Genomic DNA, 144,179 nt, shown 5'->3' on the forward strand with positions numbered 1-144,179 from the left:
TTGCTGGAGTATTTAGAGATGGAAATATACTACTTGTGGAGCAAGGCCCTTCCTAAGCGAGGGTGTGTTGGTTTTATATATTTTAATCATTTTAACATTTAATGCTCCTCAATTAAAGTGATTTCCTGGAGTGGATGCCAAGCTTAGTTTGAATGCACATTAACCACTTTGTGTATCGGTAGTTAAAGGCACTAAGGGATTTAAACAGCAATCCACAAGGCTGCTGGGGAAAGGTTTGGCAGAATAAAGCAGATTATAAACAATAATATATGTCTCTCGCTCTCTTTTTTTCTTTTTTTGGAAGGGCTCCAAACTCACAAACAGACCTAAAGTGCTATAAACATATCCAGGCCTAAGCTCTGAGCTCCACAAATGTACAGCATGAAAGCTTTGGCACTGCTGCTGCCACTTTTCATCGATGGGCATGGGTATTTTAAGAGAGCTTTTTATTACACAAACTGTCCATCAAATAGAACTGCCCTGCGCAAGATTAAAATGCAAACAGGGATAACCTTCGATGTGAAAGGAAAAATAAATCCTGGGCAAGGACAAGGTGGCTGCTGCATGTTAAGGCAATACAGAAAGGTGACCTCCGTATTCTTTAACCTTTAAGCCCCACAGTGGCGCAAGACTATATAGCCCCTTCACACACAGATGGATCCAAAAGCAACCGGCAAACTTTCAGGATTGCACAAACACTCGCACATGCCCACCTGAGAGAGAAATATACACACTTCATATATATGGAGTTGAGAGCTATATAATAAATTGCAGTCATGTGACAAATTGTGGAACCAGGTGATAAACTTGTCATGATAAACTTGGTCACCACACTAACTTCTTATGACATCCATTTATAAGTAACTCATTACCATCTGATGTGGGCACAATTTGCATGGGTTGTGGTACTGACATTTCACATAGGAGAGAAACTTTTGCATATATCCCTGCAGACCACAATCATAAAGACAGAGAGATCTGTCAGTCAGTTAAGTGTTTTCAAGTTTCCATCGCTCAGTCAATGGATGGTCTAGGTCAAGGAAGATCTGGCAACTCTTTCTTGACTGCCCAATTTCGCACTAATGTATTCCCAAGGCGAAAGTTGGGGGAATGCCATTGGATTCTCCAAAGTTTTCATCAAAAATGACTTGGGGGCAGGTGGGAGAGAGAACGTTCCAGTCTCTGTTGAAATACCTACCTTAAGTGATCAGAATTAAACAGTCCTAGGCTGTTGAACTCTGTTAGTTGTTGCGCACAGGTACAAACTAATTTTTAACAGCAACTGTAAGAATTTACATCTGCTAATCCAGATAGTTTAAGGATATTTCTCTAGCTTCATCCTTCAAGCCTGATTGCTGCTGCTGGTCCTCTTCTGTTCTGTGGTTACCCTTTGACATTCCCCTGGAGTTAGTGGAACTTTGGTAAGCAACTGCTAACATTCAGCAGAAGTGCAGCGCATGTTTATCACCTGGACATAGAGTCACTCCAGTGCTCCACAGCCGTCATGTGGTTAAACCAGCAGGAGGTAAAACTTCTTAACCAACAGAAATAGACACACAAGAATCACAACCTTTTCTATACAAAAGGAAACAGCTATTTAAAAATAATTGTATGTGAGAGTCCAGAGCTACTGCTGTTCTGCTTCTTTGCGATGTGCACCATTCATGAATCTTCCTGGCTTCCATACACAACATAAAAAGCCTAAAGCAATGAGCTCTTGATTCTTATTCTGTACAGCAACCGCCAATTAATTTTTGGTGCCACATGGCTGCATCTAATCCGTACTAGATCATGACATTTCCGATTTCAGAGCATGTGTGCATGTTTCCATGTTACTACAGCCATGTTGTGCAGTTGTCTTTAAAGTACATCATACTTGTATTCCCAGCATGGCAGACCATACACTAGGTCACCTTTGCATTGCACATATGATTTTCTCCTGCTGTTTTATCCAAAGTGAACAAGTTCTCCAGTAAATATTTGTTTCTATCAAAATGTGCATCTGCTTCATTATTTGAAATGGGCTGGTTGTGTATTTAAGCAAACAAACATGTGTAAGGGAATCTTTATTGCCAGCCACACTTAAAAATGTAGCCAGAAACCTTATTTCACATTTAAAGTTTTCTTTGAGATGTGAACTTAGAGCAGATCCAAAGCCCATTAAAGTAAATGAAAAGGCTCCAACAGACATTGGGTGATGGCCTTAGTGCTGATCTGGCAGCCTTGGAACCTGAAGAACGAAATGAGGCTGTTGATTCAGAGAACAGGCCGAGCACTGGGAGCAAACAATGCACTTTTTTGCCGTATTGTCCCTTCTCTGGGCCTCTGTATAGACCAGCTTAAAGCATGAGGGGGAACAGCCTCTCTGTGCCCTCTATTCTACAGTGAGGGTAACTAGTTGAGGGAGTATTTTCCGTAATATGGGCACTTGCTGACCAACAACACGACTGAAGCCACCAAAGAGGCATCAAGACCAAGATTATGAGTGCCGTAAGCTAGGATGCAAAATTCACATTTACTACCTACCTAAGCGGCTGACTCTCAAAAAGGCTGAGCACCCAGCAGCTCCCATTCACTTCAGGTCTCCGAAGTTTTTAAGGTGCGGCTTGACAAAGCTCTGGCTGGGCTAATTTAGTTGGGGTTGATCCTGCTTTGAACAGGGGGTTGGACTAGATGACCATCTGAGGTCTCTTCCATTCCTAATCTTCGATGATTCTATGAAACACTTGGTGACAGCCACGGGGTAAATAAGGGGGAACATCCACCATCTTCATGTACCACCAACCTGCCCAGAACTGGGTTTTCCTTCCCTGAAGCTGTGCAGTGCAGTAGTACCATGCATATAAACCATCTCCTATGCAACTGCAGAGCTTGGGCTGGTAAACGGCTGCTATGGAAGGAGAGATTTTCTCCCGCACAACAAACTGCAGCAAATCTTGGTAGGATTAACGAGGGTCTGATGCCATATTGCAAATACAGTCAATGGACCAAAATTGCAAGCCTTAGTTTCCTAGTCACTCCTCACTAAGGGCAATTCCCATTTAACTCAATGGGTCTCAGGGTTTGGATGCATTGTGGGAAAGATATAGTGTCACAGGGATTCATGCTCTACCCATGTCAGTGCAGATTCTCCAAAGATCCACCCACACTGTATATCCTACTGGATTGAGGGGCTCCTAATAATGCTGTTAGGAACCTCCTGGTACAGTAGATCTCCGACAGTGAAAATATGGTTTGGTCTTGTAGGGTAGGTAAATCTGAACCATGTTTTAACTCTGTCCCTAAACTGTGCTATCACTATATAAGCATTTGTATGTGCAATGCGCCCAGTCACTTAATGACATCATCATCAGCCAGGTGGAGAGCTGGTAGCCTGCCATCAAAATATGGCCGTGGGCACTGGACAGTGATATGCAACATAGTCTTAAGTTGAAGTCCGCAGCTGCATTGTGGGTCATTAGAAAAACCCCATTTAAAGAGACTGGCTGCACGGTTGCCCTGTCTTGTTAGAAAACGGTTCAGAGATGACCACAGGTGCCTTGGCAGATCAAAATCTGATGGACAGATGGTTGGGTCAGTGATGAGAGAGTGATTGTTGACCACACGTTGCGCCACACAGATTCCACCGCCATGCCTGTGCTGGCATAAATGACCATACAGGGTGTCTAGGAGACAGGGGAGCTGGTGGGTGGTTGAAGAGGTCTGCGTATAATGGCAGATCGCTAGTCTCACGCATCTTGGCCAGCAGCATGACAGAGGCCTTCTCCCGGCAAATGTGGGGCAGTGCTATGTTACTAAGTATTGGTCAAGTCTGTAGATTTTGACCATAGCACCATGTGGGGACATGGTTAACACGTAGTGGGGACCCCTACACACTAGCAAATAAAGCTACGTACATATTCTCTGCATCTCCACAAGCCCCACCAAAACAGATGCCATTCCTAATGGAACCTCAGTCTTCTGTCCAAGACTAGTTAGCTTCTGCCAGATTCTTGGTGGTTCTCACAGATCACTAGTATGAAGAGTTAAAACATGGGTCAGACCTATCTACACTGCAAGACAAACCACGTTTTTACTGTCAGAGAACTACTTCCACATGACAAGAAGGTGGAGATAAAACTAACTCACTGGTGACAACATTTTTGCTCTGCCATATTTCCCCTTTAATAAGCAGTTACGTGAACGATAAAATTATTCCTTGTGACTTCATTCTAGATACAGGCATGGTACAGACATCTCTCCTCCTCTTACATCATTTATGATGCACTAATGTACTTTATATCTGGAACATAAAGTGACACACTAAAAAACTCATTACCTCCCATGGAGCTGGGCTGGAGATTGCACTGGCTCTGTCTTTGGTTTTGTCATTTTCTTTCCAAAGAACATTTTATGGACTGTCCCTCTGAGCTGAGTGTGCTGGTGACAGCTGAAAGGCCCAGTGCGAACAACTTCGTAGGAATCAGGTCATCCCCCACCACCAAAAAAACAAAAAGGAACAACATATGACCTTGTGCTCTCTCTTTTATTTATAATATTTGTTTGGGCCCAGAGAAATACAACTCAGCTTCCCAGAACGACACCATACTGGATTTCCACAGATCTCATTTGTTCACACCCGACTCTTCAGTGCTGATTTGTTCACCCCTCACTAGCCATGTGTATTTTTCAAAAGAGCAGCCATGTCTAATACAGTAAAATGTTGTCTGAGTCCTCCCCCATCCCAGAGCAGTAATAAATTCCAGAGCATGCAAAAATGGATCCTATTATGCACAGTGTAGGCTCCTTACCATAGCCTCTACTTCCAAAGACATATGTTGGTAGATTTGCCAGGCTCCCAGTGCACCCAAATGTCAAGCCTGACTCTCAAAAAACAATGCATATTAAAGAGGGTTGTGGGGGATAGGATGGGGGTTTATTGCCATTGCTGTCCATTCTTGAAGCCCTGTGCTGGTGCTGTCCTGGTTAGGTCTTGCCAGCTCTGTGCTGCTGGAGCATGGAAGTGATTGCTTTACAGTCTGTCACCTCTTCAGGTAGGCAGCCTTCTTGGTCCAAGAGGGTGGGGTCAGCTCCACACTTCAGCAGCAGCTCCACAATGTCAAAAAACTCACAGGCGGAGGCTGGAGACAAAGGGCATAATTAATGCAGTGTTACAATTCAGTAATGATGGGCATTCAAGAGCTGCAACAGTGAATGGCAACCGCCTCCGGGCTAGTGCTAGAGCTCATGTGGTACAGGGCATCCTATCCTTCACCAAATGTATGTTTTTGGTTCTAGGAAATGCCATTTTGGCTTTTGGGCAGTGCATGGGAAATACTGCTTTGGGGAGCATTTAGCACTAATTACTTGGATTCGGATTTACTACTGCAAAGGGAAGGGCCAATACGAACTAGATATTTCTGTTTGTTCTGACCCCTGGATATATATTATGGAACAAGAACTCTAGGGTTCCTATGGAGTCCTGCCTCCCTGAGAGCATGAGTTTGCACACTGGACAAGGCAGGGCTTTTAGAGACCCCTGCTTCATTTCACACACCCTTTACCCCATCATACGGCAGGATGCAGGGCTTCTTTGGAGCCATGTCTAGCTCACAGATTTTTATCAATTCCTTGCTTCCCTGCCTCAGTCCATGAACTCCCATTCAAAACACATTTTCAATTTAAAAATAAATTATATTCCAAAACTCCACATGAGCATAAACACACGTGCACATGCAGCTTGGCACCCATTCATTTCCAGCACAGAGATGCTCAGGAAGTGTTATTGTTATTTGAAAACTACCATGCATGCACCAACAACTCTTTTTTCAAATTCTCATCACTCGGCCAAAACAAAAGCAAATTTCACCCCTCCTTCTCCTCCCTAAGGACTCGCTCCCTGCCAAACTGCTGCTTCTTATCCCCACCCAATTGAACACGGACTGTTAAAAAAAAGGCCTTTTGTGCCCATTTGAAGATCTGGCCCATGGAATTTACCTTAAAATAACTTTGTAGCAAAGATTTCTGGTGAGACCTAAAATGTCTCAGTGATGATCTGCCTTAGAAGACTGTCAGGAGGGCAGTTTCTTGTCTGTTAATTGTTGGTTTTAATTATATTTCAGGCACTTTAACAAATTTAGCAGTTTACTCTTCTATGCCATTAGATATAGCAATTAGAGCATCTTTTACATTACACTGCAGTTGCCGACAGATCCAAGGGGACAACCAGCAAAGTTTAATCAAAGTAAACTAGACATCCGATTGGAGCTTATGTTAAAACAAGAAGTGATGGAACTGATGACAAAGCAGCAGGTTGGATGCAGCAAGAAAGAGAAGCGCCAAATGGAGCAGCACAGGGACAGCAACATCCAACAAGACCTCCAGGAACCTTTAGGGAAAGGGAAATTTCCAGAGAGCTGAGCGTGCCACACAAGGGAACCCAATATCACGGTTTCCCATGGAGGCAAGTCTGTGTGATCCTGAGCCGCTGGTACTAAGATGGAGACACCTCAGAACCTGCAGTTCCAGAGAAGTGCTTACAGAAGTGACAGATCTTTATGAAACTTAGGGCATGTCTACACGTACAGTGCTGCAGCTGCACCGCTGCAGCACATCTGGTGAAGAGCTCTCTCTCATCAGCATAATAAAACCACCTCCACAAAACAGCAGAAGCTCTCCCTCAGACATAGTGCTGTCCACACCGGTACTTGTGTCGGCGTAACTTATGTCGCTCACCCCTGAGCAACATAAGTTCTGCCAACATAAGCTGCAGTGTAGACATAGCTTTAGGCTACCTCTAAACTTAACATGCTACAGTGGCGCTGCTGTAGCGCTTCAGTGTAGACATCCACTTATGCCAACAGAGGGACTTCTCCTGTTGGCATAGGTAATCTGCCTCCCTGAGAGGTGGTAGCTAGATCAGTGAAAGAATTCTTCTGTGGATCTAGCGCGGTCTACACCAGGGGTTAAGGTAGGTATAGCTACATCTCTCAGGGGGGTTGATTTTTACAAGAACCCTGGTGTAGATCAGCCCTCGTTTTCTGTCACAAATACACTGCAAAGAAAAATGGCTAGCTTTTGCACCAGCTCAGGGTCTGATCCTGCGAGGTGCTAAGTACCTCCATCCCTAAATGACTGCTCAGCAGGTATCGAGCACCTCTCAGGACCAGACCCAATACGAGGCAATGTATTGGTGCTGTTGCTGAACTGGGAAATCCAAGTGATCATCAGCCCATCTCAGAAAAGCATGAACATGTCCCTGGAGATTAGAACAGCTGCTGAATTTATGGCACCCTGGGAACCTCTATTTGTCAAGTGCCAGAGAGGCGGCCCTGACACTGGCACAGGTGAAGATGAATTTTCATTCAGCACAGTTCGCCTGCCGACTCCATTAATCCTCAGGGTTTTGATGATGAATTTCATTTTTTAAAATTTTCACTCCAACATCCCCTCCCACCGCACAGAATGAGCAGAACAGATGGTGCTTTACAAGGAAGACAGAACACCCATGGGGATACAGAGCCTGCCCACTCTGAAATCACGTGATTGCAAGTGCAAGGAGAAGCCTTGATTTCCTCTGGGAGATACAGAGGCAATGATTTTAGTATTCCCTGTGGGTGGAGGGAGGGGAGTATGGTGAGGAGGAGCAGAAGACTAACAGGCCATTTACAAGTGAGACCAGGCTCATACTGATCAACTCTGCAATAAGCACCGCATTTAACCACAAGCTCCAAATACTCAGAATGCAATGAATTGTAAAGGGGAGTGAAGGCAGGTGGGTGCGTTTGGATCTCGTAAAATGCAGCTTGTTTGGGAAGGACATACTGGAGTGTTGCCTCCACTTAACCTCCGATTAAACCCAGGGTCAGAGTCAATCGGAACGAGCCAGGATTTATAACCCATCTAGGACATAGTTTGACATCTGTTGTAATCAGGAGAGCTGTCACCGCAAGGACAGCTGTCAGACCAAAGTAACTCAAAGGGAGATGGACAAAACCCCCAAAATATCCCATCTTACTGTCCTCGCTCATGGGATTTAACCACTTCTGGTTTACTATACAGCTGCAACAAAAGGGAATGCCCCCAAAAAGGAGACATTTTTACTCAAGCTACTGTGTCTCTGCTGCAATTAATAATGCCATTATGCAGCATTAGCAGCACTCCTACTGGAGGATTTTCAGTAAATTCTGGTTCTAAGTAAAATCACTTGAGGCATAACAATTTTTTAAATTAACTAGATATTTTTGGACTTCAAGTGACATACTACTAGTGCTACAGAATGGGGCGAGGGAAAAGAGAGAAGAAATGTCTTACAGATTGGATTCAGACACATTTAGACAGGGAGAACAGGGAGGGGACGACATATGGAGAACAGAATGGACCTGAATGGTAAGGATCCAAGCAAGGTTCTTATGGATTAGTTATACTGAAGGGAAGTAAGAGTATACCCAAATGGAGGGGGAGGAATACACACTGTGTCAATAAAGTAACTGAAGATAAAATATTTTTTACTCTTAAAAGGATATTTTCTTTAAACCATACAGGTTTTAAAAAGACAACTTTCTTGGACTGCATATATAGTGGCTTTTACTCCAAGGGATATTATTGCTGCTGTCCAGAATTTTTACTTATATCATTATCACTGTAACTTAAATAAAGAGAAGAGAAAAAATATTTCCCCTTTTCCCCCCAGTTACTCTGTGCCTTTGACAGCACTTTGTGCACAGTCATTTTCACTGTTTCCCCTGTACACTCAGCGAGTTCCCCTTTTGTTTGTGTGGGTCAATCACAAAGCAAGAAGAGACCAAAGACACAAGGTAGGTGAGATAATATCTTTTCTATTACCTCACCCATCTTGTCTATCTAATATCCCGGGACCAACATGGTTACAACACTGCATAGAAGAGATCAAAATCACATTTTTTTAAAAAGCAGGAAAATGGGATTACAAGCCTCCTCGCCCCCGCTCCAACTCCACAGTGTGACCACTACTTTAACTCATTTTTTAAAAAGTGACTAGATTTTAAGATGACCTCTTTTAATTCTATCACCAGTTAATTTGATCAAAACCTCTGAAAACGAAGAATATGCGTAAATATAATACAACTTGCATCCTTTGCTTCTACCAATTTTGATTGCTTTAGCCAGGTATCATTGGATAATCTGATCATGTGGCTGAGAAAATTACAAAACCCATGACCAGTTCAATCACTGTAAATGGGTGCTAGGGGTCTGCATATGAGGAAAGGTGAGGAGTCCTCCCCATAGGCTGTAGAGTGGGAGGGGAGATGCTACATGGAAGCTACTCCACCCCAACGGCTAGAGTATCCTCTGTGACTCTTGGACCCCCTCTCCTGAAGGAAGGATTGGAAGATCCAGCTCTGCTCCTCTTGCACAATGAAACTGCATGCCTCCCACAGGTCTGAAACCCTCTGCCCCTATAGCCAGGTGGCAAGATCTGCCCCTTAATAAGGAAAGGCCAAAACTCCAAATGAGACGGACAAAGAGAAAGCACGATGTGATAATAAAAGGTGACTAAGATAGTGTTATTCAGAGAGTAGAGCCACCATTGTTTGGTGCAATAAGCAATGATCTATTTCAATCAAGGTGATAGGAATGGCTATGTTTGAAATAAGAGGAACAATGGACTGTACATGAAAGGGCATGCTAGGAGAAGTCACATGGTGTTGTACTTAATGATCCCTGTGCCCAGACAGCCCAGAATTTAGGTAGATTTAAATCCAGATCCAAACTATGCATCTTGGGCTGACCTTTAATATCATTTTGCCATCCTGTTAATGTCCTTGTGGTACAGGTATGAAGGAGGGCCAGGCACAAATAACTAACAGAGCAACAGGCGTCACTAATTATACAGTGACTAGTGCATTTAGAGTGAATATAACATGATAAATTATTTAATTTAGGAAAATATTCTGACAGATTCATCAATCTTTTTTCTTTATTCCCTGTACATCAGCACTATCTGTGTTTCATTTTAGTCTCTTTTGTAGATAACAATTTTCACTAAAAAGACTATACAAAAAGATTTACTTTAAAACCACAAGTCAGGTTTTTACAAGTCAAATCAATCTAATTAATATTCAACTGCAGGAGTGACACATGCCATAATTTCAAGAAGCAGGAGAGATGCTGTCTGTTTTGTTAAGTGTAGAATCTCTGAGGCTATTGTGCCAGCGTAAGCTAGGCTTGTAACTTGGACATTGTAAGTTCAAGCCATGGCAGTCTTCTCCAAAAGGAAAAATTCACTGTACTGAATCTGCAACATCCTCTCCAACCTGTCGCTCATGGCTGGTCAAGGACAGGAAAACCACTGCTCTTTGATACGATTCCCCAAACAGGCCCACCAACAGCAGTTCTGGGCCCTGGGGCAGAACAGTCCATGGCCCCTCTAGAAAGGGAGGGCTGAGGTTCCAGTGGGCTGCTGCCGGAAGTTTTTGCTGATTTATTATGTGCCATACAGGTTCCCAGGCAGCTGAGGAGGCAGTATCTGCTACTCGCTTTCCGCGTCCCTTGGACTTCCCAGGAAGATTACTGATGAACCTGGGAAGGTGAGTAGCAGATACTGCTTTCTCAGGTGCCCTGGAACCTGCAGGGTGTATAGTAAATAAGCTCAGCTCAGGGGAGGGGTGGAGAGCATGAGCTGCAGGGGTCTCGGGGGAAGTGGGTGTGTGGAGGAGTGGCGGATACATGTCTTTCCTCCCATCCGCCTGGGCCCTTTTAAATCGCTGGGCCCCTGGGCAATTGCTCCCCTTATCCCCCGTCAGCAAGCCTGCCTCCAACACATCACTGCTAACAAGTCCAACAACCACATTTCTGGCAACTGAGGCATTCCTGGGTACGCTATACACTAGCATCCTGCATCCAGAACAGTACTGCAAAAGGCTTTATACAGAAACTGACTCACTAACCAAAGGGAAAAGGAAGTTTCACAGTGAGATTTAAGGAAGGGAAATGAGTCAGTGAGCATGATGGGGGAAGAGTGCTCCAAACACTGGGAGATGGAGCAGCCCAAGTGAAGAAAGTCCTGTTAACTATGCAGAGTGGAGGAGACACAGAGGGAGCCAAGAATGGAGAGAGAAGGTGAAGGTGGGGATGAAGTGAAGATGGGGTCCAGACAGGTGTTAGACAGTAAATGTGAGAGAGGATGGGGCCTCCCTCTTCACAGTGTTGCTACCAGGCCAACACTAGCAGATTAGTATGATAAGATTCCAAAGGTCACTTGCTGAAACATCTGTACACCACTTTCCCAACTTTCCACTGGGATTTGCTGCTGGAGTTAGCCAGCCTGGTTAATCCAGCTCCAGCTCCTGGACAGCTCCCTGTTCCTGCTTCTTCTGAAATGTGCTTTACACATTGTATTGTTCATTCAATCAAAAAACTCATGCAGTTAATAGGCAAACAAATAAATTCCAAACCAGCTTACCATAATGCAGTGCTGTCTGGCCTTCACCATCCTGAAAAACAAAGAGAGCTGCTTTTAGAGGCACATGTGGGTTCTAGGTATATAAACAAACAACTAACCAGAGTCAGAGCAGTTTATTAAACTAAGTAGACTACTGGTACCATGCTAACCAGCAGTTAGAATTCTACTGAATCTTCTGCCTTTCATGGGTTCAGGACACAGTGACCACATGCCATTAACTGATAAGAACGCCTAGAGTACATCACAATGTCAGTGTAACAGTTCAAAGCACTGTCATTTCTAGCTCAGAAAAATCAATTATTCCAGCACCACAGCCAAATCCGGGGTCCCTGGCCAGTCCTGAGACTGCAATGCAACACTGGAAGGAGGCTGAATGCATTGCCAGCGGTACTCTCCAAGCAAGATCTCTGACAGCTGTTCTGGTGAAAGCAAAGCGCCCAGACAGCTTTTAAAAATTATTAGGGGGATAGCCTCAGTGTCAAAGCCAACATTTCTTCGCTCAATAAAACAGGTTCTAATATACAATACTGTGTACCTGCTACTGCTTTAGTGCAAAATGGATGCCTCAGAATTCCTGCTGGCAACTAAGGGTAATATTTTCAAAATATACTAGGTGGCTGACTGACCTCCTAGGTGACTTAGGACCCTTTCACTTTTGAAAAATTTCCCCTAAATCATTACTGTGTGAAGAGCTTTGAGAGACAAATAGTATTAACACAAAAACAAATTCTTTTGCACTATTTAAGAAGTCAGTGCCTCCCAGGCAGCTGATCAAACAAGTATTGAAAAACTTTACATCAGTCAAATTGTATGCATTCAGCTGAGTCCTGCACTGTTCTGGTGCACAATGGCGAAGGGGAAGAGCCACAGACAGCCTCTCCTCCTTGCGCAAAATTCCATCACAGCGTATGTATCTAAGCATGGTTAGAAGCGTATTTAGTTAATGGAGCCGCCTGTGCAGCATACCCCCCTGGGAACACAACTGGCAAGTTCAGAGGCGCATACAGGCTTAAAAACAACATGCACAAATGCTGTCACCAGAAGCCAGTACTTAACAGCAGACAGTGGGTGTGCACATTGCACCTGCTACAAAGAGCAGCAACATGCAACCCCAGTGCAGCACCCTGAGTGGCAGGGTGCTTCTGCCAGAAGATGAACCAGCTGCATCCTTGCTTCCAGTTGAGGTATTAGCTACGGCAGGATCTGGCTCTACGAAACTCCCTCCTTTACCCCTAGTTTATTTGGAGAATTTTAATAATAATTTGGTCACTTTTTAATGACCATCTTCTTTGGGATTACACAGCAAATTCTGCAGCCTGTCCTTTCCTTTGGAGCAGAAGAGAAAAGAACTGAAAAATAAGCTGAAAACACACTGTTTGGAGATTTGTGATTTCTGAGCATTTGTTAACAGACCAGAGATTGCTCCATATGTAACATTTTTCAGCCTAGCAGATTAGGAACAATTCTGTTTCAGGAGATTCTGTATTCAAATTGGAACAGAACCAGGTATTTCTATCCCAAGTCAGGTCCACACCTAAAACTTAGGTCTACCTAGCTACTTTGCTCAGGGGATATGAAAAATTCACACACACCCCGAGAGATATAGTTAAGACAATCTAAGTCCTGCTGTAGACATCGCTAAGCAGATGGAAGATCTCTTTCCTTGACCTAGCCATCGTCTGGTGAGGGAGTGGATTTAGTACGATGGAAAAACCCTGTCATTGTAGAAAGCGTCTACACCACAAGCACTACAGTGGCATGGTTGCAGTTAAGCTGCTGTAGTACTTGTAGTGTAGACATACCTCCAGTAATAATACTGCTACAGCTTCAGCATGAAAAGGGGCCTCTGAGTTGCTGTAGCGAGTACAAACTTTTGGCTAGGATATGTAAATTGATATCTATCTCAGACACCACAAACAAAACAACAAAGGTAATCAAGAACTACACAAACTGATTATTCAACACTAAGGCCTGATCTACACTAAGGCAGCTCATGTCGACCTAACTGTGGAAGCGTCTACACTAAAATGTCACTCCCTCCAATGTAAATCTACCCTTGCACCGACTTAACTCCACCTATGTGAGAGGGGTAGCACTTAAGGCAATGTAGTTAGGTCAATGCAGTGTCAGTGTAGACACCATGTTGCTTACATTGACTATTGTTGCCTTTCAGAAACCATCCCACAATGCCCCACTTTGGTGCAAGTGCTCCTGGTGAGGACACCTCCCACCCCAAACACAAGGCACACTGTGTAGATGTGTAAAACTGATTCAATTACTGTGGTGGCTGTATGTCGATGTAACGTAGGTCGACTTAATTTTGTAGTGTAGACTTGCCTTAACAAGGCAACAGATCAGATTCCAGAGCCACAGCTCTGGAAGCTACAAAGACTGTATTGACTTCAGCAAGATATTGGAAACGACTGGAGATGAAGAGGCAGGGGCAGTAAAAATGAATTATTGGAAAGGCAGAGTTTAATATATGCAGAGTATGTGTGTTTTGGGGGAAGGGATATGGATTACACTAAAAAAATGAAAAGAGGTGGATTGGAGATTTAGGCATCCTGAAAGAATTACCTCAGATAGGGTATAAATAAGCTCAACAACCTCAAAACTACTTACAGCACATGTTCCATTCTAACAGAAATTCTATGTATTTTTGTTCTTATTCCAAAGGTCTGCATAAAACGTTGTTTCATGAGACTCGTACCAAAGCTGGGTTCTAAAGACCCTTGTTTGGCATTTATTATGCCCAGAATTGAGTTTAAGTCCCATCATAAGAAAGGCTTTACTTTAATTAAAATATTATTTTTAAAAGAACTTTTAATTCATCGTTCTAGAAAAAGATTATTATTTACACTGTGATTTTTACCGAATCTGAATGCAAGCTAAATGCTATTCAAGATTAGAGTTTTTATATGTTGTGCTTATGATTTTTATTTTCCCCATGACAAGTTTTAATCCAGTGAAATTGAAAAAGCCCAAACTACGGTCACTCATTAAAGGCCTTGAAATTCCCTGATTGCTCCCAATCTCTCTTGGATTTGTCTTCTTGCAACACCATGGCTAATGAGACTTGTGTGTCCAGCTGCTATGTGCTGGAGAGACATAGTGCTTGACTTAAGATACAGCAATTCTGATCCTTCAACTTAAGGTGCTCCCACCTGAAAACTAATTACAGATAGTGCCACGGACATACGTATCTCCGTTCTAGTTGGGGAAATAACATGATATGATTATCATCTAATATTATTAGCCTTCTTGAAACACTCATTGTTTTACAATGAATCAAGAAGTACAGAGGCTTTCTTGAAATTAACCCTAACCAGTTTTTTTAATGCAGGGATCTACACGTTTTCCAGGAGCGTGGGCCACATCTCAACCTGCTGTAATATGTGTAAGCACAAAAAAGCCACTAGATAATCAGTGCAATACAAATGTAACTTTTACTGCATAATGGGCCAGACTGCCCATTGCCACAGTACCCAAGTGGGCAACGGAGGCTGGCAATGATGACCTGCCAAAGAGATGAGAGTAGGTGCACCAGATAGTGCAGCAGACTATCTACTATGCTTCCTGGGACTCTGGGAGAAACGTGCCCACTGAGCTACAATCTCTCTCCTGAGCTGGTGGGGTCCACTTTGTCTCCTATTTCTGGCAGAGGCTAAACACCACAAACTAGCCCAGAGAGCTTTAAATTCACCAGCAATTTGATAATCCTCTTTGTAAACTCCACTAATAAGTTAGAAACACATGTGCAGTTATAATTCATTTGGATATTATTTGTCATAGGTTTTCAGGTAAAAGGACTATAAAAGCCACTATACCCAAACTCTACAGGATCACAGCTGCTTCTGTGTGATCCTGACAGGAGGCCTCTGGCTCAGCACCATGAGAGATTTGCAATCTTAGTTTGAAATGAGCAACAAGGAATACATATAGCCAAATGGGAATGTAAGCTGAGCATGAGTAAGTGAAAGATTTTACTTCTCTGCTTTGCAGCTAGACTCGGTTCATTTTTCTCCACTTAAATTGATTATGATTTTTGTTTGTTTGTTTCATTTCAAGTGACCAAGCCAGAGGAGGGATGTTTGTCACTGTTATTTATATTCCTCTCCTCCTGCTTTAGCTTAAAGGGTTGTCTAAATGTAATTGATATGGCTGAAACTGGTAATTTGATAGAAATTGATGTTGAAATCACATGTTCCCAAACTGGTCCACAGAAATTTGGTTGGTCACATAGCACCAGTTCCCCATGCCCCATTTTCTGCTGCTAAATCACATTAAAAGAAGCTAAAATATATTAATTTCCTAATATTTGTTTTCCATGTTAGCAATTGTGACCACCTAGGATGTTCTTGGAGCCCAAATAAGAGGGGAGGCGGTCTGGGCAATCTCAACAGGCAGAGGAATTGGTACGTGTGTCTGCAACAGGAGAGGTGATGGATGGTCCATAAGACCACCTCTCTGCTGAGCTGTGCTCCACACTGTGACATAGTTTGAGAACTTCTTCCCGTACATCATTATGTAATGTTTTTAATGGAGTCACGTGAAAGTTAAAGGTTGAAAAAAAGAAAAGAAAAAAGAGAAATCAATGCAACCAAATAAGTGACATTATACAAAAGGGAGAAAAGTCAAACTCAAAGCACTATTATTTAGCATTCTAGAGAGCTTTTTGATGTATGTTTCAAAGCGCCATACTAACAAATACTCTCCCACAGCCTCTGGTGAATGATATCCCCACTTTACAGATAAAGGAAATGAGACACAGAGTGGTTTAGTGACTGGACCCAAGTGAATCAGTGGCAGAACCAGTACAGAAAGAAAGGAAAAAACCAAGAAAAATACAGAAAACAGAAACAAATTAAAGACAAATATGCACCAAAATGTATGAGAAAGCCAATGAATCCACTTCCTCACACACAAATTATGGAAAACATTATGTTCCATTCCAAGCTTTCACTTGTACTACTTAATGTCGTACCTCAGACTCTGAATTTGTGTAACACATTTTACAGCCTCTTGTTACATTTAGCCATGGCAGGTAGACAGCTATGGCTGCATGGGTTTGAAGGGAGACGAAAACATTTCCTTCTAGTAAAATTATGTATTATAACGATAAATCATGTTATCTAGATGATGCCTAGTGGCCAAAGCATTCTAAGTGCTTCACAAAACTACAATGCAGTTAAGACTAGATTTAAAACATTAAAATGTGCCAAACTCTTTAGCAAATAAGGTCTGGAAGAGTCGATTTCTATGGCCTTTCTCAAAGCGGAAGAAAGGACATTCCAGAGGCTGCTGCTGCGAAAACACAGGCAGCACCTGGTGTACCCACACATGCCCTGGGGCTAAATGCCCTCTTCCCTCCAACTCAGAAGAGCAAGGCCTTGATTTTGCAAGGTGTTAAACATCTCATATGAAGTCTATAAGAAATGAAGGCAGATGCTCAGTGTCTCACAGGAAGCACTTGGCTCCTTACAGGATTCAGGGCACAGAACCATACCCAGGGTATCAGTACGCTGGTAAATATGTGGGACCCACAGTGTTTAGAACATGTTTCCTGAATACAAACTTCTGTACAGAAAAACTTATGCTGTCTCCAACCACTAAGTCAAACACCACTGGTTCTTTCTATATGTGGTCCCAATATTAATAATACTATATTGACCTTTAAACAATCAGAGGATGGTTTAGTACATTTCCAGTATGAAGCTACAGAATAAGCCATTACCCTCATTTTAAAGAAAATTAAACCTAGGAGTCTTGACTCTAGTTGGGGAGGAAGGAGAGGAGCCTGAATCTAGTCACCTGTACAGAAATACTCTGGATTATCTAAGTGACATAAAAAAACCACCTGTCCTGCAACCTATCATACGTTGCAAATTCAACAGAACAATACAGAGGAATTAGATTTGAAAGATGTGTGCTCATTCTCTGGTATCACAAGGAATCTTTAAACTAAATGAGATTGACCAAGGGAAGGAAGTTACATCTGTGTACTGTGACTACTGGTTAAAACAACCATAACACAGATGCTTTTAACTGCTTACTTTCGGGGAACCACTGTGTTATACTGGAGTTGGCCTTTCCAGTGAGCCTCTGAAAAAAAAATCTCAAAAAAAATCCACAAAAATCATCAAAACACAAGTAATTTTGTAGTGTTCAGTGTCTGCAACAGATGTCATCTTAGGAAAATCCAACTACCAGTGGGCACCTTATTGGATAACATGATTAAGTTGTGCTCATGAGTAATTTAAGCAAAAGAAACAAGACAAGATGATTTTTAAGTGCAGAGGGCCAACTGTCTTATCAAGTAAGTGGCACCCACAACTACTGCATATCCATTTAACATAACAGGAAATAGAAGTGTCTGAGTGTTTGCACCCCATGGTTATCTTGGGGAATTTTTGTAACAACCCTTACTGTAAAGACACCTATCCAAGTTACTGAAGGTGAACGTGGGCTGATTCAGGGCACCACAGAAGCTTTCGGCTCAGCCCTTGAAAGCCTTTGAAGGTGCATAGGGACTTAGGGGAATTGCTACATGCTTTGTAAAACACAGAGGTTGACCTTGCTGATCTCACATAGTGAGAAGGATGTGGAACCTTCACATGAGCATTTGCTGACTTTTTGATGCCCAACCTTAACATTCTCACAGCGCAGGGTTTTGTATGGAGCTACGCGAACACTGATCTTTCTTCAGAGACCTACACTATTATTTTTTTTCAGTTATACTGTGGTAACCTCTAAAACACAGCGGGTGCTTTCCCTACGAGACATACTTGCCAGATCTTCCCATGTAAGAGGGACAAGCTCTTTTAAATTTTATGTTACAGTATCTCTTTTGCAACTCTGTCCATGCAGAAAGAGCTTCCCTTTTTCCATTCATTTTGATGGACTTAAAAGATTTATAGATTTATTTATTCCATTTATACATTTCAAATGTTGGCAGGGATTGCATGAGATAAGAGTGTTTCAAGAGCACTGGGGATTGGCTGGTGAAAAGATAAATATTTACACTACATCTTTAGAAGGTTAGTGTATAAAATAGCCTAAAATGAGAAGGGATCTAAATGAGCAATGGCACTTGTGAGCCACAAGTATAGATCTTTGTGACCACGTAGCACAGAACTACTCAAACCAGGAAAGTGAAAAATAGCAAGGAAAATATTTTTCCCTGCCTTTAAAAATGTGTTTTACTTTTTATTTATTTCTACGTTAGGCTTTAGCTTCTCAACAATTTAATTTCATTTTTATTTTCTCCCCGTGAAATTCTTATATCCTAAATGGCTGAGGCAACTAAACATATCAGAATTTACATTCAAACATACACCACAAAATAAAATTAAGAAACACAGACTAATGCAATCAATGTGAACTCCATAGGCTAAATATTCAGCTAGCCTCAACAGAGCCTTTATTTTTGTGCTCCTTTTGTACACAACAGACTATGCCTGCAAAAGTGGACATGCATCCTGTTAGTGCATGCAAAACCCACATTTGTCCAGTCAACTCTGGCAGCTGACTGAGTGACTATGGATGCAAATGTGGGCATGTAAAAAATGGAGCCTGAGGTTGAATGTTTGGTACCATCATTTTTATACTCTTAAATGGAATACATATGTATGTTAAACACTATACAAAGCAGAAGATATTTTCCCCTTATTTTTAAACATATGCTTACAAAAAAATTTCTTAAAGAATAGACACATGTCCATACTACAAAATCACCACGGTTGACTACCTTTACTCAGAGGAAAGGTTAAAAGCCTTGGAAATGAATGGAACAATCCTTTTGCACCTGGAGATGGTCCTCTTAGCATAATGTGAGGCATACTCATTATGGAAGAGTAGGAGAAGTATGCTTTGTTGCCTGGACTATCCCTGTTTTGTGGATGGCTGGGGAATTTCTCAGTCTCTAGAGCAGTTAATCCAGCACCTTTCACATCACACTGCTTCTGTGCAAGGCTCTTGATTTTATGCAGCACGGTGTTCTTTACTTAAGGGTGCCTGTAATACCAAATACTGCTTACTCTAGGACTATGAAGCAGATCTTCAACTGTGCTTCATCTATTTTTGATTTAACTGAAGCAAAATACAACTACAACTGCTCAGTTTTACCTGCTGTTTTAGACTGAGTGTTCTGTATTAAACTGATTAAGTCAATATTTGAGATGCATTGTATAAATGTTAATGATTATTACTAGATTGCACTGAAGTATGTTGTGGGGAGACTGCATGACTGGGGATCTGCATGATGATAGCTTGGGTATTTTATGAGGATATCACACTGAGCAGAAGTGTAACAGTAGAGGCACCACTGGGAGTAAGGAGGGTCTGGACACTGAGCTATCAGAGGCAGAGTACAAACTTTGAACTCCCCGTCAGTTTGTAACTCATCTTCCAACCAGTTTTTTTTGGTTTACGTTAAAGATAAACCAGATTAACAAGGGCAGAGATCATATATACCATAAGATTGGTTAGCAATTAAATCTTTCAGCTACCTGGTATCTGGGCAGACTAAGTAGAGATTACTCACTTCTAACTACATTGCCCTGTTGCTTCTTTTCTAATGCATTTCTCCTCTTCCCCTACTCTCATTATGAGCCTTTTCAAAGGGAGCAATCCCACCTTCACTGTACTGAAGCTGAATGTGCTAGGAATCCTGCAGGATGCACAATGCCAGACGAATATATATAATTTCTCTCTCACGTTTTTCTACTGAGCTGCACAGGTAAATTAGACCCATACAGACAAGCAACTATTTATATTTGTAGCGGTATGGACCCTTACAGCAGAGTTCACTACTGAGAAGAAAATTAGATTACCTTTTGTTTGTTTTAAAATTGTAATGTGAGAGAAAGGACCACTGAAACCCGTTAACCTCCAGTCTGAGAGCTGGAGTTCCTCCATTCCAGGGACCACTATTCTCATATTGCTGCTCATCTAGCTGGCTTTTTGATGCATCATTCCATTTTCTTGCATCTAGTATTCAGAGCAGCTTTGAAAGTCCTAAGGGAATGCAATGTCCAGTATCCTCCACTTGCCTCCTCTTCAAGCCCCAAGGTGTTGATGCATCCAAGCTCCACTGGCCTGAGAAGCTGAAGTCCCCTCCCCCACCCTGGATTTCCAGTCTAGCTGATAATGTTCCTACCATGACACCTGAATTCCCATGTGTTATCCCAGTTGGGCGTTATTCATCATCACTACTCGATACAAGTTCTTGTGTGGTGTTTCTTTGCATGACTGAACAGTGACCATGCTCCATCTCAGAGGTGGCTGCATTTATTTGGTGGATGAAATGATTTCTGAATCTAGACAGTAGCTTGTGAAGCATCTCTGAAGCCTTCTGGGAGTGGTTTAAAGGCACTATATTATCAGATCCTCCATTTATAATGCTTGTATTTTCAAACACATTTGCATTGATTATCCAGAATGCGTTTAGGAAAGGGGCAAAATACAATGACCCTGTAAAGCTGCTTTTTGTTTTAACTGGGAAATTGCTTTCATGAGCATTTTTCTGCTGCCTGTTACCTATGGAACCACGTATCACCACAGCTCATGTTACCTCAACAGGCAGCAAGCAAAGTATGTTGGTGTGATCTAAAAGCAACCTGAGCGGCCTTGTGGTTCCTTAACCATTCAGAAAAAAAGAATTCTAAACATATTTGGAAAGGCACCAGTGCTAAATAGCTCACCAAGCGTCTCAAAAGGCTCCAGAAGATACCAAGCCTGTGCAGAACTGCATAAGAACAATTACTGAGGAAGAATATCAAAATTACACTGAGCAAAGTATAAAAGCTCCTCTCTTTCCTTTGAAGTAATACATTAATGAACAGAAAGACTCATATCACTTCTCAGGGAAATTCCTTCCCCTCATCCAGTGTAAAGTTAGTGGCTCCCTACTGCATTCGCCTATTGCTTATCACTTTAGTATGGATGAGGCAGATACCTGGTTATTTAAGGAACAGGATATATGGGCTGAGACAGCTTTCCCCATCTCCAATTCACCAGGGAATGCTGGAGAATTCCACCTGACACTGGGACAGCGTTCTGCTCTTAAACAATCTACCGTCTGATCCGATTGTTCCCCAGTGGGGGAGGCAGGCTGCAGCTCACTCGAGAGTCATTGATTGGATTAACAGCCTAATTCCCAACAGATGAATAGAATACTGATGTCTTGTCAGCCCAAATCATAGAAGGAAAACACAATCTGCTTCTACAGCTTGGAAATTTAACCCTTTGTTTCCCCAGCACTGTAATTCAGAGCCTTGCAGTTTCAGTTCAGATCACAGCCATTTGAGGTCACAAAAGATATTAACATATGGGGATAGTTTGACTAATCATCCATTTGCTACTAGTTGGATCAATTCTATCTTCCTTAAAACTGGTTTGCCATTCAGCCTCATTTTTTTCAAAAAAATGGCAGCCTGGAAAGGCACTTGTATTGAGATGTTTATTTTTCTATTTTATTGCACCTTTGGAAAGGAAATACTAAATGCAGCTCCAGAAGTTGATGAAAACTCATTATCTTTATAGTGATTATTCTAAGGTATACAGATATCATTAAGTGTCTTTTTAGAACACACTTACAGCTGAATGATAGAATCTGGCCAGTAAGAAGCATCAGACTGTATTTTGGGACAGAAGCTGATGAAACTGTATTCTCCTTCTCTTACTCTGCTTGTTCCTGGCAAGGATCATCACAGAGGAGGAAGGCTGGTCCTGAAGAATACAACTAGGACCCATGAGACCGGGATTCAATTCCTAGCTCTGCAATAAACTTTCTGTGTGGCCTTGGACAAATCACTCACACTCTCAGAGCATTGGTGCCCCATCTCTAAAATGCAGTTTTTTTTGTTTTTTTTTAACCTCCCAGGGAAGCTGCAAACAGAAATTAGTATTAGTATTTGTGAAGTGTTCAAATACTACACTATCGCAATGGGGTCCAAGTACTCACACAGAATCTCCCAGAGCAGAATTTACTCATGGAATCCTAAATGAGTTTTTATTTATTTATTTGCTCAAGGGTCAGCCAGGAACAAGAACAAACAACAAATCTCAGGTTTTCAGAAATGCATCCAAAGCGACTTTCATTTTTCTAACATTCCTAGAATAGGAAGAACCACCATGTACTAACTGAAAAGCCCCTGTTTTCACAACTGTCTATTTTTGTCTTTAAAAATCAGGTAGTGAGATACTTAGGTACTATTAACTGACCATGCAAAAAAGGGGCTGCAAAACTGGGGACCAGACTGGAACCTATTTAAAAATGTGGTCTGTAGAGTTTGTTCAATCCATTACCCCACGTGAATGGCTTAAACATAGATTCTTCCTACCCCTCAAATGAACCGTATGGTTCTTCTCGCCTGAGCCTGGCTAGAGCACATTTAACTCTGTGAACTGTAAATTATTATTTTCACTGTGTTTGAGATGATATAGCTCATACACATAGTGGAATATGCTACTCCAGTTCACCAATAAAAAAACCCCAACCCCCTTACCCTCTTAAAAATAAGTGGTCCCAGGATTAGCTAGGAAACCACACTGGATAGGACAGGAAGCTAGATTCTCATCTAATATTCTTCTCTTTCCCTTTGAACAACACCTGCAGGCAAGAAGAGTTCCAGATTTCAGTGTTTTACAACATTTACATGTTTTATATGCACACTAGCTGCACAGAAGATCTACAATGAGATGGAAGCAAAAACCTCAGGCTTGCCTAAGCCAGGCCAATATGTCCAATATAAAGCGACAGTTCTTCAGACAGAAACAAGAAGCTCATGCCTAGAATAAAGGGGATGGGGACAAGCAACAGTCTGGATTAATGAAAGAGCCGCCTTGCCCAACACTAAACAGCAATTAATAAATGATACTACATCAACCAAATGATTCAATTAATGCAGTGTTAATATTATTAGTATTTCAAAGTTGGTCAGATTAGCCCCTTTTTATCATTTGTAGCCACGTTAGTTCATTTTTATCCCCAGATGAGAAAATTAGAGACTGGCAATACATAAACAAAATCAAACTAACCCAGATCCCATCTTGTAACGCAGATGTATTATACATTTATGAAACCAGGTTAAGGATGGGTACTCAGACAGTTATGCCCTGGAACTAGCAGACTGCAGGTTTTATAAATACATACAGAAATAATTAAAATCTAAGGGGTTTAGAACGGTTAATCTCCTTTAAATAATCTCTGCCACAAAGCCTGTAAAGTCACCACTGGCGCAATGCCCACATCGGACCGGCTGTCGGATATAAGGGCAGCATGTGGGGAATGGAGCGGAGAGATTAACTGAAACCATGGGCACACTGGCCTATCAAACACACACTATTCTCTTGAATATGGCCCTCTCTGCTTACTACCAAGAGGCTGAAAATGGAGTGATATCCGGACAATATCCAACACCAACTAGTAAGTCAACATTCCACTTTCTTTAGCTGATTAAAACAGACGGAAGGAGAGGTATATATTGAAGGGCTGCTACATGCAGCAGCTTTAAGCAGGCTGCAGGGGAGACTGAGCAGGGCATGAGGGAGTACTGCTGTTCTCATTCAATCCACCTGAGCCCTCCCCAATTTTGAAGCAAACTCTAGCTCATTTTAGACTTTAGAGGAGTCCACCGCTTTGTACAGTCTCTCTCTCTTTCAGCAGAATCAACCACCCAATCCTAAGGAAATCCAAAGAAAATGTTACCTTTTTAATAATTCCATTATACTATAATTTAGCATTTTTCACCCCCTTACATCTTCAAAGTACCTCTTCATTCCTTAAAGTTGCCTTTTTAAGACAAAATTTCAGCAGCCATAAAAAGATAAAATATTAGTTATTGTTGGGTAGGCAAAGAATGATTTTGAATTGGCTGAATGCTAATGAAATGGTGCTGTGTTTGAATCAAGTAGTTGGCTGTGGACTCATGATCAGGTTAAGTTTTGGTCCAGGATCTACTTTATCTGAAATGAAGTTTGTGGAATTCTGAATTTAAATTCTAATTTAGTCTCAATCTAAAATTAAAGATTCCTTTTTAGGAGGCCACAAAAAATTGAAGTACCATGTGTAATCTCGAAGTACAAGATGACAGGAGTTGTACTGCACAGGTTCCAAATGTACTTTCACTTCAGTATATATTTAGAAACAAGTGTGGAAATCCATCTTCACAGTTAATCTTGTGTTAGGAAAGGACATTTTGATACTTGCATTCTTTTGCAAGAGATGTATAGGCATAAGGACCCAGATCTCCAAGTGCTGAAGTGACAATGTGCATGTATCTTGGGACAGAGTTTGGATGCAATGTGCACGAATTAAGGACGAAATTTCAGTTTCCACTGTGATTGGAAGTGGTTTTTCACACCCCCAAGTGACATTGTTAAACCAACCTTCATTTTCTAGGGTAGCCCAGGCCAAATATTGGGAGTGGAGTCCACCTGTGAGGGCGAGTAGAAAGTTGAGTCATGTGTGCTTCAATCTTCTACTGAGACGGCCAATGAGGGAGCCTGCTGGGAAACGGACATCTGTCCACTAAGTACAGAACTAAGACCAACTCATTTCACATATGGTGAAGCACTGAAGAGAAGCAGATGGGAAGTACTTTCAGTCACTATTGACTAGGGCCAGAGTTGAACCAGTGACCTAGAGGTGAAAGGCTCTGTTCTCCCATTACCAATCTCCAGTGCCAGGCAGTCCTTCTAAAATAAGTGATGATACATTAATCTTTTTAACTGACAGAAACAAATATCAACAACAAATAAAGTATAGTGAGGGAGATATTTTAAAATGTTAAATTAAGAGCACCCTCAGGGTAAATTTGAACATAATAGATATGTCTATCTGATGCAACTTTCTTCTTCTGACACTATAGATACAAATGTTGGGAAGCACTGCTTTATTGTATTAATGCAAGTGTTCTGATGATAGGTACAGCAGAAATGAGTATAATGCTGCAGTCAATAATAAAAACTGTCTGCTGTGCTTCCTTCCTAGTCACCTCCCTGAAGCAAGTTTTTATTACCAGAGAGATGGTACAGCACAGATACTCTGCTAAGATAGTTCAATAATAAACTAAAATGTTTATTTGTGCCCAGTGGAAGTCTTCCTCTTAAGAAAATATGCTGCCATAACGAAGTATGCTGTGTTGGGTAAATACCTACACATCACGACACTTTTCAAAGCCATCAGGCAGAGGGGTCAGCCTTTTTTTTTTTTTAACTGCACAAGCTAATGCTTTAAGAGTGTCTTGATGGAATCAGGGAAATTGGATTGTCCCCCCATTTGCTGGTCTAAAACAAGCCTTTTTTATTTATCCCATTAGAGGAACACAAGAGAAACCTTTTAAATGTCACTAAAATTTTCCCTGCATTGCAAAACCGAGTCAAAAGGGTTTTAATTCTCCCCGATAACTCTTAAGTAATGCAGTATGTCAAGGTTTAATAAATTGTGTAGGGGATCATTTTTATTCTGTGCTGTACTGTTTATGTTACTTCACTAGAGGTGGTTTTGCACACTTATTCCTCTATGCATGAGTTAGATCTCTGCAGCAGCTAGCTGTGAACTCCACAGATTCAATTGTAATGCCTTTCTGCACCGCTCAAGAACACATGCAAAGGATGAGGCGGTTACCCCACACTCTAAATATTTCTGGCATGAGTTATTCTGCATCTCATTTTAAAAACTGTGTTGAAATTCAGCGATGAAGATCTCTCACCCCTAATTTTTTCTTTCTTTCTTTCACAAACAGGCTGTTCTGTAGTATGGGGTAGCTGAAAGAGAGCTCCGTCCCCACAAACCAGAGTGCTGATGCAGCAATGGAAAAGGTATTCTGACATCCTCTTGGCAGGATGCTATTCCATACAGTGGTACGAGGCTCCAAGTTTCACAGGTGTATTTGAAAGATGACAAAAGCTAGCTTAATATTTATATAGGGGAGTCTGGGGATTTAGAATGTTAGGGAATGTACGAACGTTGTGCACAAGCACATGAAGTGTTGATAGCAAGGTTCAAGACAGATGTAGTGAATGAGCACATATGAAGATTTTCCCCTTCCCAGAAAGCTCTGCCAATGCAAGACAAGCATGAATTGCAATGCTTCCTGTTTTTCTAGACCCAGGTCTCTCCAGAGCAGGCACGGACTGTACTGTTGAAACACCCAACAGTTTGTGTCCATGCACAAGTGGTCACTAGAGACTAAGAGGAGACCATCAACATCGTTTTCATTTGTGACAATAAAAATTTTGAACCCAGGCTGTTTCACAAAAGGTGAGTAGTTAGTGCATTTGTTAATTGCACCACCTAGCCCTCCTCTCTCTTATCGACCAACAGCTCCTACCACATTTCTTTCCGAGGAACATACATTAAAGATAGAAACAGGGTGATCAGTTCATTGCAGGCTGTTTCTTCTAGTTATTTCTTCTATCCATTTCAAACCTATGCTGCACTATTAGCCGAACTGTGAGAAGTACAACTGAAGATAACTATTCTTCTCAAAGCAATTCCAACTATTTATTTTTAACTACTATTAAATTAGGCATTATTCAGGTCCTATTAATATGACAGACAACTCTCTCTATAAACCAACATCTACAATAGACCTTCAAACACAAGCACTGAAGTCCAGAGTCTTCAATCAGTGTTAGCCCTGTTTTCGTTTATTTGTTGGTGGTGTGTGCTTTGTGGGTTTGGGGTTTTTTGAAAGAAGGAACATGTTAAGTTACCTCAGGAAGGGAAAAAAGGTAAAAGTAGGGAAGTTAAGAAAACGATACTATAGTAAGAAAAGACCAGCACTGGCAGATCCGCTGCTCCTGGCATGTCACATCAATATATTTAAGCACTTTCAAGTCTAGAAATCCTCTCTCTCACACATACAGCCCCAGGGCAGTTTGGAGGGGTAAATACAGCTCTTTACACAACTTACTATGAAGGTCACTTCTGTGGTAATGAGGAAACCATGGTACACAAAGCATCATTTCACTATGGACAGGAGTGAAACCACAAACGGTACCTGCCACTGTGAACTGTTCACTTCAGTAAGTTTCAACCCCCAGTCTCCAATTAGAGATCAGAACCTGACTTGTGCTCTAGTCCCCCACCTATCAATAGCTGGCAATGAGCGCTACTATGAAGGTGAGGAAAGGAGAGAGGAGTAGACTTTCAGCTAGTCAGAGAAAAACACACCCATGAGACAAAGATATTGCCTCCTAATCCTCCCTTTAGGGTTTCTTAATCTATTTTACAAAATGTCAAAATTCAGCATGAAAACAGGAAAAAAAAGGCAGGGAGGAGGATCAGAATGAATGGTTATTGGACCAAGGGCTGTGTTAAAAGGATCAGGAGGTGGTGGTATGGAGGGGAGGGGGTGGAGGGAGTGAAGGGGATAAAGTAGTGGATCTAATCAAATCAGTTTAAAAAGCTGCAGCCTCTCCGCGCCTCTCAGCGTTAACCTTGCCAATCAGGAGCATGTCTGTGCACATTAAAATGGGAGCGTGTCCTTGAACCCACAGCGCACTTCATCCTCACACAAGCAACCCGCGAAGGCTACGTAATGAGCACCCTCAGAAAAAGCCTTGAATTCCATTAGGAGAGCTCCTTAGGAACAAGCCATCCTCTAGTGGCAGCCAGCACGGCAAAGGCAGCTCATACCCTTTCCTGTTATTACAGGTGAGCTCATGGGATTAAGCTGGCAATAGCTTGGAAAATTAAAAAAAACAAAAAAGAACACCGACAAATGACAACTCCAGCAGTGACTGTATTACTCACCTGTGCTAATGGTTAACAACATAGCAGTCACTTTACAATAAATATTCACTAGGAATTACATGGGTAATCTAAAGGGATTATTTTGATGTTTTGGAGGTTCAACAATCTGAGCATAACATAAACGACACAAGCGTTGGCATTATTTTGACCAAAATCAGCCCCTTTCCAATGACCACGATCAGATTTAATTGTGGAAACATGTCTCCAGTTCTAATCAAGACTTCTAAATTTCTCCAGATTCTCAGCCATGGTGGGGGGAAAGCCCGTTAGTGGTCTTGGAAACGCTCATAATTCCACTTTCAGTGACAGGGCAAAAATGGTTTTAACTGAAAAGCATGTTTAGAAGAGCCAATCACTAGGCAACCAATACAAAATACAGCACAACACAAGTCTTGTGGTGAAAATGCTTGTGACAGTGTAACGCACTATTGGGGAAGGACAATCTTGTAGTTAAAGGAACAGCACTGGGACAAGATGATCTGGGTTCCATTCTTAGTTTTGCCACAAACAGTGCAAGTGCTTCAACAACTCAGTCCCTCTGTGACTCATTTTGCCCATCTGTAAAATAGGGATAACAACATCCACCTTCCTTACAAGAGTATTGCAAGTTTATCTTACTATGTTTCCAAAGTCAATGTCTGACATCCTTGGATGGAACATGCTGTCAAGCTGCAAAGTATTATCACCACGATGTAAAACACATAATAATCTAGCCTGCAGTATCACAGCAGTGCTCTGAACCGCTATGTTGGAGACTGAACCTTAGAAACAATGTACGAGACTATGGGCTCCTGAGCAGTACAGACTAGCTATATGGAGAAGGTGCCCTGCTCTGTTTACGAAGTGGCCTACACAGCTTTCTTCTGTGGCACTAGTTAGTGACCCATCTGTAAAACTACAATGGGGAGAGCAAGATTTAGATGAGACTATGTGTTCCAGCCCTCTGATTAAAGATCAGCTGCTATCAATATGGCAAGTCAGGAAAGTAGTAGAGAAAATTGAGCAGAAGGTTTAGAATGAAGACATTAGAACAGTTCACTTTCAAACACTAAGACTCCACAGCTACTGAAAAGCCCTTTCTTTGCTATATATAATGTATATCCTAACAACTTGAAAATCTCTTAGATGCCTCAAAAATATTGTTGTGAAAAGCTTGAAATTATATTTATTTCCAGCTATCATAACTTCAGACACAATGGGCAACTTTAGTAAAACATGCTGAATTTACTCCTTAAAACACAGCAGCACTAAGTGAGCAGAAGAACAGTAAATGTCTTGAAAATCCATCTGTTTATATTTCCTTGCAAACACTAATAATAAACCAGAACCCGATTATCCCAGGAGAACAAGTGACAAGGATTGGTGAGGCTGCAAGAAGAGAGGTATGATTAAGCTGCTTGTAAATGGAGGGATATACCACAGCAACAGTTCTAATCAAATCAAGTCTTTGGAGCCTTTTATGGTGATTCACGGTATGAAAAGTTTTGAGAAGCAAGCAGCAAGGAGACTAGGAAGTTGGGATGGGAGACATGATCCATGAAAGGATCGATATTTTAAAAGGTCACTCTGAACAAGGGAGGGAAGGGGATTGGGTTTGTGACTTTTCTGGCTTCTTCATGATGTTCAAATATGACCTGAAAGTTTTCTCCTTTTTAAGATTAGGAATATCAGAGATGTCAAGTCAGCTCAGCCCTATTTTGCTGAAATTTTCTGTTATAAGACTCAGATACACTGATGGGAGTGCACTGTCTGCAATCAGCTGAAGGGACTGGGATTAGGGGGCTGAATTTTTAACAGGAGAGGTTTTCTTCCAACAGTTTGTCTGGTCTTTGAGTTAAATAACTGTTGTTAAAACCAAAAAGTAAATCCAGAGTTTTATATAATCTAAATAAAAAATACTTCTCTAAATCAGCACTTTCATAAACTACTTCACATCTGCTAGAAGAAAGAGACTAGATAAGACCTGAATATCTACTTTAAAAGATCAAGCAAAACATCTGCTCTCCCTTTGTTTTTAAAAAAATTTTCACGCTCTCTTCAGGCATAAACAACACAAAAAAAGCACAAAAGAATATTCTCCTCATTGACTAAAGTGGAACCCCACAAGTAGAGAATTTGGCCAATAGTCTGCAGAATAAAACAGCTGGAGAAACACTGAAGAATATCACACTTAGAGCTGAATGGAGTGAAGACCAAAGAAAAAAGATAATGGTACCAAAAGTGACATGGTGGTGATTTTCACTTCCTGTTCTTTATTGTTGGGTAGTGCTGCTAAGACCTGTTGAAAAGCTGTCACAGAACTTCAATAGTGTATCATTTCTGTACATGCAGCCTGATCTAAGCAAATCCCTGCTCATGCATCTTTTTCTTCTAGCCTTTGTCCTATCTATATGGGGCTGGACAAACCCCTACTCATGCAATGGCTGCAATAGGACTACTCACATGACTGAGGGTTGCAGCATGAGCTGGGCTTACCATGCATGTAGTTTCTAAAGTGCTGTGCAGAGGAAAGGCATAGCAAAGCAAGATAATGTTGGGCTTGATAATCAAGGGACAAAAGTCCCATGACTGCTATGGGCACTATGCACCCTGCAGGACTGATCCCATTAAAAACAAAGATTTATTCACAGGAAACAGTTGTGGCATATGTTAACAGGTGGCATAATTTCCTTTGCCTTTCAAAGGAAAGCTCAGGTCAGAATGGAGAACTGGTCAAGATGTCTCCACCTTTCACTGCAGGCATATAGTTCCCATTCATCAGAGTGGTGTGAAGCCTCAGGGTCTGATTCTCCACTAAGCCTGGATATCCAGGTAACATCAGTTTCCAAAAATGCCTTTTTCCATCTCTAGCTGGCTAGGAAACTTTATCCCTATCTCTTGGACAAAGCAATGACCACAGTAATCAATGCATTTGTCACTTCCAGGCTGGATTACTGTAATGCACTGCATCTGAAGCTGAATGGGACGATGATGCACAGGCGCCAGCTGGCACAGAATGTGGCTGCCTGCCTTCTTCATGGCTCAGGCCACTCTGAGTACATCAGACCAGTGCTCAAGTTCCTCCATTGGGTCTCAGTTCTAATTTTCAAAGCAATTAATGAAAAAACCTTTCTATCATAAGGGACATAATTTGAACACCCCTTTTATTCTCCAACCTCCCCCCGCCCCCCCCCCAAAACACCCTACTTCAAGCAGAATTCTAACCCCCTAAAAGGAGAAGTGCCAGAGACACTATGGAGTCCACGAGGAACTTCAGTATTGCTACTTATTTTACAGGAAAGGCACCCAGATTCTATAGTGATGGACAGTAGGATAAAACTAGATAGGTAGCTTCATTTGGTGTTTTTCATACTTTGAGTGCTCAGGAGACAATATCCTTCTCTTATAAGAGGAACAGTGCCTACAGAGCTACGATACATATTAATTTCTAAAAGAAGGTTTTAATCATGCAACGTCCTCTGTGGTAGCAAAGAACTTAATCTCATTGCTGACTGTAGGCAATGGGGAGCATGTTAAGTGGAAAAGTTATATTAGAGACCTTTTTTTTACAGCAGTGTGGTACAGACAGTCCATTGATAAAACCCTCCAAAACAATCCTTCCTTTTCTGTCCATCTCTGGTCTACAAGTCTCAGAAAAGAACCTATCAACTTGTGTAGCAGATATGCAGATGTACCTTCCATGTCCTGTGCAAGGTTCAAGGACATTTATTAATACTATTTAGCACTTATATTTGGGAGTGCTTTACAAACATTGTTTTAGTAATCCAGGAAATACCCTTGGATATATATATGTATGTATTATTCCCATGTTAGAGATACAGAAATTGAGGCAGAAAGATTAAGGTTAAGTGATTTTCCTCAAGGTCATATAGAGAGTAAATCACACAGCTGGGATTAAAACTCAGGAAGCTGAACTCCCAAATCCCAGGTTCAGACCAAGAGAATGGTTCTTTCAAGTCTGTAGGGTTTTCAACCTTTCCCACACTGGAACTCCTGACCAGTCTAGCAAGGAGCCTCCCCTCGTTTAGCAATATGGGAAGGGGAAAGTGGTCAAGATTCCTAGGCTCAGTACCCATGCTCTAAAATTACTCTCCAGGGCATTAATCATATTTACAAGAACTGTGTTCAATGTGTTCTATCATATCTTTGGAATATTCTCCTTCTTCATTTGTCTTTTTTCTTTTTTATTTCTTGCCCACTGTTAGACATAACTGTAATATTACTGAGAATGACCTAGACATAGTTCCACAAGTTTTGTTTAATTGAACGTGCAGGCATTGAGAGCTCAGAAGAAATGCTTTATTGTAACTTGTGGTACGGTTCTTTGTTTAGAAGTTGCTACATAACACAAATAAAGTTAGCTCACTACTCTCTCTCAGTGGAGTCATTTCTAGGGGCAGAGCTGCTGCCCACAGGATACATCCACACAAGCAAAACTAAAAACATTACATGGTGCCAAAAACATAACTATAAAACATCACCTTCAACATAGGAAGGTAAGTAGCCCAAAACCAGACTACCCAGCCTAAATTATTCCAAACACTGTAAAGCACTAATGGATCAAGAGATCTCTCCCATGCATGAGTCCATTAATACACTGAGTTCATTAATACATTCCAGCTTCCTGCATTAACCAAACAAACGTTCAAAAAAAGTGGACTCCTGTAATAGCTTGATCCATTTTCAGAGTCCAGTAAAGTTGAATGGCCTGAAATTTATTTATTTTTTAAATATTGTGTTAAAATGTAAAACTACTAGTTGCAATATTGTAGGATTAGTTGGATGGGTCCTTGGGCAGACATAATCAGTTTAATGGCAACAAAGATCACAGCATAGAGAGTGCAGCTGTGACACCCAAAAACATTTTACTGAACAGTAAAGCACGCACAGAGCTGAATCTGCTCCTTTTCTTTTAGCCATTTCTAAAATAGTGCAGCAAGTCAATAGTCCCACACTTTACATTAGTATGAAAGAATGAAGACAGGAAAGTATTAGGATGGAGCAATTTACTTTGCTGGGTCACAATTCTTTGACAGTGTCATATAATTCAGTTAGATGTACCAATAAAGTGACACTGGCTGTTTCCTGAACTCAGTGTAATTTTAACTTAATTCCCACTCTACTGTGGGCTAAAGGGCTGCCTGTTGTTCACTGTTGATTAATACACATCTAAAGTAGTGTCAATTTAATATAAATATTACAGGGAGAAAGTTCAGTAAAAACCCTTCAGCATTCTTAGTAGTTTACTATTCTCATAAAAAAGAGTAATTAATTCAGTCAGAATAAGAGGCCTGGATTCCCCCATGTACAAATTTATTTGCACTGAGAAATTCGTTGCAACAGGGTTAATACTATGCCATATATCACTGTTGCATTACAAATAAACAGAGCTGAATATAATCGATTTAAATTTGTCCCTTAAAAAATTAGGGAGATCTCAATGCAAAGCTTATCAAATTAAAACCTTCATCTTTAAAAAAAAATTAACATATGTAGAAGTCAATACCCTCATCTTAATTATCCTTCTCAGCAAATACTGTTTCTTGGTTTTTTTGGTAGAGTTACCTCAAGGAAAAATCCCTTGAAATCAAGCCAAGTGTAATAAGGAATGAAAATGGCTGATGAGAAATACAGAAGTAATTCTTTACAGGCGTAAGAATAAATGTATTCTATTCGCTGAGGAAGCAGAAGAGTGATCTAGGCAACAGGCTGGAACATGCAGACTCCTTGGAACCACACATCCAATTCTGTCATGGATGGCTCAGACCTTCAGCCTTCCAACTGAAATCAAACCCAATGTAGCTGAGTCTTTTGAGTGAGACCTTGAAAGCAGGAGATCATATCTGATATGGCTGAATATTCAAGATTTGAATAGCAAAAGCAGCCTCTGTTTTAGTAAGTGCAACATGTTGAGGCCTTTTATAATAAATAAATAAACCCATATAGACGCCATGGCCCTTTTCATAAGGCTAACAGTTTGCCTCAGCTTCCTCTGCCAAAACCTTTCCTCATTGCCTAACTGTGCAGCATAGTATGTGTCAGTTATCCACCTCCTGCCAGCCTACACCCCAGAAATAGCTGCATTTTACTGGTAGTGTGTGTATACAGTTTGTAAATGGGAAGAAAAATGTAATATTAAATACAAAACATTACCAACAGAATACCTCGCACTGAGTTCTCAAACCTACCTGGGAACTTTACAGGGGCAGAATTGCACATGTCAAGGCCATCACCTCGGGATCCTTTCAAAGTTTTAGCTTTTGTGGAACTAAAAACATCTCTGAAGCTATTAAATCAACTAGCTAGAGAGTGAGTGGGGGGCGGGTGGAGAATGGGTAAGAGGGGCAAAACATTCCTATGAGGATATTCTGAGGCATCTGGCTCAGACATATTAAGGAAGGAAAGAAAAATTAATCATGCTGCTAGGGAAAAAAAAAAGGCATCAGCACAGCCACCTTGTCATAACGCAGATATTAATAACATGATCCCCAAGGGAACTCTAGATGTCTAAAGGAAGCCCCTTGCTGGCTATCACAAAGTAGACACATTTAATGGATGTCTCTTTAAATCATTTTGAACCTTAGTCTAATCCATTGTTGAGAAATGTTCTATAACACACAGAGCACCCCAAGGCCAAAGGTCAAACATTTCTAGCTTTACCCTTTTCTCTCTTTTCTAGCAGTTATCCATGGAGTCAATACGATGGAACGCAAGCTACCTTACTGTTTAAAAGTAGACATATTTGTGTACTATTAGCCACAAGGACTTGGGAAGCAGAAAATCAGGTGCTCATTAAGACAGTGGAGCAAAAGTTGAAAGTTGGACAGAGAAACTGCAAAAAATATACTATTAGAACAGCAAGAGTGGAAAACCAAGTGGGGAAGAGCTAACCATGGAAATCTAGGAAAAAAACGAAGTTACAATTGGTTGGCATATTTCAGGAAGACGAGAAGGAAGATTAATTTCAACAAAATGGAGAGTAATGGACAGTACAATAGGAAAGTCCAGCAACCACAAAAATGAAGATATACACAGATTCCTTATATAGGACTTGTGGAGTTATGTTTAGACCAGGACAGATATTGGTGACACAGTAATGAAGTTTTCATATTGCTAAGGACAGAAGGGGCTGTGATAATAAATATAACCCATTCTTCTGAAAGCATTTATATGGTCAACAAGGCATGACTACTCACTCACATTACCCTTTGTTCCACTTTTTGCACCTTCTCAGAAAACTACAGCAATCCTTCCTACCTAAGACATTGTAAAACAAACGTTTTCAGAGCTGCCAATCTGCCCATGTTTGAGACAATGTTGTTAAAACATAACAGCCACACACACAAAAATGATCCTATATGTACTCTCTTATCTGTTAGAACCATCAATGGACTAGTAGCAACTCCAAATTCACATACAGGAAATATAGAGTTTAAGATGCACTGCTAACCCAATGGAATGTAGCACCAGCCATAAATTAAAAATCAAAAACTATCTAAAATGATATTCAATGGAAGGCACAAGCAAAGCAGAAAGTCTAGAGTGATGTGTGTACATATTATTTTGATCATACAGGAGGTGCTACTTTGGAAACGAATGCGTGTTTGGGTCATACAAGATGGATGATCTTTGGCAAACCTAGACTGACAATTCCCCAATCTTAGAAACCGGGAGAATGTGACTGAACAGTCATCCATAGCATCCCTGAGACAAGGTCAGTTCAAAGACTTGAAATGTCTACATTCAAGCAAGAGATGACATCCTATAGCACAGCATCCAAGACCAGGCACTCGGGGGTCGGTGGGCGGGAGGGGGTTCTTCTAGTACTAAATTTCTCCTTCCAGAGAAATGCCCATTGTGCTCTTTCCTTCCCTTCTACATCTGGTCCAGCCACAGAAGCGGTAGCAGTGAACAAGACTGAAAACTACGTTCTTCCAGAAATGCTGCGCCACCTATTAGAATTTTTAAATTACAAATAATTTTGAAACCCAATGACTGTTATGAGGCCACCCCATCCCAGTAGAAAACACCTCCCTCCCAGGTATAACTCTGATATATTCCTATGCAAATGAACCAATTTTTTTCATCTCTTTTCCTCTATGAAAAATCTCCCATTTCTTCCCCACCACTGAATTCATCTCTCACGGAGATTGATTAGCATCAACACTTGCAGTTTTCTTTTTACTGATATACAAAGACAGACAAATTCAGCTCTCAGATACACATATACAGCTCCCACTGATGTAAATGGGTGATTCATGTGTATACACCAGCAACATTTGTAATGCCTATCTCCCCTTAAATCCCTCATTAAGCCTATCCTCTACATGATCCTAACAAAATACTATGGTCTGGTGAGAGGTTAAGCAAGTCTAAAATTCTATTTTTCTGCTAATCTGTTTTATTTCATCCTCTCACCCTCCCCACCTCTCTGTTTGGTCTACCTATTACAGTTTAGGGGTATGTCTACAGTCTAGTTACTTTCTCCAGACTTATGGAAAAGTTCTGTGATACTTGAAAACTTGTCCCTTCCACTGGCAGAAGTTGGTCCAATAAAACAGGGTTCTCCCTCCAGGGGCACGCATACCCCTGGGGGTACACAGAGGTCTTCCTGGGGGTTCATCAACTCATCTACATATTTGCCTAATTTTACAAGAGGCTACAAAAAAAGCACTGGCAAAGTCAATACAAACAAAAATTTCATATAGACAAATGACTTGTTTATACTGCTCTACATACTATACACTGAAATGTAAGTACAACATTTATATTCCAATCAATTTATTTTATAATTATATGTTAAAAATGAGAAAGTAAGCCATTTTTCAGTAATAGTGTGCTGTAATACTTTTGTATTCTTATGTCTGATTTTGTAAGCAAGTAGTTTTTAAGTGAGGTGAAACTTGGGGTATGCAAGACAAATCAGACTCTTGAAAGGGGTACACTAGTCTGGAAAGGTTGAGAGCCAGTGGGAGAAAAGACATTTCCTCATCTACCTTGCAATCAATAGGAACAACATTCAAGTACCTAAGGAAAGACAAGCCTCAAATACTTCTTGGTGTATATTTAATTTTTAGTAAATCTCTCAGAAGTCTGAAAATATTTCTGTCCCTACAGAATTTGTTCTTTTCCATCTTGTATATCATTTTTTTGCAGCAGCCAAACCAAAATATTGCATTGGTCAGCATTAACATGATTTTTCTGTGATAGTGTGATGGATATTTTGGGTCAAACTCAGAGAGGATGTGTAAGGTGATGTAACTTACATATGCATAAGTGGATGTGAAAGAATGTTAGTGGGTATAATTTACACGTCAAGGGGCTAGAATAGATGGATATAGGGGGAAAAAGGCAACTGTATTGCTTAAGGAAGTATAAGTTAAAGTATTCCCCCACACATTCTTCCAGTCCCTTTCCAGGTAAATTATTCTATTTTAGACTCTTACTAATATGTAACTTACACCATCTTACACATCCTTTCTGAATTTGGCCCTTAGAAACTAGATATCACAATATCAGCGTCTAAGAATTTTAAAAGTAAAAATGTACTGCTTGAAAATGGCCCCTGAAAATGGTCTAACAACATGATGTCAGTAATAGGTAAGTCACAAAGAAATAGAACTAAGTGATGGAAAAGCAACTGCGTCTAACTGAAAGTAAACCACAATGTTCTCAAGTTTGTTTTCTTTTAAGTAACAATTTACTTTTGCAAAAGACTAACACGAAACAATTCCACATTGCGGGAAATCATAATTAATTTCTCCATTCCTCTACAGGCTCTGGATTCCAGAGCATCTCCTGAACCTTGTAAACACAGCTTGATGTGAGATTGTAGCTTTTTATTACCTCATCACAGATCTTTAAATCATTCCCCTATCAGCTCATTCAATTCTTTCCAATTAATTTTTTTTTTTGTGCGTGTGCATGTGTGGAAAATGCAGCCATCAATGGCCAAGATTTATGCCATCTGTGCCATAAACAAACCTATCACTACACCTATCCAGCTGGGCCAAACTACTCCAGGTTTGCAAATAAATACGATTGGTTGTGACAAATGTCAAGAAACATTTGTTGTGATTAAATAATTTGTGACAGGTGAGGCCTTACCTATATCCCTTCATTAAAAACACAAGCAGTTTTTTATTCTTAACTAGAGACAGGGCCGACTCATTACCACTTGTAAGAGAACTCTTGTACGTGTTAGGGCTGTTAAGAGATACCAGTTACATCTAAGATGTGTGAACTTTATGGGTATGTCTACATTGCAATTAAGTACCCTAGGCTGGCCGATGTCAGCTGACTTGGGCTTGCAGGGCTCAGGTTAAGTGCTGTAAAACTGTGGCGCAGACATTTGGGGTCAGGCTGGAGCCCAAGCTCTGGGCCCCCATAAGGCTCAAACACCTACACTGCAATTCGACAGAGCCTCACAAGCCATCCCTGCAAGCCTGAGTCAGCTGGTTTAGCCCAACCATGCCTGTGTGTTTGATTACAGCGTGGACACACCCTATATGTACATGATGATGATGGGACAAGGGAAGGAACAGAGGGTACTTCACACACCTGAATCTTCCCTCTTCACTTTTTAATCTTATCAGATTCTCCCACAGATCTCTAAAGACTAATATTTAATTTCTGCAGGCATAAGCTTTCGTGGGCCCACGAAATCTTATGCCTGAAGGAATTAAATTTGTCAGTCTTTAAAATGCAACAGGATTCTCATTGTTTTTGCTGTATACAGACTAACACAGCTACCCCTCTGGAACTTCCCACTGATCTGACGATGAAATCAGACTCCCCCTTCAATACACCCCTCTGCCCCTGCCCCCCAGCATGGAGTTTAGCACACTATTGCAAAACAGAAAAGAGGAGACTTCTGATGGGTTAACTTTTTTAAGTAGCAAAAGGCGGCAAGAGAAATACATCAGAAAGCATAACTCTAGCAACAGACTGATACATGCTACAGTGAAAACTGAAAATGACCCATGCTACAGCTCTCACTCACAGCTCTGTTATAATGAACCAAGTCAGTTCAGTGATTTGTCAAGAGTAACAGGACACTTCTAAAGGGGCATTACGATCTCATGTGAGCAAAACCAATCTGAACCCAACGCTTTCTTTGGTTGCAGCCAAAGAACTTACCAGGGCACATCCCTGACTACCTGGCCTGTGGTAGCATACCAGAATTTGCCCCATAATGCATAATCTTAATTTAAGAGATGTGCTTCCAATTCCTCCTGTATTACACTTTAGTAATGTACTCCACAGTAAAGGAAATCTGATACATTTGCTACATCACCACCTAGGGTTGCCGCTTTTAAAACATTATTTGCAGGGCAAAAAGCATAACACTGTCATAGCAATATCACAGCACATCAGAGCAAGTCACAACGCATTTTAGATATATTCTCAGGCATGAAATTCAGGATTTTCTGTGTCCTGAAAACTGACTTTCAGACGTGTGACAGACCCACCAAAGTCAGATGGTTGAGACTAACAAAGCTAAGAGCTAAAGAAACCCTCTTAACTACTTTGTACTTTTATGTACTCATAGAATACAGGAAAGAAATATTTCTTTGCCTGCTCCTGCTCTAAAGAAGTCACCTGGAGCTGGATTGGACCCCTTAATTACCTTTCCTCTTTTGGTGCATTCTGAGTGATATAGAAATTTGCATGACTTGCAGTATGATACTGTAAGTCCTCTGTGTACGTAATACAGCTATTTAATTTCACTTACAGGTTTTCTGTGGTGCTTACCACTACAGCATCTCAGCACCTCACAAGAACTCTTGAGAGATAGGGAAGGATTTTGTATCTCTCCATTTCACAGATGAGGAATTGGGACAGAAAGAAAATAGGTGACTTTTCTGAAGTCATTAAATGAGTTTGCAGCAAAACTTGAAACTGAAACCAGATCTCTTGGTTCTCAAGTCAGTCACTAGAGTAGCATCCTCTCTTAAATTAATGGAAGTTCTATATGTAGAGAGTTTATATGATCAGGCCCTAGTTTTGTTATTTTTTACTTTTACTGTGCACACGTATAATAGATGTTGGCAGCACAGCTCCAGAAAAGGTAGGAAAGGTTCTACTCTTAGTTACATCAGTGGAAATTTGCAGTAGCCCCATTGATCCCAGTGAACAGTTTTAGTTCTGGGGCCACAGCAGGTGGTAATAGGATTTGAAATTTAGCAAGGACATATACCCTCAGTCAGAGATGTGCCTTTCCATGGTCTAGTGAATATCTTTTTAGATTTGGTCCAGGTACTTTTTTTTTTTAAATGTACTTCAGCCAAGCACTAGTTTTACAATATTTTTTCATTCCCTCCCCATCCCACACACAACTTTTTGACGATTCCGCACAAATGTCATTGTGTAATGAAATAATTTCTCATTTCTGAATATGATTTCTCAATGTTCTATTGGTTCAGGGCACATATGTATAAGATAAGGAGTTCTACTACTATGTAGTAAATAGTTCCACATGGTGGAAGTTTTGTTTTATCATCTCTCTTTAAATAGGAAATTATATTAAAAAACCTGTTACCATTGCAACATGAAGCACTCAAAAATCAGGAAAAGCCAAAGTTAAGGTTTAATTCTGCTCCCTTTGACATGCATTTTAACAAAGTCTTTAATTGCCACAGGCCCCTGTGTCAGTCAGTGAGTAGTTTGGAAAGTGAATGAGGCAGGGATGCACAATGAGGAAGGCAGTAAGTAGTCTGCAGGCTGGAATCACTGACCTCACAATGAGAAGGCTGTAAAATGAATGATGCAGGAAACCACACACTGCGCAGTGAGGATAAAAATGAATACTGAACAGCTGCCTTATTCACTTCATACTGTCCAACTTGTGTACTGGATGAAGCAAGGATCCTGTGGCATAAAATAGCATGTGGTCTCTGGAGTCAGGATCAAGGTAATGTGAGGGAATAGCAGTCATTTAAATATCTGGTATTACTACAAATCTGACTTGAAGGACCAGTACAAATCTGAATCGGAGTCAATGGACAAGGAGTCTGACCTACTCTCTAATCCCTACAAGGGCACCTTCTAAATAGTGTTGAGACACATTGTGCAGCCAAGGTCAAGGGAACTGCATGTTGCGGACAAAATGTAATACCTGTCCTGTACATAGAGCACATCTGTCCCCAAGGCTGTCAAACATGGCAGCATCTATTACCACTAAATTCACTTAAAAATGAAAAATAAATTAAAAGGGTGAATATTACTATTCTAAAGGATGAATGTATCTATTTTGGTATAACTTTCTAGGACAAATCCTTCAGGTTTCAATTTAGCATAGTTTTACATGCCTCTCTCCCTGATTTAGATATTAATGGAATCAACGTCATGACCTGCCCTTAAAGGTATTGTCCAAAACACAGATCTACAGTACAGCTGAGACAACTGGCCATTATTAGAGAATACTACAGTAATTTTTTTTAACATAAGAGTGTATCAACAGTGGGGAAGTTTCAGAGGTCACACTGGAATCTGTGACTATGATTCTGAAGGGTAGGGGAATCACCATCTCCCTTTCTCAGGACTGTATAATACTGTTTATAAATATACCTTAATGATTATTTACATTCTACTCCAACTTTCCTCTCTTCCTTATATAAATATACAATAAATACAGACTTGGCATAAAGGCCATCAATCTATGTGCTCAATTCCCCATGATCCTAAAGGCCTTCCGTGGACAAGCTAGTGATTTAGCTCCAAGTTCCTGTAAGCTGTAGCAAATTCTTCTGACCTCAGTCAGTGCTAATGTGACACAAGCCCTTGCCCTACTTAAAGGGAGACCCATATCTCAAGAAACTGAGTGGATTTCAGTGGGAGCTACTTGGAGTTTTTATAAACTGCATTCTACCATGGCTCTCAAGAGCCCTTTATGTATTTCATGGGTCTCCTTTCTGGGCTCTTTAGGGCTTGGAAGGAACATCAGCTAGAGTCATGGTATACTGTACATGCCTCAGGACTTTGCCCTTAACAAGACCAAGACCTCTGGCCAGTGTCAGATAATCTGTCACTATAAGCTACTTGTATCCAAGCCAGATATTTATTGCTATTGATCTGCTTGGTCCTAGCGAAAGACTTTTGTTCTCTCAGCCCAGGACTTTGACCTCAATTAAGTTATGAATTTCAATCCGATAGACTGCTCCACTTACCCTGCTGCTCTCCCTGACTGGATTAATTAGAATTAGCTAGGCCGGGAGTCACCCCGAGCGCCTCATGGATCATGTTATTTTAATAATAAATAAAGAGATGGCAGCAGCGTACAAGGAAGGATTTTGAAAGATTGCTCATCTAGAAGCATCATTCAGAACCTGTCAATACCAATTTCTCTGAGTTTGATTACCTCATTTACTTCTTTTTACTTCTCTTCATTAATTGAGTTTTATCCCCCATTACTTCAGCTCCCAAAATGTGCCCTTCCTATAAAGGAATGAGAATGTAACTTGCTTTCTAGCACCCCTTTGCTATTGCTGTTCCAAATTTTTATTAGTGTAGCTCATCAAAATGATAGTTAGCAATAATGATATAGTCATTAAGCATTTAATTTAATAAGAGTGCTGAGAAAACATATACTATAGAAAGAGAGGGAGATGGAAAGGGGATAGGGCAGCTGTGTCTGTAGCCATGAATTATTATTATAAAGCATCCAATATAGACTTTTCATACAGTTAGTTAATTGGCTTGTGGACAAAATTGAATGTCTCCAGGATGGTAACATCTAACCCTAGAGAGAAAGCATATATCAATCAGTATATTTTCTGACATCCGCAATAGTGCCTGTGGAACATTCATAAAATGGGTTGAAAACTAGAGGAATTTGATTGGCTAGTGGAAGTTTTGAACCACATGGGTCAAGACCTGTTAGCTACATTATCCTTATTACATCTCTTTCCATATAAAAGCAATCATATACTTCAAGAAGCAGGTTACAGAGGATTATACTGAAATGGAATTGTCTCAACCAGTCAGATCACAGACATGTTACAGAGTTACTGACCCATAAGTGCACAGTTATTTATCAATTATGCAGTTCCTTGTACTCTGATATGCTAGGAGAAGGAAAGCTAGCTGATTTGCATAATGGCAGTTCATTTATTTTTCAATAACAGCACAATTATGAACATTTCCACGCCCTGACTGAGCGTCAGATCTCCAAATCGATAGCCTGAAACCAAACATGGCTGCCTCAGCTTCTGACAGCTACCCCATCATCATCCCAACTAGTGCCAGGTATTCCATACAATTTAGTTTTTAAAAAGCCAGTCAGTACAGAAGTATTTACAACAACCAATCAAAGCTCTGTGGTGAGAGGACAATGGTCACATTTCAGAAGGAAACTCTATCCTGGGATAATAAGCTCCTTCAGCCATTTGCTTCAGGACTGATCTATCTCAGGATAGGTTATAAACTTCTACAGTGGGCATCCTGAAATGATCACTTCTTGGGTAGTTAAGGGCCTGGTGTTTCATAATGCAGGACCCCTCTTAAAGCCATACACCAATTCCATGTATTATTACTTCTGCCATACTCACTTGTAGCTTCACTTAGAAGCCAAACAGTCAAGTAGTAATTATGGCTAGCAATGACCTTATTTAAAGGAAAAATTCTAGAAGAAAACCAACAAGCATGGAAAAAGGATTTCTCCTCCATTTAAAGTGATAGAAAAAATTACTTGAATGAAAAGAGATCAAGGTCATATGTAAAATGAATCAAAAGGACCTGTATGGTATTTTCTCAGTGTGGTTTCTTGAATTATGACATTCTTCTTTGATTCAAATACTTGAAGAGAAGAGTCAGTCAGATATGAATAAGAGGCTACACATTTGGGTAGTAAAACCATCCTATCCACAGTGGAAACCTGTAAATAAACCTGTAAAAAAGGTGCCTTTAGGGAGACAGAGTGACAAATTTTAACTTAATTGAAATTCTTCTGTCAGGAAGAGCGTTATAGAGGGGCTGTCTGCAAAAATGATCAGTGTTTTAGGGACTGCCCCTTGTAAGCAGACACAGCTGGCAGGTACAGCAAAGGCAGTTCCTCTAGCCCTGCAAGGTGAAGCTTGGGATTAAGGAAACAATTTGCAGCTGCAGACTGTATCTATGACTATGCACTCACCTGGAAAAAAGACTCAGCTGCCAGCTGCAATCTGTGTTTTCACACCTGACTTTCCCTAAACTGTGAACACCTGAATGAGGGTTAAAGCATTTTGAACAATGACTTCACAAATTAGACAGGTGATTTAACACATCAGCCACATGGTTTTTCAGATGACCCTAAAACTGAGGGAGAGTGGAGAATGGGAGTAAAAGGATGCTGAAATCTTTCACCACACTGAGATAAAGCACATGAAAATATTTCAAAGCACTTGGTTTGATCTAAACAAATATAAACAAGGACTGACTGCTCAGAGATTCTGGCTTCATTTTTTAAAAATGCATTTAAGAAGAAGAATAATTAGACATTAGATATAGCTTTAAGGCCTTGATCCTGAAATTCCTTGCAGGGTGGAGGTTTGGGGGCAGGTAGTTGGACTCCAGCACAAGTGCATGCAGAGGCTATATATGCAGGCATGTAAGGTTAAGCTCTGGGCACTGTCCAGTGGACTGAAAATTAAGTCTCAAGCCCTGTCAGCCCACTGCCCTACTTGTAAGTGTGCAGAAAAAATGGCCAGGATGTGGGTAGAGAACAGGCATAACTGAGACGACATGAATTTAATTGTGATCGGCATGCTAATGAGCAGCTTAGCTACATGTCTCCTCTTCGGCCCTTCTGCTACTAGGCAGCAGTAACATGGCAGCCATGCCACAGCTCTCATTACTACAGGATCCGGTTCCATTTGCTCTGTCCTGATCAACACTTTATCTTGGATTTATATGTCCAAAATATATGACTAGCAATTAACTTATTTTTAAAAAAATCTAGAAGAAAACCAACAAGCATATAAAGGGAATGGTCCCCTCCATTTAAAGCGATAGAAAAAATTACCTGAATGGAAAAAAGAGATCACAGTCCTATGTAAAATGAATTGAAGGGATCTGTAAGGCATTTTCTCAGTGTGGTTTCTTGAATTATGACATACTTCTTTGATTCAAATACTTAAGAGAGAAGAGTCAATCAGATATGAATAAGAGGCTACATTTGGGTAGCAAAACCATCCTGTCCACAGTGGAAACCTGTAAAACAGGTGCCTTTAGAGAGATGGAGTGGCACATTTTAACTTCACTGAAATTCTTCTGACAGGGAGAGGTTAGAGAACAAAATCTGTGCAAAATCAACCCCTCAAGGTAACAGAATTTTCTGTCTCCACATGGGCGTATAAAGGGGAAGAAGACATAAAGAGCCTCTTCTCCTCTGTGCACCACACAACACTCGAGCTAGTTGCAATGGTGATACTTGCACCTTGTTCAAGGCTAAAACCAATCCTGGCTTAGGTGGATGGACAGAGGCAGGAAAGAGGCAAAATCAAAACCCTGCAACCATTTGACCACAGAACAGCAGTGCTTCCAGGCACAAGAATGTACACAGCCCGGAGAGAGCTTGAGCTTCCTGCTTCCTCAAGAGGCACCGTGCCTCCCTGAGACATTATGCCACATGGAGTTTCCACTGCAGGCTCTTCCTGCACCATGCCCAGCTAGGAGACGGGCCTCAAAAGGAATGACAGAATCTTGATCATGAAGCACTGCAGGCACAATCATTAATCAACCCTCACACCAATCAGGAGAAGTGGGTGGTGTTATACGAGGGGGAAACCAGAACAGGAAGGTGAAACAACTTGTCCAAGGTCACACTAGGGTTGCCAGTTCTGGTTGGATATATACCTGGAGGTTTCATCACATGACCTAATTTTTAATTAAAGATTGATCTTTAATTCCTGGAGACTCCAGGACAATCCTGGAGGGCTGGCAGCCCCAGGTCACCCAGCAAGTCATTGGCAGAATGGGCAACAGAATCCAGGAACTCATGGCTCCTTTCCCTGTCCTGCATTCATTCCTCTAGACAAAGCTTCTCCCTTTCACTAGCATTTCCAACAGCACCTCTAATTAACTGGCTGTCCTATCTTATTTATTTTGAAATCTTAATTTGAGTTTCTATAAACACTGCTCTAGCAATGGTGTGCACAGAGACAGCAAAAATGTAGTTTTTTCTTAGCTCTTAGATACCTAAGAACAATTGGGGTTGGTGCAGTGATGGGGATGAGAGAGAAGTGTGTGTGGCAGGATGGTTTAAGAGAAAAAAATTCAAACTCCAGAAATTAAATCTATTTTGATACCAGTCAAACTTTAGGCCTAGATTATCTGAAGGTAGAGCCTTCAAAGGTGGGCCTGCAATCCTGCCTCAAAATACCAGCGAAGGGTGATAGGTCATTTGACTTTTTCCTGCCTCGCTTCTACTCCAAATAGCAACTAAGGGCATGAAAAGTCTTTAAGAGAAATAGGGGCTACTTGGGGACCCTGGATCTTGGGTAAAATGGGGCTTCATAAATTTGGATAAACACCCAAACTTTTTGAAATTGATCTGAACTTCAAATCTGTTGAGTTCCTGATAATTAAGTTACTCGGCTCAAAAATAGCCTAAAATTCCTCAAAAGGCGCACACAACCTTCTGGCAGTAGGGGGATTAGTGACCCCAAGACTATTGGAGGTCTTCAAGAATTATTCCTGGATTTACTAGTAATTATAGCTATATAGGGAAATGGGGAGGGGGGGGGAGAGAGAGAGAGAGAGAAAAGACTGTGTGGGTATATAAACTCACACTAAAACAATTAAGAAAACACAGCTTCTTTCTTGCGAGAGACTGCTTCTGCTTTGCAGTGATGCTGCCCACCACACACACGCTGCCTGATCAACAGTGCCAACAGCTCTGCTGCACCCAGCAGCCACAGTCATTCCAGTGGCTAAGAAGGAGCAGGGAGAAAGACGAATTGTACATAGTGAGCTGTGAGATGCAAAAGAGTGACTCACCAAAATCCAGCACTTTGGGAAGGACAAACCCTCTACCCAAACCATCTGTAGATGCTGCTCAAGGCATATTCAGAAGCTGGAGAATGTACTAAAGTAAATCTCTGCATCACTCACCTGATATTTGAAGTTCTGGCAGAAACGTGTGAACATTTTATAAATATTTCCACTGCAAGGGATTTTTCTCCCAGTAGGTAAAAAACAGCATCTGCTGAGTGGTGACCACTTAGCATTCAACCTGCTGCCAACCTACATTGCACAGAGATTTGCAAGAGAAACATGGAGCTGTGCCACTTCTAATAACTGTGTGACTGGCACCAAGTCAATGCTTTAATGTAGAAAGCTATCCTCTGTCACTAAGGAGATCTTTCCTTTCTTTTGGCTAATGGATTTCACACCCACTGGCAACAATGTTAAGAGTGCAGGAATATAAACCTGCAGAGCTTTTTGAGAGCTGCTTATCAGAGCTTACTTGGGAGGTACAGAGAGAGAAGGAGAAGAGAAGGAAGCTGTCTTGGATAATAATTTTACAGGTAAAAGTTGCTCTCATTATTGGTACTGAAATGCCTACTCTGCTTTCCCTTTGTCCTACTCCCCCTTAGTTTCTTCAATCATTTGCAATTACACTATCCTGCCATAATATTGGTAAACTCTGCAGTATTAGCAACCTCTTTCTCCTGCTGAAGTCTGCAGGCATAGCGGCAGACCCTCAGTAGTAGCTGACAGTCACAGCAAAGGAACTTCTGTCATGTCTACACTATGCTTTTTGGGAAATCTACCCAAGACAGCAACTGAAAGAGCACGAGTATAAAAAAGGCTCAGGCATTTTTTACCACTGTGTCACTTAGAACTGCTCTAAGCAGGGCTGAATGCTGCTGTTCCATCTATAACAGCACTCTCCACTGACGGCACCACACTGGTGGTGGTCAATGGTTGGATATTCTCACAAAATCCTAGTGTAGACTCAGTCATACTGCCTCTGATCCTTAGCCTGAAGTTTCAACTTTCAAGGTGTACAAACCAATCTCCTCAAAACCACCCTTGATGTCCACAAGTGCATGGGAAGATAAGGCACACATTATAGTGAGTGCAGGAGTTAGGGAAAGATACATCCTCATCAATGCCCGCTACACTTTAAAATCTACATTGGTGCCTCCTGCACATATATGAGCCACTACAGGATTTGAACTTCAAGAAGCTTATACACCTCACTATTGTACAATCCAAAGATGGGGGAGTGAAAGAAGAGAGGCACAAAAGCATTTTTAGAGCAATGCAATACATCAAGAATACATAACAGAAAAAATACCAAGCGATTTTTGACATATCCATAATTTCTACTTCATTTCTGGCTAATAGTGGAAATTAGTCTTTAGATAGTTGATAAAATCAACCTGTCTCTGCTGGGTTAGTACCATGATTTGCAGCCAGGCAACTACTTCTACTAAAATTGATTTTCCTTTTTGGCAACCAATAGGCCAGTCAATAATAATGTTATTTGAGAAGGATTGAGTCATGAGGGAGATGAATCTTCCCTGCCATTTATTATGTTTGTATTGTCTCCATTTGAAAAGAGTTTTTCAGTAAGGACGTGCAATAAGGTATTACAAGGGGATAGCTACTCTATGTCCTGGTATCTAGAAGCCCTGTCTCAAAAGCACATTAGCATCCAAATCAACATAAAATAGGAAGCTCCTGTCTATTAAAGAAAGGTGGCAAGAGCTATGACAGGTCAGTCAGAAAGCTTTTCGTTTTGCTAATCAAGCAAGCCCAGTGGTCCATCAGAAGTGTATTGCCCCAACATGGAATTGGGAGGGAGAGGCAGGAAAGATGCTTGCCACACTGCTCTGGCTAGCTAATCTAAGAAGTCTTTCAAAGCAAAAAATTCCATGCATGAGTCCTACTGAAAGAAAGACAAAAGTCAAAGGGAATGGCTATTTTTTCACCTGTTGCAATGATAACATTAAGAGGTGTGATTTTAGGCAATCATGCCGCCTAGTGGTAGTGCTCTGAAATGCCATGCAGGAGACCCAGGTTTATCTCAGTACTGATTTCCTGATGCTAAAGTGGTAAGAACCTGAAAGACTTCTGAAGCAGCACACTCAGACCCTGATGGAATAGGGCGGAGACAAAATATTTGATGTCATCCATTAACCATGCCTCTATCCAATTAAAGAGGTGGCACTGATAAGACAAGTCTCACAGTTCTGGTAGGGATGTGGAGAAGCATGTGAAGGAAGAACGAAACGTGTGATCTCTTACAAGAGAGTTGTCTAAGTGAACCTTCAGTGATACCTCCATCAAGGCAGAAACCAAAAATTAGGGACACAAATGATGTTTATCAGAATTGAACATTTTACTTGCATCTTTATTTCCTACCTGTGAACAACCTCATTAGCAAGAAAAGCTACACATTGTCACCACAGGGAGAAAAGACCTACGGCACCTTTCATTGATATTCTGAGCAATATCTGAAACTATCCCATGTAGAAGAACACTTTTATATATAGGAACACAAGACTGAAGATTTATATATAAGAACACGACAGGAGATTTTCCAGATGTATTCAAGAAGTAGGGTACATTTACAATACAAGTTATTTCCAAAGTGTTAGGTTAATGCAACATTACAATTGCACAGTTAAGCACTCAAATAGCAGGAAATGAAAAAAGTTGAGAACAACTTTACCTCTGCTCCGTTAGGCATACACAGATACGATAGTCACTAATTATGTGATCACACCCTGTTTCTAAAGTAATATAATTTTATCTACAACCAGAGGTATAAGCATATATCTTAGGGCATATCTACATAGGGAAATTGACTGCAACAGCAGTTTCAGAATAGCTACCTATGTCGACACACTATTCTGGAATAAAAGTAACTTTATTCAGGAATAATTAGTGCACTCAAACTGTCCACTAGTGGAGCTATTCTGCTCAATTTCCCAATGTAGACAAGCCCTAAACTAAACTAGGATCAATATAATTAAGGAATGTGTCATAATGCAAAGAGCAGAGTTATGCCTATGCATTCAACCTTAATTTTTACATTTCCTGATTTCTATGTACTAAATTATGCTACCTTCATGTCTCACATGAATGTAGTTCTTGGATTTATTTTCCTGCTGTTTTAAAGAAAAAGTCACCAGTTCTATAACCATTAGGCACTTGTGAGCAAAGACCCACTAATCCCTATAACCATCAGTAGTCTGTATGTTTCTGAACTACAAAGTCAGGCAAAGATCAGCTAGTATCAGTTAGTAATGAAGGTTAAGTACATATTTCCATACTTATGATCTAATATATATCTGTAATGGAATCTGTTTATTAAATTTAAAATCAAAGTAACTGGTTTTCTTCAAACTTGTCTTAATTTTAGGACTCCATGAGATCCACCAAAAAGTCAGTTATGAAGAAAATCTGTTCAATAGTTTAAAGGTGCAAAACTTCAAGTCTGCAAAACAGTTTTGAAAAGTGCTTTGTGTGTTTATGGACAGTGCTGCTTTAAGTGTGTACCAATATCTTTTACTGAAAACACTGCAATTTTCAAATGGTCATAATTTTAAAAAAACCACAAAAAATAAGAAAAGCAAAGAGAAAGTTTGCAAACGCTGTAGAGTTTACCCGAATTATGGCAGAACAGAAGACAATTGCTGTAAAAAAAATTTAAATTCCAAACCAGTCAGCTTTGCTACACTCCTCCTTAAAAGTGTGGTTAGGTTGTATTTATTTATTAAACAGGAAAGATGTGACTTTATTTTACACTTGCCAGACTCAAAAACAACCAAAGGATTTTACTCAAAATTTTCTACATAAAACTAAAGTTAACCTTTGGGCACAGGACGAAGATGGAAGATTTCAGCAGATGAATGTACATTTTGGATAGTTATAAGCATATGTAACATGGGACAGAATTGAAAGACAATTCCTGTCTTAACTATCTGGGGTTTGAGAAAGAGCTATCCACTCCACTAGTGGGGAAAAGAGAGCCCAAGGGAGTGAATACCAAATGATAGGTCCAGAAGATTATTCTGAGTGCTTTAAAACTTTCCCTGAAGACTAACTCCCATCTACTACATTACAGATAGACATAGGTACTTTTCCCTTATGAGAACACTTCTCTAGAGTTCCAAGTGTGCTGCTGACTTTCAGCCTCTCACATCACCACATGATGGCAAAATAGGATATTGCTGTTTTATGTTGAATTGAATGGAAAAACTGACAAATGTGAGTTAATGTTTGATTTGTATGGTAATCTACTTGGATGTGTCTTGGTTTTTCATGGGGGATGGTGTTGTCCCCTTATTTCCTGCTAGAGGAAACTAAGAGAACATATTGGTTAATAGCTCCAACACACAAACATGTCTATGGGGAAAAGGATGGAAAAATGAAGTCAAAGAGAAGGATATAAAGCTGGCAGATAAAGGCGCATAAAGCCCCCCTAATCAGCAACTCAGACTAGGACCCAGTGCAGAACAGAACACTATAAGGAGCAGAGATTCTCAAAAGTCTGAATTCTGTATGGGATAATTTTACCTGACCTGATGTTACCTGAGCTCATGTAATAAGATTCAATCCATCCTCTAACGTAGTTTTAAATAAAACTACACAATTTTTGCTGTGTTAACAGATTCATACCTGATTTTCATCTTGCTTTCCCTCACTAACCTAAATGAGTCTACAACCTATGATTTCCATGTGACAGCACACACACACTATTTCTCAGAACTCAGTGTAGCCAATATTTGCCCAGTACAGAAATATATCAGCTGAACAGCAAAACCTCAATGCTCTTATTGCATTTATGTTACCATCATGAAAAAAGCAGTTTGTCACGCTTTCTATCATTTGGTCGATTATTAGATCAGAGTTCACCTAATCTTTCTTGAAACTGAGCAGGAGTAAAACCTATATGCTTTCAGCCTACATCACCCCATGTAAAAGAGAGCAGATAAGTTCTGACCTCCAGCATAGACGCCTCATATGTACAGAGTCTACATTTTCTAAACATCTCCACTTTTCTTATTTTTATAAGACAAGGAAAGATATCCTCTAAAACAGAGGTTCTCAATTTTTCCATTCTGGGGGACTTTGTTTTTCATACTGGGACCTCCCTGAGGCCTTCTCCCAGGCACAGCAGGATGGTTATGATCTCTCGAAACCTGTTTGCAACCCCCAGGTTGAGAGCCCTGTTCTAGAAAGCAGGCCTTCTACAGGCAATAATACCCTGCAAAGAGAAAGCCATGCCCAGAAACACCACACATTTATAGATTCATTCATTTATACATTTTAAGGCAAGGGGGACTATTATGATCATAGTCTGACATCCTGCATAACATAGGCCAACTGCCATGCTAAGAAAAGGCTCCCCTTTTTCCTTTACTTCACTATTCAATAAATACAGATTTTTCTAAACTAAATGTCTCAGTACTAGGAAGCTGCCTTTGGAAAAATCTCTCTGGTTCTGGATGTTTCCAGCACAGTTCCAAAACACCACACAGCCACCCACTTAGAAATGGCCTCTGGCTCTGAGGATTTAGGTAATTTGATTACATAAACGTCCCTTTTCAACATAAAGCAAGGGTCTGTTGTGTTTCTGCACCCCCTTCCATATGTCAATCACTTATCGCCTCTTTTCAAACATACTATTAAAGCTAATTATGGCCAATCTAAGAACTCAATGGATGCAGGCTTTCAGTGGACAGCAATGAACTGTCTTTTTAAACCCACAGCATCATTGTTTAAAAAGGACAGTCAATCTAGTACTGCACTCCAGGAGCATGAGAGCATTCTCAAAGTTTTGAGACTGGATTCTGGTCTGCTTTGTGCATACTACAGGATCAAATAGCACCATGGAGTTTCTGCCCTTCTACCTGCTTCAAATGCATCAGTGTATGTAATAAAATAAAACAATTCTTTACACTTATACAGCACCTAGAGATCTCAAAGTGTTTTACAAAGACAGCTGTTATTCACATTTTTAAAAACCCCACCACAAATAAATAAATAAATAAATAAATAAAGGAAAAATGGAGGCCTAGTGAGTTTGTGCAACTGGCTCCAAGTCACCCAGCTAATTAATGTTAGAATCAGTAAAACCAAGGTGTTCCAGTGATCAGCCCCCCCTTGCTCTAACCACTATACTATAACGCTTGTACTCTGTAAGAAACATTGGACTTGCAGTGCCTGCCTAATAAAAAAGGACAAAAGGAGCTGGGATGGGTGTTATTTTCTAATTCCTAGAAAGATATTAAAAACACTGCAGACAAAAAATAAAAGGGAAAAAAAATCTATCATGTAAGGTTCCCTCTCTACTGTCTGTTGCTGTCACTCTCATGTTCCCAGATCTAGATCTTATGCTGCCTATACTTAACACTGCTGCATGTATGAATGAGACAGGAAGATATCTCAAGGCATATAGGGTAGAAGTTTCTACAGAGCCTGTCTCTCAGGCTAGGCCCTAGCAGACTGAGAGCTATGTGTAGTATGGAACGTGAACTTCTACCCTACATGTCTTGAGATATCTTCCTATCTCCATTCATACATCATGTTAAAATAATAGCTCCACTAATGCAAGTCGCTAGAGATTCCCTTGTACTTAACCCCCAATTCTTTACAGCCCACACATTAACTGATAGTGCATTTGGTAATATATAGGAGCAGGTGTTTAAATGTTTATGGCCTATTTGGAAGCATCACTTTTTTCTTCCCTCTTTTCTCTTTGGTTGCTCTTCCAAAGAATTCCGCATAATCCTGGGTTTTAGACAGTACTTCCTTCAGGTGCAGATAAAAAGTAAACATTGGGTCATGAAATCCTGAATAGGTTATCACAATTAGAGAAGGCTGAGGAGAGAGAGAAAATAAAATAATTTAAAAAAAAAATCTAGAGAATTGTCTGCCTTCTCTGAGAATACATCTATGTTCAAACCGAGACCTTTAAAAAAAGTCTCCTTTATTAACTTGGTGGAAAGAAAATCAAAGATTGATTTTCTTTCTATAGCTATTATTAAACTTTTGTTACTGGCCAAAAATAATCTGGTTAGAAAAAATGTGCAATAGATTAAAAAAAGGGGAAAAAAGTAATAGAAAATGATGATACAGAGAAAATACAGCCCCGTCTTCCCAAAGTCATACTTTTACAGCTAAAGACACTCTTGGTGCACTAAAAGAAACAAGATACAAACATCAGAAAGATGAATTTTCAGGGACTGTTATTCCAGTACTCTAAGCAGCAGACATCCCCTGGGGTCACAGGGTAAGGTACACAGACAAAAATGTAATCCCAGTTCTCCCAGTCTCAAGATCATGCTATTTACAATTGTTCACAGAATGACAGATCACACACGATTAGACTGGTGGATGCGGTGTCTAGTCTGATCTTGGAGCATGCAAACGAAATCATAGACAACTCCAGCATCATTCAAAATAATTATTGATCCCTCCTCCATAAATCTACCTTTTTTTCCCAAAGGTCTATAAAGGATCTTCGAAAAAAATCCTCAAATAGTCTGTATAACAGAAACCTGGGAATCATATGCACAAAGAACCACAGGTCCCAGCCCAAACCTTCCCACCCACTTCAGTGGAACCAAGGAAGTTCTCTTAATGTGTATCCTTTTCATGGCTCTGTCCATACTATGGCTTGTAACAATATTTTAAACAGTTTTCAAACATGTTTAAAGTTTAACCTAGGTACTTCCACTATCAAAATGTTACTGCTGAGTCAAGAAACCTACAGGATAGCCTCTAGTACTGCTGCTACCTATGTTGTGAAGTACTTCTAAAGCACTTATCTGGATACTGAAAGATCAGCAATTTGGGCTAGGACAGTTCTCAAAATACACACACGCATGCTCACAAACTAGACAAGGGAACGACGCAAGCAACAATCATATTGGAAAACAACTGTCAATCATGGTTCTGGAAGAACCATGTTTGACAATTATTTTTTAACATGATCACAGCTAGCAAGGTGCAGCCCTTAATTACAACAGGATTATAAATCTAATCTACATTATAAAGTGAGATCCAACAGTAACTGTCAAATTTCAAACAATGTAATCTGAAGAACCAATTAGAGTGTTTTGCTTAAGAAATGTACCTTCTGATAGAAAATTAATTTATCATATTCCACTGTTTGGCAAACTGAGGTTTCTTCCTGCAATGGAATTTTCTTTAGTTCACTCCAGTCTTCAGATGCTCTGCTGAAACTATAGGATATTACAGAAATGGACACAGACTACCAATTCATTCTATATAGGCCACAAAACATCTAGTCATAGAAAGTATCTCTGGTTTCACCAAACCCAAGTCAGATTTGAACTGATCACCAAGAAGTGAAAGACATTATTGAAGGAAGAAACTTCATTTTGCAATTGAATAGGTACATTGTGGTTCTGTATTTGCTTGTATGGAAATCTATTTTTAATGGGCCTATTTTTCTCATGTGGCCTTCTCCATACTAAATACTCTTGAAAGAATTTGCTGTGGAATCCTGATGGGACAAAATATGAAGGGTTTGATAAAGATACAACACCAGGCACCATCGAAATGCAAGTTTTCTATCCCTTCCTTACCTGGCTGTTAACGTCGGCTGCATGTTGTAGCAGTACTGAGACCAGCTCCTTGTGTCCTCGATCACATGCCCAGTGGAGCAAAGCCCTGCCCTAGAAATATCCAAAAGAAAAGAATGAAGTCAAATTAAGCTATTGTAAAGAAGTCCTACCACAGGAACCCTGGATATCACAAACAACTAATTACTGAAAATTAAAAAAATACAAGAATGGCCTACAACATGCCATTCACCCTCCCTTGTACGTCTACACAGCGAGGTCAGGAACAGAAGAGGTCAGAAGAGCAACACAGGGCCTGATTCTGCATTTCTTTTGCACCCAGAACTCCAATGCAAGTCAATAAGAGTGTAAGGGTCACTGAAGAAAGCAGGAGACCCATATGCGGTCTGTCTTCTAGACAGCTTTAGGGTTTCACTCTGCACCACGGACTTTAAAGGGAACAGGGTCTCTATAAGACTAAGGTTTTTATAGCATTTGAATGCCCAGGTTCCATTAAAGTTAATGGGAACTAAGCATCCAAAGTCCCTGGCAGCTTTGCAACTCTCAGATTAAGTTACCATGATCTGTGTAATAAGGTGTGATTATATCAGAAACATTTGAACCTTTCATCTACTCCACAATCCTCCCTCTCTCTTCCCCACACATTTCTGCATCTGAAATCACAGATGTACCCCCAGAAAGGAACTGTAATGACTCTGATACCCACCTTAATGCAAGTGATCACTAATGGAAGTTCAGATCAACCTATTTGTCAAGGACATGGGAAACAAGTAGCTCAGCACTCTTCTGAGGGCTGATTGACAAGCAGCTTAACACCCTCCTATGGACAGGGCAAGGCTGTCACATTCAGAGAATGGAATGTTTTTTCCATATTAAACTCAAATCTCTGCTTTATGCCAGTTTTAACAGGGATTAAGCAAATATAAACTGGAGCAAAAGCCAAAAGAGCACCTCACAAAAGCCTTTTTCTCCCCTTCTATCTCATTAAAACTCTTTTTAATGTACATCTTAATTCACCTAATTAAAGGAGGGGCTAGTTGAACAACAATGTAATCTGAAAGAGAAAGCACACAGCAATTTAGAAGTCTTAAAAAGTTTTCCTTACATTGTCTTTCATGTGATAAATTGACTCGTCCCTCTACGTGTGAGAACCTGCTTCAAGTGATCAAGCACTAGATGTCAAAAGGGAGAAGGATGGAAAATGGGGCTGTATAGACATCCTGTGCGTTCTGGCCTAGAAAGGGCACTGCTGCATGCATTAGCTAGTAGCAATTTCATCACCCTTTGTTCATCCCAACCTACCCAACTGAAGATGAGCCTATGCCATGAAGTTTGATCTGGAGCTGAACCTCGCCAAAGTATGGGGGTGTCCACATACAGAGTTTTGGTTTGGCCCAGTAGAGGGATAGGGAATAGCTGCAAAATCTGGGGTATTCAGGGTCTCGGTTTAAGCTCATCTCTAAGAATTCTCTCAACAGAGGGCTAATCAAATGCCCAAGCTTTGAGTGCTTGTTATTTTAAAACGCTTACAGTTGGATACCAAAACACAGTTCTTCTGCTACAGTTTCATGTGTAATTAGCTGCAATTGCCACACTGCACACGGAGCTTGAGAAAAGGTATCCTGTTACCTACACACACACACAACCCAAATTCATCCAAAGCAATCACAGAGGCTTTTAATGAATAGCTCTAAAACGTTTTTTATGAACTACAGATGATTTTATAAATTGGCATCTTTTATATCTTCATTTAAATAAAAGAAAAAGTAGGTATTTTTAGATGGTAGTTGTTCTACCCTGGCTATCACTTGTACTTCTAGCTTAATGTGTACACTTTATAGCTGTTAATTTAAACTACCTGTTAAAATAATTTCTCCAGATTTAACATGGCATGTGACAAGCCTGCAGAAGAATCTTTTAAACTCATGCTGAGGTAAAGCAAGAAATCATAAAACGCAGCCAATTTCACAACAACTTGCTTTTTCCAATGTACCACCCAAAACATTTGTGGCCCTTCAAAACCAAACTAGGGTTAGTTCAGGCTATCACTTGACATATAACTTCCAACACTGCAGTGAGGAACAAAGTGAGCAATTCACTGATCTATTAATGGGAGCTGTACGCCGATTTCCCAGACACTGGGCCAAAAATTTACTAGTAGAAGGGGGATAAGAAGATACCAGTGATTAAATCTCTCTCACTTTTCATGTTGGATATTTTTCAGTAAGGTGACAGATGTAGAACATTATTTTGAGTCGGGAAATGTGATCTCAGACATTAGGCATTAAGCTTTTTAACCACACTTTTTGACCCAGCAAGTAATTAACTTTTGTAACATATTATTTTAATGGTACACTAATTAACCTTGAATTAGAATGAATTCTCTCACAATTACTTTCTATGGAAGCACAGATGACATTGACATCCACATTAATATAATTTAATGATTAATGTTCTTGCACTCAACATAATAATGAAAGCCTGAAAGGAGGAGAGTAGAACTGAATACATTGGTAAATACTGATAGACAAAGCATCTTAAATTAATCTCTGATCCACTAACACTTTAGATGTGGGATTTGTACTGACCGGTAATCCAAATTTCTGTGGTATAAACATTTATTCCAGAAGACAGAAGCATTTTATTTACAAGGTGCAAAGTTCCCATGAATACTTCTTACATATAACGTAACCGTGGTTATCTAATTGTAGCGGGATAGTATCATAATTACACAGTAATTACCATGCAATTATAGGACAAAAATATGATAATTTCTATCCTTTAAATCAATGTTTATGTTCTAGAGCTGCACCTATATCATGTAGGTCTGTGATTGTGTCTCATCTTCAAAACAAGAAAAGTGTGATTTTGCTAGTTTGGGATTTGGATGAAACTGTAAATGAAAACCCAGCATACTGCAACAGTGGTGCTGGCAATTTAGTAAATTCAGCAATACTGAATGACTACAGAACCTATGCCCAAGAAGCTGCTGCTGGAGTTGCTTTCTTTTGGATGAGACAAGAAACTGAAGTCAACTGAGCATCTATAATCATTAAAAATCTTGTGGGTGTGGGTGTTTTTTGTTGTTGTTGTTGTTTTTTTTTTGTGCAAGACTATGAATTAAAAGCCTTGGGTCAATTTCACTTTGGGTAATTGTGACAGACTGTACCCGTGTCCACACCTTACACACTGTTGTAATAATCTTTGCACCAACTATGCCTTGTGAGGTATCATCTGAAAATGCATAATTTGCTGGTCAATACTGTCCCGACAAAATATCTGTGGCAACATTGTATGTGGAGTTGTAAGATTTCCCTGTACATTATTAACACATATTCCAAACCACAGCAGAAGTTGGCCAACAGGTCTGTCTCAAACAAAGGAATGCGTGCTCTGCTTAATGTGCATTTAAACAGTAAACAGAATCATCAAGCAGGAAGGGTAGACAAAGAAACCTGAAGCAGATGAGGAAAAGCAGCAGGGAACATCCTTCTCCATAGACTCTGTCTCCAGAATCTCAGCTGGAAATATTTTCTAAAAGGGGGACTGACACTATTAAAAGGAGGGACAAACACCCGAAGAATCCCTCCTCTCTCTCTGTGCATCAATTCACCGCACCAGAAGGGGCAATGGAAGCAGTCATTGAACTGGGGAAGGGGTTCTGGCATAAGAAGTTTGGTCAGTAAGACTGCTGACAGCCTGTGATGAGAAAAACTTTGCTTGAATTTAACAGTTTGTTAAGTTAGGCACAGTTGCATTTTATCTTTATTTTTCTTGTAACCATTTCTAACTATTATGCCTCATTACCTGCACTCACTTATAAGAAACGTTTTTTATTGTTTTATCTAATCCAGCGTGTTTAAATTGAAGTGTCTGTGAAACTCCAATCCGTGTAACAAAGTGAGTGCATATTATTTCTATTAGCAAAATACAGACTTTATGTGAATTGTTATTGTCAAGGAGAGTGCTGGGCAATACAAGACACACATATCTGGGAGAGTGTTGGGGTCACCCTGAAATATAAACAAGGCTGGTAAGATCCAAGGTGTGGCTGGATGGTGACAGCTCACATACACATATAGCTGGAAGTGACTTGCATGCTGGAGTCTGTTTATGAGCAATGCAGACTGGAAGCTAAACATTGTAAGGGGCTTCCCAGTTTAGAGGGCGGGGGTGACACAGCTATTCATTAGTCTCGATTGTACCTTGGATATGTCACAGTAATTATACTCTGGTTATCTATATTTCCTCTGCAATTCCAAATGAATACAATATTTTTCAGTTAGTGACCTAGACTGCACTGCATTGTAATTGGGTGCTATTATAAAAGCTGTCATGTTCCACACAAGAAATGGCAGTATTCTAGTAGCAGGCAAACAATCCCTCAATATAGCCTGCAAAGCACTGTGGCATCATGCTGGATGAAAAGTACTATATAAATGTGAATTGTTACAATATAATTTACTTTTGGGCCTATAAAAGAATAATTACTGAGTAGTCTGCAGAAGCATATAATTGCTACAGAGGTAGGTAGTATCTACAAAGGAATCCCAATACAGTTACTACGTAATAAAAAGAGCACTTCCAAGATATCTGTATATTAAAGTGTTATCTACAAGGCAAATTCAAAATTAGGAGCATTCTGAGACATAAAAATCAAGTTAAAATGTTAACAGCTATAGCTAATGGACCTAACACTAAAAAAAATCAGGGAAAATCTATCATCTTTGCCTATCACCAAAAGGTGTAGCGATAGATGAAACAGTTGTAAACAGTTGTAATGGTGGCAAAACTCTGGATCTTGGATGTGGACTATGTGATCTGTAAAGTTGTTTACTCTGCACAGCAGTTAATTTATAAGAGTCATTACACATGTTCATCCTGCACGCTAAGAGGATTTTTCCAGGCCATACATTGAGATCTCTTGGAGAGTCCCCACCCCTCCATCACTACTTCATTGTGGTAACAATGTTTACTGAGCAATGCTTAACCACAGATGTGTGTGAATTAACATGAGCAATTTAGAATGTGAAAGTATACGCTGTAGCAATGTCCTTCTTTAATTAAATGCAAACAAAATCTAAGATGCCTGTTTCTGTTGTAGTAGCAGCACAAACAGAGCATACAGAGTTGATGCAGAAGTTACTTGAGAAGACAGAGTTTTCTCTGCTCCTCAAATCTTGAATAATAAGCATAAATTTAGTCCCAGTGTATTGACCCTGCCTCTTAAATCTTCCATGTCTTGCTTGGATTACCATTGCCAGCTTCTGTAGCAGTTTCTCAAGAGAACAACACATACATTTTGTTCCACCATGCGTCACAGGTTGTTTAAAAACAAAGTGGGGGAAAAGGGGTTACCTCTCAAATATTTTTTTTTTCAAGTCCCAGAAGAAGCATGTAGAAGAACAGTTTTCATAACATTTAACCCAGAGAGTGAAAGACGACTAAAGTTAAACTGAATGGATGCTTCAGCACAAAACAGCACTTGTAGGTGTCTGATTTGGAGGGAGTGAGTGTATGTGTTTGGAGGGTTGAGGAGGGGAGGGGGAGCAGGAGAGTAAAGTTTGTTTGGCAAGAAAATGTAATAGTTCTTAAACCCCATTCTTCTTCCATCATTTCTACAAATACCATGGAGCTATTTATTTTGGGAACTGGAATATGATTCAATTCAGGAGATGGGTTAAGGTGGCACAAGGCAGATGTTCTTTGTTAAAGTTTTTGCACCTGTTTAAACACAGTGCACAAGAAACATTTATTTGTTTCCTTGGATTTCTACAATAATATAGAAAAGGGTGTTTCTATCCAAAGTTCTAGGTGCCCCCGACACATGTTACAAAAACAAAAAAATAAAACTGAAGAGCTCAGGACACATTCTAGGGAGATTTCAACGCCTTTGAAAAACAAAATAAAATAAAATAAAATAAAGCTGGAAATGTTTTGTTGTTAAAAAGGCACCAAAATCTCTTTCGTATCAGGATACGCCATGAACTCTGAGGTGACAAAGTAGCCAAAATGTGACATTGTATCCTTAATTTTATTATTCCCACTTGCATACAACCCTGTATATAAGGAACCAGTTGCTTTCATCTGTGCCCATTTCTTTTAAAGCAACACAGTCTATGATGTTGAATTTCGGAAATTTAGAAATAGTAAATGAGAACTACATAGTAATCGTCATTAAACACTTTAATATAAGCCTCTCGGACTTCACTTAATTCAAAAAGAAGTTTATTATATCTGAACTATGCTAGTGTTCTTGTTAAGAGAACTAAGAAAGAGCAATACATTTATGTGAGAAGACTGTGTATGTAATTAGATTTAAAACTGACAAATTCTATATGGTTTACTCTAGTAGATGTGGTTAGTACAGATATTTTAAAATATATTCATTTCTAGTACCCTTTTTTGAAATGGTTTTGCTTCTAATAAATATGACTTCTCACATTTTATGTATGTACCACTAGTTTTTTTTTTTTAAATCTTTTATTTCCAAATTGGTAGGGATGATTTGCACAAAATGGAGAGGATATAATTATAAACATCATGAATACAGTATGTGGAAAAAAGCTGAACAGTTTAAAAACCTCAGTAAAGTCATTATCATATAAGAAAAGGATATGCACAGATTCATTACAAAATTATGCACTGTATAAGCAAATCCTATTCCATAACAAGTTAATTACTTAGGAGATGGCCTTATTTGCATATATCTGCACTGCCATTTTAAATTTATGAGAAAAACAAGATAGGAATATCTTTTATTGGACCAACTTCTGTTAACCAGGTTACCTTCCCCAGACCTGAAGAAGGACTCTGTGAAGCTCAAAAACTTGCCCCTTCCATCAACAGAAGTTGGTTCAATAAAAGATATTACCCCGCCTAACTTGTCTCTCTCATATCCTGCGACCAACATGACTACAACGGCACTGCAAACATTTAAAATGCATATCTATTCAAATCAAGTGTGTCAAGTTTGTTCAGCTACACAACAGATGCATCTTTTGGACTTGGCTGAACATGTGTGCACCATAACACTAAAATGGTTAATAAAATTATGTCTGCATATGCTTTGGCCTATCAAAGGTTCAACAGACTTCAGCTGAGTTGCAGGATAGAGAAAATAAATTAGACTGCTTGTGGAGAAGGAATGTGGTTAAAAAAAAGCAGTGGGGTTTTGGCTCATTAAAAATATAGTGACATTTTGGTATTCTTGAAAATGAGGGACTAATAGTACCAGTTAGAACCAAGCATAGCGTAGATGGATGCTAACTAATCTTCATAATGTTCTGCCAGAGCACTTGTATGCATTACCAACAAGATCGTCACAGTGCCCAGAGCTGCCAGTCTTGTCTATCCTGGGGTTTGGACCAGTGGGAATTTTTCTGTGAAATTCCCTAATGGAGACAAGGCTTCAGAGAAGAATTTCATGACATGGTGTTGAAAACTTGGTGATGAATAGAAGATAATGTTTACTAACTAACTGTCATACGCAAAGAGCTGAGCAATTGTTAAGCATTTCTTCTCTCATCTGAAACATGCATCTTCTTTGAGGAAAACTACTCTAGGTTACATCTTTAGCTGCAACTGAGATATACTCACTTCATCTGGAGATGGGGCAAAGGTGGCTTTAAGCCAAAGCTGGGACTCTCCAGCAGCTGGGGGCTGTCTTAGACCCTCTGCACAACTTAGAGCAATGTTGGGGCTGATGATCAGGCCAAGTTTGTACACTGTGCTAATTCAGAAATGGCCCAAGAAAATTATATGGAACTTTATTATTTGAAAAGATCATAATTTCTCTAAAACTTCTGGCTGAGAACAAGGAAGAGAAATTTTAACACAAAGGGGAACTTTCGGGAAGCTATAAAGCTTATGAAAGATGGGGAATATAAGAGAGTGCCTTTTCAGTCAGAATGAAGCAATACTTGAGTGAAGCTATAATACACTTACTACCCAAACTACATGATCTCAAAAGTGATTTTTTATTACTAAAATACATTGTAGTTAGTGAGAGCAGCTCTGCTATTTCTGAACTTGCAATTTACACCGGCTGTTTAACTTTGTGCCTTGTAGTCACTAGTAGGATTGATGGAGCTTAGTGGTGCTGTTGTTACAGCGCCTCTGCATGGCAAACAGTCTCAGTTCATTTAATCTATAATGTGAAATTCCAACCCTGATTTTACCTTCCCTCCCTCCCTTTCTCCCTAAAAATTAATTCACATGAATTGCTGATTACTAATAAAAGTCCCTGCCATCAGCATTCAGAGCCCCAGCCGGGGCTGTCATGGCTCACAGGACAGAAATCTGCTTAGAGCTACAGGAGAACCCAACTGAATTTGTGGTGTCTCAGTCTATGAATGTGTAAGCACTTCATCTGTTCACCAAAATACAATGTGCTGGGAAGCAGTGGGTAAAGGTAGCTGTATATATTATGAACCAAGAGCAAGACTAGGTGGCAGTGTACAAGGGTTGAAATCAATGTGATAAATCTGGGAGATCATTAGTTAGAGACTGATTGAACAACAGAAATGTGTGTGTCCATTCAAGTGTTTACTTTTATAATAAATATCTGTACTGAAAAATAAGACCAATTCGTAATGTAGATACTCATTTCTTTCTTGATGCCGTTGTCAAATTACTAGTCAAGATTATGTTAGTTCTTTCCCAGCTTTGGGATCTACTGACATTGCTCTATGATTCTTGTGTCCAGAGCTTGCAAACAGGAAAAGCACTGGATGGCGGTCACACTTGTACTCAAGCTGACAAACCTAGAGTTGCTCTTTTGCCATCTGTATGGCTAATCAAAGTGAGACAATGACAGGATCTGATCTGAAGTGCTGTCCAGCCTTTCTGGTTTAAGGCTGTGTAGCTTTGGATGGAATCACAAAAGTCCAGACTAATTTAACTTGAATGAACTGGCAGAGAGCACTCACTGGTCAGCTCCAAACAAAGAAGCCATTTCCCCCTGCGTTTGTTCAACCAGGCTCATTGTACTGAAGGGAAAAAGGCTACTGGGCACCAAGGTGGCTCTGTTAAACTCTTACTTTGAGTCCCAACTGCCATTTTCAAGGTACTTCAAGGAGAAAGCATCCTGGCACTGGTATGGCATTACTGTTTGTAAATCCATACTACTAAAATCCCAGTTGGAACTGGCAAGATGTTTCTGTTTGCTTTCAGATGGAATATATTGCTGTCTCAACTAACAGATGTTTGGCCAACTATTTAGTATCTGTATTATAACAATTCTAAACTGGGAATTTAGAAAAAGATCTGGGGTGGTGAATTAAAACACAAAACTATCAGAGCATCACAACAAGGCTACTTGATCACCATACCTCTTCATCTTTCATATTCACGTCCACATTTTTTGATTGTATGGCTTTGGTTACATGATCAATGTTGTTTTCTCTGCAGTAATCAAATATGTTCTTGTCTTCCTCCCTAATTAGGAAACAAAAGCAAAATAAGGTGTTGTCTTACTGGATAACATGTAAAGGCTGCACACACACTAGCTTTACTGCAGACACACTCATTTCAACAGCATCATTGGAGTGGAACAGAATTCTAATGTTCTGCATGCAGACTAACGTTTTGCCAATAAAAAACAGCCCAGCAGGCTTCTCTAGAAAACAAAAGTTAGTTTGAACAATAATCTTCAAGAAAAAGACATGTATACTTAATCCAATAAACTCCCACAAAGAAGCTGGAAAGTAAGCCTATGTGAGGTGAATTCAGCCTTGGCATAAGTCATTGCAAATCCTATTAATTACATAAAGGCTAAATATGGTCCTTTTCTTTTCTCAGCTACACAGGCAAACCCCCATATAAATGTCATGCCCTTTTCTAACTTTCTCCTCCTATCACTGCTGGTGGCAAAGACAGAAAACTTTCTTCTTTAGAATCAGCCTCCTTTCTGCCAGATTCCTTCACTGGGGTCAGTCACAGTCTGGTGTATGGAATGTTGTAATTCACTACATGGAAGTGACAAATCTGGTAAGAGGAGAGACTGGATAACTCTGAAAAGATTCATATGCACATCTCTTGGCCATCAAAACAGAAAAGGGGATTCAAGGAAAATGACATTTTAATGCTGTTTTAGGGGTCCTCCATCACCCCCCAATTCACCACAACCACCTCAACAGCCTTCACATTACTACAATGTACACCTTTAAGCTGAAGAGGACATGGATCCCTCTGACACTCAGTAACATCTCTGTGCGTCAAATAGAAGAGGGTGTTCAAGAAAGAAACCAAGACCCCTAATTCTTCCAAGCAACCAAGTGCACAGTCTCTGCAAGAGCTGCCATGTGGGATGACTTTGGAACCCAAACTGAGACAAATTTATCTTATGCCAAGAGAATGTGGTCTAGTAAAAGATATTACATCACCCACTTTGTCTCCCCCCAAAAAATTGAAATTACAAAGAGATTCTAATGCCACATAGTACAGCTCTGAACTCTGGGACAATAAATTGACAGGCTGAAATCAGTGTGGTCAATGCAGAACATGCAGAGCTCCAAGGAAGCAATTTTTACTTTACTCTTTCGTCTTTTTGTACTTCGTTGTCAATTATGCTTTGTTCCTCAGATCACAATTTCTTTTTCCTCCCTCTGTGCCAGTGAAGCAGTTAAAAAAAGAAAGTGCTGATACTGAACTCCTGCTGTAGAAAAAGTGCCAGGACTCACTTCCTCTGACCTCCAGCTCACTTTGAATACTGCTCTTTCGGTGTATCACTCCTCTCCTTTGCATGCAAAGAGTCCTTTCCTCTGTCTTGGATGCATTACACACAGTTGTTGACTAGAAAGGTTTACAGTCTGCGAGTTCATCTATAGGACTGGTATTTGGGAATGTTAAAAGATGGTCCTCTGATTTGAGCAGGTCTCAGATGAACAAAGTCTTCAGAGGTCTAGTCTGTGTGCTAAACACAAACTCCCCAGCAACAACCACTGCTTCCTTTAGATATAATTAAGAATTCAATTTCTAAAACATTTCTATTGATAGCTGAATAGCACTTCTTATATTTTCACCTGATTAAGAGAAAAGCACCATTAATGTTTAACATTTTGGCTCTAACAGTAGCTTTTCTCTTTGGTTCACAGAAAACAAATCAAAGTAAATTATTTTTCATAAAAGAGATCAGATGTACATTAGAAAAGTTATACTGCTATAGATGTGTTGGTTAGGGTTGTCAGTTTCTACCGGTATAAGCTCTAGTGTGGACACAGTTGTATCAGTACAGCTTATGGCATAACCTTAACCTATACAAGTACTCTTATACCAATATACCCCCCAGCCTGGATGCAACTTCGTCTGTTTAACTATATCAGTATAGTTAAACTGGCAAAGCTTTCTAGTGTAAAGCAACCCAGAGCAACATTCTAGTAAGATCTAAAACTCTCTCCCAAGGATGGTTGGGCTTTGTCTACACAAGGGCAATTGACTGGCATAGGTGTGACGCAGGGTGGAATACAAAGGAGCAGTCATAATATTATTGATATTGATATTGCAAAATTACAATAATTAATGAGAGATATGCCATGTCAGGTACGAATGGAAAAGTTGTAATTTGCTAAGATTGATAAGCACATTTATATGTATATATCAGTGCTGTATTGTGTTCTAAGTATGTAATATGTATGATATATCTGAGTCCAAACACCTGTGCTGTGTTTCCGGGTAACACCCAGGCAGGATGGCGGCAGCACTAAGCCTGCTTAATGACCCATCGAGGGAACTCAAAAGTACTATGAATTCAGTGAAAGAACTAGCTACATCTTATGAGTCACCAGGACATGTAAGAACATGCCCAGGGCAGGGACAGAGGACTCTGGGGCTTTGCCAAGCTATGTGCTGCGTGACTGTGTTTGAGGCAAGCCACAGGGCGAAGGGACATAAAAAGACAGCTGCACCATCCCCATCTTGTCTTTATTCCAGCTTCCTACTTCTGGATTAACTCATCTACAACTGAAGCTCTGCAACAAAGGACTGAGACCCATCCAAGTACTGGATGTACACTAGAGGGACTGTACAAGCCTGCAAACTCCACAATTCTATTGAGAATCTGATATATATGGACTTCACAGTCATTTGGATGTATCTGATTGCTTTGACCACTTAACATTTCTCTTCTCATTTGTTTCTATCCCTTATAATAAACTTATATTTTAGTTACTAAAGGTTTGGTTAGCAGCGTGGTATTTTGGGTAAGATCCAAAATCATATTGATCTGGTAATGTGGCTGACCCTTTGGGGATAAGGAGAACATTTTTGGTAACGGGAATAGAGTTTTAATAACTCATCTCTTTACTGGATCTATGCTGACTGGGAATCAGACAGTGGAATCCAGTATAGGGGGCTGTGTAATTTTTTTTTGTTTTAACTTCTTGATAACCAGTGTGGGGAATCAGAAGTACTGTTTGTAACTGGGTGGGGAATCTAACTATGGTGTTAGGCACCAGTTTGGAAGAATCTGATCCTCCTTTTTGCAGCCTACCCTTACCTTGGCATTTTCAGGTGGACTACCCTCGGCTCAGAAGAATCACAATAGGTATTCTAGAAAACAAGGTTACTTACCAGTAACTGATGTTCAAGATGTGTTGCTCATGTCCATTCCACTATAGGTGTGTGCACGCCTCCGTGCACGGTTCCCAGAACTTCTTTCCCCTTAGCAGACCCCGTAGGGCCGGCTCCGGCGCCCCCTGGAGCCCCACGCACATAATGCGGTATATAAGGTGCCGCTGGCCCTACGCCCCCTCAGTCCCTTCTTTCTGCCAACTTTCTGTGGGGTGGGGGGTGGGTTGTGAAATGGCCATGAGGAACACATCTTGAAGAACATCAGTTACTGGTAAGTAACTTTGTTTTCTTCTTCGAGTGCTTGCTCATGTCCATTCCACTTTAGGTGACTAACAAGCAAAACCTTGGAGGGGGGTAGGAGTTACCGGTGAGCTGCCCTTAGCAACGCTCTGCCGAATCCCGCGTCCTCTCTCGCCTGCTGGACGATGGCATAGTGGGACATGAAGGTATGCAGTGACGACCAGATCCTGCAAGGGCACTCTCTCTGGGAAGGCCATAGGTGAGGCTTGAGCTCTGGTTGAGTGTGCTGTGATGGTTCCTGGAAGCGGCACCCTTGCCTGCTCATAGCAGAACTTGATGCATGATGTAATCCATGAGGAGATATGCTGGGTGGAGACAGGTGAGCCTTTCATCTCGTCAGCCACTGCAACGAAGCGCTGCGTCAATTTCCGGAACGACTCTGTACGCTCGATGTAGAAGGCCAGGGCTGGTCTGGCCTGGAGCTTTAGCTGGAGCAGGTACTCCAGGATCGCCTGTACAGCTGAGAGGCTGGGCGGAATGCCCCAGGACTCCACCCAAGAGGTGAACTGTTTCCACTTAGCCCGATACACGACCTGTGTAGAAGACCTGCTGCCAAGCAGGACTTGCTGGACCTGCACCGAGGAAGCTCTCTCTCCCTCTGTCAGCCACAGAACCTCCAGGCCATCAGGTACAGGGAGTCCAGGGCTGGGTGCAACAGGCAACCATGGTCCTGGAATAGAAGGTCGTGCTGCCTCGGAAGCTCCAGTGATGGAAAGGTCTAGCAGCATGCTGAACCAGTGCTTTCTCAGCCAGGCCAGAGCGATAAGTATAATGTCCGTCCTGTCCCTCTTTATTTTCAGCAGGACCTTGGGCAGGAGCAGAATGGGTGGAAACACGTACATGAGGGTCCCCGTCCAGCCCATGACAAATGCATCGGAAATCGACCCAGTCTCACAACCCTGGAGCGAGCAGAACCTTGGACACTTTGTGTTCCAGGCCGACGCAAATAAGTCCAGTTGAGGAACAACCCACTTCTGAATCATAGCCACCACCTATAGGTGCAACGACCAGTCGTGGCGGGGTAGAAACAACCTGCTGAGGCGATCCGCCTCGTCGTTCCTCACTCCCGGGAGGTGAGAGGCAGTCAAGTGGAAATCATGCCTCACGGCAAAGTCCCACAGGCGGATAGCTTCCTCGCAGAGGGCTGAGGAGCGCACTCCCCCGCCTGTTTATGTAAAACATAGTTATGGTTTTGTCCATCAGCACCTGCACTCCTCTGCCTGTCAGGAATCAGAGGAACACCTTGCACACTAGGCGAATGGCCCTCAGCTCCTTCACATTGATGTGCAGGTGCCTCTCGTCCCCCAACCAGAGCCCCTGAGTGCCTAGGTTGGCACTGATGTGGGCTCCCCATCTTACATCCGAAGCGTCGGAAATTAGGGTGACTGATGGGAACAGTTCCTTGAAAGGAACGCCCTTCACCACTGCCCTGGGAATCCGCCACCAGTTTAGGGAGGCTAAGACGAGTGGGGGAACTGTGACTACCCAGTTCAATGGGTGTCTGCTCAGCACATATACCGAGGCCAACCATGCCTGAAACGGTCTGAGTTTCAGGCGAGCTAGTCTCACTAAGTACGTGCAGGCCACCATGTGGCCTAACAGCTGTAGGCAGTGCCTGGCTGTTGTTGTGGGGCATTGGTGCAGCTGGGAGACGACAGAGACCATCACCTCGAAACATGGCTGAGGCAGGAAGGCTCTGGCCTGGGAAGTGTCCAGGGTGGCCCCAATGAATTCTATGTGTTGCACTGGCGTTAGTGTGGACTTCTGCTTGTTTATGAGCAGTCCCAGCCTGCTGCACGTGGAGCAAGTGAGGGTCACGCTCTCCTGCACTTGGGACCTGGACTGGTCCCTGATGAGCCAATCGTCCAGGTAAGGAAAAATTTACACACCCTTTCGTCTCAGGTGGGCAGTCACTATTGCCACGCACTTGGTGAACACCCTCGGAGCCGAGGATAGGCCAAAGGGTAGGGCTGTAAACTGGTAGTGGGAGCTAGCCATCGTGAAACGGAGAAAATGCCTGGGGCTGGGGAGGATAGACACATGAAAGTATGTGTCCTTGAGGTCAAGGGCGGCATACCAACCTCCTGGATCCAGGGAAAGGATTATGGAAGCTAGGGAGACCATGTGAAACCTAAGTCATTTGACATATTTGTTTAGACGACGCAAGTCTAATATGGGTCTCAGACCCCCCTTCGCCTTGGGGATGAGGAAGTACCTCGAATAAAACCCCTTCCCCCTTCTGCTTTGGAGGACCATTTCCAACGTTCCTATGTTGAGGAGGGTGTCCACCTCCTGCAAGAGGAGTTGCTCGTGAGAGGGGTCCCTGAAGAGGGACGTAGGGGGAAGGTTGTTGGGAGGGAGTAGATGCAAACTGTAGGGCATAGCCCCCTGAGACTATCCCAAGGACCCAATGGTCCAAAGTGATCGTTGCCCATTTGGAATAGAAGGGCCTTAACCTGTTCAGGAAGGGGCAGGGCGGATCCAGGAGAGCAGTCGGGGTGCCACCCTCGGGCGCACTATCAAAATTGTCTCCTCTGGTTGCCCAACCTCCTGGGAGGCCCTTGCTAGGGAGCTGAGGAGCTGGTTTCTCCTTCTAAACCCCCTATTTATATCCCTATTCCTATAGAGATGGAAAGGCCTAGGCGGGGGCCTTGGCTGCTGCTGCACCTGGGGCCGTGACTGACGCCTGGAAAACTGGGGCGTGTACAGGCCCAGGGAGAGAATCATGGCCCTGGAGTCCTTCAGACCATGCAACTTCGCATCAGTCTGGTCAGAGAATAGGGCCGACCCATCAAAGGGGAGGTCCTGAATAGACTGCTGCACTTTCTGGGACAGGCCCGAGGAGTGCAGCCATGAGCACCTTCTCATGCAGATGGCAGAGGCTATGGCCCTGCCCGCCAAGTCAGCAGCGTCACAGGATGTCTGGAGTGCTGCCCTAGCCACCATGGCTCCTTCCTCCACAATGGTGGTAAAGTCTGCAGCCTGGACCTGGGGCAGGGCCTCAGCAACCGCCTGAGGGAGTCCCATAGGTTGAAACTATATCTACCCAGGAGGGCCTGAAGGTTGGCAATCCTGAAATGCAGGCTTACCATGGAATAAATCTTTCTCCCAAATGAGTCCAGCTTCTTATTGTCTTTGTTTTTGGGAGTGGACCCTGGCTGACCTTGCCTGTCTCGCTGGTTAGCCATGTCTATCATCAGGGTTCCCGGGGCAGAGTGAATGAACAAACACTCAAACCCTTGAGCTGGGACATAATAGTTTTTCTCGGCCACCCTTGATGTGGGGGTGACCGAGGAAGGGGTTTGCCACAGGTCCTTTACGATCTTAAGGACTCTTTCGTGAACTGGGAGGGCCACTCTCGCTGGAACAGCCGCCACCAGCACATTAAAGAGACTATCTTCAGCCTCTTCTAACTCCTTCACTTCCAGCCCCAAGTTGGAGGCCACCCTCTTGAGCAGCTCCTGGTGCACCCTGAAATCCTCCAGTGGCACCGAATGGTTCCAGGAGACTGCCTCGTCCAGTGAGGAAGAGAAGGATTGCTATCAGTGACCCTGGGGCCAAACCGTGGCTGACTGTGCCACAGGCTGTGGTGCTTTGTGGGGGCATCAGCTGTCCTGACGACTGTCCCCCCTTGGAGACCCCAAGCCACTGGACTGGCGGTGCCGTGTCCATCCTGGGTCCCGGGTGCCCTTCTGTGCCAGGAACTGCCCTCTCGAAGCCTCCGACCTGGAGGATGATGAAGACTGCCTCCATCGCTCTGTTGCTTACCTTGCAGCTCTGCAGACACCTTCAGTGACCGAGATTGGTGCTGCTCTGAACTCCTCGGTGCCGGGTCCTCCAACTGCGACCGGGTTCTGCGCTGCCTTGGTGTGGGCGAACTCCTCAGTGCCAGATCCTCCGACGGTGACCGGGTTCTGCGCCGCCTCGGTGCGGGTGAACTCCTCAGAGCTGGGGATCTGGAATGGGAACTGTCCGAGCGCCACCTGGCAGACCTCGACCGGTGCCGCCTCCTGGCATGTGCTGCCTCCGGTGCTGGGGATCAATGTCGAAGCCGAGAGGGATACTCCATGTCCCGTGTCGGTGCATGTGCCATGTCGGTGCAGGTCAGCTCGATGACGCTGACCTGGAGCGACTCTGCTCTACCCCTGGAGGCCGTCCAGCGGGAGATCTTCCTCCCCGTACCGGGGATCTCCACCACCCTTCAAGGGGACCCAACGCAGGTTTCCCCTGTGACACTGGCCCTTTCTCCCTTGGCGGGGGAAGAAGGGGGGTGGCATAGGCAAGGCCAACAAAGCTCTTGCTGCCTGAAAAGCCTCCAGTGTTGACGGCGTCGGCAGGGGCACTCTCCCACTCCCAGGAGTCGGGGAGGCTCCCTGACCGGAGATTCAGGCACCGGACAAGACTCAACGGGCCGGGACCGGTGCATCTCCGTACTCGACCCTACCCATACCAATGGCACAGGGGAGTGTCCGTGTTCTGTGTGCTTCTTCTTCCTCTTCGGTGCCGGCGATGTTGCACGATACTGAGTCAAGGCCGGTGCCAGCGGTGTGCTCTGCACCGAGGTCACGCTCGGTGCCGAGGTGGAGTGGGCCAGCTCGGACGCCGGCGGAGCACTGCCTCCATCAGCAGGTCTTTCAACTGGATTTCCTGGTCCTTCTGAGTCCTCGATTTAAAAGCCCTGCAGATCTTACACTTTTCTTTTCTGTGTGCTGTGCCCAATCACTTAAGGCAGAGGTCGTGGGGGTCGCTGAGCAGGAAGGCCTTCCCGCAGGAGGCACATGGCTTGAATCCCAGCGACCGCGGCATAGCCCAGCCACTCGAACTCCCCGCAGGGACTTGCCTTATCTCTAACAACTTTAAACAACACTTAACTAACTAAAATTAACTTAGAATAACAAACAAGTTCAGAGAAGGGGAATAGTACTTGCTGAGTGCAGGCTAGTTCCAGCAACCGTCACGGGCAGAAAGAAGGAATTGAGGGGGCATAGGGCCAGTGGTGCCTCATATACCGTGGCATGTGAACGGGGCACCAGGGGGCGCCAGAGCCGGTTCTATGGGATCTGCTAAGGGGAAAAAAGTTCCGGGATATGTGCACAGAGGTGTGCACTCACCTATGGTGGAATGGACATAAGCAAGCACTTGAAGAAGAATAACTGTTCCATGATAGCTAGTCCCAGATTTAGCTGTTCCAGAATAACTCCCTTGTGTGGATGACACTTATACCAGAATAAAGTCACTTTTATTTTGGAAGAGTGTCCACATGTGGGAACCATTCTGGAATTGCTACAGTGGAATAGTTCTTCTGGAATAGCTAGGCTGGTCAATTTCCCATGTAGTCACATGCCCTTGGGAAATTTTGCATTTCCATTTGACCTTTATTTGTCAAAAATAATTTCAGCTCTCCACCCCCCCAAAAATATTCTACAAATGAATGCTCAAATTGCTGAAAGCCCCAGACACAGATAGGTGGAAGGTGTGTATTAGTCCCAATGAAGATATCCTACGTCTTTATGTAATTATTTTGTTTCCTATGCATCTCAGACATGAAAAAAGTAAATCCAACCCCTCACATGGCTTACATGTTACAGAGTGACCTAAACAAACTGGAGGATTGGGCCAAAAGAAATCTCATGAGGTTCAACAAGGACAAGTGCAGAGTCCTCCACTTAGGAAGGAAGAATCCCATGCACAGCTATAGACTGGGGACCGACGAGCTAGGCAGCAGTTCTGCAGAAAAGGACCTGAGGATAACAGTGGATAAAAAGCTGGATATGAGTCAGCAGTGTGCCCTGGTTGTCAAGAAGGCTAATAGCATATTGGGCTGCATTAGGAGGGGCATTGCCAGCAGGACACGGGAAGTGATTATTCCCCTCTATTCGGCATTGGTGAGGCCGCATTTAGAATATTGTGTCCAGTTTTGGGCCCCCCACTACAAAAAGGATGTGGACAAGTTGGAGAGAGTCCAGCGGAGGGCAACAAAAATGATTAGGGGGCTGGAGCACAGGACTTATGAGGAGAGGCTGAGGGAACTGGGCTTGTTTAGTCTGCAAAAGAGAAGAATGAGGGGGGATTTGATAGCGGTCTTTAACTACCTGAAAGGGGGCTCCAGGGAGGATGGGGCTAGGCTGTTCTCGGTGGTGGCAGATGACAGAACAAGGAGCAACGGTCTCAAGTTGCAGGGCAGGAGGTCTAGGTTGGACATTAGGAAAAAGTTTTTCACTAGGAGGGTGGTGAAGCACTGGAATGGGTTACCTAGAGAGGTGGTGGAATCTCCATCTTTAGAGGTTTTTAAGCTGAGGCTTGACAAAGCCCTGGCTGGGCTGATATAGCTGAAGTTAGTCCTGCTCTGAGCAGGGGGTTGGACTACATGACCTCCTGAGGTCCCTTCCAACTCTAATATTCTATGATTCTATGATTCTAAATATCCAAGAAGACACCAAATAAAAAAAGAAGAGAACCCAAAAGAGGTCTTGGGCTTAGAACCAGAGGTTTTCACCTCTATAGTTTGAGCCAAACGCAAATGAAGACTGGTATTATTAATTTGTTAAATGCAGATATTGTGCTCTAGGTTGTACAAGACAAAGATAAGGAATACACAATGGGAGCTCCAGGTGGAGAAACTGGGAATGGTCAGGATTTGGCTTTTTCCTAATTATTTATTTTTACTGACAAATGGTAGTATTTGACAGAATATGTGAAATGAGTAGATATGTTCAGTCTAATCCCTAGTCAATATCTGTACAGTCCACAAATAACACTGACACCTAGGTGGCAGATTCAGCAGAGAGGCCAACAACTGAGTAGGCATGGAGCCTACAGGTCAGTTGAGACACAAAGGCTATTAGCAGAGTAAAGTGGGAAACATTGCACTGTTACTTCCTGAATGGTACTGAGGATAAATGGAAGATTTAAAACACTACCTCTGTCAATCTGACAGCTTTCACCCAAATTAAGTTACAAAAGTGACATATAACACTTAATTTAAAATATCTATAAACAGAAAAGACCACAAAACTCAAGTTCAGGGAAATGTACACGGTTTATTACTGAAAAGGTACAGAGGAGATAGGAAAGCTGTGAAACGACATCTGTAGTTTTGCTTCCCTCTGTAGATTTTATCTGTAATGTTAGCGTCATCTTCTAATGACCTAAAGGACAGCTGGAGTCAGTGTCTGTTTGAAGTTGAGTGCAAAGTTGTGCCCTTTTTTGTTTCCTTATGATGAACAAAGGAAGCTCAAAAGAGTTTATTTCCCTACAGACACACTATCAAAAAAAAGGTCATCTTCATGTCTGATCTTCCCCTATTTTGCTGGAGGATTCATTGGAGGCAGCAGACATGGATAGGGAACTTCCTCATCTTTAAAAGAAAGTAGGTGGCAGGTAAACTGAGGCTGTGTCTACACTAGCACTTATGCCGACACAACTTTTGTCATTCAGGAGTGTGAAAAACACACCCTCCTCAGCAACATAAATTTTGCCAGCATAAACACTTGTGTGGACAGCACTACGTCAGCGGTACATGCTCTCCCACTGATATAGCTACCACCACTCATTTGGGTGGTTTTATTATGTCAGCAGGAGAGCTCTCTCCTGGCGACCGAACGCGGCTACACAAGCACTCTTGAAGTGGCACTACGGTAAGCTTTAAGTGTAGACTAGCCCTGAATTTTAAACAGATCTTTTCTTCCAACTCTTTACAAGATATTTGAGCTAAATAGCTGTTAAACCAAAGATTTTTGACAGCTTGAATAAAATTAATTTGTTATTAACCAGGCTTTACTGCCTCATACTGGCTCTCTAGTCATCCATAGAGACTTCCAGAAAGAAAATAGAAATACTTACATTTCTTATGTTAAAAAAACGTATGGTATTTTTCTTCTTCCAGGGCTTTTAGACCTTTCTACATCAGAAAGAGCACGGATCACCCAGTTACACCCCCTTTGCAGGTCATCTTTAAAACAAAGCAGCAAACAGATGCCCATGCTCCATCACAATCAGTGTCCTTCCCCCTTTCTGTGAATTGATCAAAAATGGCTTTATGAAGAAAGATTTGGTTGAAGCACACCACCTTGCCCATGAAGAGCCTGTCTGCTGCAAACAGGTGGCTTTGCCCGTCTGCTTGGCATAGTGCCGCTGAGCATACTGAAACTCAATGAAGCACAGAGAGGTAAGCGAGCATGAGAACCAGGAGACACTTGCAACAGTTACTGTTTAAGTCAAGGCCCTCTCACCCCAAGGGACCCATTTTCACATAATCTATAATTATCTCTTCGCTTTAATCGCCTCATCACTTCTGAGGCTCTCCTGAGCACAGGAAGAGGAAAAGCTCATTAACTGAACCTTTTCTCCTCTCTCCAGCCACCCATAGCTTTTAATTGCTTGGTGTTGTTATTATCTATCAGTGCAACTGGGATCATTTTAATAAGAAAGGGTGGTGGGAGGAAGGGAGGCAGGCATGTGTCCCCAAGGTATGCACCACAGACAAACCTTTGCTTTCTCAATTATTTATGCCAGCTGAGGTTTTACAGGCTGAATAAATCCATAACTCAAGTTTATTCTGAAGAGTCAGGTTTCCCCTGGGGAGGTGTTGCCCACTTGCCTGCACACTCGTGTTCTGTCCTCAGAGAGCATCCCAGCCGTAATAAGACATGTGTCATCCAATTCCACCGCCTCTCACTAAGATGCACGTGCAATTTGCTAGATAGCAGCTTTGTAGGATGAGGGGCAGCAGTTTAAAACCCAAACAGTGGCTGCCATTTAATGATATCTTTTCTCCCTATGACAGGGGATTGTGGCCTAAGAATACCCCCTTTGCTGACTTATTATGTGAAAATCAACTCAAGTCACATGGGGGAGAGAGGGAGTGCAATAAAATTTAAAGCAAACCGACAAAAGTGTCAGTGCAATAGTCTTAAAACCATATTTTCGTTACAAATAAGATGTCAAATGAGAGGGGCTGTTTCTAAACACTAAGTTTTAAGGAAACCCAAAACCCTGCCTAGATTTGCAAGTGTTTTGTTTCTGAGCAATTGCTCTTATTTGCAATAGGGCTGTGCGTGCTGCAGCTTGCTTGCTTTTCTCCAATCAGAGGATCTCTTTCAGAGGGAATTTATAGCCCAACAATTGTGTGAGTGACAGACGACTGTGCTGCATCCATTCTGCATGCACACGCAACATACTAATCAGAATCCTTAATTCCCAACGAACCAAGAACAGTCAGTCTCATTTTTATACTTAATTCTACAGTTTTATGATCAGTTAAGATTAACGCAATCTCAAAGAAGAAAAAAACCAGTCTTAAATCACTGGGACATTTTCAAAATCCATTACTGTTAAGAAATAGCAACTTTACAAGTCTATGTGGAAGCAACTCTTTAAAATTCTGCAGGCTTTTGTGTCTGACCATATGCAGTGACCTCTGGTATTTTCTGCCAAAACAGTTCATTTGTCTTTCAGAACAACTAATCAATTCCAGAGCCCATCAATCATTCCAGTTTTGCCCTAGTATGGTCTAGCTCAGAGGGGGGCAGATGGCTTTCTCTGTTAGGGGGATTAATACAACTCTGATGGTTTACGTGGCATCAGATGGACTACAAAGCATGATGAAGACTATCAAATCTTTGCAAAGGAGAAGGCGGGGGTAAGGAGGTGTAGCCCATCATTTACTGACATTTTAGTTCTTGCTCTATGTCCAGTTCCTAACCTTATACCTTTGCCCTTAAATCAGGGCCTGCTAGGTAGTGCATGCTCAGAAGTCTCCTCTTTCCTTCAGAACATAGTAGATGGGGATTTTTATTAGAAAAGTGCATCCTTCTTAAATATCCCTTGCTACAATCCAAATTTAACTCTTCACAAATTTTTAGTGTTATCCAGCTTGTATTTCTAATTTAATTTATTCAGAAATGATGAATCAGAAAACTGAAGTATGAGAAACCCAGTGCTCAAGAAACATATCTTACACAATGTTAAGTCGACGGCCTACGCAACTACAAGGAACTATTTATTTTGAATGAAAAAAAGTAACCACAAAGCAGCATTCAATTATTTTCAGATTGCTGGCTAGTCTCTGCAATGAGAGTGCTTCCACTTACCTGTTGCTGAAAATACTAGATGTAAATTATTTTTTGCTGATATAAAAAAAATTAAATAAATTACAGTGATTATTTGCAGTTCTATAGTATTTTTGGTGTAGTCCCATCATTTTGTATCTTACATAAAAGATTTTTGCGAGTGACACAGTAGGCAACCTTACTTCAGTGTTTATTAACCAAACTTCTATCTAAAGCTTCACTGGCAACTGTTTGTTCACAAATGAGGTCAGCTACTTACTAATTTTGTACTAGTAATGAGAGTTTAGAAAACAGAAGATGGAAATAATGCTTGTGTTATATGAAGGCAGAAAACATCACAACCATTAATACTATTTCATGTGGTTTGGATTAAAAGAAAATTTAAAATCCTTCATTTAAGAGGAAACTTCAAGTTCTACTACCATTCAACAATGGTGTTATTTTTCTATAATGCCCAGAGTGCTGGGCAATTTACAAACAAAGAAAATTGTTTCTTTGTTTGTAAATTGTTTATTTCACAGTTCCCACCTCAGGGGCTTGTGATCTCAACAATGCTGTAGTGTGTGCTCTACATTAGTGAGTGGGGGCACTCCAACTCATTATTAGCACAATTATGCCTCTTCAGGGAGAGCAATACTACCCTAAAACAAATAAAACCTAGGGCTTAATTGAAGAAACCTTCTTTTGTTATTAAGGGTTTATCTACACATATAGAAAAACACTAACTGAATCAGTTTCTAAACTGATCTAGATAAATCAGTGCAATTTCCCTGTGTGGACATTCTTAAATCAGTTTAGAAACTGGCTGAGTTTAATCAGTGCTATTTGTCTATGTAGACCTGGCTTAATATTCTTCCGTTTTTCCATTTTGCCTCAAACCTCCCCTTTGAGGAAAATTATTGAGAAAGTCGTAACAAACCAACCCCAACATCACTTCAACTCCTGTAACTTCCTAAGTCCTGTCTGGCTTTAGTCCTGGACATGACAAGGCAATTGCACATCGGCCAACATTTTCAAACTTGAGTGCCTAAAACTGGACACCTATTCCATACTAGGCACTTAAATATGGATTTAGATGCACAACTTCAAGCATGTTTAGTATTTTCAAAATTGAGTATTTCTTTAGCTGATGACCTTCTGATGTACAGTAGTCCATGATGATTCTGTTAGATCTTTCAACAGCTTCTGATACAACTGATCACAAAGTGCTGTTGATTTGTCTGCAGCTACTTTTAGCAGCAGATGGGATTGATTTATTGTTGCTCAATTCATTTCTTCATAAAGAAGGCCTAAAATGAGCAACTGTTCATTTTCCTGCATGGCTATCACATGCATGCTTCCACAGGGTTCCATCTTATCACTTAGTTCCCGGTCAATATGTATATGGATGCTGCTTGGAGAGAGTATGAGGTTTTGGGCTTCACAGCCATTTGCTCATGATACTCAGCTCCATGTCTGTTTCCTCATTAAATCTGGATTACTTCCTTTCCAAGCATGCTAGTCACATTAGGGTCCTGGGTGATGGCTGGATGGCTTGTTTGGATTGATCTAAGATGGAGGAGCTACTAATGGCAGAGTAGGTTTATTTAAATCAAAGTGATTTAAATCATGATTAAACTTAGTGAATTAAATCAGGAAGCAGGAAACCTTGATTTAAATAACCTTATAATCTTATTTTGCATTTATACTTTTTAGCTATTTTCCTAAAAAAAAGGTTGATTCTCATTACTATTTGTAACCATTAAAACATGTTGATTTGCAAATAAATAGACTTTACGCTAAACTTGATACTTTTTGCTAATCATATAAGGTATGCTAGATCAGTGTACAATTTATATAGTTTAACATACATTTATTCAGGTTCTGGTTTTTTACGATGTTAGAAACTTGTGGTAATAAATTTCTTACTTCCTAGATGATTAATATGTTACTTATATTTGTGTCAAAATGCATTTGGATGGAAACTGGAATTCAGTTAAAATGCACAAAAATAGAATTTTAAAATTGTTTTTTATTGGTTAAATAAAACTATCTTAAAGGGCTGGGTATGTATGAAAAAAAGCAAGTATCAAAACATGCTTTGTATATAAATCCGCACAATGTATTAAACAAAGGAAGTATTATTTGTAGTTAATGAATTGAACTGATTATTTCTGGTCACTATGTCCTTCAAGATTTTAGAACTTATAGATCTCATCTTCTCAGTCCTCTTTTTTTATTCCTAAACTGGAAGAGGAAAACGAACTTTCCTGCTTTTCAACTCCCAGTTGGTTTCTCAACTTTGAATGAACAAGCCATTGAGCTGAGCTAGTTGAATATGCTGAAATTAAGAATTATTTTCTCTGCACCTACACAAGAGGCTATTGCAGTCAAAAGCTGGGTTAGCACTTCAGTGAACTTTGGTTCCAGGTGCTTAGCCAGTGACTTCCAGCAGCTCAGTGGTTTTAAATGTCTTTAAAACCTACCTGATTTTAAAAAAAATTAAATTTCAATTATTTTAATAGATTGCAGTAAATTTCGGCCTTAATATAGGTTGCCATAATTTTAAATTTAATTTTAAATAGGTTTATTTTAAAAAATAAAATTATTTAAATTTTAAAAAATCCAGTTTTTTTTTTTTTGATATCCTGAAGTGTCTTGTACTATCTGCATCTGATCCTGGAGATTACAACTTTTCATCTCTCATATGGTTTCCTGACACGTAACCAAGCCTTTATCACCCTCAGGCAGGACTCCTGTGATAGTCATAAATAGAATGTATCTTTGAAAACCATGCAGAAGCTTCTAACATGGCAGAATGCAGTACCTCCCTATTAAGTAAACACCTGCATTCTCCTATGGTACCCAGTCTGTTTCTGAGTGCAATTCTAAGTGCTGGTTATGTAAGAAGCACGGACTTTGGCTAGCTCAGAGATTGCCTTTTCCCTATGTCTTTTGCAGCAGTTGAATTCTAGGGAGCACATGCTAAGACATTCCGAAATTCTTTGCTTCCTGTGGCCAGCCACAAACGACGTTTGGTGAGAGTTCTGATATTTTGATGATGATGGATTCAATAAAATTAATATTCTAAATTAGGTCTAATTTTTCCACATTAGGACTCTGCAAATACTTTCATATGTGACTAGCCCTACCAAAGTCAATGGGACTAATTTATGTGCTTAAGTATTTGCTGGGTCAGGGCATTAAATTGTTGTTTTCCCCAACACAACTCCACCACCAGTTACAGCTCTTCCACAATAGGTTTCCATGTCTTGCACTGAGACACAACCAGATTATCTGCACATAGTTGCCTAGGAGACTGAACACTGCAAAGAAATTACTGCCTTTGGTGTGCAATAGAAAAATACAAATTTCACCATATAACGGCACTGACATTTTAAAAACTATTGAACATCTGAATTGATGGAAAGACATTAGAATCTATATCTAGGAACATCCATGAAGCAGAATCTAGAAAATCAACAGAATGTATTTTGATTCTTCCATACAAGATGCCTTTAAAAAAAAAAAAAAAAAAGCCAGGCCGCTTTATAAAGGGCAATAAAATAAAATACTCTAGAACGCTACCTTATCCTACGCTCTGTTACTGAAAAGTGGGCTGAAGACATTCAGCCACAGCCTCAAACCCAACCACCCAACTTGTCGGGCAAGGTAATGCTACCCAGCATCAACCCCACTTTACTGCATCATCATGATAAAAATCAATGGTCAAGCTTCCATGTCTTCACTTGCCTAGTATGCCACTGCCATCTTTCTTAGGCCTGATCTACACACGGTTTTTGTATTGGTATAAACTATGTCACTTAGCAGTATGATTTTTTACCAATATAATTATAATGGTACAATCCCTAGTGTGGATTGTGTTATACTGGTGTGCATGTAGTTGTACCAAGATAATTTATGCCCATATGTGAAGGGAAATAAGATGTATACGTATAAGCACACATATACCAGTATAACTATGTCCACACTTGGGGCTGTACCACTTTAACTATACCAGTATAATTAAAACGGTACAATTTGTGTGTGTAGACAAGGTCTTAGAGTGGAATAATAAATAAATAAATAAATAAAAATATTCTGTAGAAAGTCAAGGAAGGTCAAAGAAGGTCAAGCTCAGGAAGCACCACCATATTGCTTATTATTATTAGATGTACTGCAGAAAACATTCCTCAGGGTAAATTTTATACATTTGAAAATATTTAAATAATTATTGTTGCATTTATTTGTAAATACTATGTGAATGAAGTATTCCTGGAAAAAAAAAAAAACCCCACATTGCTTTGTGTACCAAAAAGAAATGTAGAATGCTTAAACCAACTAGAATTATATTTTCTAGTTCTACTATACTTGAACAACAAGAATAAGAGGGGAGAGAGGCACTAATCCATGCAGACTTCTACTCTGACAGGATTAAAAGTTAAACCTACTTGAAGTTCAACACTCAGCATTGATTACTTGGTTTAAGTCTAATGTGTCACTGTGGCTCAGTTAGTAGCACTTTTATCTCTAGGTCAGGTGGTCATGAGTTCAAGGACTTGGGTTCAGACCTAACGTTGCCAGTATAAGACAGAAGTAGAGGAGTTTGCTGGCACCTAGAAGAGCTGTTCTTCAGATGATATGCTAAATGAAGATCACATCTGTCCATCTTCGGTGAACGTCCAAATGAAAGTTAAAGATCTGTTGGACCTCTTGCAAAAAAATAGAGGGATAACCCTGGAGTCCTGGCCAGCTTTCCCATTTCTCAGTAAAATATGCAATGTCCAAGGAAGTGTCTGAACTACTGCTGAGTGCATAATTGTTGCTGTGTTTGCTTGTTCAAACACAGCACTATCAACAACTAGCTCAGTGCCTTGTACAGCACTTTGGAATCATCCATTATGATTTATTTTTCATTACAAGTCACACAAATGCCATGCCACAGTTCAACACTTTAGGATACTTCCCACTGAGTCTGGGTATTTGAGAAAGTCAAAGATTATTTATATTTTGATTTCCTGAGATCAAAATGATGCAAAATACATACCAAAACAGAAAGAGAAAACACACGTAACTACACATCTGCAACATAAGAGAGCAAACACGGCTGGAGGAACCTTTAATTTTGCATTTGCAGCCTTTTTTCATTTTACCTGGAATTTTAATGTTTCATTTTCATATATTATACAATGAATTTTCTTTTATGTTTTAGTTCAGATATATCTTAGTTATCAAACAGCAGCCATTCTTGCTTAATAATTGCATTTTTGCTATACAAGCTGCAGAGGGAAGAATGTGCCTCTAAATGGAGGCTTACAGCGTCTGGAGACAGGAATGAGGACGGGATACTGGACTAGATGGCCCATTGGTCTGACCCAGTATGGTCAATCTTACGTTCTTATGTCTGCTTACAAAACCTTTTGTGCAATACACAAATACAGTATTATTCAAATAAATAATTATATTTGAAAAAATACTTTTTTGGATAATTACTGTTAAACACATATTGCGCTTCTGAGTTGTGTAACAGCAAGACAGAAGACAATGTCCTCCTCTACATCTCACACTAGGGAAGGTTCGTACTTGCCAGCAATACAGACAGTTATTAATTTAAATGATTATGGACCTGAAAAGTTCTTTCCTGTTGTTTATTATCCTGCTGGAGTTGCCACCACACTTGTTTGATGTTAAAAAATGCTTAGGAAAATTAAAGTAAATTAAATGTAAACTGTACTGCTGATAAAAGACTAGAAGAGATAGTCACCTGATGGTTTCTTCCTGATACAACGAGCTGACAACTGGGCCTCCAAACCCAGTTTTTCCTTCCTTGCCTCTCTCCTCCGGTGTCTGAAATAAAAAAATGGTAGAGTGACATGGCTTTCAGACTCAATCTGCCTCATACTGTAACTTTATTCTTTAAAGGCATGGAGGGGAATGGTTGTCTGGGATACTTCCTCACACTTCCCTACCACAATGCTCAAATGCCTCACGTCTCTGTTACCTTTTAGGGCTCCAACAATCAATCAAACAATGCTATTCTGAGCACGGTCCCGAGGGAGTCTCCTGTGAGGCCCAACAAGGCACCTTCTCCCTCCCTCCTGACAAGAATGAGTGCACTGCCTTTACAGTGCTCTCAGGCTTGACCACTTAGGATGGAAATGCTAATCCTTTGGGAGGCAGAGTAATGTCATGTTACTAGTCTGAAAAGCTCACATTTATAAATCTACTTAATATAGATTTAAATTAAATTTTATAATGGGTAGCATTTCCAAATGATTTACTCCCAAGAACTCCAGGATTCTGAATGATTTCTACCATGATAGAAAATAACCATTAGAATACTGACAGTCCAATATATAGTCTAAGGCCTACATTTTCAAAAATGACTAATGATTTTGGGAGCCCGATTTTAGACACTTTGAAGTAGCCTGATTTTCAGAGGGTGCTGAGCATCTGTTCTCTGAAAATCAGGCCCTTTTAGAGGGTCCAATTGGGCATCCAAAACAAAAGTCACTTTTGAAAATACAAGGCCTAAAGCTTTATTTAACAAGTTAAAACCCAGTGAGAACCAGTTCTCAATTTACAGTGGTAACATACAAAATTGATTAACCAACTGCAACAAGTATTGTTACTGGACACCATTACATTATCTTTAATGACTAAACACCATTATACATGTATAGAATCTAACAAACGAACTGGAAACAGTCATACCACCATACCAGTTATGAAAAATAAATGCAAATACTGTATTCACCATTGATAGTCTCAAAAGATGTTGCTGCATTTGTGAGGCTATAGGAACTGAGACACTGTCACTTTTAAAAATCATTTCTCACAGACGCATAGTCTTTAAGGTTAGAAGGGACCATCATGGTTATTTAGTCTGACCTCCTGAACATTAGAGATCACAGAACTTCAACCACCTATTCTTGTAATAGACCCCTAACGTGGGGCTGAGTTACTGAAGCCTTCAAATCATGGTTTAAGGACTTCAAGTTACAAAGAATCCACCATTTACACTAGTTTAAACCTGCAAGTGACCCATGCCCCATACTGCAAAGGGAGGCGAAAATCTCCCAGGGTCTCTCCTAATCTGATACAGGGGAAAATTCCTTCCTGACCCCAAATATGATGATCAGACCCTGAGCATGTGGGCAAGACTCATCAGCCAGATACCTGGGAAAGAATTCTTTGTAGTAACTCAGAGCCCTCCCCATCTACTGTCCCATCAGTGACCGTTGGAGATATTTGCTATCAGCTGCCACAGACCAGCTACGTGCCATTGTAGGCAGTCTTATTATACCATCCCCTTCATAAACTTATCAAGCTGAGTCTTGAAGCCAGTTAGGTTTTTTGCCCCCACTGCTTCCCTTTGGAAGGCTGTTCCAGAACTTCACTCGTTTGATGGTTAAAAGCCTTTGCCAAATTACAAGCCTAAACTTGATGGCCAATTTATATCCATTAATTCTTGTGCCAATACTGATCCTTCACTTAAGTAACTCCTCTCCCTCCCTGGTGTTTACCCCTCTGATGTATTTATAGAAAGCAATCATATCTGCCCTCCACCTTTGTTTGGTTAGGCTAAATAAGGCAGGCTCCTTATGTCTCCTCTCATGAGGTAGGTTTTCCATTCCTCTGATCATCCTAGAAGCCCTTCTCTGCACGAGTTCCAGTTTGAATTCATCTTTCTTAAACATGGGAGACTAGAACTGCACATGATATTCTGGATGAGGTCTTACCACTGCCTTGTATAATGGTACTACTACTTCCCTCTCTGCTGGAAATACCTCGCCTGATGCATCCTTGAACTGCATTAGCCTTTTTCATGGCCGCTTTACATAGGCGGCTTATAGTCATCCTGTGATCAACCAATACACCCAGGTCTTTCTCCTCCTCTGTCACTTCCAACTGATACATCCCCAGTTTAGAGAGAAAATTCTTATTGTTAGTCCGTAAGTGCATGACATTGCATTTTGCACTATTAAATTTCATCCCATTTCTGGAACTCCAGTTTTCAAATCTTCTTGTATGATATTCCGATCCTCCTTCATACTGGCAATACCTCCCAACTTTGTGTCACCTAGAAATTTTATTAGAGCACTCCCTCTTTTTGTGCCAAGGTCATGAATGAAAGTGTTACATAAGATTGATCCCAAAACAAATCCCTGAGGAACTCTACTAGTAACCACCCTCCAGCCTGAAAGTTCACCCTTCAGTATGACCTGTTGTAAGTCTCCCTTTTAACAGCTCCTTATCCACTTTTCAATTTTCATATTAATCCCCATCTTCTCCAATTTAACTAATAATTTCCCCTGTAGAACTGTATCAAATGCCTTACTGAAATCTGGGTAGATTAGATCTACTGCATTTCCTTTGTCTAAAAAAATCAGATATCTTCTCAAAGGAGATCAAGTTGGTCTGGCACACTCTACCTTTTGTAAAATCATGTTAATTTTATCCCAATTACCATTAGCTTCTATGGCCTTAACTACTTTCTCTTTCAAAATTTGTTTCAAGACCTTGCATACAACTGAGGTCAAACGAACAGGCCTGTAGTTTCCCGGATGATGTTTTTCCCTTCCCTAAAAACAGGAACTATATTAGCAATTCTCCAGTCACAGGTTACAACCCCTGAGTTTACAGATTCATTAAAAATTCTGAAGCACGGGTTTCCTTACCTCTACTGCCATCACAGCACCTTAAATTATGTTAAATGAAATTTTTAAAAATCTAATTTACTTTTAATCATATTTACTTTCTACATTTCTCTCAGCATGGACTAGTTAGTACAGGAAAGCCCATGCCTCAAAGCAGTAGTTTGGAAAGGTTAAGAAAACTATCACAATACTGCACTGTTTGGGAAGGAAACATTTCCATTGGCTTTCAGTTTTTCTCAACACTTAGATTTTGGGTCAATTTCACTCAACATTAGGCTAAATGCCACTTATCCTGGTTATATGTATAGTCCCATTAAAATTAATGGCACTACTCATATGAGTAAGAGGAGGTCCTTTCACTGTTCCTTGAATTTTTAATATGGAGAAAACATTGGAGAGTGAACACACACAATTAACAGATGGAAGCTTCTCTGATTTTTACTAGAGATGACCAAAAGACTTTTTTTCCTAAGTTCTTTCCTGTCATTTGTTATTCCGCTTCAGCTGTCACCATGTTTGTACATGGTTAAAAACTGCTTAACCAATGTATTGCACAGACATAGCAAGTGATAGTCCGTGCCTCAGATAGCTCAACAATGTGTGGAAGCCCAACTCCTGGTATGAAGCCAGACCCTCTGACCTTCTAGACCAGACACGAGAACGCTACCACCAAGCACATTAATCTGTACGGTATTTACTGAATAAAAATTTGTCACTAAGTGTTTTTAATTTTTAAAGTGTTCCAGATTCAGAATAAGCCACAAAACCCAGCTTGCAGCACTCCAAGATTAACATAGTCTCTAGAGAATTATAAGCAGCTAGCTTCACAAACAGTATGTTTAAGATTACTTATATTTCTCTATTGCTTGCACTGGTTCCTGCTTAGTAAAAGTAGTGATCATTATCAAGTAATTTGCCTATCCTTTTTATGGTCTCAGTTCATCAGCATGTGCCCAACTTTTACACATATGGGTAGTCTCACTGATTTTAATGGAAACACTTGTGTTTAAGGTTACACACATGCTTAAGAACCTTGATGGACCATGGTCCTATTTTCTTAAGGCTGGCTTTGAAGTTCAGAATTCTGCTATCTTCTTTTAATATGTTTCACAAAGACATACTCCCACTGGACTGGTAAAGTTTTAAAGGATTGGGACATAAAGCCATTGTGTTAGTAATGATTACCCTTGTTTCAAGATAGTGAGAGGGCTGTTCTCCCTCCATGGATTGGTTCAACATGCCAACAGTTGAATGGCTAGTCTTTTTTTAAATACATTTTTCTTATCCCAATTGTGTGAATAACTAATAAAATCCAGTATGCATTTTAGAGCATGGTTTACAATGTTACATATGGGAGGTGATCTTATTTTGTAATAATTAATTATCTTCAGCCCCACAGCCCAAGCAGATACTCTCTTCTTCCAGGCTCCCCCTAACTGCAGCTTGAAGAGTATTTACTTTTGCTGTTACCATTTAACATTTCATCCCTTTTCTACCCTTATCACCATACCAGTATGAGGTTTCCCCCTTTCTGGTCCCGGAGTCCAGTTTTGCAAACCATTTTCCATCTTGTTCTAAAGCGTTGTGTGTTGCTTTGTACGAAGGAAGAAGCTGCACAAACATAAATTGACTTGTGTGTGGGGGAAAGGAAAATCTGTGAACAGACAATAACTAACTATAAGATAACATGAAATGTGTATTAACATTCATTCTCTCTCTTCTGTCCCAAATTGTATACCCTATTATTTATTCTGGAGACTCAAGCATCAATAACATTGTAAACACAAACACACATACAAAGATGGAAACTTACAATCACATTTAAAAAGCAATTCAGCCAGGAGATGGTGGTGATTTTGGGTTTTGGTTTTTTTTTGTTTTTTTTGTTTTTTTTAAAACAATTTGTAAAATGTTTAAATGAAATTGGAGAGACAAGGTGGTTGAGGTAATATCTTTTATTGGACCAACTTCTGAAAGGGACGAGACAAATAAAATTGGTCAAGAGAATCTTGACAATCTTAAATTAAAGTAAATACAGTGCTGTTTCTGCAAGGATCTTCATCATTAGTACAAGTTAAATCTGGTCTTTGACCCAAGAATATAGTTGGCTTTGGGGATTTACTGAAAGATAACTAAAAAAATTCTGGGGTATGAGTAGGGGCTATGAAAACTATTATATGTCAGGCAGCACTTCCTAAAATTAGAGTAGCAAAGTGACAAAACATCCTTTCCCCAAAGAGAAAGATTTTAGCCTCTTTACAGCGAAATGCCCTTCTTAAAAAGTCTTTCACACAAAACCTCACACCCATATGTCATCCATCAATTACTTCCACACTGATAAGGATGAAAATTAATTTCAGCTCATTTGCTAATAAGTGCAAGACCTATTTCTACAACATGATGATGCATACAGTCAGCCTCTCTTCTCTGATGTTGGTGAAGGACAGCAATCATTTGCCCACATTTCTCGGAAGGAATCAATAAAAAAAAATTACTCCTATAGTAGGTGTGTTTCTTCCCATATAGCTTTTCTGCTTACTGCAATCACACACAAAATGCTTTAGAAAATACATCATCTTTTTACAAATTGTGCCTCAGAAAATTCCTTGGGCCAAATGAATCACATTTGCAACCCAGAGACGCCAACAGAGTTATACCACAGATTAATTTGGCACAAAGGGCAGCAATTCATCAGGAAATTAAATTGTAAAGGCCTTCTTATACATGTGAGAGTTAGAGCCCCAATTTGTCTGAATTTATTCCTAGAACAGTTTGGGAAGTAGGTTAGAAGAGAGCTATTTGGACAAACTAACATGTAGCCCAAGAATATTGAGTGCATCAATCTGTATTTGTCCATTCATATTAAGGAAAAAGTATATGAACCGTACACACGTGAAAAACTAAGAAAGAGTCCTATTTAGCATACTGAAGGTGTGGTTCTATTCTGGACAGTGGTAAAAATGGTACTGCGGGGCTCCACATTTACTGTCTCTAGATTTCTAAAAAATATATGCTGAGTTTGCAAAAACAATGTTTTTTTCCTGACTGTCCTGTTAGGCCCGCCGGGGCTCTTGGAAATGGGTTTTTTCCATTCTGCATATTACAGCCTTATTGACAATCCTGTACCCCCATTATCTTTCAATTATCTCCACTGTAATACCCATGAAACCCCAGTGTCTTCAATGGACTTGCACAGGTTTAATTGAGTAAAACTTAGCAAACCATCTCGATAACATATAACAGTGGTTCCCAACCTTTTCTCTGCCATGGCACACCTTGATACCTTTAATTATTTTGAGGCACACCACCATATAGTCTCCAAATGTACTCAAATATTCATGAGCCAATCCAGAACTCTTCTAGTAGTTTTTCAAAAAATTCCATGGCACACCTGCTCATGCCTGATGGCACACACTGGTCTGGAAACACTGACATAGAAGATGAAACAGAAGCTATAGCTCACACTGTCACACTGTGTTGGATCTGCAGTACTAACAGTAGTACAAAGTTATGTTTAAGAGTTCCAGAGGGGTAGCCATGTTAGTCTGTATACAGCAAAAACAACGAGAGTTCTGTAGCACTTTAAAGACTAACAAATTTAATTTCAGTAGGCATAAGCTTTTCCTCACTGAAGCTGAAGCTCACGAAAGCTTATGCCTACTGAAATTAAATTTGTTAGTCTTTAAAGTGCTACAGAACTCTCGTTGTTTTTAAAGTTATGTTTGTCACTCACATGAGCAGACAGGATTCCCAATATACGCAGGCAGCGGGTCCAATAAATAAAAAGATGCCATTTTTACAGTCACTTTTCAGAATAAAACCGCTCTTTTAAAGCCATCTCCTACACAGACAGAGAATCCATGGCTATCAGCTAAAGTTTAAATGTGTAATGTGTAAAAAGTTTAAATGTGTAAACATTACATCTCCCACACATGCTGAAAACCACCAAAAAACTCAAAATGAAGGCTGTCATTTTCCCCTTATTTTTTCCATTTTCAAACCATTCATTGTTAATTAGCAATGTGGTTCCCACAGAAGCCAATCAAAGGTACACAATTCAAGCACTGTGCATTGTTAGCATTTTATTTATAAAGCACCACAGGTATATATGGAACTATACAATTATTTAAAAGAGAACATGCTTCCACACATGGAAAGCCTGCAATCTAAATTCCATCCAGACAAAAAAATCCCCACAACAGTTGGAACAGGTCAGGACCATAAAAGTGATATTCAGTGGAACAGCAATAGAGTAAAGGGATAGAAAGTTGGGGAGATGGTTACATTTGAGTTAGTAGTTAAAAAACTATGGGAAATATGAGAGTTTGAAACAGCAAAAGGGAAAGATTGGCAGACAGCACTTGTGTCACAAGCATGGGGGGCAGAAGAAAAGCACAGAGAGAGACAAAAGAATAATGAGAGGAGATGCTTTGGGGTGGGGGTAATCAAAATTTTATACTTTCATTCTTAACTCTTGTATATTGGCATCCCAAGTTTCTTAGCTGACTTAAGTATCTGCCTTGACTTTGATTTCCCATTCTCTGGTCAGTTTTGCCTTCATGTCTTGGAAAGTCAAAGGACAGCTCGGGCTGGATTTTTTCTGCAGTTTGCACCTCTCTGCATCTCTCTGAACCTTTGTGCTGTAACAGGGATTGACCCCAAGGTAGGGAAGGCAGCATACTCATTGCCATCTTCCCTTCAGGCTCCTTTACTGAGGAGTAGAAGGGGCAGCACTATGTTTCAACAGGGACTCCGCAGGAGTCCTGTTGGCAGAAGCCACAGCAGAGCTCTCCAAATCAGCACATCCATTAGACATCCTTCCAATCCAACACTCTCCTCCTGGACAGTGTTTAATTCATGCACATATTAAAAGATGCTGGGCATCCCTTCACCATGGTGCATGTACACACACGGCCATCCTCAACTCCACTAAGCAGATAAACTATCACTTTAGAACACATGCTAAGTATCAAGAGTTCCAGAAGCAAAGTAAATGTTTTCTTGGGACATAAAGACAGCAACGTGTCCTTGTTCTTCCCTCAGTACATTATATTGGTCAATAAAAGACCAGCTTGATTCAAGGTACAATCAGACCTTGATTGGCTGTCACTGACAATGCTGTTCCAGATGACTGCGGGCTTGACAGCCTCATTCTGAATGGAATGGAAATATAGGGACTAATATTTGCTAATATCATTAATTCATTTTTTCCCACTCCCCCTTATTCCTTTATATGTGATGTCAAGATGTATACTTTTAAATTGTTGTCAGTCATAAAAGAGGTGTCAGGTGTCCCAGTTCAGAGGTTAACATATAATGACAGACACATTAAAAAACCCTGTCCAATGCTTCACTGACAATTTCAGCTTCATCTTCTCTTCAAAGAGACAGCAGCTCAAACCCAGTTATGAGCTTTAACAACATTAAAGTCTAATGATGATTGAAAAATAAAAGAGCTAAAGAGTATGGTTTTATCACGCTAAGCATTCTATAAAAATAAAAACAAATTACGTATTACAAAGACATACATACACTCTCTCTGAGGGGCCCTGAACTTCAGCGCTCACTTTGCTCCTGAAAAGCTGTTCATTTGCTGAATTTCAGAGCACACAGTAAAGCTCACTTATCTTTCTGAGCTTTTGGAGAATGGGACAAGAGTTGGTATCTTCCAGCAGAATATGGAGTAGTGTTAAATTGTAATTCTTTGTTGATTAACCCCAGTTGCATGGGTGAGGATAAACTGGGATTTGTTATTTCTGTATGGATTTTTAAAAATATATTCATCAATAGAGCTGAAGGTTTGAGATAAGCACTTTTCATTTGGATGTACGTTTTTAAAAGAACAAAAAACACATGTAAGTTTATGTAACAAAATGGTAGTTTCTGGGCTCTGCACAAGAATTCAGGTGCCTTCTGCTGACTCAATGTAAACTCAAATGTAAACCCGTCATAAAGATGCAAAGTAACTGCTGCTCAATCACTCTGTTAGATTGAACCTCATTGGACACAACTAATCTAGGAGTAAAAGAGGGGTCAGAGCCTCTCTCTAAAACTGAAATAGGGACAGAGAAATCCTAGCAACAGCCTAGTTAAGGGAGAAAGCTTTATCTGAAGTGTATTTAACTTTTATTGTCATACGAGTTACCCGTAAAACCACATCCCAGGAAGAAGTTAATGCTATGGTCTAACCTTTGTTCAGGACACAGTGGAAACTCTGCCTACTTACAACATGTATGTATAATATGTATATACATAAACATGCCTCAGTGCGGAGGAATGGACTAAATGACCTCTCCTGGTCCCTTCCAGCCCTATCTGGTTGGTGGTGATAAATTGTATTTATAAAGTACCTTTGATTGCCTCACCTGCACTCTACCCAGTAATATGTCTTCACCAGGACTACATCTAATATCACAAATCCCTGAATGCATCGAATGTACACTTAATTAAAGGAAAAAACCCTGCATGATGTTTCTTGTTTCATCCCCAAAATATTAAAACCCTCTCCCCTCTCCTAAATTACCGTGTCTTATGGCTCTAAACAGTCAATATTCAGTCCTGAGCCAATAGTATGGTAAAAGTCCAAAATCATGTGGCTAAAAATGGGAGCTTTACATAACTGAAAAGGGGAGGTTCCCAGCTTTCAGGTGGGACACACAGCATTTGCTTTTACTCCTGACTATTTTAGGTGACATTTTAGAGAGATATTTAACATATTAGCTTTCATCATTCTCTTCTGAGCCTTATACTACCGGACTCTCAGTAATCAAAGGTACCTGAGCTTCACAAATAGAATTAGCCCCAATAAAAAAAATTAAAACTAAAACCTTTCTTTCTAAAATAGTTTCTGTAGCATACAGAATACATAATGCTGTGGCATTAAGGGTTTATCAGCACTTATTTTGGATGAGCTGAATAACTCACTTGAAGTCTCATCACTTATGAGTTGTGGCCATCCCACACACTTGCTGATAAAACCTTTATATCACAGATGTATTACTTTATATAGTCATAATGCATATGTAATATCTCCATTCACCAACCCAAGTTCATTTTAGGACTCAGTATTGCAGTTGCAAGACAACTATTCTTTAATTCACAGTACACCTCAACTAATATCGCACAAGGGAACCAAACACACTAAGTATACTACAAAAACTGCATAGAAATGAGAAAATCTCCTCACTGAAATTTAAACCTGTGCCTAGCTTGGCATTTAGTGATGTCCAAAGAAGAACAAAGTTTAAAGGCTATACAACTACTGCTTTGTATTAGACACAGTAAAGAGACTGCAAAGCCCCGGCTCTTGCTGGCACCAACAGAAAGGCCTGAAGAAGTGCAAAGCCTTTAGAAGTCATGGAGGCTGGTGTCACCAGGCTGTAGGCTGAAGCACAGATCAGGGAAGTGATGGGCAAGATACACTATTGCATTATGCCACAGACTTGAAATCTAATTATATTTTTCACACGGAAGAAATTATGTAATCCCTCTGGTCATCAGAGTGACAGGGAGAGAGAGCTGGGATACCTGCTAAAGGGAGGTTGAGAAAGAAGGCCATATTGAGAAAAATGAACTCACCATCAAGAATTTTATACAGTAATAATCAGTACTAAAAATTTATAACATCAAGGATAGTAAAACAACAAAGTTACAGGACAGCAGGTGGCCAATAAACCAGGTGACTGATCAAGATTTGCTCCCATGCCACTGAGTAAATTTCTGTACCCTGTAATATTTTTTCCTCTAAATGCCAAATGCTATCTGAATATACAAACATAGTTGCAATCTCTTTGATAGATTGCACCACCCTTCCATATATTTGGTGAAATCCTGGTTTCACTGAATTCAATGGGGCCGGGTTTCACTTAGTGAGTCTTACCGACAGTGTTTTAGCAGGGAGCCACAAGTTTTTCTATGAGCTGCATAATCTGTAAAATTTAGCAATATATATAGAGAGACCATGTCCAATGTCTTGAAGGCATCAAATGTGAATGTTTTTAATTTCCCCTAGATCTCCTTTCAGTTCCTGTTTGTGCCTCTGTTTCTTAAAATCTACCACCTTTCTCAGGTAGTCTTGTGCCATCAGTTTCCAGATACATGCCAATATGGGAGGCTTTCAGGAGTTTACGCTCCTATCCAATAGGTGTGGATTTACATGGATAACTCCCAATAGCAATAATGGTAGTCCATGATGTTGCCATGCAGCAATTTCTCTATGAACTGACTGAGGAATTTCACAATGTTAATATCTGGAACTTTGCCCTAAAGGATGATTCTTTGGTATGTACCATTTAGTAGTAGCAGTAGGGGAGAGATCATCAAAGTCACAAAGCCACAGTGGAGAAGGCTCTGCCTCCTTTTGTCCTCCTTAAATTATATGTGGGGATGATCAGTAGTTTCAGTCCCACCAGTCTCAATTACTATGATAGGAAATAAGATGACAGGCTAACCTCCTAGGTAGGGCATTATAATAGCAAAAGTAAAACCCTGAAGTGGGCTTACTGAATCATAGGAAGCCAGTATAGTTTCAGAGCACAGGAGGGTTTATGGAGAACATTCACAGATTTAAATCCAACCAGGGGACCTTTAAATCTACTTCACTTGCTTGTATCATCACACAATGCTCTGACGTCCCTGGACACAACTTGAGAAGGGGAGGACTGTTAGAGAAGCAGCATGAACATGTAAACCCTCCTAAAGTTTTAGATACTCTCTCCCTCCCTCTGTGTCATGGCCTGGCTGTCCCCCTGGGAAGGGAACTTGGGCAGACACTAATTGAATTTGACAGCAGCAATTACACGCAAGGCTGGAGATTAGAAGCCCGTTAATTGTGTGTGCTGTAATTGCTGCTGTCTTTTCCTTTACTAGTTAAGGCCAGTGCCAGAAGAGTCAATGGGAGGAGGGTAAGCTCCACCTGAATGCAGGTGGCCCAGTGACCAAAGCCCCCAGAAAGGGATGTTTCGCTCTCTAGAAATAAAAAGGCTATCAACACTGCAACAATGGAGGACGTTCCTTTGACAGGACTGCTAATGAAGCATGAAAAAGGAACAAATAATGTGCAACTCCAAAGATATTTTCCACCTGTATCTTCTAGTTTACAGTGCAGGGCACTGGTGAACTTCACACTACAATGCAACATGGATGAAGGTAAAATATTAACCCTTAGAGCTCAGCATGCTGAAAGCCCAAATAATTTTTTACTCAAAATCCAGGCATTGTATTAAATACTTAAACAGCATTCATAAAATCCTTCCACTCCATTAAGGAGTCTGAACAGCTCAGTGAGAGATAACCTGTGCTAGTCTGTAAAAAGTAACTACAACCAAACAAAATAAAAACACTCATTAAGAGGGCAGCCTCCCTATTAGACTCTTCTGTAAAGTCACCTTTCATGAAAGGCAACCGTACCCTCCCCACCAACACTATTCATGACTGTCATAAAAATTCAATTTTAATGTTCCTCTTTCAACAATGCTTCTAGACTCTAAAGAGCAGCCTCAGCAAGTGTGTGCATGCATGACTCAGCAGCTGGAACATTTTCAAAAGATCACTGAAGATCTGTTCAATCTGAGCAAACTGTTCTATAAACTCTCTCTATGTTCTCCAGTATAATAGAACTTTTTTTTTTTTTATATTACAGTGACAGTCCAGTTAAGTTCTATCAATGATTCCATTAAACTGCCACACAATTTTTCTGGTGCTTATAAAAGTCACCTGTAAAAACTCACCTTGTAAACAAGATCTAGGCCTGCAAGAATTATTTTTAAGCCTGCATTCACAGGACAATACAAGTGCAATATAAACAGAAGCGTAGCAATTTCATAAAGATTTGGAGACCTTATGATACAAAAATAGCTCTGATGTTAAAAATATGAGTTTAGTAACAACATTCATTAATAACTGTACTGTAATCACTTTTGGGGATTAGTAATTAGGTATTCTATGGAGAAAAGGTAAAATGGCTACAACAACAGAGTGATCTCTGCACTTAAGAGAATCTACACTCCGTGATTTCATAATACTTACTGCATACATTTTTGCATGGTCAAAAGCTTAGCATATACACACTTTGAAAAGCATCCAGAATGGTGACAGGTTAACTTTGCACCAGTCAGGAGATATTGCAAGGGGAGCATAAGGCATTACTACTGCCAACACTGGATCTAGTCAGTCATATTTTCCATATTCTCCATGCAAAGTCTCAAATATGCAGTGTTGTTGTAGCTGTGTCAATCCCAGAATATTAGAGAGACAAGGTGGGTGAGGTAATATCTTTTATTGGACCAACTCCTGTTGGTCAGAGACAAGCTTGTTAGATCTGCTGGTTCTGTAGGGAGAGTAGGCTGTGCAGTCCCAGCTCCACTCCAGTTATAGGGACTTAGATACGTACGGTCATATTTCTCGCGGCATGTTGGATAAGGCTGTGAATAGGACACTCATCTGTGCTCTGCAAAGATAACAGAGCTGAAGCAGCCATACCAGAAGGTGAGGAAGTCAAACCATTGCTCTGGTGCTGTGCCAAAGACCTGCCACTTCTATAAGGAACTGGACGCCATCCTTGGTGGTGACTCCACCATCAAGAGCACCATGGATACTTCAGGGAGAGAAGTGGGGCTGGAAGCAGTAGACAGCAGCATCAACCCCAAGGATGACGTGGAGGATGAAGAGGTCGAGTGGAGGACAAGATGGGACAAGCAACAGTGTCGTCCGATATCGTGGCAAGCCAGGAACTCTTCTCGACCCAGGAGGTTTCAAGCCAGTCCGAGCACTCCGTCTGTGGTGCACATGATGCAGGAGAGGGGAGTCCTGGTAAGTGAACTTTTTGAGTTGATGCTGCTCGGTTATATGAGGTAGAGCTGTCCTTTGTTTTGTTATATGCTGGAAGTGAGGAATAGAAATGTACAAGACTAGCAGTGTTTGTGTGTGCTTCAGATTCCCCTGTGCAGCTATGCAGTGAGGCGGAACAGTGTGTTAATGCACACTGAGATTTCATGGGAATCCTCCAGAGAGATCTCTAGAAAACTTTCCTGGAGGTACTCACCAATCCTCTGCTGAAGGTTCCTTGGCAGAGCTACTTTGTTTCTTCCCCCATTGTAGGAAGCTTTCCCACACCAATTGGCAATCACTTTTGCAGGGACCAAAGCGGCACAAAGACAAGCAGCATAGGGACCCAGTCTGAAGCCACACACATGCAAGAGATGCACACTTACATCCTTGCTTACCCTCAGGAGTAAGATACCTGCTTGAATGACCCCCGCCTGTAAAAAACGGTGGTAGAATTTATAATCTGTTCCCTAGTCACTTGCAGTGATCGCCTTAGAAAACCACTGAGACCCTTTTCCCCAACTTGAGCGCACCCACCCCTCTCCTCCCCACCAGCCAAACTCATCATGTTTAGGGTGCTTGCTAAGGGATACTGAGAAAGAGGTGTATTTTACTATAATGATTCAATGCTGAGAGAGCACTAACAATCATGCTTCTGTTATTGTCTCTTGTGTTTCTGCAGATGTAGCCTTCAGGCAGATAAGGAAGCAACCAAGGAGGAGAAAGGAGAACATCTTTCAAGAGATGCTCCAATCCTCAGATGCCGAAAAACAAGAACACAGGGTGTGGAGAGAGATTGTAAATGAAAATCATAAAATAGATAAGCAGGAGAGGAAGGAAAGCCAGGAGCAAATTTAGAAGGCAAACAGTGGATGATAAAAGCGATGGAGGAGCAAACAGAAATGCTGAAGTCCCTAATCGCGCTGCAGACAGAACACATGCATGCTCGTGCCATCCTCCCCTGCAGGCCATACAGAACTGCTTTCCATGCCCTCCCCAAACTCCGCCCACACATTCCATGCATCCTCCTGGCCCGTCACAGTACCCCGTTCACTACACCCCTTTGGACAGCTTCCAAAATGATGCCTGGAGTTACACACACCTATGAGAGCCTCCTTCAGGAGATTGCCCTTTACTGTTATCTCTCTTTCCACCAAGTGTTTTCTGTGTGTTGTTAATTGGTATTTAATAAAAACATTCTCTGAAAGATAACCAATCTTCATTTGTCTCCTACACGCAGTAGTTACTGCTGGAGTTAATACACAGTGGCAACTGGAACATTTGCAGACTACCAATCACAGTCAGGCATCAATCATCAAAATTTTTGTGAAAGACGGCAAGTTTACAAAGCATGGCAGAATGCTTTCTAGAAAGAGACATTACTGGTGCTCATTGTCAAAATAGTGCCTCAAAGCCTCTCTAATTCAAATAGCTCCCCATTGTACCTCTCTAATAACTCTGGTATCTGGCTGCTCAAAATCAGCTGCTAGGCGATCTGCCTTGGCACTCTACCCCATGGGAAACTTGTCACTCATAGCCTCACAAATATTATGCAGCACATAGCAGGCTGCTATGACCATGGGAATATTTTGCCTCATTTAAGTCTAACCTGCCATAAAGGCAGCACCAGTGAGCTTTTAATCTGCCAAATGCACATTCAACGGTCATTCTGCATCTGCTCAGCCTATTGTTAAGTGCTCCTTGCTGCTGCCAGGTTTCCCGTGTGAGGCTTCATAAGCCAAAGGAGTAAGAGATACGCTGGGTCTCCCAGGATCACTATGGGCATTTCAATATCCCCCATGGTAATCTTCTGGTCTGGAAAGAAAGTCCTTGCTTGCAGCTTTCTGTACAGACCAGTGTTCTCAACATGCGTACATCATGCACCTTCCCTGATCACCCCATGTTGATGTCAGTGAAATGACCATGGTGATCCACAAGTGCCTGCAAAACCACAGAGAAATCCCTTTCTATTAATGTACTCCATCACAAGATGGTCCAGAGCCAAAACTGATATATGCATGCCATCCATTGCCCCTCCACAGGTAAGGAATCCCTTTGCCACAAAGCCATCCACTATTTCACACACATTTAGAAGAATCACAGTCCTTCTTAGCAGGATGCAATTAATGACCCTGCATACTTGCATTAACACAGCCCCAACTGTGGACTTCCCGACTCCAAACTGATTTGTGACAGACTGGTGGCAGTCTGGAATTGCCAGTTTCCACACAGTGATTGCCAGGCGCTTCTCCACCAAGAGGGCAGCTGCCCTCTTGGTGTTCTTGCACCACAGTGCTGGGGGGAGCGCTGCACAAAGTTCCAGGAAGGTAGCTTTCCAAATCCAAAAGTTCTGCAGCCAGTGCTCATCATCCCAGACCTGCATGAGAATGCGATCCCACCATTCAGTGCTTGTTTTCCAAGCCCAATAGTGATGATCCACTGTGTGCAGCTGCTTTGTGAATGCCAAAAGTAATCTGGCATTGTTCTTTCCATGGCGCACAGCAGGTCAGGCACATCGGATTCCTGATCATATTGAGAGCTCACGATATACTGCATGAGCAGCTGTGATGTGTTCATAACAGTGACCACAACAGTAGAGAGGATCCATCCTTTCAGGAAGAGATGGCAGGCACACAGTAAACAGGGACCGTTGAAAAATGGTGCGAAACGCAGTTGGAAGCCCATGGGAATGATGGGATAGGAAAAAACTGCATCATGAGATGTTGAGTCCACACCCGTGATGCACTGCAATTCATTCCTCCTTCCCACAATTTCTAGCTGCAGAAGAAGGCGAGTAGCATAGTAGGATAGCTACCCACAGTGCACTGCTCTCACTGTTGATGCTAAAGCACCAACTGTGGATGCACTGCACTGACAGAAGGAGCATTGTGTGAACATGCACAAGCAAATGGAATTATAACAGTTTGTGATTGTTACCATAACTTAAAATCAACAAAACTCTGTAGTATAGACAAAGTCTACTAGTGCAATTCTCTGGAGTAATTTTTATTCTCAAATTCTTCCTCCATCTGTGTATTCCACATTACCCTCACTGAAAGCACCAGGGGAGGATCTGAACAAGCAGAAATTTCATACTCACCTGGAGCCCAGCTCACTGCTGACACATCCAAGAATGAGCATGGCCAGGCAGTCCTAATACCTTGACATGCTGTGTCAATGCACTCAGCATTAAGATGTCACAGAAATGTCATTTTTTTAAACTGTTCTTTCTTTGAATATATTTTATGCAGTACATGATACCTTTATCAATTAATGAGATCAAACAGCACAAGTGAATTCAGCTGAATTCATTTGAACATTCAACCAAATAAAAATGAACATTTCTACTCTTGGTTTATTAAAGTCATCACCACTATTTTTAACATGTATCCCCAGAAAGCTCTGTAATGGTGTACAACATACACTGAGACAAGTTGTTGGCTGCCATGTAATATGCTTCCAGGCAGGATCTGATAGGATTTAATCAGTTATTTTTTCTCTCTAAACTATTTCATGTTTAGTTACTATTATCATTTCTACCTCTCCAGAGAACCAACTAAGATCCTTAAATCCCAATGAAATGATGTTCCTATCATTGGTTTCAGAACATGGAAACAAAAAGTACCAAAATATAGGAAAAGAACTTTAACAAAGGAAGTTTCCAGCAGTCTTGATCTGGACAACTGTTTGTACTGCTGGTTGGCTTTTTCTAAATTCAAACCTTTATAAAATGCAGGCTACAGTCTTTTAGCATTGTATTTCAATCAACAGCCTGAAAGAGGACTGCAATGTCATAAATAAAAGGTACAGAGACCATAAATTTCTATGGAGACATAAAATCAAAGACAACACAAACCAACCCACAAATTCATAAAAGAAACACTAACTAATTCCAGTTTTCTTTACATTTACTGTAGAAGACACTAGCTCATCGTTTATCCCCTCTTGTCTATATGGAGTTTGGGGTCAGAACCAGACTTTAGAGAAGCAGGAACTCCTACTCCAATTCTGGTGTTTTGTTTCTATGCTTCATTGTAAATTGTGGTTCCAGTGACAAGAACTGACAATCATTTGTCAGTATGTCTGCCTGTGCAGAAAAGGAAAGCCACCTAGAACAGCAGTGCTGAGAGCTCCACAAATACAGCATTCAGGGCATATGACAATATTTAGTCGCTCACAATGCATATTCAGCCTAAGGTACTGCACCTTAGATTCCTCCATTTCAGACTACAGGTTCATGAAGGACAGTTGCCAGATTGTTTCTTGTTGACATTGTTTCAGAAACAAAGAAAAATAAAAGACAAACCATTCTATTACTTTTTTAAAAAACACTTTCTTTCTTTATTATTCACAGTAATGGATTAGTACTTTTGTTGTCCATTATTAAGTGGCCACTAATCTGTGTGTGTTTGTTTATTTTAAAACTAGCATGCATATGAGGGAAGACAATTTGTTTTAAATAGGGACGTTCCCAAGATTTATAAGGTAAAAAGCTACGGACTGTACCATTAAACTTTAAATTAAATTAAATTCAGGTGTGTAACATGATATTCCCACATAATGGAAGGAGTGGAGGTTTAAGCTAATCCTTCTAGCATAATGAAAGTTATAAACAAAATGCAGTTACATATATGAAGAGGTCCAATCAGACAACTGATGATATATGTGTGCGGCTTTGTTTATTAGTAGAACCTGCAAAAAATTAAGGGTTTTTTTAATTATTCAGTCCTGGAAGGATTGGTTAAAACTATGAAGTAATACCAGACATTCCCTATGAGAAGTTTCAACTGTTATCTTTCTGGCTAATTACTGAAATCAGACATTTAGCATTTTAGTCACCAGTAGGTTACACAGGCTTAGGCTCAGATTCTGTAGTAGGATCTAAAGAGATCTTCCAAGCAGTACCAGAACCTGTCTTTAGCAATACCAACCCATCACTAGTGTAACAGCCTAATCTTGGTGATGACATGGGCTCCTTCTGTGGTCTTGGCACTTGGCGTCTCCCTTAGTTTCCCCATCCCTAAGGTGACTATGATATCTTACCTTCCTTCCTTGCATAGGTGTTGTGAGTAGCTAGTACTTGTGAAGTGGTATTATGTTGCCTTATGAAACTGTAAAAATGGACTGTTCCCTTAATACTGATTTAGGAGGTTGATTTTTTTAAAATACATTGTTATTCAAATTGTTAAAGGTCCATAAATTCTTAACCTGTACATCTAATGAACTGCGGTATTCCAATTTGGGTAAAACAAAATGAGCCATATTAAACATCACAGTTCTCTTGGTCACTCACAAATCACTCCAGAAATGCTGCTCTTACACCAAGAAAAGTATTTTCAGGCGTATCTAGTAACACATACTACTATTCTTACAACCAAAAGGAACTCACTTCACAGCCAGGATTCTAAAACAATGGACATCTTCCTCACTGGGTAGGGCCAGCTCACATAATGTTACTGAATCTGTAGTGGCAGCGGGGCAGGGAGAGGTGTCATGAGGTGCTCCATCCCATCAGCTGAAATGTTAGTCTAATGTCTACTAATGTTCTAAAGCTGTGTGCTGACAAAGAGCTGCTGCACATTAACTGGGAGTTCTATGGTGTGCATCTCCCCCTTTATTTCAGCTCTATTGTGCACTTCGCAGATTCCTATAAGAGGAAGTCTCCCTTTACTCCTCTAATTCCCTCCCCCCCAACCACACACACACAGTTCCAGAGACATTCCTTCTTAACTACAATGGGTATGAACACTTCTCTTCCAGCTGGCATAAAAATAATGGGGGTGGAGAATCACATTGTATATTAAAATATTGGGCCTTTCAGCAGTTGATCCAACCAAATGGATTCATGGGGACAAACCAGAACAATACCAATCTGTAAATGTGCCTGAACACTGGAGAATGGGAGCAGAACCTCAACGTTAATCGGCTTGTCAAACAGCCAGCACTATGAAGTCTGGTGTGGGCTGAGACTGCAGTACCAGTTATCACATTTAAGAGTTAGCTGCTTTATTCCATTATAAACACTGCTTTTGAAGGATTTATAACTAAGCTATTTTAATTGACATTGGAATGAAATTTGCCACATATCAGTCTAGATGTAAATTTAAAACAGAAGATGGCTAAAAATGAGATCGCACAGGGTGGTGGTGGCTAATATAGTAAGTTTTTTCGTAGCTTCTGGTGCTTCTCCCCACACACAGAGTTACCATTAAAGCAAAGTCTTTAAAATTATAGCCAGCTTTTAGAGGGGTTTTAGCATTAATGAGTTAACTTTAAAATATAGCTATTATGTGTTTTCCTATTGACAGTGTGTGTGTTTTTGCAACACCTCAATAACAGATTTTTATATTTTACTAAGTATTGATTTAATTTTCAAGTAAAAATACAGAAGCAGGTACTACCATAAAAAGTCAATTAAACACAAGGAGTTAACACATTAAAAAAAACAAAATCCAAACAGTTCAGAACTGCACCTGAAATGCCACCGTTCATTTAGGATTTGCAGGGATCTGAGTGATAGGGGAATCCCACATATGCAATTATATGTGCCACAACAGCAAGGCATAAAGAGGTGAGTTAACAAAAGGGTGTCACAGACCTAATTCTGACATTTCAACAGGATCACTAATTTAAAAAAAATAAATAAATCGGACTTGCTATTTTCCAAAGGCTTTACATGCATGGAATGCTAAAGGTGGCTTAGTTTACAAGAGGGAACTAGTTTTTCCTGTTGGATGGTAAACTATAAACAAAGTTATCCACATCCCAGCAAAATAAATGAATAAGATGGATGTAATGAATGGTATTTTCACATTAGGTACAAACCCAGCACATCATTCCCCTATTTTCCCCACTCCCATTGTAATCCTTCCCAAACCTCTGTGCCTCTCACCCTGACTGCAAACGTTGGCTGTTTGGCCAGATTAACAGGCGACATCTGTTTGCGTGATAGACAAACTAGGAAGGCATGATGGGTGCTCTAGTGTTGTTTATGGGCCACAGTTTTTTCAATAAAATTTACTGAAGTTATTACTTAAATTCTTCCAATACAGAAGTTCTCTTGACCTGGGATACCAAGTAACAAATATGCGGATTCAGAAGGATAGTAACATTTACCCATTTGTTAATAAAATGTTACGCATGGGCCCAACATAAAACCTTAGATCTGAAATTCAATCAGAATTTGTTGCTCAAAACTCCCTCTAAAGGGCCAAAGTTGAGCACTAAACCAAAGCTCTGTAAAACCTCAGGTTTGGATTTCAAACCCCAAGTTTTGGAATGTTTGGATAGAGTTTTGGTTTCTGTCATAGAGGTTCTGAGTTTGGATCTGGAGTTTTGGTTCAGACCAAGATCTAATAAATATGAAACATTAACCAATTTAAAACAAGCTGCATCATTTGTTACTAGAATATTTCCTGAGCTTACATCAATAATATCCAGTTCCATCTGCAGACTCTAGATTCAGTGTACCCCATGGTTTTTGTGGTTAAAAAAAACCCAGATTCTCCAGACTTTCACAGTACCCTTGAATTGTGAATTCTCTTTTACACGCGTTTTAGGTACAAGCAAGTTAAGAATAATATTTTAAATGTGTTAGAGAAAGACTATTTGAACAGTGACAAACACAGAGGAACAGATTAAAATCCATGAACCTTCTAATGGTTGGCTGCCCATGTTATGAAATACTGCCCCCTGCAGCCCATTCTGAACAAACAGAGTTCAACCAAATAACTTACTCATTCCATGCAAGCTTACGGGTCTACTCTGTGCCTGTGTTACTCCTGCAACGTCACTTGCTTTCCAGCTTGCTCTGTTTTTATCAGAAGGGTTGTCTAGTCTCTTCAGTGATTCTCCGGTGGCTGCTTTCAATTCTGTGCTCACTAACAACACAGCACTAGTAGTGTTTTATTGATGTCAATTAGTCATCATAGACAGCATAGAAAGAGTTTAAAAAACAGCAAAGACCAGCAGTTTGAATATAAATGTATATTTATTCCCTGCAAATCACAGCATTGGAGTTTCAAGCACCATGAGAAAGGGCTCAAGAAGTCTCACCAAGATTTGGGAATCCTGCCCCCCCAACCCCATCATCAGAACCAAGAGCTGTCTTCTTGCTTTGCCTGATCCATGTGCAAACATTGGCCTGGACTCTGATTACTTTATTCTTTATTACACAGGAAGAATCCTAGGTTCTGCATTATTATTAAAACTTTATTCACAAGCTAGTAAACCACAAGTGATGTAAAAACTGGCAATCTGGGTCATCAAGTGGAAGATCCTCCATCTAGTCTCCATTATAAGGGCAAACATGTTTATGTTTCTCCGGACTCTAACATTTCCCTTTCAAATATTTCTTTTCCATATTGCAAAATCCCAACCCAGGTAAATGCTACTCTCAGTTCAGAAATGGATCCTGCAAACAGGGAGATGTGATCAATCATGTTTCCTGTTGCACATAAGAGGCACACAGCAGTGTTCTGGGCCTGCTTGAGGCCACACAGAAAGGAACTCTAATAGTCTAGATAAGAAGAAAGAAAGGCTTGCAGGAGGATTTGGCAAAGATGGATCTGAGGTGATACTGTATGTGGGAAGATACACAGTGATGGCAACAGGCAGATTTGCAATGAAAGAATGGGAAGAAGGAGAATTTAGAGTCATGAAGTGCCAAAGTTTCAGCCAATGAGGCAAATGAAAAGTCTGAACTGAAGAAAGAACTAAAATAAATGGAGTTATTATTATTTATTTTTATTGCATGTGTGTGCCAAGCACTTAGTATGCTGATACTCACTTTGCTATGAGAAGCAATAACCCAGAATGCACCCTAACTTTGTTTGTGTGCAGTGGCACGCAGACTGTGGTCTGTACCTCTACGAATTGCAGATTTGCAGGGAATAAATAATCCCTTACAAAACCTAGTCAATTACTGAGATGTACACAATACCATTGACTCCACTGGCACAAAAAGGACCCTCTTCAACTCCTCCATTGTGTACCTGGAGACTGTGCAATCTCTGAATTCTTCTATTTCATTTTATTTTTTTAATCTTAAAACAATCTTTGAGTTTACAATCTGAAAGGAATTTTTGTTATGGCACCATAAAACCCCTAAGAACAGAGGTTCAAATTTTTAAAGAACGTTTTTTCTGGCACCTGGCATTGGCCACAGTCGGAAGACAGGATACTGGGCTAGACAGACCATTGGTATGACCCAGTATGGACGTTCTCATGAAATTAAGGGGAAAATGTATATGAACATCAGGAAAATTTTCTGATAATGAAACATATTACGCTGTGGAATAGATTCTCTAGGAAGGTTTAAAATCTGATAGCTCTCTAGTCAAAAAAAAAAAACAAAAACGCTGGCAATTTTAATCCAGTTTGAACAGCTACATTTTTCATATTGCTAATAAGACACACTATATTTACTCTCAGCAAAGCCTATCAGATACATACAATTATTGTTTCTTATTCATAATTTAATTACCATGGGAAAAACCTTAAGAGTTCAGGCCCAGCAGCTGATCTCGTAAGGAGGAAAGACAGTGATTGAGCACCTAGTACTGTACCCACAAATCTTTTTTTAAAATTCAATTTTAAATTTGAAAATTATAATGATTATTATTTTACCACCTTCGCATGACAAATATACCTTAGTTATTATAATGAACAGAGCTCCCTCTTGTGGCTGCAGGAAGGTGGACAGATGCAACAAAATCAAAGCATACAGATGCCATGATCAACACCGCACATAGAGACGAGAGAAGGGGAGGACTGGTTCTTCTGTGTCCTGTTCCTAACTTGGTTAATCAATACATAATTAATGGAAAATATTATGGGGACAAGAGGTTGCCGTTTAAAGGACAAATTAATAATTCTCTCATTATCATTATACTTGGAGTGCTGAAAGCATATAGAAAAAACTCATTATATTTGAAGTTTTAAGAAAGAAATTCATATCTACATATGTGACAATCTACAAAACTTAGATGTGTTGAAATGTTAGAGTAAAACAATTACTGAAAAGGAACTCCTCAAACCATCCCCTTTACTGGCTTCAAAGCTGTAAGAATAATAAACTCTGCTGGACACAGGCACTCACTTCTGGATGGAACTGGCAAAATAAAACAATTTGGGCCCTATCTGCCTTGAGAGTGGCCCCCTTTCAGAATCTATCATTGCTTCCAAACTGCTCAAACAATATTTCTATGTCTGAAAACATAAAATAAAAAAGGCATGAAAAAAAGAATGCACAGATGAGTGTGAAACTCACAGTAAATAAGCTTGTGCACTAATGTGTTGAACCACTATACAGATTCAGCTGGGTTCTCTCCTGACAGGACTCTCAAAGTCACATAACATTTACAAACACAATTCAAAAATTTTCACACCCGTAAATTATTGAGTTTTGATCTCAGTTCACTTCCCAGTGAACAAGGGTCCACAATGAAAAAATCATCACCACTATTAGCAGCCCCAAAAGCACCAAGGTTAAATGAGCTTGGTGACTGAACTCCTCTTCCTGGTCAATGGGCAGGATGGGAGACAATGCCTGCTCTCTATGTGAACAGAGGAGTTCAGTCTCCAGGGATATCCATTCAACACCTTTCCCCAGCACTGAATTCATGTGCTTTTTTTCAAAATTAATTGTGACAGAAAAACAAAAGAAAACACTATGATTCACTCGTCCCTCAAGGTAAAAATTCTGAATTGGCACAATGATGACAGATCCATTTTTAAGCCTACTGTTTTGATGGTGCCCTTTTAATTCTTCACTTCACAGACACTGCAATCAATGAAAGTGCCTCCAACAGCTGTATTAGCATGACCAGCACATATGCTGGTTTCTGCTTATCCACCTTCCACTGAGGAGTCAAAGGGATAGGTATATGCAGGACACTGGTGTGAGATATCATGCTCAGATGCATTCATTCTTTGCCAGGAAAGACGCTAGATTTCCAGCTCCTTCTTTTTTAGAAATTTTGAAAAACGAAATAGGTTCTTGAATTCATGTCCCAGATTCTTGCTGCAGAAAAGTAGCACCCAAATCAGAACTGGCCACCAACAGAGGGTAAGCATTGCCACACTCCATGACATTTCAGTGGGGAGATTTCTATTTATCAACAGAAGCTGCATTACAGTGACTGCATCCATAAGGATTTAAAAAGGGTTTCCCCCTACTTTATGAATAATACTTGAGCTTCAGTTCATGCTGCAAGGTGTTTTGTTCATTCAGGCTTTTAACTGATCAATATTTATTGGATTTTTTCCTTATTTTGCATGGATGTTTTAGTTTAGACAAGATTTTATGTAAGGTAGAGCATGGCAAATCACTTTGACTTTTGTATGTTAATGGGATTGTACAGTCCATAGTTATTTTTCTAGGGATGCTCTATAATGCTTTTCATGCTCCAGACACTTTACAAATATTAACTAATTCTCACAGCATGCTTCTGAGACAGAGAAGCATTAGTATCCCCACTTTACAGATGGGGAAGCTGACATATAGCAGTTCCTTATGTACCCTAAAGCCACAGGAGATATGAAAACTGGAATTTAGAACTCAAGTTCTTGGTTCCAGGTCTAATGCTCAGACAAGAACTCTCTTTCCAAAGGTGGAGGAGCAACAAAACCACAAAGATTTTACTGTCATAAAATCAACATGCCTGAAGTAGCTATTTTAATAGGTGTACAAAAAGGGTGTAGACATTCCAGTGCCCCTGTAATTTTAAGTCAATCACCCTACAAAGACTATTTTGATGCTATAATGGTGCCCAATTAAAGGTGATACCTGTTAAAAAACAATCCTCTTAAAAGGAGACAATGCCCATGCACCAGAGATACTATGAAACCCTTAAATATCTGATAAAATAATAAATCTGGTAGCTGAAATACATTCTGGGCTATTTAAAACTATTCCGTCTAAGTAGTTAAGTTTCCTGTGCAGTGAATTAAATTTTCTATAAGAACCTGGAGCCCTCTTAGATGAAGACTTTATCAAAATACTCAGATGTGCAATAAAAATGTGTTTAATTGAGTTCTGCATGTTATTTATTTCCATTTATCCTACCTGAGGATTCCAACTGGGATCCAGTTTTTTCACTGTGGCAACGTACTCTTGCATAGCCTGGTGGGGACTAGAATCTCCCAGTGCTTTCCACGCTTCCCTGGGATACAGAGCAAAACATAAATGACCCACTCAGTAGAACTGACACATCCTACTCGTACTCTTTGTCACCAATGGAAACACAGCGATCAGGCCTGATGCAAGCCTATCTACATACTTCCAGGACAAGGAAAGGCGTCTTTTACCCAATTTGAAGCCATCATTCCTCTAGTCAGGCATAAAAAGACAAATTCCTTCATCTGTGCATATCTATTTGTTGCTGATTTAACCAACACACCAGTAAATTAGCAGAACGGCAACACCATTTTAAGAATTTCCTGAAGGATTACTTTAATCATTAACAGAGATAAGTGTAGAGTAATATTCTACTGCAAGCAGTCTAAAAGATGTGATCTTAAATAAAATAAAATAAAATTGGAACCTGGAAATTGTTAGGAATTGCAAGGATTTCCTCTTACCATTTCTGCTTTCCTTCAAAATCAAAGAAGCTGGGCTTGGGAGTGTTACAGTTTCCAAATTTGACCTAAAGAAGAAAAATTTCCTTTGTTACAATGAATGGTAGAGAGGGATAAAGTTTAATTTATCATTATAATTTGTTAGCCAATTCATAGAAGCAAATATCCAGATTTACTATGCCTCTTGATTTCAGAGCAAGTTTATTCTCCTGCCTGATTAATAGTTATTAGCTCACTCTCTCCCCAGCAAACCTCTCAACAGTTTCCCAAAACCTTTGGTGTCCTGGCCTCCTGTTATTTTCTGTACAGGATACAGAGATGCAAGTCTGATATGCAGATCATTTCTTCTACATATATTACCCAGCAGGGTAATGCTACAGAGTAATTTTCACTCAATATTATGTATATTACCCATTAGTCATCCTCAACAAGACCAAAGAAAAATCTGATTGATTAGGGAATGTAGGTACACAGCTAAACCACATATTATGATTATTCATTAAGGATGAAATTCACCTCCTTTCTACACAAAGCCTAAGTAAGTGGGCTATGTTTAATTACATTTGATGGTCATGCTGAATAAAAAGAGGACAAACTTGAGTGGAAGAAGTCCACATGATCTCTGGATTTCCTCCAGGAAATGGCAACTGGAGCAGATACACAAGAAATGGGAAGTGAGTCAAAATTGGAGGTGGTTGGGATGATCCAGTTGGTCAGAAAGAGAAAAAGAATTAAATTGTGGAGTAGAGGATAGAGTTGTTGGTAGAAACAAATGATTAATTATAGCAGAGTGAGGCAAGAGAAAAAAAGGAGGCTAGAGAATAGAAATGTATAAAGTGTTAATGGACTGTAGTTCATGGAAGGAATATGAGTTGGGGATGGTAAGTGAGAGTAAATAATCCCGAAGGAGATGAGATAGTGATGATCCCATATTCTAGAGGGGTGTAGTGAACTCCACATGTAGACACAGGAGGCCTGAGTCTCATTTACAGAAGACCCTTTTAAACTGATCTGGTAGCATAAAGGGGGCCTTAGAGTGGCCATCAACTACATGTAATGTCCCTTTAACCTCATGTAAATTAGAATCTGATATTTTCCCACATTAACACGTGTTATATCTATGAATATATAAGGAATGCCGAGGAAGGCTTTCTTTCCTTTATTTGACTAAAGTCCAATAGCTGCCTTTCTGTAACGGTCACCAACAAAGGGAATACTGTGCATTTCCCAAAGCTTAGTCTAGCCTGGGGCACCAGCTGCTCCATGTCCAAAGCTCACACTGAAGATAACAGGAGTTCCATGCACAGAGCAACTACAGGATCACAGTCTGGGTGAGGAAGAGAGATTGAGAGGCACAAATTTTTTGAAGACTAGTCCAGGAGGTGTTAAAAAGCTGAATTTTTCCTAAGGGGAACCAAGGAGCATAGAATAAGGAACGGCAGATAGTAAACAACAGACCTGTTGGTCTGTTCCTCTGTAATTAATTTAAATGCACCTGTATATTTGGATGTAGAGACTGTGGCAAACAACCAGCTTCACCCTTGTGGGTCTCACACTTCTACCCCCTGTAGTGGGCCAGGGAGTCACCGGTTACCCCGTCTCCCCAGGCTGAACAAGTCTTTTGTCCTTTCCCCTCAGCGTGCCCCCAGGGCCAGGGAGGTACCTTACTGTGACTCCCTCCTGCTGGCTGGGGCCAAGGGTTGTCTCATTCTCTGCCCCTCTGGCTGCGGAGAAGCACCATCTCCTAGCCTAGGGGAAGTTTCTCCTCCAGCTGCCACAAGCCTTCTGACAGCTTCTTTCTCCTATGCTTCCCCCCCCTCCCTTTAGGGAAGGCAGGGTTTAAGTACACCTGGACTAGCCCTTCATTGGGTCCAGGTGTCTCTAATTGCCCTGCAATCATCTCTCCTCTGCTTGCAGGAAAAAGGGCTTTTGGCATTCATGGGCTTACATACTGGCCCTGGTATGCCCTTTTGAGGCCCTCTGGCCTGACTTTATCACAAGACCCTATCATTGGAGGATAAAGACACCAAATAGAAGGTTGATGCCCATCTCGCTTATTACTGGTGTCTGCATACAAACCAGCAATTTTCATATAGGCTAAACATCATTTTGATGAACAATGGATTTACATAAAACGAAACATGGACTTTTTTTTTTAAAACAAAGAAAGTAATTAAATGTTCCTGCATTGGTAACCAAACATTTCAGGATGCCAATTAGTTAAAAAGCCACTTTTTAATCACTCATAAATGACAATATCACAAACTCTGACTCTCAGCTAATGCACACTCCTACACCAGATGCCAAGTCAGAGTAGCCCTGCTGATGCAAACAGGAATAATCCTCTTGAAAGCAATTGTTACAGTAAGTCTCTCTAATGCAGGGAAAATCCAGCATAAAAGAAATATGGGAAGGATTGGGATGTTCAAATTAACCTGATGGAATAAACACGGGCACTCAGTTTTCAAAGATCATGACGTGTTAGTCAGACATTGCTAGTCATGCAAAAATCAAGCTGCATCTATCAAACTATTATAAAACAGTCTTGCTGCTCAGCCAATTAAACTGCTTGATCAGCTAACGATTCCTCACTTTAAGAGGGTGTTTTATGCTGCATCTGAAATCATCAATCATGCTTTTTTATAAAAAATTAGATGTGAAGGTTGCAGTAATTTTATTTAGATTTTTACAGAAAGGGAATGGAGGGTCTTTTTTAAAAATGAAATAAGTTTTCTAAAATATTTGTTTTACTGTTTCATGTCAAATATGTTACCTGTTTGAATCACAGGATTTTTCAGCAGGCCTTCAAAGCAATGTACTTTGTTAAAACAGGTTTGTGCTTGATGGGGACTTGAATATAATTTCTTTTAACTGTTGTCAGTCCTATCTTATGCAGCCTGTGAATTAGATTGTGTTTTAAACACTTTCTGTTGCTCTCTGAGACACTGAGTAGAGTGCATTTTTACAAACTGAAAAATAAATGAAATGATCTACTGTCAAAATAGAACCCCTCAACCAGGAAATTCTCTAGCCCAATATCCCAATTGCACACAAAAAGCCAACAATTCTGAAAACAAGTCATGTACTTTTCCTACTATTTTAATAATTATTTTCTAAGATCCTCTTCAAAATCTGACAATAGTTTCCCCTCTTTAAATTCGGTATTTATTGATTTCCCTCCTGCTGTGCAATAGCATCAGTACTGATGCCAACACAGATCAAGGAACACTGCCTAAAAAAGATCTTCAAAAGAAAATAAAATGTGGTTTTGCCATTTTTGTTTTTTTATGATGTATTAAGGTGGCTTACAAAAGATATGTCCAAAAATAAAAATAGAAATGGAACGAAGGGAGGAATAGGGCACTGCCTGGTTTTTTACATTAAAAATATCAGGTCTTTACTTCTCACATTTTGCTGCACAACTCCCTGAAGAAATGGAGAACTAGTGTGATTCTGACATTACATGACACTGAAACCAAAGCAGCTGAGAAGAGAATGATTTTAGTTAGAATATTTAACTCAAATTCTTGACAAATAATTGGGGGAAAAACATTTGTGAAAGATTCAACACTCTTGCCCCTACAATTGAGGGCTGAGAAAGCTTCTTCTACAGAGCTAGCAGAAAGATGTGGGCTCCAAATATTATTACAAGTCAGAAGTTCCTATACTGTTGTCCATGGAGGGCTGACTGGTCACTTGTTGCTGGCTCTCCTTGTTTCGAGTTGATAAACTGCATTAAAAGACAGCCAGAATACATCAAATACCTCCCTCATATCTCTTTTCCATGCAAGCAATTTCTGTATTTGCCATAGCCATGTTATGACACCGCAAATCATGGGGAGTTGATCCAGGCAATTTTGAATAGGAGGCGAGGGGTCCATGAGTGTCTCTATTAAGTTATGGTCCATGCTATGAAAAAGCTTGAGAACCCCAGTTCATGTCAAACAATCATGGTCTGTGGTTTGTTTTCTTTACGTTACTCAGCAACTGAAGTAGATTTTAAAGCAATTGATATCCAGACTGCAGGTTATTTCCCACCATATAAAACATTCTTTTAGGCAAGTCAAACTTGAACTCTAGCTCCAGAATTTGATGGTCCCAGACTACATTTGAAGCTGTACTATCTCCAGCTGACCAAGTGAATACAATTTCTTAGGCAGAAATGGACTTCCTTCTTGTGGTTTGTCCTGCACTGAAAGGGCATCTGAAGAAAAACCTCTTTAATCTACACTGATTTGTGGGGTGGGCCTTAATTCAGATTAGTGAGGATTGCAAGTACTGGGATGGTGAAGAGAAGCATCTGCTTCACCTGCCAATTAGTAAGGGTTCTAAATTCTGAATGCTAGGGAGGAATCAGGAGGTGATATGATGCCCATTAGATCACAGAGAGAAAAATGTCACCACACTGACCCAGACTCAGCACAACACCAGAGCTACAGTAAACTGTAAGCCAAAAAAAAAAAAATCTATTTTCAGTACAAACCTGTGGTTTAATCATGTTCTACCATATCTGAAAAATCCTCACATAGCAAAGTCACATAGAAACACAGGATTATGTGCTCAATCCTGCACACATTAGTGTGAGCCCTGTTTTGCTAGCAGTGCAGGACTTTAACGCTTGAATTTTGTCTGACCACCGTTAGATAGATAGATATCAGGAGAGCCTTCTTCAAATACCACAGCTCTTTCACTGAGTTTGAAAACGCATGAGGCACTGGACTATCATCAACTAGCTATTCTGTTTCTACTTTGGATACTTATATGGTCTCCATTACTGTAGTGCCCGAGTGCCTCGCCTCACAATCTTTAATGTATTTATCTTTACAACACCAATTTTACAGATAAGAAACTGAGACACAAAGACTAAGTGACTTGCCCAAGGTCACACAGGAAGTCTGTGACAGAGCAGGTCTCCAGAGTCTTAGGCTAGCACCCTAACCACTGGACCATTCTTCCTCTCCTACTGGGGTTCAATCCCAGCAGCTGACAACATTGTCTCATGAGAGCCAACAACTGAGTAACTCCTTTATTCTTAAGCTCCTGACACAAACAAAATCAGATAAAATTAATAAAAAACTGAAACTGCCTCCAATAAAAGGTAGTAAAAATCCAGGAGAATGTTTAAGTATCTAAATAGTTTTAGAAAAATAATGTACAGTATTTTAACAGAGAACTCAGCTGTTACCATCATCTCTTTTATGGTGTTGTTGATTCTTAAATCAAAACCTTTGGTGACAAGAAATATTAACAGACAAGGATGTCAAATCAGGGACAGTGGACAGATCTAAGTCAGCACATTTTGCACACAAGTAATACTTCTGTACACTGGATAATACATTAGCAGCCTATTATGCATACTGATATGACTTCTATAACTAGAAATGGGTTGTGTTAAATACTACAGTTTTGTCTTAAATCACAAAGTGCCACACACACACAAAAATCAAAGTTAACAGGACCTGATCCTGCAGTAAGTAGCTCGTGCATGCAAGACTGCCTCTGACTTTAACTGGAGTGATGCCCACATCTGCAAAATGTAGGCTCTGTCCTTAACTGGCCCCACTGTGTCTAGGCAATGCGGAACACAGTCTTCTTTAAGGCTGAGCAATAGTACTCAACACAGGAGGATGAGATAAGAGCAGAGTGGAAGCCTGGCCTCCAAACATCCCAGACTCTGGAGGTAAGACCCTTATGAGTTGTTGGGTGTTTTTTTTTTTACTTAATATATTTGTTCTGTATTTTGTTGTGTGTACACCAACTCAAAATGATACTCTATTGCATAGAGTTAACAAGACACACCATATTAAGTTGATACTCTATAAGGGGCAGTCAAAAGCATCGCACACACCTCTCTGCCAGCAGTCTAAAACCTCAGCTACTGAAATATGGTAGGACTCAATGCAGTCAGCAGCTCTTTTTGCTTGGAACAAATCAAGGTTTTGTGAAAACTAATGAAGAATTTCTTCCTAGTAATTTCAAGCTAAATAACATTAAGCTCCTCATTTCTCATCTCACCACTGGCAATGAGAAATCCTCTGGAGCCCAATATCAGATGTCAACGCAATTATAAAGCTGATATACTGTATTGTAGTCCCTTTTCCACCCAGTGCAGCTATGAAACACTTAAGATGATATGAGAAACCCACATTGCGAGCAACTGAAACCTCCTGGACTTAGAGCAGGGTTTGTTAAATGTTTACAAAGGTAGGACTACATCCCTAAAAAGAGACTCTAGCAGATTGCCTCCCCTCTCATTTGATACCTCATGAACCATCTGCATCCCATCCACAGTTGGATAGCATCAACATGGCAACAATGGCAACTATTTACATGGAAATGTAATATTAAGTATTTTTAGCTATTTCTAATGCAGTAAGCATTTGTCCTCCTTTTAAAAAAAAATCATTGTCTACTCATATTCTTCATTTCATCACACATTCCCATCTGTTCTGTTCTATCTTCCTATGCTCCCTTCATGATTCTCTGCCATCTGACCATCAAATCCTTGACCCCTCCAAAAGATTCCCAGTGCTTGTCTCCTGCTGTCTTGGACAGGTTACCCAGCTACCCGCTCCTCTTTTGGGGCACACTGCCTGATCCTTTCACCACTGGACACTCATCTCTTGCTGTTGACTGGCAGTTTCAATCACACTGGAGGCTCCAAAGAGCAGTTCCTTTCATCCTCTAACATAGCAGTAGTCCCAAATCGAGGCAGCTAGGTTAGCAGTCCCTCCTCGTTTTCAGCTCCTTTTACAGTCCAAGGGTTGGACACCTGTAGAAGCAGCAGAAAACATGGAGGAGACTAGGCATCATGTGACCAGCTAGCTTGTCACAGGCCACTCTTAATGGTTCACAAACCACAATCTGGGGACCACTGGCCATGGAGATAGTAAGCCATTTCCAATTTTTCAAAGAACATTTGAGCGGTAACAGTGGAGACACAAGTCCATAGTAATTTCAATTTGGGAGAAAGTCAGTGGAAATATATACCTGGCTAACGTTTTCTCCACTAATCCAAACTCTCCAAGTGTGCCAACATTCACTTACAACTTTCAAGTCACACCAAACATCCTGTTTAAAAGGACACCAACAACCTAAGAGTTAAATCTGTCTCACCATTGTTACAATGAGACTTAAAGTCACTATAATTGAAAGAGACCAATTTCTGGGGTTTTTCAGTTTGCTGACTTTGTGCATTTGATAGCACTTGGTGTCTAGTCAGCTCCCTTGTTTTCCTTTTTGTTTGTGAGAGTTATTCACACACTAACATGGAAGGGGAACAATACCATGTAAAAACACGAGGAAGTACTATTGTAAAACTGGAAAAAATTGGCAGAGAGACTCCAAGGCAGGTATAACACCTGGAACTATTTTAAAACACTTTAGCAAATGGACTAGGTTTCAAGCTGAGGGTGCCCCTTTAAAACCTGGAAGAAATTGGAATATTTAGGTTAGCCAGTTATCACAGCAAGAGAAGATACTTCAGAGTCCTGACATAAACAGACAGAACATGGGGGCAAAATGCTTGATAACTTATATACAGAGCTGGAGGGCAAGGAGGAGCCATATTTCCAACCGTCCACCTTATGCCTAGTGAAATTACAGTGATATTCAATACCATTTGAAAGAGAAATGGAATAAGGCCACTTAAGGAAAACTTTCTGAAGACTCCATCAAGAAGTTTTAGCCTACAATGCAAGTTTTTTATTATGAAAATGTCTTATAAAAATTGATGTTAGAAGAAATATTTTCAAGATTTTTTTAAAATGTCAGATGAAGAGAGTTAGCATTACCCATCCACCTGCAGTCTTTGCATTCCAATGCTCTGTGCTAGTGCATGCAAACTGAAGGTGAAACCAATTAGAAACTATGAACAAAGAGTTAAACTGTCTAGTCTGCTTTTATAGCCCAATCTAAGGCCTCAAACATGCACTCAGATCTACATAGGTGGAGCCTTCTGCATTTGAAGAACCCCTCTGAACTCAAGGGAGCTCCATGTGGGAGCAAGGGTCCACCCCTGTGGATCCTATTGCAGGACTGGGGTCTATGAATGAAAGAGCAGTGACAGTGCTAGCTTTTCCACAGCAACATTTCCCAATTGGTTGTGGGAATGACCTGTAAGGATATGAGGGTACTTCCATGTTCAACCAGATCACATATTGAAACCAACAAGGTGAAAAGAGAGTGCCAGTTGAGGCTATGTCTTCCCTGACAGTGGCAAATTCGCTGCCATCAGATCGACTTCTCTGGATCGACTGAGCTGTCAGTGAAGACCCGCTCAGTTGATCCAGAAATCAACATATTAAGACCACCTTCTTGAGTGGCATGGCACTGCATCGACAGGAACACGGTTCCCGTAAGCGCAGTGCAGTGAAGACGGCGTGCAGAGCAGAAGCAGAAAAGTTGAAGGGAGTTACGCAAGTTTTTTGCGTAGCTTGCATAATTCCGGTCGACTGCCGCCGAATCTTGGAGGTAAGTAAAGACAAGCCCTAAGACAATAGTTTTATAACAAATGTCTCTCTATAAAGACCTAGATTAAGACCTCTTCTCATTGAAGACCACCCACCAGATAGTAGACTTTCCATCACCTGCATCAGATTTAAGGCACTGATTTAAGCTCCTATCCTGCAAACACTTAGGCACATGCTTAAAGCTAAGCATGTGAGTAGTCCATTGAAGTCAAGCTCATATACAAGTGTTAACAGAATCAGGGCCTTAGAAGTGAAAGGGCTTTGTATCTATTTCCCCACCACCTTGCCATCCATTTCTCCACTCCTGTAATTGTAAAAGGATACCATCAACTTAAAAATAACCCTATTGTTACAAGTAACATGTAAAGTCACATGCCAAGTGTACTTAACAATACTTTCTATACACTTTCCCCTGTTTATGAGTCTTTCACACAGCAACAAGAGGGTTTAAAACAGTTGTTAAAAGTAGGCAAATATAAAACCATAAAAACTGGCAAGGGGGGCACCATAGAAAGTAGAGTAAATGCACTTACTTTTAACTAATTGTTTTAATGTAGTTAATTACAAGTTGACTATATTCCTTTTTGAACATCTCCTGGTCCCCATTTAAGTACTTTATTCATTAGCCTAAAGTAAAGAAAACTAACTTGTGTTCTGCCATCAATTGACTATGGCTGATCTCCACTCACAATATATCCAGCCCAAAGCCACAGCTAACACATGGTCCCATGCACAGGTAGCAATGACAACCCGAAGCACTGAAAAGTCATAACTCAGATCTCCCTAATCCCCCGCCTAAATCACAAGATTTCCTTTACAAAGAATGAAAATGTAAAATAAACACAAGAATCCTTTTCCTTTGCTTTCCAGCTCCACAGCCTTTAGGCGCCCTGGGATCCCGTTTCCAAGCGTTTTTTCCGCAAGCACGAGGGCCGGAGACCCTGCTAAGGAAGGGGGAAGAGTCCCACAGAGCCACGGGGCCGCTGGGCTTTGGGCAGACTCGCGATAAAACGGCCGGATCAGGACCGCTCGCAAGGGAGCACTTTGAAGCATGGGGGACCTGTCTCAGGTCGGTGCCCGGCGCTGGACAGAGGCAACGAGCCATGAGGGAGGGACTGTCCCTGGCCAGGGGGAGAGCCGCCGGCCCGGCCCTTACCTGCTTGTACCTGGCGTACAGGTAGAGAAGCTGCTCCCTGCTGGCCACCTGCACCAACCCCGGCAGCCGCTCAGCCGCCCGCTCGAACTGCTCCGCCAGAGCCCCGGCCTCCCCCTCCGGCCCGGCCGACTCCTCCCCAGAGCTCGGCTCCCCGCCGCTCTGGCTGGCCGAGGCCAGGAACGGGGACGCCATGGCCCGCCCGCCCCCTCACTGCATCGCGCCAGCGCGCTCCGTCCCCCCACCAGCGCCGGCGCCTGCGGCCGTCCCTCCCCCAAAGGGAGCTCGGCCAGGGGCCGCTTCCTGCCGGTAACTGTCGCTGAGCGCGCGAAGGGATCCCGGGCCTGGGCGGGCGCCAGGCGAGCCTCTCCAGGGACGCACGCGGTGTAGCGCTGCTAGCGGCGCGGGCGAAAACGCTGAGAGGGCGAGGAAGGTTCCGCCGGGCAAGGATTCCCAGCCCCCGCCCCCCGCGTGCGGGTGGGCGGAGGCTAGTGGTGAAGCGCTAAGGATCGGGGAGGAGACGGGAGCTTCTGGGCCTAACGCCCAGCAGTAGGGTCTCCTGGTCCCAGTCTGGGCCTGGGTCAGAAATTCAGTTGTGAAACAAATTGGTGGCTTCCTGGCAGAAAATCATTTACATAACCACACAGCTACCCACCCAGTAGCACAGCTAGTACCCTGGAGACGTCAATAGCCTCTTAGCCCTTGAGGTGACACCTCCAGTACACCACTAGTCCCCCCAGCTGGTTTTTTCTAGAACATTCTGTGCTAATTTTTCCATCCCCCCCCATAGACTAAAAGGAAAGAATCTGCCAAAACATTTTAGTCAACTAGCTGGGTCCTGTGATATCACAATCTAGAAGTGCTAGGGGATGCAATCTAGGAGTGTTTTGTCATGTAGTCTAGAGTGCACTGAGAGCTCAATTATTACTTGTGAATTGACTGTAAGAAGCCATTTGATACAAACAGGTGACTTCTCACAAAAAAGTGAAATACTGAGCTGTCAATTTAAAAAAGATCTAGGGATTTACCACGGAAGACTGACATGAAGTGTTTTTCCTTAAAAACCTAGCTAAATAAACAACCTCCCAAAGGATATCACTAGCTTTAGGGCTCTACATGGGTTTAATCTGACACAGCTGATAATATTTGACAGACACATAGGCATGTTTGAGTGGGACAAGAGGCAATCCAATGTATAATCTCTGGCAAATATAGAGGAGAGAGGATGGGATTGTTAGTAATGCCAAATCTAAGATTACATAGCTGCCATTTAAGTATAAATCATAGATGCCTTTGAGTTCAGCTAACACACTCTGCAGCTTAATGTAATTATGAATACAGTATGGTCTCATAGTCTCACTGTTAGCACCCCAGGAAATGCCATTAGCCATGCATGTGGTGCCAACTTGTTTTGAAAGTGGAAAAGAAAAACCTTTGTGGTTGTATAAATAAAAAAAGGACACCCTCACTTGGCTTCTCCTCTGAATTCAGGTTTTGTTTTGAGAACAATGTTTTACACAACTTAATATAAGCAAAAACATTTGCACCACATTTTAAAAATTTCATTACAAACAGCTTTTTTAAAAAACTTTTTTTTTTTTTTTTTTTTTTTTTTTCATTTAAAAACTTTCCCCCAGGCACTCTAGTTAGTTAGAATTGGAATCCAACAGCATCCTTTTAGGGCAGGAGAAGGAGAAACAAACTATACAAGAATACAACCTCAAAATAATTAAATTTACCAAGCTAGTTTCACTGCCCCAACTAAATGAAATGCAAAAGATAAAACAGTACTAGCAACAACAGATTAGGGAATATTAATAATCTAAAGTATTATTATTAGTAACACAGGGAAGGATTTCAAAAGTGAAGTGATTTGGATGTCCAAGTTGAGTCATGTTAAAGGCCCTGATTTTCGGGAAGCGCTGAACACCCCTCTCTGAAAATGAAGACCTGCTAAAGTGCCTGCAGCCAAAACCTAGGGAGGCATCCAAAACAGCTCATCATTTTGGAAAGCCTTGGCCTATTTATTTTATAATATATACATTTAATCTTGACAGTTTCCCTTTAACAAAGTAGAAATCTTACAGAGGCAAGGTCCATTAATACAGGAAGGGAAGAAGAGGCAGTCAGGTTTTGGAAGCATGATAGTCCCCTGGACACCCTGGCTCAAGGACAGTTATTCTTTTTCATGATCATTCAGGGGCAGATCCCCGTAGCTATGGTAGTAGCAGTTCACTGTTAGTGGGTGTGGTGAGGATGCATGGCCTCCCGCTGAGACTGACAGGGACGGACTGCCATTCAACCCAACGCCCTGGAGGGTGGAGCCAGGGAAGCCATGCCCACCACACTGGAAGCAGAGGAGTGGAGGCAGAATAGAAAGTATAAAGGGCTGGCCCTACAGCTCACTCTGTCAGGCCTCAGCTGTTGAAGGAGAAGTGGTGTATGGTGCTGGTGGGAGAAGTTGGTAAGGATTCACCTAACCCACCTGAGCAGTTGGACAATCCTGCTGGTGAAGTACCCTGAGGAGGCAGATGATGACCCTTGGTCATAGGTCTGTGGGCACAGGGTTGGAGGAAGTAGCTGGAGGTAGTTGACCCGGGTTGTGGGTCTGGCTGGGCTTGAACTTGAGCCCCTGTCAGGGAGTGTTGACTGGAGCCCTGCTGATGCAGTGGTAGAATGCTCTGCTACTGTTAGGGCCCTGGACTGGGATGTGGTGGAGGGTTTGTGCCCCCTTCCCCCTCCCACTCCTGGTGTGATAGCCTTACTCTAGCCTGCAAAGCCTTCCTGGGCTATAGCCTGCTTTGCTTGCCTTGTCCTGCCTCAGGGCCTGGGCTAATAGCCTCCTTTGCTTGCCCTGCCCACCTGAGGGTTTGAGGCCATAGACTATGGAGAGCGAATCCCCTGCCTAAAGCTTGCCTATACAGGTGTGGCTGTGAGGGTGTGTGGCCTCCCTGTGAGATTGATGAAGGAACAGGTCATGTCCTCTACAATGGAATTTTAGTAGATATTTTTTCTTTTCTCATTGGCAGTCCTTAGTTTTAGTCCTATTTCAGGCTCTTTATACTGACACATCCCCCTTCAGGAGAGACCAGGGTTTTTCTTTATGGCCAACATCCAGATGGGGGGGAGTGAGGAACTGCTCGGGGAAGCACTCCTGCTTCTCCCACAGAATGGTAAGCTTGCTCTCCCCAATGAGAAGGATGTTCAGGTCTTGGCTCCTGCTCCAGGATACAGCCCTCCCAGGCCCCACTGTTGCTAAGATTGATAATTCCTTCTCCTACAAGCCAATTTGGTACCAGATAAGACACTCCAGGAGATCTTTCTCTGTCTGTTAAATGAGGAAACAGAAATGGGTCATGGTTCACTATTCAAATGGCATCTGAGCTGGATCTTGATATCATCTGCATCTTTTTACTCTGCTTATTTGAGGCAAAGCAACTAAAAGAAGTGTTCTAGTGATTAGAGTGGAGGATTGGGTCTTAAAGGATACCAGGTTCTAATCTGCTGCTGCCACAGACTTTGCTGTGAAACCTTGGGTAAGACACTTCCACCTATACTTTCAAACTTAAATCCATATTTAGGCCTCAAAAGGGAAAAAGAAATGGCCTGAAGTCAATGGGAGCCACAGATGCCTCTGAAAATCAGGCCACTTCTCTTTTGGGGTCAAATCTGAATTTAGGTGCTTTACATTATACACCTATGTTTGAACATTTGGGGCAAAGATAGTGAGAGATGCAGGTCCACCCAAATGAATGCAAATTAACCTTTCTGTTGCTCCACACCATTAAGGTTTTTGTATATGCCACATGTTTTTTAAAAAGAACGTTAGAAATATTTTTCAAGGTGTTATAAAAATGGTCATTGGGACTATATTTTGCCTTCTTCTTGAAAAGCCAGATGTGTTAGTTATCTTAGGCCCAATTGTCCAGAGCTCAGAGGGAGAGAAATTATAACCAACATATTTAAAACACCACTAAAAATGACCCATATAATAGAGCTGGTTAGAAAGCTGAAATTTTGAACCAAAAAAACCCAAACATTTTTGTTAGGAAATGTTTGGTCAAATGCTGGTGTCTCCAGGGGAAGATCTGAATGGCTTCACATTAACAATTTTAATTTCAAATCAATATTTTGACTTAAAATTTTATTTTTTAAACTGAAAAAAGGAAACTACATTTTAAGTCAAAATGAAAATGGCCATTTTGTTTCGAAATGGAAATTTGAAAGGAAATTGTATTTTGAAATTTCCTCCAGGAAAACTAAATTGTTTTTGTTAGAATTGATGTTTTCCTATGAAAATTTTCATTTTTGATAGCTTATTTTTTTTGGTGAGGAAAATGTCCTAAGTGAAGAATTTCAAGCAGTGCTAATAACGAACATGTAGCTCACAACTTTGCAGTGTGATATGTTGGGACCTGCTGGGGCTAGAAGGAAGAGCTGTGTTCCACTGGAACTCTGGGACTTCCCATTTCCAACACTCTACAGCTTCACTTCCAATCTGTACAGGGTGTGAGATATTAGACCTTTGACCTCTCGCTGGAGGAAGATTTACTATTGTCATTCAGTGCCCAAGAAAAGTCCACCTGTGGCGGACAAGGAAACACTTTAGTGTCAGGTTGATTTTTAAAAGGTAGCTATTTGAAGCAGAGCTGAAGAGTTTGAAATGTTAGAAGTAGTCCTAGCAGATAGAGATCATGCGAAGAGCATAACTATAATTGCTTATAGGTCTCTGCAGCGTCACTTGCCATCACCATCATATATGTAGTATAGCTATTGTTTCTCTTTATAGGAGAGGCTCTCAAACTGGAGGGTGGGCCTCCCTGGGGGAGCATGGAAAGTATTTTGGAGGGCCATAAGAAGCTTTAAGGGAAAAAATCCTGCACATTTTACCCACATCAATGAATATCTAGCAAAGCTGATTACTTTAGACATATCTGGTCCAGAGCATTTGACTGAGCATTTGACTCTAGATGGCGCTGTACATTTTGATGGATTTCTGTTAAGTTTGCATAGCATTATACAAAGGTTGTTGCCTTCTATACATTAATCTGTTTGCCAAGATGGAGTGTGCACACTTAATTGTAAGCATCGACCACAATCACAGTTTTGCTTTTGCTTTTACTACAATGGATTGGCTCTGTTTGAATCAATGCTTTACTGTTTTACTGTTTAGAGAGTGTTGCATATTTTTATCAGTATATGTACTTATGTTGCAGGAAGGGGCGCACAAACTATGACAGACACAAAGAATGTTACACTTATGAAATAAACAGCAGGATCTTATTCAGGGGACAAGGCAGTATGCTGCGTTTATGAATACAGAAAATATTTGAAAAAGCAATTGCCTAAAACACACTCCCCTCTACCCCCCCGCCCACAGTTCTGCAGGAGGGATATAATTACCAGCCTCTGTGCTGCTCGAGTTGAATCACTGGCCAGGTGACTCAGACACGAGGATGGAGCCAAGCTGTGTCGGTCGCAACACAATGCTCCTTGGGGTTTGCAGAACGAGCCTGAAGTCCAGGTTTCTTCTCCCCATTTTTATAGTTCTCCATCCCCATTACCTCAGCAATTACTTCCTCACCGTCTTATCTCAGCAGACTCAGACTGCATTACTCCTCATTCATACTTACTAAAAATCATTACATTCTTATCCCATTACATTGGTACATTATCTTATACTTACTTACTAACATAACATCCTTATACCTACACCAATTCTATTAATAACAATTTTACTAAAAGGAAATAAAATCATTGCCCCATGATTTACACATCAACCATGTTCCTGATACGTATTGGGCACTTTACTTCACTTGTAAATGATCACAATTAGATTTCAGGATGTTCCCAAACATTCATATGTAGATCTTCACAAACTGTGTCAAATGTTAAATCACAAAATGTTTAGGCAGGATATTCCCACTCATATGTTCAAGCAGTCAATTATCATAGTGGAGCTTAGGATGGCATAAACAATCAATGTGTCCGGAACATCTCTATCTATAGTGCCTAGTTCTATTCTTTTTCAGTGTGAGGATTAACCGTTAAGTTTCAAATACATATCCATAGTCCGGCCCTGCTCTGGTTCAGGCCCACATAACGGTGTTGGGGCCTACAAGAAGGGAGGGTGCAATCAAATAAGTCTGAGAATCACTGCTTTATACTATACTGTATGTAGAGCAGATAGCAAAATCTATAAGGTAACAACACTTTCCGGCGGGGTTAGAATAGCAGGAGATGTTGTGGGGCAGGACTAGATGACACTGGAAAGGTTTGTTTTAAAATGAGGCATAACTGGTGATTCTGCAGCTCTCATGGGTTGAAACCATTGACACCTTTACCAAGACTTTGCTCAAATTGTCCCCTGATGAACTTCCAGCTCTGAGTGATCCTTAACATCCAGAAATCCAACTAGGAGGAGGAAGAATCCGCAGGATTGAGGCATAAATGTTCTCTGAGAAGCTGGCAAGCCTAGGGCAAGCCAGTGCAGCTAGTCCCCTGGATGATTATCCCACTGTCCAGTTGCCTGGAAAACCCTCAGCCCCTTTGTGATTGGTTCTGGAGCTGGGGCCAGCTGAGCCACAGGGGGAGAGGAGAGCAGGCGGGACTGCAGACTACCTGGCTCTTCCCATGTTTTTAAAAATTAAGTGACATGTTTAAAAATTGTTCTTTGCAGACTGGGCACTGATCTCTATGGAGTGGTTAGAGTGACTGTGGCAGAGAAAGCGAGGCTGGACAGACACATGGACAGGACCCTAGGTAAGGGAGAGCTTTTTCAGCTCTCAGGCATATTGAAGGGGAAACGAATAGATGTTCCTGATCAAATATTAAGAGCATTGGGACTCTGGAGGGAGTAGAACTAGGGATTGTTTTCTGAAGAAATTCAGACAAATGGGGAAGAGCTGGGGTGCTGGAACAATTTTTATAGTGAGGGTGCTGATGATGGAAACCATATATTTAGTGTTGTTACTATTTCCATGCTGGGGGTGCAGTAGCACACCCAGAACTCCTAGTTCTAGTACCACTGGGGAAGAATGAATAGAAAGAAAAGGCTCCTGTAGAATAGGGTTTGCTCTCAGGGGCCTTGAAGGGGGAAGAAATTTACTAAAGTCTTCCTGTTAACCAAAAACAAAGCAAAATTAAGTTATTCTCCCTTATAATAAAAACACCCAGGATGGAGGTGGTGAACCACTACATTACACTCCATATCAAAGATACCTTTACCTGCTTTAGAGTTATTGACATCTCGGATAGAAAGAACCTGATATGCTTGTGGGCCCGTGTACCAACTGATAAATCACAATCTGCTATACACCACCAGATCAGAGGAGAGAACAGAATGAGTAGCTCCTTAAATATTTCTCTAACGTGTGGAAAGAAACATTGCATTATCTGGGTAGATTTCAATCGTTGAGTTGTATGCTAAAGATTTCATCCTGTCACTGGTGAAACATTCTTGGAGCTTCCAAAAGTTATAGATGAGAACTTTCTAACACGAGAAGTGTCACAACTAACGAAGGATAACTCTGTATTGGATATCATTCTGGTGGATAAAGATCATTTGATCACCAGACTATCAGTTGATTGGTGCTTAGGTATAAGTAATCACGATCTAAATCAATCTATGTGCAAACAAAATATATTCCTGACCTATAATACATATTGTTAATGTTTTAAAAAGGCCGATTTCCCAAAACTGAATGCAATCATGAGCAAAAATTTAACTGTTGATGGTAATTTGGGAAAATCTTACTGTGTAGTTTTTTTGTTTTTTGGTTTTTTTTTTTTTTAATGCTTAATGTCAGTCATGAAAGAAGGCTCCTTTGGTTAATCAACAATCTTGCTTAAGAGGGTGGGTAAAAGCAGTAATAAAAATGGTATATAATAAATGGAAAGATAGGGCAGCTGCTAGCAATGAATAAAAGTTGGCAGCTAAGAAATGCAGACAATAGATAAGGGAAGCTAAAAGTATCAATAGGGAAAAAAACCTATCTGTAGGATTAAGGACAAAAAGGAATTATTTAAATATAGCAGGAACACACAAGAGTAATTTAGCAACAGTAGGGGTGTGATAGTAGAAAAGGATGGTAAAATTATTAATCACAATGTAGCAAAGGCAGAAGTATTCAATAACTATTTTGGTTCTGTATTCAGAAAGCTGCAAAATATGATATAGTGATGATGAAATACTTCCTGTTTCCTCTGGAACTAGGGAGGATGTTAAATATCAACTGCATGCCACATAGGTACAGGCATGGTAGTTAAGGCCTAAGGAAAACAACTGGAGGTTGTCTGTGCAACTAGGCAGATCCTGGTTTTGCTGCTGCGAACAGACCCTGCTATGCACTCCTCATAACTTGCCTTGCCGCTGGTCCCCTGTCCCTCTCCTGACACCTCATCTTGCCTCGGCTCTACTAATGCTGCATTAGCTCCCATGCAATGCAGCTCATTGACAGCAATGACCTGTGCCTCTTGATTGTTCCCAGCGTATGCCCCTCCCACTGCTGAGTCATGCCCCTACTTTTCCCAGAAAGCAGCAGTCTCTCCCTACAGCTCCCATCTGTTTCTCCTGCTTCTCCCAGCAGAGTTAAAGCAACTGCCTTTCCCTGTCCAGTGCAGCTCGTAGGTCCCTGTCTCAGTTGCACTGCAAGGAGGGGGGCCTGGACACACCATGTGGAGTTACCTGCCCCAGGTTGCTCCCTCACATGTCCTCCCATGTGTTGCCTCTGCTCATTGACCACAGCTCTGACCTGATCTTGACATGACACGACAAGGGACTGCTGCTTCTGGCCGTAACCCTCTAGACTGAACTCGGCCCATGTTCTCGAGTCCCCTGTACCCTGGCCTTAGCTTCAACCTGCACCTCCACGGGCAGAGTCCTGCCCAAGAGTTTACAATCTACGTAGACAAGGCAGGCAACGAGAAGGAGAAAGGGAGTCTTGCCTCCATTTTAGAGGGGGAGAACTGAGGCCCAGAGCGAGTGAGTTACCTTAGGTCACACAGACAATCTGTTATAGTCTTAAGAACTGAACCTGCTCTCCTGAATCCCAAGCCAAGATTTTAATGACAAGCTTACCCTTCCTTTCTAGTATGTTGGGCATACCTGACTTCCTTTTATGAATGGAGGAAAGATAGGTGCTGGGAAGGAATGAATAGAAAAAGTCTGAACCGGTGTTCCTTGCACATGCAACTCCTACTGACCGCAAGTCAAACAATCATTGTTAGCTTGGCAAAGCTTTTAAAATTCAGGCAATATCCTTTATGTTGCATGATGCCAAACCTTAGATTTAAAGAGCAGATTATACTGCGTCACTCAAAGGAGCAGGCATATTAATTCAGCAGCACTTTCCAGTCTCTATGTCTGAGTTTGCTCCCACTGGGAGCTTTGCCACTGACGTTAGACCCGCTAACTCTTACTCCCCATTGCTTATTTGTATTAGCATAGCAAGCAGACATAGTAAAAACTCACATTTGACTTGAATTTGGGCCTCTCAGAAAATGGAGAGCTCATTGCTTTGACTCGAGTCAGGCCTGGTGGGGTTGGCACTTTGTAAACTTCCCACACTCAACTCTGTCCTGACCCACTCCTATCCTAATCCTAGGCCTCTACTGTGCAGGATCTATGGGGTGTGGCACATACAGGCTTAGGGCAGGATGGGACTGAGGTCTGGATAAACATCCACTAGAGTCCACTTTTCACTTCTTAATTAATGCTTTTTCCAGTAATGAAGGGGCAGAGAGCTTTTCTTGCCCAAATTTGATACTCGTGGTTCTGTATAACTGATTTAAATATTTTTTTCTTTCCTTATTAAGTTTTCTATACTAAGAGACTAAGTCTTGCCCTCTCATGCACACGCATATGCAGATCTGAGAGCTGGCTGCAGTGACAAAGTTGTCCATCATATCAAACGGACATCAGTTAGTGTGACTCCCGTGCTCTCATGAACATGCTCGCAGCACTGCATGCATCTGGAAGTAATAGGGTCACCTGGAGTGATGCCCTGACTCTGTTTTATAATTTCACTCCTTAGCAGCTGATCAATAATAATTTTAACTGGGCACTTTTATGAAGAGGCCAGAATCATCTTTCAGACACTGAAGATTAATTTTCAATGCAAAGTTCCCAAACTGTCCATGGCCTTGTCTAAAACAGGGCTTCTCCAACACTGCCTTATGTGGACTGCTTTTTAAAATAGAGAAGATCTTCTTACTGTTAATAAAACATGCTGGGTACTGTTCAAAGAGGCATCTCCTATCCCAATCCTGATTTCACATGTCCCTGCAACAAGCAATAATTACATGTTAACACAATTTTAAAGGAACCCTTAAGATGGAAATCAAATAATTTTAATATCATGTTGCAACTCCTTGGTTATACCCCACACAAGGCTTGAAGGGATAAACCCAGGGAGTGGTAGTAGATGGGATCTATAAAGAGAGGAAGGTGGTTGGCTGCAAGGGTGAAACCTGCAGTCGTACTTTTAGCTACAAAGGGGGAAGAGCAGGTAGCTGTAAGGTCAGGGTTAGAAGCAGTCCAGGGAAGGAGCAGTGAGGGCTAGGAGAATAAAAGCCCAGAGCTGCTGGGTTGAGGGTCCCTGGATTGGAGTAGAAGGTGGGCCTGGGTGCCCCTGCAAGTGCTGGAATGAACACACTAGGGATAGCTGGAAGCATTGGGGGAAGCAGACTTTGATGATACCCCAGAAGGGGAGAGAACGTTAGTGTCTTAGCCAAAGGGCTAAGCCATGAAGAGGAAAGTGCTGCAGCTCCCGGTGCATGAGAGGCCACGGAGTGAGTGAGTGGAATGATGTGCTGAGTAACTGCACAAAGGGACGTCAGAGCAGGTGGCAGAGCTAATTCCCCAGAGGCACCACTGAGCGGTGAGTAGAGCAAGCCCTGTCACAATCCCCCACTGTATATTTGCAACATAGCTGGTCGGGAAATCTCTTTTGTTCCTGTATAAAAAATTTTCAGTAAAACGTGGACATTTTTCTTTAAAAGTCTTTTGGTTTTCATTCAAAATAAAACCCTCAACTTTTTCAGTTTGCACACTAAAACATGTTGGGAGAGTTTGTGGCTTTCTACAAAGGACTGAAAAGTCATTTTTCACTCAAAAAACATTTTAAACGAACACCTCTAATCTGTATAGCTTGGTTCTTCTCCCTGGGCACGGGACTACACATGATTATTTCTCCTCCTCTTGTAGCCTGCAGCTCCCAGTGCTGTACTGTAACCTTGCAGATTAGTCCTGTCCTGTTTGCTTGCTGCCTGTCGTGTTTTGGTGTCCAGTTTGATCACCGTTGAATTCACATCGGAGAAGCAAAAGGAACACATGAAGTAGTTCAGGGAGGAGCTTGAGTTTTGAGTTTATTTGATCCAGAAAGCTTCTAGAACGCCAAAGAGTCTGGGAGTGGATGACAGCTTGCAAGTTGGGTGTTTCATTGTTGTCAGAAAAACTGCTGCTGAGACCCTCAGGTACAGCAGCTTAATGTACTCACCTGCAGCAGCAGACGGACGCCACTGTACCTCAACTTCCTGTGCTGCTGTGCATGGAAGACCAGTCAATGAGTGCTCTGCAGTCTGTCTGTATAGTGGAGTCACTGTCTGTATGTATAACATGCTTGCATGGCAGCACGTGTGCAACCCATCTGTAATGCGAGTCCCTGCCAGCGTCACAGCAATGCCATAATGGAAAGCATAGTGTGAGAGGGGGAATTGATCTCTAATCCATCCCTTCCACAAGGAGGAAACATGGAATAAACTCCTCTCCAGTGACCTACATGCTTACTTGGAATGGCGTTTGATGATTCTCTGATAATCCACTGAGAAAAGCTACCAGGCATGAAAGTGGCTCCAGCCTGTGGTTGCGTGGGTGATAGATATGCTTTACAGACATGTACCTCAAACTGTCTGAGGAAGTAAAACTCCCAGGGACCAGCCAGGCCTCTCCCACAGACTGCACAGCAGCGAATGTGCTCCCAGTGGACCTCTCCAAAGGGTCCTGCTGGCTGACTCCCAACAGACGGCCCCTAAGGGACTGCTGGGCTGCTCCCCATGAGCCATTATTCATGAGCTAAAGGACTTTCCCTCAGCATACTTCCAGCGCGCTAGACAGCTGGCAGCAGCCTCTGGACCAATGGGCTGTTCCGAACAGACTGAGGGAGAAGGCTTGTTTTTAAATTTAAAAGCATTAATAACAGCGCTAGGCTTGGGTCTCTGCTTGGGTCTGAGGCAGCTGGGCCTGGCCTTTCTGTGTGCCAGCAAAGAGCTGCAGGAGACAGCACTCTACACAGCCTTCTGGGGCTGGGGGAGGCAGAGTGAGAACAGAGCCCGATGAATCTGCAGCGAGATGTCTGGTGTGTTATAATGTGTTTATGAGGATTCCCAGGCAGTCTTTCTGCTCACATAATATGCCTTTGTTCCCTGTTTGTTGAGACAGAGGACAGCTCCTTCATCCCCTAGGCAGCTCATCAGAGTACTTCATGGTGATCAGAGGCTGCAGTGGGGGGAGCCCTTATGAATACATAGCAGAGGATAGCAAATGACAGTGTTTTTCTTCTGTCACTGCTTATGACTCCCCTCTGCTGTCTGGCTCTGTGCTCCTTGCCAGAGCTTTCGCTTTCATTTTCCTTCTCTGGTACTGATCCACTCCCCCTCCCGCCCCACTGCCAGCTTTGTCTCCATCCTTGCCTTTTGCTTTAAGCCAGCTCATCCAGCACGAGGGTCCATCCAGTCATACTCAGTGGCAGCCTGTAACAGAGTTCAGTCACCATTGAATGCCTCCTTGTGGTCGTGTCTGGGGATAAGCTCCTTTCAGCTCACACGCCCTCTTCCCAATTGTTGCTCACACAAGGTGCCCCCAGGAGTTGCAGTACTCCCTCTTTGTGACTCAGCCCTCCAGCCAGGTCACTGTACAATCCCCCCCCCCTTCTGGAGTTTGAGAGTCCCTCTGGATCAGCTGTCCTCATGCTGTTCCAGACAGCCTTCTGTTCCAAGGCCAAGTCCTGTGCCACTTTCCCAGCAGATAGTAGGGGAACGTAGGCTCGCTCACAACTAAGGGTTCCAGCCCAGCAACCCTATGTCTAGCAACTATAGTTTGCTTGCTCCCAGACCCTGTTGCTATTTTCCTGGACTCCTTCCTACTTCCCTTCTTCTTTCTCCCCACCCTCTCTGGGTTTACTGGCCCAAATTCCCTCTCCCCCAGGGAGTAACTGGCAATTGTCCGCTCTAATGTCTTGTCAGGCTCCATAGGCTGCCGCACCCAAAAAAACCTCCCTTCTCCCAGGGAATGCCTGCAGACTATTTCACCTGTAGCTCTCCCAGCCTACCAGTCTCAGCTTCATCCCTTTATACAAGCCCAATCTGCTCCTTCCCTGCTGAACTTTATCTTCCATTAGGCTTTCTTGATCCCTAGCTCTCCTCCCAGTGCAGCATATAAGGTTAATTGACCTTATTTAACCTGCTTGCCTTGTGTGGGTGGATATCCCATCACAAAGCCACAACTACTTATTTGACTATTTGCTATTCAAGAGTTCAATTTGACAAAAGGGGCATCTGCCAGACAAGCCATTTTTGTTGCAGAGGGCTGTGATCCTTGTGCTGGTTTAGCTGTAACCGCAGACTGGCTTCATTCCTAAAACTATTGTGTTGGTGGTTTGTAAAATGCTAACCTGGAGTGGTAAAATTACACTGAATCTAGCATTTTAACCAGTTGCCATTTCATTTGTCAATAGAAAATGCAGCTTCAAAAGGATTGTTCCACCAAAAGATAGCTGCAAACCCTAATGAAATGTGCTAGTTTTGCTGCTTATGATAAAAACTCCTATATGTCAAATACTACTAGCTCTGCAGTTATTCAAAAATATCTGAATGGGCAGGCTTGCAAAAGATAAACAACTCAAAAGAAACTTCAGACAGAGAAATAACTGAAGAAATTTTAGAGGCAGCATGTATAAAAAGTGATAAAACTCCAGGATCTCTGAGCTTTCCAGTGGAATTTTACAAAGTAATTAACAAGGTAATAGTGGTTCCCTTGAAAGGTACTGGGAATGCTATTCTATTAAGGGAGGAACTTCCACAACCTGTGAAAGAAGCCACTCTTGTTGTTCTCCCTGAAGTTGGAAAAGACCAGAACTTATGCATCTCTTATAGACCCATATCATTGCTGAAACATGACAAAGATTTTAGCAAAAATACTAGCTGACTGATTGCAATGTGTGCTCTGATTTTCTGTAAACTCAGATCAAACTAGATTAATTACGGATAGACATGTGTTGCAATATTCAGCAAGTACTTGGAATCACCCATGAGATCAGATTTAAAAAATCCAGTAATTTTGTTATCACTAGATGTAGAGAAAGCCATTGATAGAATAGGGTGGAACTTTCTTTTTCAAGTCCTGTTCCATATGGATATTGGCCCACTGTACCTTAAATGGATAACTGCTCTTTGCAGCAGTCCAAAAGCAGCTGTGCAAGTTAATGGGGTTAAATGGACTCTTCAATCTAATAGAGAAATATATAACATAAGCCAATGGCTGGAAGCTGACGTGAGAAATTCAGACTGGAAATAAGGTGTAAATTTTTAATTGTGAGTAATTAAGCATTGGAATAATTTACCAAGAGTCATGGTGGATTCTCCATCACTGACAAGTTTTAACTCAAGATTGGATGTTTTTCTACAAGATACGGGCTAGGGATTACTGAGGGGGAAGGACTATGGCCCTTGTTATTCAGGAGGTCAGACAATATGATCACAATGGTCCCTTCTGGCCTTGGACTCGATGAATCTCTCCTGTTTGAATTACACAGAAGGACGAGGCGGGGAAGTCCATTGTCTCTTTTTACTTTTTTGCACTGGCCATAGAGCCTTTTGCACACATGACAAGAGTTAGTTAAGATACTTAGTACTGTCCATTGAACAGGGTGGACTCGCTGTTCCAAATACTAAATGGTACTCTTATCAAGCCAGCCAGTTCAAAGCTGTAGTGGATTGGAAACACTCCAACCCAGCAAACACTGGGTCTTTATTGAACAAGAAAACTGTGGTGGTGTAAACATTGTCAGACTAATCAGGATTCATTTTTAAAAAATAAATAAATAAATCACACTCTCCAGAAATGTATACACATGCTTTAGCAAAGGCTACTGTAGGGTATGACCAAATGGACCCTGGTATTCACACCCTACACACTGTCAGAATACTCTTTGCACAAGGTACGCCTTGTTAGGTATCATTTGAAAACTCATAATTTTCTGGTCAATAATATAATAAAATCAATGTAGCAACATTATGTGTAAAAGGTATAAAATTCCCCCTCCCCCCCCCCCTGCGATGTTGAATGGACATGTTCAAACTCAGTGTAGCACCAGTTAGACAAGATAAGTCAAGCTTGGCAAAGAGACACGTGACAAGACAAAGGGACATGTGTTTACCTCAAATTTCCATATAAACAGAGTCCTCAGGCAACAAAAGAGGGAAGGCAAGAAACAAAGGAGATCTGCATTTCAGCAATCGGGGTCAGGAAAAACAGCATGGGCCTTTTCAGCAGGAGCCTTCTTGTCTCTGGCCCTTATTTGGAAGGAACTTTTACCTGAAAGTCACTCTCAAGAGCTTTCATTTCAAAGGAGGAAATGAACTATAAAAGTGAGGGGCAAAACACCCCAGGAATCTTCCTCTCCCTGAACATCTCTTTCCCACTCTGCCACTGAAGAAGACAAAAGAAACAGCCATTGGACTTTGGGGCTGGGGTCCTGACCTACAAGTTGGTCAGTAAGACTGGTTGAGGTATTTGGTAAAAACTTCACCTTCACCCAAGTCTAGTTTGTTAAGTTTAGTAGTAGGAAGAATTTTATTTTTCTTGTAACTCTTTCTAACTGTATTGCCTATGCTTATTCTCACTTAAAATCCTATCTTTTTAATCAGATCCAGTGTGCTTGAGTTAAACTGTTTGGGTAACTCCATTTAAGGTGGTGAGGTGCTGTGTGTTGTAGCCTTAGAGAGGGATAATTGACCTAATATATCTTAGAGACAAGGGGGGTAAGGTAATATGTTTTATTGGACCAATTTCTGTTGGTGAGAGAGACAAGTTCACCTTTCTCAGACCTGAAGAAGAGCTCTGGGTGCCTTGAAAGCTTGTCTCTCTCACCCACAGAAGTTGGTCCAATAAAAGATATTACCTCACCTACCTTGTCTCTCTAATACCCTGGGCCTGACATGGCCACAAGTACACTGCATACAACTAATATATTGGGGCTATCCAGGAGAAGACTGGTCAGTGCAGAATACATGGTTTTGGAGGGAAATTCAGGACTGGGAGTGTGTTGGAATCATCCTGCAAATAGCAAGCAGAGCTGGTGGGAACCAGGGTGTGGCTGGTGTTTACTGACAGGGTGCTGGAGTCAAACCAGGGCTGTGGCCACACCCAGACACTCGGGGAGTGAATTACATGCTGGTAGGCTGTTTGTGAGCAACTCAAGGGGGAGCTACAATAGAAGGGCATCATGAGGCACCCCAGATTGTGGGACAGGCAGTGACACAGCCCCCACTGGTCTGGATTGCACCCCAGAATATCACATATGGGTTAGGGATAAAACGAGAGAAATTCTTGACCCTTACCAATCAAACCCATTGCAAATAATCCAGATCTTAAACCAAATCATACACCAGAGAGTTTTAAAGATTGGGAGAGTCATGCAAGACACGTGTGTTACCCAAATAACAAATATTACAGAATCTTATTAGGGGATAAGGCAACAAGCCGCATTTATTGTGAACACAGAAACTTCTGTAGATAGTATCAAAGAAAAGAAAAGTATCAACACTGTAATAACATTAATATTGTGCTCTACTTAGTGAAATAGCATTAATAATAATGTAAACACTAGGAAAAGAGTATTAACATTATATCAATACTACAAATTACAGAGACACATGTTTCAATTGATGCTTTCATTCACATTCACACACACTGACAGGCACACACAGATAGAGACAGACAAACATACATAGGGATCTTCCAGATGTCATAATTACCAGCTTCTTGGTGCTCATGATAGTCACTGGCCAGGTGACTAGAGCGTGAGGATGAGGAGCAAGGTTCTGCCGATGCGCATCGGTACTCCTGGCTGATGTGATGTTGTGGACCCGAACCTCCAGCCTTCATCTTCTTGTCCCATTTTATAGGGAAAGGACCCCATGTAAGTCTATGGGTTTTGCATTGTCATGCTGCAACTGCATTCTTGGTGTGATCCTCAATCACCCACATTGTTGCAAGCCTGATCAGATTTTGTCCTTTGAAATGGGCTGGCTCCAAAGTTATCAGGGTGGGTTCCTCTTCGGCCATTTGATCATCTTTGCTTCTTTCTTCTTCCTCAAGCGTTTTAGGTGAGGCTGGTGTTTTCTTCATGTCTGTTTCGATATCCCTTACTCAGACCAATTGTTCAATCACTCTTTTTGTCTACACCCAACTCAATTGCTCGGCCATTCACACTTCAATCACTCAGGGCCAACTCCTAGCTGTTTAGAGCAAACCTTATTTCATTTTTGACAGTGTCTTTCACAATTAGATAGATACATTATATTGCACAGTGTGGCTTTTGTACTTAGAATAGGATTTTTACAAATATATTGGAAGCAGGTAAAATTAACAGATAAACTGCCAGTGGACATAGCACAGATATTTACAAACAATCTTAAAATTATACAAAATGCAGACAGACTTGAATTAACATTTAAAAGGGTAGAACAGTAAGAGTCAGTTTGAGGTTTTAGCTTTTGATTCAGACTGGTGTGCCGTTTGGTGGGAGGGGGGGGGGTGTTTGTGGCTCTGTTCTTACATATATTTCAAAAACAAGATTTTGGCCAACACGTGCTTGGCTAGCTAGTCAGTAAAGAAACTTTTCTAACTTATTTAGAGATCAAAACTAACCTTAATTAGCTCATATTGGAGAAATTGTGGCAAAAGGGGAGATTTTATGCATATAAGAGTGACATGTCCAGTTATTAAAGCATTTGGCATGCAATTCTTGGATATTTATTACCAAATGGTCCTTTGGTAATCCTCATGGAGTTTCCTAGCAGAAATGGCCACACAAAAGGAAATGAATGAATCTGTCATCTGCTAGGCTATTGATAGCCCCTCATTGGACAAAGAAAAATAGCCGAACTGGAGAGGAATGGTTCAAAAAAATATACGGGATGTGGTTGTTATGGAAAATTTAACACACCCGCTATGTACTGAGCAAAACAGGCAGGGGACAAACAGATACTTAGATATTTGGTTATCATATATTTAATACTCAGACAAAGTACCTTCACTCTCAGAAGAACCCAGCATATCCATCCAATTTTTTCGCCTGTTAATAGGCTCCCATCTATATAGCAGGCCACACTGAAAACCCCAGTCTGACCACGGACCGCAGTGCAGGAGGATCCAAAACCTGAGCTGCAAAGTTGTCTCTAATTTTACTGATTTATTTATTTCATTTTATGTTAAAAGATAAATGGGTGCCAGGCCACTTCGGGATTTATCAGTAACACCTTAAACTCCATTCAGCAGCTGCGCAGCTCCAGAAATGCACAGGTAGTGTGCTCCCCATGGGCTAACCAGCTCCACAAGCAAGCTGCTGCATTCTGTGCCAGCTTTGGTTTCCCAGTAGATCTAAGGTGCAGCCCCAGGTAGTGACATCTAATTCCAAGGTGACAAAGTTGCAGATAATGGTAGCAAGGTCTATCTTGGAACTAATTGGTGACATAGAGAGGAAGGATGGTCCACTGGATAGGGCCCTACCCAAGAACTTGAGAGATCAGAAGTCGAACCCTGCATTGCCAGAGACTTCCTGCATGAGTAATTTAGCACTTCCCAAGTCACAGGGGTGCTATGAGGGTAAATAAATTACAATTGAGATGCTCAGACACAACAGTGATAGGGGCCAGATAAGTAATCAGGGTAGATTTCCCGACCAGGTGCATGTGGTACGGGGGACTTCGTGTCTTTAAGGGCTGAGCTTCCCAGACAGAGAATTGGAGTGGGGTGTGTTAAGTTTTTGTTATGCACAGCTAGTTGGAACTGGACATAGAATACAGTGGCTCTCTTGCAATCATCTTAAGCCCTGAATGAGCACTGAACACCACAAATCAGAATAGAAATGCCAGTCAGTTCATTGATTGTCTAATGGCTTCTGGGGAAACAATCATAGCCCTAAAGGGGGTAACAAACCTTAACCAAAAATGGAATATTTCAAACTGAACAATAATAATTACTAATACTATTATGACACCTAGAGGCTCCAGCTGAGATCAGGACCCTATTGTGCTCAGTGTTGGACAGACCCATGGTAAGAGACAGTCCCTGCCCTGAAGAACTTACACTCTAATAGACAAGACAAACAAAGGGGAACAGAACCATAGATATTCACCCATGGTTGGGGCAGAGCCAGGAATTAGAACCCAGTTCTCCTCCTGAATCCCAGTTCAGTGCTCTATGCACTAGGCCGTGCTGCCTCTCTTTAATGATACAGATCATCAACATCAAAACAATGGTTTATTGAGCAGAAGCCACCTCAATGTTTCCTTAGGGACAGCTAGTACTCTGTCACCTCCAAGGGAGGCACTAGCAGTCTTTGACAATGGAGGCAACACTTCCCCATTGGCCTTAACTATTTAGGAAGGAAATGGGTCCACATCCCAAGTTCTCTCAACCCCTCTTATGCCTCCCTGAGCAAAGCCAGCCAACACTCAAGCAGAGAAGGCTGGGCATTTGTTTCCTCAAGCTATTCTGTCCCAACAGTCCCAGATAGCTCAGTATGAACTGGAGTAATTTAAGCTGCAGAATGACAGGGCATTTCCTAATTGCAGGAGGGACTCAGATCAGCCACCAGGTGGCAGCAATGAGGCAGAACTAAACTATCCACCACCAGGTACCATTCTCCCTGCTCAGATTTTGTGCATTGGAAGCAAAGACATTTTTCTTTGACTTCTGCACATCTCTGGCCCAAGTGTTTAATGAATCTTTGTATCACCCCAATCAGCTTTGGTATGAGACAGCCCTCAAGCTGTCCACCCTCCTGCTTCATTTGTTGCAAGCCTGGATAGGCTGGGTGCAATGGGATTGAACTCTAGAGCTAAAACCAGGCACCCGTACAGCCTGAGCTATAAGACCCCAACTCTGTTAGCTCAAATCCAGGAGCAGACTCGTAACCCTGTGTGATCCTGCAGCACAAGCTGCTGGGATGAGCCAACAATCTTTCATCATTTGATTTCCATTCTCAGATTTACAATTCTTCACCGAGACAAGCACAAGGTGGGGGAGGTATCTTTTATCGGACCAACTTCAGTTGGCGTGAGAGATGAGCTTTGGAGCTTACAGAGATCTCTTCTTTGGAAGGTAAAATGTTGTGAAGACACCTGTGCAGCCTGCAGCAGTCCTAGCTCTCAGTGCACAGGGCTCCAGTGTGTTGTGTAATCATGGATAGCTCTCCTCAGCAAATTGCCACTGGAGGGCAGCCTAAGGCTGACTCTGCCTCCTTTAGTCATTCAGCTCCTTGTTACTCCTCACTCCTACTGTCACAGCTTCTTTAAAAGTCCTCTCAAGGTGTAGACTGCTGGCTCATCTTCCCTTTCAAAGCTGTAAGTTATAATAAGAAATAGGTCCCTTGTCCCACTTTAGTGGGACGTATGCAACTTTTCAGTAGTAGTTCAGGCAATATATCTGAATAAATTAGAATTAACAAAAGTAAGAGACAGGATATCAGATATAGGAGTGGAGTGATTTGCTAGCCACCCCTCAGAACACAGGCACTCAGAGAGGGGCCTTTTCTTACTGGAATTATACATTCAGTGCTGCCAACTCTCACAACATTATTGCGAGTCATGTAACTATTGACATTTTTCAGTTCCTGGAAATGCAATTCTGTGAAAACCTCAGAGTCCATTTTTTTGAAAAAGGAAGTTTTTAGCTCACACCGTTGCAGAGAAAAACTTGAAAATATGAACCTTAATGGCTTAAAAGCAAGAAGGCAAATGAAAAATAACCCAACATTTGTTATTTTTTTTAAATCTCCTGATTTTGAAGTTTATCTTCTCACTTCTCATATTTGTGGCCTGTCTCATGATTTCTGAATGCTTGAGCTTGGCAATAATGCGAGTTTAAAAGCACATTATGTTCAGGGACTGAACAACGTGGGCAAACTTCTGCTGTCAGTTACACTAGTGTAAATGCCTTGAAGCCAATGGAGTTATTTCTCATTTACGTCAGCGTGAGAGCAGAAATAGGCCCCATGAATAATCCACTAATAAGAGACAGCCAAATGTAAGTCATCCGTGTCGGTATTCTCCTCTAATGCGTTACTAAGTACCAGTGAGCTTCATTTTGCAGTCATCTTGCTGGCCTGTCTCTCTGGCCCAGTTTCAAAGCTGGACAGGCTGACCTGTAGTTTGTGGACAGGGTTTCCTTTCCAGAGCTGCATTTCCGGTCACATTAAGCTGTAGAAAATATGTGGCCACACAGGATTGCACAAGACCTCAAAATAAGGGACCACAGCAGACTGCGAGAGGAGGAAAAGAGCCCACAGGGAGAAGTGGGGAGTGGGTGGGTGGAGGCTTTTTGGAATGAAAGCCAAATATCTGAAGTTGCCACAAATCTTTGCTGCTTCCCCCTAACCAACCAATTCTGCTTTGCTGGTGCTAGCTCCGTGTCTCCTTTGCCAAGTGAGGAATCTGAAAGCACTAAGGGGGAGAGCACAGATGTTGTTTGCCCCCAGACAGCAGGAATGCCCACCGGAAGGTTCCCTCAGCTCCATTTCAAGTTCTTAAGGGAGGTCGGTCCCAGCCAAATGTAGACCACAAGTTGGTTTATATTTAGCATGATATCTGCTTAACCTGGAAAGCTTTCCCTCAGCACAGCTGTTGATTCAATCTCCCTCTCCACCTCCAGTCCCAGCAAATGGCAGAGCACCTCCGGCTGATATAGCTAAAGAAATCATGGCCACCCCTTAGAGTATAAGTGTTTAAAATGCTCTAGGAGTCCCAGTAAACTTCCCTTTTCTTACTGTATCTCTCAGTAATAGTACTTAACATTTACCTAGCACTATGCTAACATTCCCATGTGCAGCCTCATAACACGTCCAGAAACATGTAGTGTGATAGCTGCAGTTTACAGATGGGGAAACTGAGGCACAGACTTTCAGTAACTTGCCCAAGACTGTGGGCTTGTCTACGTAGGGATTTTTCCATTGGTGTAGCCATGGGGCTTCAAACCTAGACAAGCTGCATTGGTGCAAGGCACTTTTTATACTCCTGCAGCATGTCCATAACCCACTGTTAGTGTGTATTACAGGATCTCCCTGTGCCTGATCTGCAGAGCATGTGTCTGTTACAGCTCTCAGCTGGAGAAGCTGGTTCTTTAGCACAAGCTGTAGTCTCGTGCTTTTCTCTCCTGAGGTCCCCAGTTCACTCCTGGTGGTGGCCCAGAGAGTGGGCTGTCATTTGTTTCCTTGTACTCCCATCCGTCTGTCTGTATCCCTCTGTTGTCACTTGTCTATACGTAGATTGTAAGCTCCTTGGGGCAGGGACTGTCTTCTTGTTCAGTGTCTGTGCAGCCCCTGGCACAATGGGGTCCTGGTTCATGACTGGGGCTACTAGGCATTAAGGTAATACACATAATAAAGAACACCACATCTACATTGAGGGTACGTACCAGTGCAGCTATGCTGCTGCAAAACCCAGCATAGGCCAGCCCAGTGTCAGAGCCAGGAACAGACGCAATGGCTCCTGGGTCTACATCTTATGCTCAGTTTAGTCAGCTCAACCCTGCTATGCATGGGAAATATTCTATATATAGGACAAAGCACAGGTGTCAAAGTGCTTGAAAAAAATCCATCCCCATCAAAACAAGACAGAGGGCTCACTCTCATCACCTGGTGCACAAAGAGAGGAAAGGGAGCGTGTGGAGAGTGTTCTAGCCATGCGAGCAGCAGGGAGAGAACCCTCCCTAGTACACAACAGGACTGTGTATGGAACAAGCCTTGCTAATGGGCCAGCCTTTCCACCACATCCCCATCACTAGGCAGTCTGTCCAGGCCCCAGCTGAACTAGCATGTGCTGATATCAATGCCAAGTGCTGGCTGACAACTGCACACGTTACTTCTTCTAAGAGGAGTAATGCTGTGCATCCCTCATTGGGAGAGGAAGTGGAGGCCTGTGCTGAGCCATGGGCAGGGCTGGATTTCCAGTTAGGCACAGTAGGCACATGCCTAGGGGCGCCTAAACAGTGGCAGATTACACCACAGGCCAACAGGGCCATGCCCAGGGGCCACAGCCAATTGGTGGCCCCGCATGAGTGCCAGAACTCTGGTCCTGCCCTCTGCTCCTCCTCCTCCCCCCGAAACCCTACCCCCAGGCCAGACCAGAAGCTGGAGCCCAGGGGTTAGCATATTGCCTCCAGCCGGAGCTGGCTGAGCTGATCATCCCAGCCCCTCTCCCTCCCACCCCCACCCCATGTGGAGCTGGCCCAGCCAGCCCCTCTCTCTCCCAGTGCAGAAATCACGAATAGGCAGGGGAGGTGCTAAAGATGCTGTGCTTAGGGGCACGGAAGGTGTAAATCCAGCCCTGGCCATGAGGCATGTTAGTATTATTGTTCTGTGTCTCTCCAAGCAGGTCTGTTTAACTGACTGCCGGAGGCTGCCAGTCTGTGGCAGATTGTGCATCATCCTGTATCCAGCGAGCCGAGAATCTCTGGCTTATGGGGAAGATGGGTGTGATTAGGTAGATCTCTGCCCTGTATCAGGAGGGGTGGTGTCTAGCTCATCTGGAGAGGCTAGATAGGAACAGGTAGCTTGCCTT

General features: G+C 41.4%; 1 protein-coding gene and 1 long non-coding RNA gene across 3 annotated transcripts; one reads left to right on the plus strand and one right to left on the minus strand.

Annotated features, from left to right (window-relative positions):
- Positions 1-4,506: 4,506 nt before the first annotated feature.
- On the minus strand, positions 4,507-120,756 carry ACBD6 (acyl-CoA binding domain containing 6). 2 transcript variants are annotated; one of them, XM_067535149.1, is made up of 8 exons: positions 120,342-120,753; positions 110,718-110,782; positions 110,203-110,299; positions 84,416-84,498; positions 65,065-65,170; positions 55,736-55,825; positions 11,423-11,453; positions 4,507-5,120 (listed from the first exon to the last, which is right to left on the minus strand). In XM_067535149.1, exons 1-8 carry the CDS (start codon positions 120,531-120,533, stop codon positions 4,966-4,968), a joined length of 819 nt encoding a protein of 272 aa, XP_067391250.1. In that variant the 5' UTR covers positions 120,534-120,753; the 3' UTR covers positions 4,507-4,965. The 2 variants fall into 2 exon arrangements, with proteins under 2 accessions (XP_067391250.1, XP_067391251.1); XM_067535150.1 differs by lacking the exons at positions 110,203-110,299; positions 110,718-110,782 and having other exon boundaries at positions 120,342-120,756.
- A 2,008-nt stretch (positions 120,757-122,764) lies between these two features.
- On the plus strand, positions 122,765-132,713 carry LOC137144676 (uncharacterized). The gene is made up of 3 exons (XR_010917455.1): positions 122,765-122,802; positions 127,018-127,100; positions 131,545-132,713. It is a non-coding gene; the product is annotated as an uncharacterized lncRNA (long non-coding RNA).
- The last annotated feature ends 11,466 nt before the right edge of the window (positions 132,714-144,179 follow it).

This window comes from Emydura macquarii, unplaced genomic scaffold (genome assembly GCF_026122565.2).
Source record: "Emydura macquarii macquarii isolate MOO-44397 ecotype Brisbane River unplaced genomic scaffold, CSIRO-AGI_Emac_v2 contig_3477, whole genome shotgun sequence".
NCBI lineage: Eukaryota > Metazoa > Chordata > Testudines > Chelidae > Emydura > Emydura macquarii.

Excerpts from the sequence above, each read along its gene's own strand:
- ACBD6 (XM_067535149.1), bottom strand. The coding sequence starts at position 120,533 with ATGGCGTCCCCGTTCCTGGCCTCGGCCAGCCAGAGCGGCGGGGAGCCG. Across the intron at positions 110,783-120,341 it reads TGTACGCCAGGTACAAGCAG|GTCAAATTTGGAAACTGTAA; the intron begins GTAAGGGCCGGG and ends TTTCTTCTTTAG. Across the intron at positions 5,121-11,422 it reads CCAGACAGCACTGCATTATG|CCTCCGCCTGTGAGTTTTTT; the intron begins GTAAGCTGGTTT and ends CTTTGTCTCCAG.